Here is a 131,383-nt window from a genome sequence, read left to right on the forward strand (position 1 = left end):
AAACCTATGGTAGAGAGTCCTCTCTGGTCTAATAAAGTTTCATAAGTGTAGTAATGCTTTATCCCTGAGGGCATTCAAGTTCCAGCGTCAGCCCAACCCGTTTTAACAGTCAAAAGCACATGACTCACAAAGTCTATGTGGCTGAATCAAAGTCAGCCAGTGTCTATTGATACTCTGAGTTGCAAAAAAGGTGTGAGTGCTTCTGAGAGCTTCAACAGAGGCCACCTGGATAACAGCCCCCGAGGTGTCTGGGAAGGCTGTAAATAAAAATGACAGTTACCACCCCCCTCTGGGGCTTCTTCAGCCAAGCAGGCTTCGCTTCTCTTCTTCTGCTCTCTTCAAAGGGAAAAAATCCTGCTCAGAGCAAGGGCAAAGTAATTCTGGCAAGAAATTTCTTGAACTCGCACCCAACTGTATCAATGCTTTTTTTTAAAAGTGTAGATCTCATTCCATCTTATAACAGGCTATTTCTTGCCAGAGCGAAACAACTGATGTCTCACGGTGCTCACTAGCAAATGCTGTTTCTCGCGAGGATCTGTTTTATTTGACCAAGCGGGGAATCCCACCACAGCCATGTGACTAAAGCTGATGAATCTCAGACCCACATATCTTTAAAATTCCACCAGGATGAATGCCATCACCCACATACTCCATCCATTTCCTGCCCCTTATTCTCTCTGCTGTGCCATGCAGGAGATAGCAGCCGGCATGTGCTTGTGATGTGTTGACAAAAAAGGGGCTTTCGCTTGTGATCAGTGTTGTTAAAATGGCATCAAACCTTTGATAATTATTTGATTTAATTTAATCTGACTGGTTTGCCAGCAAGCCAGGATTTTGAGCCTTTTCACACTCGGTAATTGAGCTGATGTTAGGTGTCTTTGCGGAACAGAGCGGTTTTACAAACATAAAGTTGAAATGACAGGACAATTAAGCATCCCCTGCGTGTCAACGGCGGATTCGGCTTCAGAGGGGACGTGGCAAAGAAACATCATAACCAGTCAAAACCTGAAACCTATGCTTTTGTTTCAATAAACGGCTACACCTTCTGCTCTATGCTGTAGCTGTATGAAAGGCTGTGGAGGAACTTATGTGCTATTATCCGCTGTCTTTTCAAACAGTCATAAAGTACTCTGACACAGTGGCATAAATCAAGTTGCTGGGATGACTGGCGGTTGAGGCAACTTCTCTTTGATCAGGGTTTATGGAGACGCCCCGTGTCCTCATCCTCAGCTGCTCCAGCAGCACCTGTTTACTAGTTCAGGCCTGCCTGTTTGGAAAGCAATGTTTAGCCTCTCAGTGTCCTAGACTCATACATGACGCACACACGTGCAACATTACACATGAAAGAATCTGGCTGATGCTCATGGGAGAGTGGGTTTCCACCGTTGTGCATGCTCTGGATGTCCTAAACCAACACTGATTGCAGCACTTGTTTCTCTTATTAGACAGCAGCTATAGATGTAAATCTGTCTCCTTTGGGAGAGTTTTGACTCCTTTGGCTATACCAGAGAATTTTTTTTTAAAAACTTGACAAATAAAATTGCTCTGTTTCTTTTTGGAGGAGACATTCTGAGGGTTACTGAATTAAACAAACAAACAAAAAACCTGCACTGAGAAAGAGAGAGGGGGAGAGCTGCAAATTTCACAGACACCAAAGCATTATCACAGAATGCAAAGAAAGCACTCCATCATCCCTCAAGTTCTCGTGGTACATACATCCAGAGTTCTAAGGACTACGGTTGAGGAAGTGTGGGTGGGCTTCATGTTGTGAGTTGATCTATACAGCAAAGAAACTAGGGCAATGTAGAGTACAGTATATAAGACCAATCAGCGACAAAAAGCAGCACTATAGCTCACAGACACACACACCTACACGCACACATACGGAAACACATACATCCCCAGTCTGCTGTTGAGGCTGTTGTTCCCAGGCACGGCTGAAGGTGAGAGTAATTACATAAAAACCTGGCAACAATGTGTTCTCGCCTTGTAAGGCGGGGGCAGGGCCCTTTTTCTTCAAATGCATAATGAACTGCCTCAAAAGCCCTCTGCTGATCAAACAAGTGTTTGATAGCAGCTTTGGTTTGAAAGAGGACTGAATATGTTTATTTGCATGTGGAGAAGTGAGTGACTTTGAGGTGGAGATCAGGCAGATTAGTGTTAACTGACAGAGACCTGTGCAAACAGACGCTCCCCCCCTGCATACAAGCAGGGCAGTGGTGCACTTCCTCTGAGGACCAGAGTATGGCAACTCCTGCTCTTTTTCAGTTGTGCTTCTTTGTATGCCGGCTTCCTCCCATACGTCTGAGACTTTTTTTTTTTTTTTTTTTCATAGACTTTGGCTTGTTTGCTTGTTGCATGTGAAAGCATGCACAATGATATCTGGCAAACAATATAAGTGATGGGAAATCCAATAACTTGCAGCTATTCATCAAAAATTCCCTCAGAACCGCATACACAGCAAGACTCACTTTTGTTTCACAAGAGTGAATGCATTCATCTGGAACTATTATAAACTAAAAGCTGTGTGAAAAATATGTAAATTGAATAACAGTTGCAGGGGGATTTTTGATCAGGATTGGCGGTTGAACTCTCATTGAACTCTCAGCAATAAAACGCCTAATACACAAATTGCTTTAAGTGACCAGTTATATCTTTCTGCTTTGGCAAGTAGAATAAATGCACTTGTTCTCTGCTATGGCAACAACAGATATGCAACATTCAACACAAAACCACCAGATGAAAGGGAGCTGCTTTATGAGAGCGGTGGCACCCATGGGCTGCAACGTGACTGAGAAGGCAAGAGATTGTGTGGTTAGAGGAATGTGAATTGTCTGGTGTCAGCTGGAAAGCAAAGTTTTTGCTGTGGTGTCTTAGCAGCAGACTCTAATCTGCCACCTTCATAATCTGCGCCGCTAAGGGCTCAGATAAGTTTAAAACACAGCAAATCATCAGAACCAGGGCCGGCTCTCCTTTGTATGAGGTCACTCTTATACTTCTTTGCAACTGTGCGTATATAACCGTGCATGCATTCGTCACATGTGAGGGTGTTTTTCAGAGATGTTATGAAGGCAGTGACAGGATTGATGGAGGAGTGGAGAGAGCAAGCACAACGGGAGTCTGCCGACATGTGTATGTATTTATGTGTGTGCGAGTTTACAGACAGTATAGGAGCTATAGAGGGATAGGCAGAGGGAGAGGGATGATGATGGATCTGGCAGGGCTCATGAACACCGCTGAGAGAAAATGCCTGTGGTTCAAAGACACTCTCAGCAAACTTAACAAAGAAAGATGGCACAGAGGGGGAGAACATGAAAGGAAACCACACAATCAACTGTCACATAAACTGGGAGATAATATCCTGGTCCTGTTGGCGGAATATACTGCAGGCAGGCATTTGACTATTTTAACATTAACTCCATGCAATGCATAGCAACAAGGCAAGATATAGTCTGCTGTTTAATCTGGCATATTTGCAGATTAAACAGCAGACTAGCAATAGTTTGATGTGGCTTTTTGATTAAAAATTACAGGTTGTGAAAAAAAAAAAAAAAAAAAAATTACAGGTTGTGCTATTATAAGGTCGTCGTATTATTGCAAACATGCAGACTTCATGCAGAAGTAGCACTGTTTGCACAGCCTGGCGAAGTGCAGCAAAATGAACTGAACAGCATAAGTAAATGTAGGCTGACTTAGCTACACTCCACCAAACAAGAAGCTGTGCTGGACATCTTAATCTATAAATGCATAATGACAACAGGAAAACAGAAACAGAAATGTTTGTTGTGGAATTTGCACTCACTAATTTGCAATTCAAAATATTAAACTACAGGAGAACACGGCTGTGCTGTTTGTCAGCTTGCTCGAGTTTTTTCCTGTTCGGGTTTTGCCCACGTTTCCTTCGCTCTTGCCAAAATCCCCTTTTTGGTTGGGGCATCAAGTTAATATGAACGGGCATGCACAACACATAACATGTGTTGGTCTACAGCATTCCAAGGCAATGTCCCATTTTGCTCCCAGCTTGTTTTATGCAGTGACAGGACTGGAAGCAATTTGGGATAAGTACCGAGGAACAGTTGAGAAGATGATAAATGACTTTATTGTTGGTTATTGCAACTGTATCTGATACCGGTACATGTGTTCCTTTGAGCAATCAAGCCGCAGCAAAGCAAAAGAATCTTGGTTTCCTGGACACTGGTGGCGGGCCAGATTGTCTGGTCCTGATAATAGTAACGAGAGTGATGGCTGCAGCAGCTAATGCACCCACAGAAGGGGTCAGGAACCACTTATCAAGCCTGAGTTGAAAATAATGACCTACTTAAGGGGCTAATCTGCATGTTGCAACTTGTTTAAAACACTATTGACCCCCTGCAGTCTTTGTTGATGTCGTGATTTTGAGGCACAAGGCATGTTTTTATACCTAAAATGTATTTTCTGAGATTTTAATGTTAGACTTGAAGATGCTCAGGCTTTATTTACATTCATAGACTTGTCAGCACTTGAATAACGTATGCTTGTATTTTTAGGTACAGTGGAATAGAAGGATTTCCAAAAAACATCAATTTTTCATGTCAGAGTGTTTAAGAACAGATGTGAGCAAAGCCCACAGGTCCATGGCCAAATTAAAAAAAAAACTCCTAGTCCATAAAACAGCTGTCATGAGACAGGCTCCAACCCAAACTATCTCACACTGTGGTAAACTGGTTTGACAAAAGCAGGGAAACTATGTGTCTATATGCTCAACCTGTGTGGCCTGTTTATGAATGTTAACATTAGAGACATTCACAATACAGTTTACAAAGAAATCAGGAACTAAATACAGTTCTCTGTTTGATCATTGCTTCATGTCATGAATGATATGGCGGGCACAAAAGACAAGCTTCTGTTCTTCTGACAACAATGTGTTCTACTAGCTGTAGATTAAGATTGACGTGGGTGGGGCTGTTGTAGGAACCCTTCTCATGTATTTGGAAAAATGCTTTTTGTTTGTATATGGAACATTTTATGCTGTCTACTGACAAAATGTCCTTCATTTACTTCAGTCATCATGTTCATTTGAATAATAACTGAATAATATGGATGTTAAGATACACACACACACACACACACACACACACACACACACACACACACACACACACACACACACACATCAGAAGCCTGGGAGTTCTGTAGTATCTTAGCTGTTCCTATGACTGCACTCTTAGTTGTGCCTGTAATCTGCTGGAGCCACTCTTCCACTTTCAGGGTTACAGCTCCTGATGCTTTTATCACCACTACAACCACTTTGGACTTTACCTTCCACATCTGCTCCAGTTGTTCCCTCAGCCCCTGGTACTTGTCTGTTTTTTTGTGCTCCTTCTTCCTGGTATTGCTGTTCGCTGTGATTGCCACATCTATCACAACTGCGGTCAGCCAGTTGTCAGCCACTACTATGTCTGGTTGGTTTGCTAGCAGCTACTTGTCCGTCTGGAAGTTGAAGTCCCACAGGACAACCATGTTGTTCTCAACCACCTTTGGTGGTGTCTCCCATCAGGATTTGGGGACTTGTAGTCCATATGCAGCACAGATGTTCCTGTGCACTAGCCCAACAACTGGTTATGCCTCTCAGTATATATGGTCCGAGCTTACAAAACCTCTTCAGCTCTGATAACCTAGTCATTACTGATTGATATGAAGCATTGCTATCAAATAATCAAGAACCATCAACAGTAATTTCACCACAGACAACTTTTTTAAACTCTTGGTTTATTGCAAACTACAGAGTGATTTAGAGCCTAGCTGGTGCGTATAGAGTTCAACAATCTGAGAACTCCTTAGGCAAGAGCTTGAATGTAACAGATATTTATAGATGTTCATGTACAGTCCTGTAAAAAAAAGAAAGTTTTCAGAAGATTGCATGCCAGTCCTGTGAAAAAGTAAGCACACCCCATGATTTAGTAGCTTGTAGAACCGCCTTTAGCAGCATTACCTTGAATTAATCATTTTCTGTTTTGTCTTTTTGAGTGTCTTGCATCTCAGTGCTTCAGTTCATTGAAGTTTGCAGTCATTTTTTTATCCACAGCTCTCCTAAGGTGCCTTCACAGCATTTCAGTTGGGTTAAGGTTTGGACTGATTGGGGTGTCGCTGTAAAACAAGCCCAAATCATCACCCCTCTACCACTGTGCTTGGGTTTCTTGCAGTTTCTCTGAGTATTGTGTGGTCTGAAGTTGGAAGATGGAATTTGCTCGAATGTGCAGTTAGTCCGAGACTGTGGAGCTATGGGATTGCAACTGGTTGCAGAGTCTCACCGCGATATCTCTCTGCATTGAGATTGCCTTCAATGATGACAAGCCTGATTGTCAGCACCTGAAGTACCAGAACCTCAAAACAAGAGTAAATAGCAGAATAAGCTGTTTGGCATTGGCACACAAGATTTGGCAAGTTTTCCATGGAGGCAACCCACATACTCAACTCTGCTGCCCATCCCACAAATGCATTTTCCTTACAAACATGGCTCCACTTAAGGGGAAATAAACAGGCTCTCCATTGTTACAACAAAGAAATAATCAACCAAACACAAATTTCTTTACTTTTTGTGCTACGTTTGTTTAACCATTAAACCACATAATTCTGGCTGCTTTTAGTGAAGCTGTCAGACATTTCTTTACACTTATTAGCTACATTTCATTCTCTTTTGCTGTGTGATCAAAGTTTACAACCTAGTGAAGAAGCTTAGTTTTTGCATATCTTGTTTCAATTAAAAATATTCACTGTTAATGTTGAAATGAGTTATTTTAACATGCATGTTTCCACATAGCCTGCAGCTGCAGAGGTAATCGCAGCGTAAATTACTGGTTGGGAATCACTACTCTAGCAGACAAAAAATTAACAGAGTCTGGAAGCAGCAATATATGTGTGTGTGTTGATTAAGTGTTGTTTAACCCCTTTAAGGTCTGAATGTAGCAAGAGGCTGGAAGCAGGTCACAAGAGGTCACAGAGGACAGCTAGAGCTTCTTATGTGAACTGGACAGTTTTGAGGACCACTACAAGGGGCACTGAGTCAGTTCATTGATATTCAAGCATTTGACCCGCTGACAACAGGGATGTCACTGGGGTTAAGACAGCCGTGCCTCTCTGTATTGTGCTGGCCCGAAAAGCCAGGGGGTCCCCCGGCCCTCCACCCCACTCTGTATGGTTGTCATGGTGAGCAAATGAGTCCAGCAGCACTATGTCACACTCATGTGGGCACTTTCTCGCTTTCTTCCTCTCCCTCTTTTCTTTCCTTGACTTTCTGTGCTATTTCACTGAGGGACCTGCCAAAGAGGGCTTTCTGTATGCTGACAATGCCCGGCATGTCACAGACATCCATATACATATACAGTGCAAGGAAGAGCAGGCAGTGAAAATTCATGGGCTTCTATTCCCATAACTCACAGCAACAGAAACTGCACATTTTCCCTCTGTTGTGAAATCTGATTGAGAGTTTTAGCTGCAGTTCAACAGCTGCTGGAGTGAGGGATCACTGTGCCAATTCATAACAAGTTATGATGATGTTATGTGCATTATTACGACTATTATTGTATCTTTTGTTTAATTAATATAAACGGACCAGCGATGAGCAAAAATCATATACTTTCTCTGTATTCTTTCAGTGTTTTCCAGTGGAAAACAATGTTTGGCAGTAGTTCTGTACAGTGTCTTGCTGTCACACAAATATGTTTCTAGAGCCAGCGTCAAAGAGATTAGGTTGAAGGGAAAATTGCAGCTGTATTTTGCTGTAGAACTGGTAAGTTGCTCCTTTCAGGTGATGGGGCATGTCTGTGCCTCACCCCATCTGAACTTGACGGCTGATGCGGTTGGCACTGTAATTAGACATAAATCACAGTGCAAGAGGTGGGAGACAGGGAGAAAGAGGGTGAGTTTTGGGGGGGGGTAGAGAAAGTGAAGACAGAGACCGCTAGCCTCAGGGCCGGTGTAGGCCCCGACACTCAGAAACACACTGTTCCCTTCTAAATGCTCCCCTCGGTCTCATCTTTTTCTTTCTTTCATTTTTTTTTTCCTCCAGTCACAAACACAAACACACTCTTGCACTCTGTTTCTGAGGCTTCTTCTCCTTCCTGTGGTTGTGGCAGCTGGGCTATACTGGGTGCTTTACTGGTCCTCTGGGTACACTTTAAAGCAGTAAGCAACAGACTTCTGGATATAATGGTTGTGACTGCTGATGTGGGCAGATGTCATTCTTCTTGTTTCCCTTTCCCTTAGAATTTAAGATTCTCCCCAAAATGTGCCACAACTATCATCGCAGCAGAAGCCACTATCCACATTTAACAAGGCCGTGTATGCTGTAGACCACTGTGGTGTTGTAAGTGGTCTTAAAGAGTAAGCTGCACATTTTTTTATTGGTCAGATCATTTTAAAAGAAAGAAGCAAGTAAGCTGAAACTGGTGTTTAAAAACTTTGTAATGGGTTAAGACATACAGTATTTGGATTAAACTAATGTTTATAATAAATGTTAAAAAGTGTGTAAATAGGTCAGTTTGTTTCCTGCTTCACTGACTGTTTAGGGTTCCCTCTCACTAGCTGTTTGATTAGGCTTACACTCTAAAATTAGGCTGAGGAAGCTTTGGGGTTTGGGTTACACCTTTACATCACTAAACTAACATGGGTCTAAGGGTGTTTAAACTGGTGCTTCACTGCACCAATTTAACGCTCTTAGAAAGAGCTGTAATTAAACTTTTATTACAAAATCACAGCCACATTTAGTAATCATTAATAAATACGTAAAATATATAAACATTTTGTATGTGCCTTTATGCATACTGTATAAAGTAATTATTCTATAAATGACAAAGTAACATCAATAAATGTGATTATTATAATTTCAGCTGTAAGTTTACAGTTTATTAATGGTGGTTCTTATAAGTCTTACTCAAAGGCAGATATATGCTTTTAGTCCCTATCACAAATCAAAATGCAAGCTTGTTCCTTCATTTCCCATAGTTACCCATGGTGATTAGTCAGTGACTTCATCAGGATTTTGGTAAGATCCCTTTAGAGGCACAAAAGACATTAGAGAACAGCTTTGAGTTCTTCTGCTCATCCCGCACGTGCAACAAGGTTAAAAAGAACCGACGTGTCAGCAGGAAGTGCCAAACAAACAGCACCACACTGCTTCTTCTTTTGCTCCCTATGGAGAGAAATTACAATTTCCACAGCTGTGAGGGGGTTTCGTCTCTTGAACACGTGTGTATGTTATTCGGAGGCATTCGCTGTAACAACTGATGATCTCCTTTTTCTTAGAACTTAAACTCTAACACATCATAAGTGAGTCGAAACCGATAAGTAAAATCAGTGGAGTTCCCCTCTAAATAAAAAAGATTAAGACTAAATAAAGTATGTGAGCAATGAAAAATTCAAAGAGGAACTTAAATGTTTTCTATTGGGGGAAATAAGTAGCATACATATTTATATGTAGTAAGGATAACTGGCAGGTGATCACCATTGTAAAGGGAAAAATAAAAGAGAATCCCACTAAAGGGACAAGAATTAGACAGAACAAATCTCATAACAAGCTTCTTGTATGTCACAATTACTGAACCATTTAAGTGACTACTTAAATGAGTAGTAACTGCAGCCTAATCTAGAGTTGTGGTAGGAGTTTACATCCAGTCATCATGGGCATGAATGTGATGGTAATTTTGGGCTTTTAATGATTTCTTTGAACTGTTCTTTTTCCTGGGGGGTGGGATTGTACAGGATACATCTTTAATGACTTTAACAAGATTGGGTGCGCAGTGACAGCACGGTGACGCAGTGGTTAGCACTGCTGCCTCACAGTTCAAATACCATCTGGAAGGCCTGGGTTCAATTCCACCTTGGCCCAGGCCTTTCCCTCTCTCTGTGTGGAGTTTGCATGTTCCCCCTGTTCCTGTGTGGGTTTCCTCCCACATTCCAAAGACGTGCACTTACTGGGGTTAGGTTAATTGGCTACTCCAAATTGCCCGTGAGTGTGAAAGGTTGTTAGCCCTGTGACAGGCTGGGATAGGCTCCAGCCCCCCCCCCCCCCCCCCCCGACCCTGAACAGGATAAGCGTGCACAAGTTTGAATTTATTCTGGATTTTTTCAAATCCACACAGGGTCAAAAGTGTACAGGCTCAAATGCATACATACATACATACATACATATACCCCCTTAGCCTACATCTTTTAAAAGTCAATAAAGATGTATGCTGTACAATCATTCTACTCTGGAAAAAGAACAATTCAAAGAAATCATTAAAAGCCCAAAATTACCATCGCATTCATGCCCATGATGAGTGGATGTAAACTTCTGACCACAACTGTAAATATTCAGTCTGAGTCACTGGCCTTTCTTCACCAAGGCTCAGTCCTTACCACAGCAGCCAGAGTTTTGATTCCACTCTAGGCTCTTTGCTGCACGTCCTCCCCCCGATCTCCCCTATCTCTCTGCCCTTCCTGCCTTTCTTAAGCTGTCCCCAAAATAAATCTTTTCAAAACAATAAACAATACAAAGTTCGCTGCTGAATAACACAAAGTCCACCAAGATTTCTGAACAGTCAGCTGTGCATTTCCCCTAAATAATCAAATCACGCACAACCCGTCTGTTTAACAGGAAATGTGTTATGCGGGAAAATCTAAAGACTGTCACTGCAAAATCCACTGCATCTGAATAATTTCCTCCTTTGAACTGTGAAATAGAGTGAAATGTAGAGTCTCCAGCAGCTGAATTAGGACATATGGAAATGAACACATCTCAGCTGATATGTGCTCCATCCATATCAGGCAAAGATGTGGGCACAGCGCTCAAGGTCAATGTTTTTTTCATGTAAAGACAGTGTTACTAAAAAGACAATCAACACTTCTTATTGTGTTTTGTGCCAAAGACCATAATATGACTTCCACTGATCCATAAACTCATTACCAAGAAGCTTTTAACAGGTTCCAAGGACCACGGCTTACTTTTTAAATAAAATATAAACAAGGGAAAATATCAAACCCATTAATCTTTCATTAAGCTCGCCGGATAAAAAAGAATCGCTTAAAGTATCATTCGTTACCATCACTGCGAGTGCAAAAGCCCCCTGCTAACATCAAAGGCTTCTCAAAGAAACAGAGCGGGAGAGAGTCAGTTAGCTGAATTTGGCTGAGAACCAGCTTCTGGTTGGTTTTAATTTTGACTGACTCATAATGGTGCTGAAGAGAAAATAGGGACCTGAGCTATAATGGTTCTTGTGGCATGAAGGCCTTTTTTTTTTTTTTTTTGCACAAACACTCACATAAACAATGCACTGCGGTTAGTAAAAAGAACAGCGGATTCAGAGTGGATGTTGACAAAGGTTGGGAGCTCATCCTCCTCTTGCACAAGTCTTTGTGCCAGTAAAAGATCAGAGGCTTCCCATGGCCAAAGAATGAGGAGACTCCATTTTAAATACATACGCTCACACACATGCACGCATGCATACTTGTGCAGCAGAAGGAGGAGTGGTTGTCATGTTTGTGAGGGCTGTGTGACAGCACTCTTTAAGAACAGATTGGCCTGGCTTTGGGTGGGGCTTCTTGCAAATATTTAGCAACTCCTCAGCGGAGGATCAGAGAATATATTGCACAACTCATCTGCAACAATTTGAAATATCTTTAATAAAGCATTTTGTGGTTCAAGCCACGTCGTAGTTCTAAACATACTTGGCGTACAGTATGTGTTTTTAGAACTGGCCATTGACAGATAGCCAGGCACTGCTTACCTCAAAGAAGCAATGCCTTTATTTACATCCCGTCTTTTCCGTTAGCTCTCTCGCTTTTATTTTAAAGCACTAAAACATCCTGGCAGTGATGCCAAGTAGGTTAATAATATGCAGTGGATTACAGTTTTAGCACAGCTCTGCATTGCTGCTATACTAAAGAACTGATTTAGCAGGGTATAAAATAAACCTATTTCCAACACATTTCCTTGACTTGCAAGTCTCTGCTAAGGTACGTTCATTTCTGTCTCCAGTACACAAAGCAACTGAAGCAGCCTGCGATTGACTTCAGAGGCCCAGTATATTACATGAGTTAGTCATGGCTCATACTGAATTAAACATGGGAAGAAGAGTTTCTTTTTATCTACAGCCAAAGTGCTAAATCTGACCACTGCAACCGATACTCGCCCACTTCAAATCCTCCCTTTGATAGTGAAAGGGTAGGAGTTTCAAATGTATCAGTTGCTCCTCATTTTTTGATGTTTCCGTCGCAAACACTGGTTGACGGTTGCAGCCGAAAACAAAACCATACAAGAGCAAAAAAAAAAAAAGGATTTTCCCTGCAGAGGGAATGTATCACTGTTACACTTTGGTTTCTCTTTCATATGTGTATTTAATTTTTGTTTGCTGCGCAGGTAGATTTAATCAGCCAACAGCAGGGTGACAGTTTCCTGCCAAATTAGCTCTGATTGGTGCACTAATAATTACGGTGGACATGAATAGACGGGCTTCTGTGATCTCCTGCAGTTCCTTTGGAGTTGGATGATAGTTAGATAATGCTCTGTTCAGCTCTGAGGATTCACGGGCGTGTGTTTTGGTTTGTGGGACTCATCATTGCTGGTGCGGAGTTGTGATATTTATGGACAAGTAGGGATGAAAGCCTGGGGTCCTGTGGCTAATGAGATGCCGAGGCAGTGGGAATGATGGTTTTAATTGCTGCCCAGGACTGGTCTAAAGGGGGCAATTGCTGAAGAGCATGCTGAGTGTCCTAGGTTGGGAGTTCAGACTGATGCCAGTCATGCTGTGCCTGGCTGCCTTTGATGCTCACTCCCCTCTGCTTTATTCCCACATTGTGCTTATTAGATTCATTGCTGCTGATGCTTCACTGCACCTTTGTTCAAACCAATGCTTTGGACCAAGAGAAGCATAACCACTGAGATTTTAACTTCAAATCCTCAGAAAGTTTCAGTGATGCAGAAGGCAACTTAATCTCGTCTGGAAATTAAATCTGCAGTGTGTCTATTGTGCAGTGGCTTTGCTGCACAAGGGAGTTTGCAGTCCAACACACACGCACATGTAAACTAAAACAGGCACTAAAAGGTGAAAACTGAATTGGGGAAGATTCCACCCTGCTGTCTGCTCACATTTCATGGAGGAAGAATACAGTAGATTCCCATGCAGGCTGTGAGTCCTCCCTTTGCTCGGCTGCTCCCAGCAGGAGGGTGTTGCTACGTGTCTGCTCTCTGTTCTCCTGAGGCCCAGCTGTGGACCAACCCTTGTTGACTTTTCAGAGATCACATGGGAGCCTCACTCAGGCCGGCACCAAGGGTATCTGTCTCTGCAGGGCTCTGCTATGGTCAGCAAAGGCCTCCTCCTGCCAAACCCCTGCCTCTCCAAAAAAATAAGAAGGTTGGGTACATTCATAAACACAGCATTAAAACAAATTCTTTCAAGCTATCGCTTCTTCTTAGTAAACTAAGTGTTAGCTTTCCACCTTTACAGTATTTAGTGGATAAATCAACGCCTATTAAATCTTTTTCTGCACAGATGTCTTGTGTCTGTGTACATAAATAATCTCTAACAAGTCAAGGCAGCCACAAGCCAGAGGGTTTTTTTTTTTTGGGGGGGGGGGGGGGGGGGGGGGGGGGGGGTAATCAAATGAACAGGAAACAATATTTGCCAAGTAATGTAAGAAGAAAAAGAAAGCTTGAATAGGGTATGTTCTTGCAGGAAGTGTGGATAAGAGGAAGGATCATGTATGAAAAAAGGGATTTTGTATATTCATGGAAAGTAAATATTTTGGTTTAAACAGTTCGACAATTCAGCCGTGCATTGTGGTTTTTAAAGCATTATTTATATAGTTGTTGGCTTTGCTCGAAAGTGTGGCGCGTACGATGATTTTAAGTCAGATGTAAATCCTTGATATCCGAAGTGCACACAATAAAATGAAGCCATTATTAAGGTTCCGTTTGTCCAGTAAAAACTTGTCTTTCAGGGAAAAACCTACTAAAAAAACAAAGCGACATAAAATCAGCACAAGAATCTGAACCAACATTAAATAAAAAAATAAAAGCCATATATTCATCAATCTGTTTCCAGTCTGAGATGGGCCGTCAGTCCATCACAGGGCTACAAACTGAGAAAATATCCTATACCAGGGGCTTCAACGTGAAAGTTGTGAGTAGAATGTAGTCAGATTATGATAAACAAAATCTCCATTGTCTAAATTAAAGTTAAGGACGGCTGGAGCATATCTCAGCTGATATGGGCAAAATGTCCTTCACAATTCTGACACAGAGCAGCAGACTGAGGTTTCCCGGCTGTCTCCTCGTTCTTCACGCAAAAGTATTTCACTTTTAATAACAGTGTATATTCAAAACAGCCAGCATCACTATATTAAAACAACAAACAGCAGCTTCTTTTCAACATTATTTGTTTTTCTCAGTTTGTAGATCCAGTCTGATTCATACCAAATTTGCATGAAAGCTGACCAGTGACCCCAAGGTCAAGGTCAAGGTCAGAAGTCAAATTTTTCTGAAAATCTTGTGAATGTGATAACTCGAGAATGATGTAAGGTAGGATGTTCAAATTCACACCATAGACGCAGCTGCTAAATCTCCGTGACCTCGACCTCAAGGTAAAGGACAGATGAAAATTATGGGCATGGACGATAAATGTTATCTCGGTGAGTCAATGTTTGGAGAGTGACATGTTTGTGGGACAGACAGCATTCAGATCAGCTAAAATGTCTCCCGGGAAAGGGTGTATGTTTGATATTAACGTTGGTAGGGATGTGGGCCAAACTGAGGTCCGTGGGTCCTGTAGCTGACGCTATGGTGGTCTGTGTGGGTTGCCGTAGTGACAGGAAGTAGGAATATGCTACGAGATTTTATTTGCTAATTTTGGTTTAATAATGGCACAATTATTTTATAACAATAAGTTACATGGCATTTCAGTTAATGTTTGTTTGTAAAATTACCGGTGCTTAAAAGAAAACTATATTTGTATTAAGTCATGGAAATGCATGACCCGGAAGTGTGTGTTGTCAGTAGCGGGAGAGAACGGACACAAGAGAAGGCAGAGAGAAACGAAATCGTCGATAAAAGACTCAAATCTACTAACGATATTCTACTACTGGTTAACAGGCGCACACGGTAATGATTATTTGCAATGCTGTTAATATGTGTTACAACTGAAATGTGTGATTTATGTTTAATATGAATGCGAGAGTTTGAACGAAGCCATTTTGTTCTTTATTTTAGTTTTCACGGTGTTCCAGGTGTTCCATTGATGATCCGTGCATCGTTTATGATCTGTAAAAGAAATAAATGTCTGTGGACATCAGTACGAAGCGTGAAGTCCTTTTGAGCAGACCAGAGTAGCTACAGGTCCCCCTCGGTCCTGAAACGGGGTCCGGTGTGGCGCTAATTACACCCTATGGAGCACAGAGTGAGATATTTCAATCAGAAATATTGGTAGGGATAGATCTGCCATCCTTTTATATTGGCAGGGATGTGTCCCTGCATAATTCTACTCCCCTGCTGTAGAGGGCCGGCTTTGTTGTGCCCGGCACCACTTGTTCTTACTGCGATTGTTTGCACTGACAACATATAGGCATATAGGGAATATGAATAAATATCACGTTACTTTAGACCTCTGATCTCTTCTTCAAGGTCAAATAAGGTCAAACTTTGATAAAATGTCTTTTATAGTTAAAACTCTGCTTAAAATTCTACTGTCTTTGTATGCATTGGCAACATTTAGGAAATGAAGTGTCACATTTGACCTCTGACCTCACGTTTACATTTCACATCTGCCTTTCTTTCAAGTTGACACCAAAGTGTGTTACATCTTTAAAGAAAGTATTGTTAAAAGAAAGAGAATGAGCTGCCCAATTAGTTAGAAATATACTGCAGTATAATATTATATAATAAGCTCAAGTTATTCATGTCCAGTTATTTACAAATCAATACCTATTATCCATTACCTACTTCTACATAATGTTCTGTATCTGCCACGCTACCCTTATCTGATTTTTACTACACTACAAATTTCTTAAAGTACATTTAAAAAGAACAAAAAAACCCCAAAATGAATGCATACAAAATACAAAACTATTCCCTTAAAAGTAAACACTGCCCAGAGAGTGAGCTGCCTTGGCGGAGGTTTGCGCTCTCAAAGTGCTTCTTGTATTTAAGAGTAATTTACAGCTTATTAATGATTTAAGGTAGTATAGCGTACTCTCTAAATGTAGCAAAAACTAAAATGTTTTTAGGAAGAAAAGTCCTCTCCCTTGGTGTTTTTCATCTGCTTGGAAATTATCATCTCTCCTTCTTCTGGAGGACTGCTTATTGGTATTGAACCTCAGTGATTCTGACAACACCAGCTGTGCAGCATCACTAACAGAGCCAGAAACTGTTTTCCGTCTTCATTATAAATAGAACAACACGGTTTGTTTTAGATTTTACAAACTATGTGTCTGCTTTGACTGCTGATTCTGCATGGGCTTTTGGATACCCATGGTGAAAGTGGCTTTTATTTCTGTGATACAGCGCCCGCATGCATCATTTTAAGCAGCCCTTTGCAGCAAAATGCAAAGTCATTTTGCCTGTTATCACTATGCATTTTTTTTTCCTTTTTTCCATGTCATTTCATACCATCAACGGCATCCCCAGCCATGACCTCAACCCCCAAGGCCACAAAAAGCTTTAAAATGCATAAACATGACATGCGAAGTATGCCTGTAGTGGCGTGTTACTTGTTTGAAATCTCATGATTGTTTTAAAGGGGAACACGCTGATGCAGAGCAGATTAGGTTCCATGGCAGGCAAGAGAATAATCTAATTTTCCTAACCCGCTTACTGACATTGTGGCACGGTAGAACCTTATTATGCAGAATCCCCTCTTGTTCTGGTTTTGCAATCAGGGGTTCAAGCTTAATGGAGCCACCGTGATTTATGTTGAAGGGAAGCTTTGATCCTGTTTGGGTTTTTTAAATGATTGAAGCAGGAAATGAGGTTGAAAACTATGAATATCAATATGAAAACGTGTTCTTGACAGCGATGGCGATATTGTCGGCCGTGCTGATGATAGATGCAAGAATGACAAGTGTGTGTTTGTGACTGTGCAGCCAGTTTGATATACTAACTGTGTTGCGTGTTTCCTTTCATCAGCTTCGGGCCGTAGCATCTCACAGAGCGTGATTAGCGTAAGCGTGGAATCCGCACCGCTGGGGGCTGCAGGGCGAGCTTGAAGCCTGAAGCGCATTCATCAACGTCCCTGGCAGGGTGCACCTTTCTCAGCCTCACACCACTCAGCTTGCAGTCCTCTCTCTTGCCCCATTTTCTGCTTTTTCTTTCATTTCTTGCTGGTTTTTTCTTCAGTGGCCTTTGTTGTTTTTTTAAGAGATAGGGTGGTTTTTGAAGATTTTTTTTTCTACTTTATCAAAGCTTTTACAGTACGGGAACATTTGTGGAAGGTGCATATTGTTTGAAAACCTAATATTATTATGTGTGCATAATGCTGAATTGCATCTGTAGCTGTTAAAGAGCTCATAAACACATAATACATTATCATGGATTTTTTTGTTTTGCTTTAGATTGCTACATGCTTTCCTTTTTACCAAACAACTGATGACACTGATGTCTCTGCCTTTAGCTCCCTTCAGTCTCCTTCCAGCAGGTAAACAGTGACTAAAGCAGGTCCTAGCAGATTTATCCCTCAGGTCTGAATATGTAATCGCTCTTAGATCTCAGACATGAAAGACTTGCGTACTTCTTCCTAAAAATGCCCTCTGAGGTGCCAAGTTGTGTTTTAAATGGTGGGATGTCGAGAAGAGAGGAAAAGTTTTGTGAGGAAATAATGGCTCACGAAATTGGCAGCTCCTGATAGAAACTGTTGACTTTGTGAAAGTATTTTAACACATTTCTTGATTAATATTTCTGTCATCATGGCGATAAGTTAAATTTGCCTCAATGACACAAGGCCTTCTTTGTCTTAGAAATTTCCCTCATCTATTTAATCATGAAAAGTTCAGGCACTATTCATGCCAGTATCACCTGATTTTTTTCCTTCACCTTTACTGAGTTGACTGCTCACTAGAAGAATATTGATAAATACCTCTTTAAAAAGATAATCTCTCACAGATCATATCTCACAGTGTTCACAAACTCTAAGTTATCCTTGTAAAAGCTGACGTTTTGGAAACATTCTTCCTCTTAGTGAGCTGTGGGGTGAAAGGTCAGTTTAGCTGTATACTGGTGATTCATAAACTAGCAACCTTTGAGGCCTCCATCAGAGTCTGGGTGAATTATGTTAGTAGGCAGCCAGAGCCTAAATCTACTCTGCAACTTTGCTGACATCTAGTGGCCAAAGTTGAAATCACACTGTAAAAAATGGACACACAACAGCATCAGGTTAAACAGATAACTCCGCTTAAAAATATAGTTCAGAGATTTTGTGAACATTTATTTTCCAGCAACATTTAAATACCGTCGTGGTCGGATTTATTTTGAGGATATGTATTTATAATATACAATGATACATCATTTAATCTGAAGATGTGTTTGGAGAAAGGCAACGGAAATCACTAGCGTATTAATTTAGTCGGTTAAGCCACGTATAAGAAAATTGTGCCTTTTTTTTTGTCCCATTTGTCCAACGAACCTATTAAAAGTTTTGTGGACAGTAAGTAATAAGAGAAAAATCTCCAAAGGTGAGTATTCTTAGGAGATATTACCCAGCATGTGTTGATAACCACATTAAATGTTGTGAGTGACTCTCAATGTCAGGTTTAATATAAATTCTCAGACCTTCAGCTCATGGTTAATCGTTAATTAGCTAACAACAGGTGGGGGTATATTTAAAAAAACAAACAAACGAACTACAATGTAAAGTTAAAGGTAATTAATGTGCTAACAAAAATATCAACTCTTCAACTGTGAGAGGTTTTTGTTGTTAGATTTTTTTTAGGATTTTTGCTAACATGTGGTAGTTAACTAGCATCGGGTTTAACCTTGCAATTTGACCCAAAGATGGCGGATGTCAGTGTGTCTGTAAGGGTATCAGCATGTTGAACTAAATCAGCATGGTGAGCACATATTTCACACTTGCAAAATCTGCAGAATGCCTTTAGTACGTCTCCCATTAGGACAGCAGCTACTTTCAGAGGTGTATGCGGACACAATTTTTTGTTTTTGTTTTTTTTTTGGTGGGGGGGGGGGGGGGGGGGGGGGGTGAAGGAGCACAGGGGTGTCTAATCAGCGCCATTCCTCTGTTACTGATCATTTCATATGCACAGCTGTTAAATACAGAAAATGCCGGCTAGAGAAATAATTTCGTCACATCGTTTTGGCGCAGTACCTCTTGTGCGGCGCCCAGGGGCGGGGTGGCCATAGGGAGGTTCGGGAGGTTTTCCGAACGGCCGGTCGTTTCCAGGCTGGATCGGCCGGTGATCAGATTTTTTTTTTTAAAAAAAAAACCCAATTAAGCACAGCAGCGCTCGCGCGGCCACAGGTGCAGGCAGTGATGGTCGGTCGCGAACGTTTCGGCTTTAAGAGCTGGCTCTTTTTTCATAAGGAGGGGCTACAAACACAACATCCCAGCAGTGTTAATTTTGTTGATATTGTAACGTTGTAAACACACTTCCAAAGTCGGCGATATTCACAACAAAGGTCGTCTTTATTAACAGAAAAACGAACGGCTGCTGTAAGCCACAGCCACGCCAACCACAACTACAACAGCGGAACAGCAACACACACACAGGCAAGCTCTCGGTCTTCTCTCTCTCTCCATGCTGCCTTCACGAACCTCCCGAACAGTCCGAAATCCCACAACATCAACACGCTCTCTAACTAAGAGAATCGCTACATTGCCCCCCCCCCCCCCTCACTAAATCCCTCGCCCCGAGGGATCCCGTACAAAGTCTCTGAGGTGACCTGGGGGTCTTCTCTGCCTCTGCAGCCCCCTTGTAGACGACACTTGGGGCTGTGTCTGCTGTCCTGCAGCACCCTGCTTTTGATCTAGGATGGGGTGCAAAAGTGGAGAAAGCTGTGGGGCAGTAGAAGGGGGCACAGTCAGTGAGTCTGGGGCTGTGGCTGTTTCATTTCTCAGGGGGGTTGACTGGGCTGGGCGCACATCGCCCCTATATGGAGCCAGCCTGTCTCCATGAAGGGCCGCTCGTCTCCCCCTAGTCGGCAGCTGAACCCTGTACACCACTTCCCCCAGCTTCTCTACCACTACACAAGGCCCCACCCAGTGGCAGTCCAGCTTGGGGCACCGGCCTTTCTTCCTCCTCGGGCTGTACACCCACACAAGGTCACCGGCCCTGAAGTCTTTCCCTTTAACCCTCAAGTCATAATTCCTTTTCTGTCTCATTCCCGCTTTCTCCAGCTGATCACGGGCAAAAGCATGGGCCGACTCCAGCCGGTCCTGCAGTCTCCTGGCGTATTCCGGACCCGGTACGACTACCGGAGCGTCCGGAGGCCTCCCCAGTGCCATCTCCGCTGGCGTCCGTAGCTCTCGCCCCAGCATGAGCAGGGCAGGCGTACACAAGGTGGAATCCTGCACAGCGGACCTATACGCCAACAAAACAAGGGGGAGATGCATGTCCCAATCGCGCTGGTGCTCTGCAGTGAGGATGGCCAGCTGTTTCGCCAGGGTCCTGTCGAAGCGCTCGACGAGCCCATCACTCTGCGGGTGTAATGGTGTCGTCCGGGTCACTGTGGATGGTTTCTGCCATCCCGAACCTGGCAAACATGCCCTCCACCAGCCTGTCGACCACCGTCTCCGCCTCCTGGTCGGGTATGGCATATGCCTCCGGCCATTTTGTGAAGTAGTCCATGGCAACTAAGACATAACGGTTTCCTCTGTCTGTGCGTGGAAAAGGCCCCATCACGTCCACTGCTACTCTCTCCATCGGGGCTCCCACTTCTAACTGCTGTAGCTGGGCCCGGGACTGGTCTGAGGGACCCTTGTGCGCTGCACAGAGGTCACACCGGCGGCAAAAGTCCTCAACATCCCTCCTGAGCTGCCCCCAGTAGAAACTCTGCCGGAGCCGCCGAAGGGTTTTGGAAACTCCAAAATGCCCCACCCCGGCGGTTCCGTGGGAGGCCTTCAAAACTGCCTCCCTCAGGGCCCTGGGGACCACCACCTGCCACCTCTCCTCCCCCGTAGCTGGCTCCTTCCAGGCTCTCTGCAGCACTCCGTCCTTTACTCGGAGAGCTGAAAATTTCACAAACTGTCCTTTAGTTGCAGGTGAGTATCCAGCCACTCCGCTCCACTGCGGTCTTTGACCAGACTCCACCCATTGTAGCACTGGCCGGAGGTCAACATCCTGCTCCTGTTGCGCTCTCCACTCGAGCGGGTCAATCACCTGTGCCACTCTGCAGGCCAGCCCACCTCCGCTACACCCGGAATCATGCTCTCCCCCAGCCCGGAGCTCCTCCTCCCGGGCTTCCCGCTTTTCGCAGTACCGGCAACCAGCTGGAGCACAGGGGCGTCGGGACATGGCATCCGCGTTGGCGTGGTGAGCCCCCACTCGGTACTTCACTTCGAAGACGTATGGCGCTAATTCCTCCAGCCAGCGTGCAATCTGCCCCTCTGGCTCCTTAAACGCCATTAGCCACTGCAAGGCTGAATGGTCTGACCGGACAGTGAAGGGCAGGCCACAAAGGTAGTATCTGAAGTGACTTATTGCCCGTACTATGGCCAGGAGCTCCCTTCGCGTCACACAGTAGCGTCGTTCAGCCTTATTAAAGGTTCTGCTGAAGTACGCCACCACTCTCTCCCCCGTTGGCCCCAGCTGGTTCAACACTGCCCCCATTCCAACATCGCTGGCATCTGTGTCTAGAATAAATGGCAGACTGGGGTCCGGGGTGGCGAGGATGGGAGATTCTGTCAGGGCATTTTTCAGCCGCTCAACAGCCTGTTCACATCCTGCTGTCCAGTCAAAGTCACTGTCCTTTTTCTGCAGGCGGAACAGGGGCGCAGCAATACAGGAGAACCCCCTTACAAACCGCCTGTAGTAGGACGCCAGACCAAGGAAGCTCTTTAAGTCCTTCAAGTTTGTGGGGGTTGGCCAGTCCTTCACCGCCTGCACTTTCTCCTCCAGCGTACTGATACCCTCACCCCCGATTTTGTGTCCCAGGAACTCCAGCTCTTTCCTCATAAAGCAGCACTTATCGGGGTGGAGTTTCAGGCCCGCTGCCGCTATCCGCTGTAGAATCTGCCGCAGGGACGCCAGAGCTGCCTCGAAGGAACTTCCATGGACCAGGATGTCGTCCAAATAGACCAAACATTCCTGTCGGGGGATATCGGCCAGCACCTGTTCCATCAACCTTTCAAACGTGGCCGGCGCATTGCATAGGCCGAAGCAGAGAACACGGAACTGCCACAGCCCCCTGCCTGTGCTGAAAGCAGTCTTTGGTCTGGCTGCGGGGCTGAGGGGCACTTGCCAATACCCGCTACGCAGGTCCAGTGAGGAGAACCAGGAAGAGCCGGAAACCAAATCCAGGCACTCATCGATGCAGGGCAGCGGGTATGAGTCTTTCTTAGTCACACTGTTCAATGGCCTAAAATTGACACAGAATCTCATTTTGGGGCTCTTCTTCTTTTTGACCATCACAACCCCCGAGGCCCAGGGGCTGTCGGAGGGTTCAATGACGCCAGCCCTGAGCATCTCCCCGATTGCACTATCAGCCGCAGCCTGATGCGCCAGGGGGAGGCGGCGAGGGCGTGACTTCACAGGCCGTGCATCTCCCGTGTCAATGTCGTGCTGCAGGAGGTGAGTCAAGCCTACCTCGTCTTCTGACAGAGCAAAAATGTCCTTGAACTCCAGCAGCACCTGCCACAGCTCCTCCCGCTGTGGATGATCTAAATCTTGGCAGCTACGTGTCCATATGTCCCTCACTACTGCCAGTCTATCCCCCTCCCCCATTACAGTGTGCTGGTCTGAGGGAGGAGAACCCACTACGGTGGCTAAATCGGGGTCAGGGGACAGGGGTGCAGGGGGGTAGGCGTGCCTCATGGTGCACCCCCGCTGCTCTCGACTTTGACGGGTGCAGGTTCGGGGCCTGTGCGGGGCGCACCAGGTCAACCATGGGGCCCCCTGGAAAGGTCAGCGTGTTATTCCCCAGGTCTAAGACACTCTGTGAGGCCCGCGGAATGTCCAGGCCTAATATGCAAACGTCCTGCACCGCTGCCACCCATACCTCCAAGTTCACTCCCAGGCCCCCCACCTGAATAGGGACCAGTCCTTTTCCCAACATCGGGACTAACTCACCAGTCACTGTACACAGTTTAACTGTAGTTGGTTCCAACTGGGTTCCTACCGGCACCACGTCAGGTCTCATCAAGGTCGCAGTGGAGCCAGTGTCGACCAGAGCTGTGTACGGAGCCCCTGCCAGGGTGATGGGGATGTGACAAAAATCCCCTGCACGCGTCCAGCCCACCACCCTCGCGGACTCTGTGCTGTCGTCTGCTTCTGGGGGGAGCTGAGCCCCGCACCCCCGGCTGTACCGTTGGGCTCTGTCCACCGGCGCCCCGGCGGATTGGGACACAGAAGAGGGCCTGCGCCGTCCCGCCTACGCAGGCCCTGAGGCGTTTCCCTGAACACCGGCACGGTCCGGGCATCGTACGCTGATGTGGCCCAGCTGTCCGCACGTCCAGCAAACAGGAGGGTCTCGGCGAGGACGAGCACCGCGGCGTGAAGATTGTAGAGACACGCCTCGAACCAGTTCGGTCAATTTGGCCACCCAAGCTGGCACCCCCTGGCCCGGGGCCTCCAGCACCGCAGCCCTCACCACCGGGTCATACTCGCTATGGTCGCACCCCGCAGAAGCCACCACGGCCTCCCTCTCCAAGGCCATCTCCAGGGCCTCGTGCAGATTGCGGGGGTGGGAAAGTTGAGTCTGGATGCGCAGCTCACCAGGGATAATGGCGCGGATGAACTGGTCTCTGGCCAGCTCGTTCTGCACGTCGATGGGCATGTGGACATATGCTTTCTTCGCTAGCATCTCAATGTCATTAACCAAAGCGCGAAGCGGCTCGCCCGGTTGTCTCCGTCTACTCGTCAGTTCAGACCGCAGGACAGCAGGCTGACCACACTGCCCAAACCGCCGCTGCAGAGCACCAACCGGAGCCCTGTAGTCAGCCCTCTCAGCCGGGCTAAGCAGCAGCAGGCATGCCAAAGCGTCGTCAGTGAGGCACAAGGCTAGCTGGAGTGCTTTAGTGTCTTCGGACCAAGCCGCAGCATGCGCTAACAGTTCAAATTGAGCATGGAAGGCCTCCCAGTCAGCCTTACCGGAGTACTTGGGGGTTTTGACATTCGCCTGGCGGGGCCGGGCGCCACTATCGCCAAGCACGGGCCCCGCGCTGTTCGGGGCGGGCGTCTCCGTGCCCGCGTATATTCCTGCAGTCGACGGGCTAAAGCCAGCGTCGGCTGCCAGGCCTCTGGCAGTCCGTCTGAGGCGGGCTAAACGCTCTCCGGCACTGTCCGCTCCCTCGGGACCCAGCGTGCCCCCAAAGTCACTGTCCATAGCCTCTCTCTTGATTTCGGGCGGGCCCCGGCCACATCTCGCTGCGCTGCCATAGTTAGCGCAGGCTGTCAACTGAGGTAGCCGAAGCAGGGCTAGCCGACGGTTGGCAGTTTGACTTCTGACACCAATGTAACGTTGTAAACACACTTCCAAAGTCGGCGATATTCACAACAAAGGTCGTCTTTATTAACAGAAAAACGGCTGCTTTAGGCCACAGCCACGCCAACCACAACTACAACAGCGGAACAGCAACACACACACAGGCAAGCTCTCGGTCTTCTCTCTCTCTACCCCCTGCTGCCTTCACGAACCTCCCGAACAGTCCGAAATCCCACAACATCAACACGCTCTTTAACTAAGAGAATCGCTACAATATATTTTCGTCATAGTTTTTGTCAACGGCCCTTTTTTCATGACGAAAACAAGAACTAAATAAAAACTAAAAAGGATAAAAACGATACCGAAATTAACTGACGTTTTCATCAATGAATGAAAACGAGACAAATGCTTGGCAGGGACAAAATCCAATCAGAACTGATTTAATTTTGTGACAGGGTGGACAAGTTAGGGGAAAAAATCCAATCAAACGCACAGTTGCACAAATTTGCTCTAAACCCGGGAAGGACAAACTAGCCTGTGACTTGTCTTTACTTCCGATAGAACTAAGTTATGTAAAATATTATTTAAACATTTATTTAATGTTTACATCGGGTAAAAAGATGACAAATCTTAAACATCTGCAAACCAGTCACCCAGATCTCCATGCAAAGGTGAGCATTTTAATGTCATGCAGGGTAAAGTGTTTTCCCCAGTTTAGCGTTTGTATTTAGAGAAAATCTCCACACCGCGGTGGATTAGCCTTTCCTAATCTTAGTCCTGAACACTGCCTTGTACCTTTCAGAGCGTGTCCTGCTGTAAAACGCTCGGATTATCTCAGTAAGGTGGTGTTAATGATCAGGTGTGTGGGAAGCAGGTGAAACACTGTTAATATTAATAATATTCCATAACTTTTAATAAATGTTTAATTTTGTGTGTGTAACTAATTCAAGGGAACTTTAGAAAAAGCATTTGTATATTACACCCTTTATATTTTAGTGGACTAAATCAACTGTAGATTTAGTCCACTGTATTCTTAAGATAATTTCGTTGACTAAAACTTGACAAACTATTCAGATGACTAAATTATGACTAAAACTAAATTAGATTTTCATCAAAAGACTATGACTAAAACTAAATCAAAATTTGTTGTCAAAATTAACACTGCAGACCAGCCAGCACACCATCAGGAGAGGTGAAGGGCGAGACACCAGCTAAGGGGGGTTGACGATCTTTTTTCCCCCTTTTTGCTGCTCCGTTGTACGATCGGATAAAAGGCCTCTCCAAACCAAGCTCCCGGGCTGAATTTCAACCCCAGCCCGCCCCTGGCGGCGCCCCTATGCATTGCATATAGTGCCCACCCACTTTTAGCGCCACTGTCTCCCATCAGCGCTCTCTTTCTCCCACACTTTATGTCATGTCCTGGGCCGTTGGCCCAGCGTTTTGTGTTAATTTATTTCCTGAGTTTGTCCTCCCTGTATGTTTGTCATGTTCCCAGTGTTGTGACTTGTCTGCGTGTTCCTTGGTTTATCACTTCCTGTTTTATTTTGCCAATGTGATTTCCTTGTGCTTTGTGTTTAGCTTTGCTTCCCCTGTGTAATTAGTTTCATTTGCCTCACCTGTTGTTCCCTGCTGTTTCCTCTTGCCCTGATTACCCATTGTGTATTTTAGCCCTCAGTTTTCATTTGTTCTCTGTCGCGTCGTTGATGTTGTGTGCCCGTGTGTTCCCTGTGTTTGCCCGTCGTCTCCCTTCCAAGATTTTTGTATTTGTTTTTCCCCTGCTTAAATAAATCCCTTTTAAGTTACGCTGACTTCTGGAGTCCTTCGTGTCAGCCATTCCTCGCCTGTTTCCTCCCCGGCCATGACAGAACGACGCGACCCCCTGCACCCGTTCCTGTTCCGCGGGTGGGGGCAGCCATGACAGAACGACGCGACCATTACAAAACCCCCTCCGGCTCCAATTTTTTCGACGGCACTCGTCTAGCGCTGGGGGGCCCGGCGTCTTTGAACAGTCCCCGTCATCGTCACTCACCTGCCTCCCCTTTCGCTGATCCCTCCCTTCCTCGGCAGCCGCGGAGGAGAGGGAGTTCCCGGCAGCAACGGCGGAAGGCACCCCGAGACCCGAGCGGTATAACGCCGCGGACCGCTTCACCACTTCACACCCAATCCTCCGTTTCCGTGAGTAACACTGGCTTCAACGCTACTATGCCTGCGGACAATTATTCCCGTCACCCCCCTGCCTTTCCCCTCCCTGAGGTGGCAAAGCAGACCATTATCCGTTGGGTGGATTCACTGGTTATGGACCTTCTGGCTGACCCATGTGAGCAGGAACAGCAACAGCTCACGGCCCAGCTGCAAGGGCTAGTCGATGATTACCCTTGGTTATTTGGCTCTCTGCATGGGTTAGTGCAGGATTTCTTAACCTCCACCCTTCACCTACAGCAGTCCCCAGTGTCAGCTCATTCTCAGTCCCCAGTGTCAGCGCATTCTCAGTGCCCGGTGTCAGCTGTGTCTCAGTCTCCCCAGTCAGCTGTGCCTCAGGCTGCTTCCACGCAGTCAGCTCCTCTCCCTAGCTCGCAGTCAGTCTCCTCGCAGTCAGTCTCCTCGCAGTCAGTCTCCTCGCAGTCAGTCTCCTCGCAGTCAGCTCTAACGCCCTTAGCTCCTGCTCTCTCTAGCTCGCAGTCTGCTCTTTCTGTCTCCCGGCCTGCTTCCACGCGGCCAGTTTTGACGTACTCAGGCCCCTCTAGCCTTCAGTCGGTTTCCCTAATGTCTGTTCACCCTAGCACTCTGTCAGTTCCTCCAGTGTCAGTTCCTCCAGTGTCAGCTCCTCCTCAGTCGCAGTGTTCCCAGTCAGCTGTAGCTCCAGCTCCTCCTCAGTCGCAGTGTTCCCAGTCAGCTGTAGCTCCAGCTCCTCCTCAGTCGCAGTGTTCCCAGTCAGCTGTAGCTCCAGCTCCTCCTCAGTCGCAGTGTTCCCTGTCAGCTGTAGCTCCAGCTCCTCCTCAGTGGCAGTGTTCCCAGTCAGCTGTAGCTCCAGCTCCTCCTCAGTCGCAGTGTTCCCAGTCAGCTGTAGCTCCAGCTCCTCCTCAGTCGCAGTCTCAGACCCCTCAGTTAGCTCCAGCTCCTCCTCAGTCGCAGTCTCAGACCCCTCAGTTAGCTCCAGCTCCTCCTCAGTCGCAGTCTCAGACCCCTCAGTTAGCTCCAGCTCCCTCTGCTCACCCTGCTCCCGCTCCCTTGGCTCCAGCTCCCCCTGCACCCGTACCTGTTCCGCGGGTGGGGGCAGCCACGGACGGGCTGACCTCTGCACCCGTACCTGTTCCGCGGGTGGGGGCAGCCACGGACGGGCTGACCTCTGCACCCGTTCCTGTTCCGCGGGTGGGGGCAGCCACGGACGGGCTGACCTCTGCACCCGTTCCTGTTCCGCGGGTGGGGGCAACCAGGTCCAAGCCTTCGCATCGGTTTTCTGTGTTAGCTGCAGCAGCAGGGTCTCAGTCAGCTCTAGCTCCAGTCGCTCTCCCTCGCCTTCAGTCAGCTCCAGTAACTCTTCCTCGGTCCCCAGTGTCAGCTGTTTCAGTGCCCTCTCAGTCAGTTCCCTCAGCCCCTGTCTTAGTTCCTTCGGTTTTGGTCCCAGTTCCCTCAGCTCCTGCTCCTTCTGTAGCTCCAGTAGTGTCAGCTCCCTCTCAGGCCCCAGTGTCAGCGAGCTCTCGGTCTGTCTCCACGCAGCCAGATCTCCCTAGCTCTCGGTCTGTCTCCACGCAGCCAGATCTCCCTAGCTCTCGGTCTGTTTCCACGCAGCCAGATCTCCCTAGCTCTCGGTCTGTTTCCACGCAGCCAGATCTCCCTAGCTCTCGGTCTGTTTCCACGCAGCCAGATCTCCCTAGCTCTCGGTCTGTTTCCACGCAGCCAGATCTCCCTAGCTCTCGGTCTGTTTCCACGCAGCCAGATCTCCCTAGCTCTCGGTCTGTTTCCACGCAGCCAGATCTCTCTCGCTCGCGGTCTGTTTCCACGCAGCCAGATCTCCCTAGCTCACAGCCCGCTCTCTCTGGCTCCCGGCCTGCTTCCACGCAGCCAGTCGTCTCCCGGCCTGCTTCCACGCAGCCAGTCGTCTCCCGGCCTGCTTCCACGCAGCCAGTCGTCTCCCGGCCTGCTTCCACGCAGCCAGTCGTCTCCCGGCCTGCTTCCACGCAGCCAGTCGTCTCCCGGCCTGCTTCCACGCAGCCAGTCGTCTCCCGGCCTGCTTCCACGCAGCCAGTCGTCTCCCGGCCTGCTTCCACGCAGTCCCCTGCACCTCTGCTATTCCTCGAGCAGCCCCTGCTGCTCAATAAAGCAGCAGTGTGCCCTGTTCCGCGGTCCCAGCCTACGCATCCGGTGCCTCACTATGTAGGCCCCGTTCAGCCCATGGGCTCAGCTCACTCCAAGCCGATGGGGGTCTCCGCTCAGTCCGAGCCAGGGGGTCCCGCTCAGTCCGAGCCGATGGGGGTCTCCGCTCAGTCCGAGCGCTCCGCGCCAGAGGATCCCGCTCAGTCCGAGCGCTCCGCGCCAGAGGGTCCCGCTCAGTCCGAGCCGATGGGGGTCTCCGCTCAGTCCGAGCGCTCTGCGCCAGAGGGTCCCGCTCAGTCCGAGCCGATGGGGGTCTCCGCTCAGTCCGAGCGCTCCGCGCACGAGGGTCCCGCTCAGTCCGAGCCGATGGGGGTCTCCGCTCAGTCCGAGCGCTCCGAGCCAGGGGGTCCCGCTCAGTCCGAGCCGGTGGGGGTCTCTGCTCAGTCCGAGCGCTCCACGTCACCCGAGGGTTCCCCACCAGAGCCCGGGGTCGCCCTTCTCCGCCGCCGCATGCCCCGCGGTCGGCCTCCAGTGTCTGCTCCCCGTCGCCGCCGCCGCACGCCCCGCGGTCGGCCTCCAGTGATTCCTTCTCGTCCTCGTCGCCGCCGCCGCTGGGAGCGCGGGCGGCCTCCAGTGATTCCTTCTCGTCCTCGTCGCCGCCGCCGCTGGGAGCGCGGTCGGCCTCCAGTGATTCCTTCTCGTCCTCGTCGCCGCCGCCGCTGGGAGCGCGGTCGGCCTCCAGTGATTCCTTCTCGTCCTCGTCGCCGCCGCCGCTGGGAGCGCGGTCGGCCTCCAGTGATTCCTTCTCGTCCTCGTCGCCGCCGCCACTGGGAGCGCGGTCGGCCTCCCTCGTTGGGATTTTGCTTTGTGGCCCCTTGGCCTCTGCGGCCTCCTGAACTGTGTGTTTTTTGTTTTTGGATTTCCCACTGACTCCCCTGAACTGTGGACTGTTTTTTCCCCTGCTGTTTTTTGTTTTGTCATAGCTCCTGGACTGTTCCTTGTTTCGGCCCCCTGTTTTGGACATTGGAGCTCTCCGGCCTTGTGCCGTCGCTTTTTGTTTCATCCGGTTGTTTTTTTTTTGCTTCTCGTCCCCGTGTTTTGTTCTTGTTTGGACTGTGTTGCCTCTGCTCTGCCTCATTTTGATGCCCCCTGTTGGACTGTCTCCGGCCTTGTGCCGTCGCCTTTTGTTCTGGTCCTGTGTTTTTGTTTTCTTCCTGTCCGGGTTTGATTTGTTTTGTTCACGCCCTGTGATTTCTGTTTTGCTCCCTGTCTTTGTTTTTGTTTCGGGCCCTCCCTCCTGGTCCCCCGCCTCCCGCCCTTGTCTGGTTTTGTTTCTGGTTTTGGCCGTCGGGAGCCGGCCTTTGAGGGGGGGGTACTGTCATGTCCTGGGCCGTTGGCCCAGCGTTTTGTGTTAATTTATTTCCTGAGTTTGTCCTCCCTGTATGTTTGTCATGTTCCCAGTGTTGTGACTTGTCTGCGTGTTCCTTGGTTTATCACTTCCTGTTTTATTTTGCCAATGTGATTTCCTTGTGCTTTGTGTTTAGCTTTGCTTCCCCTGTGTAATTAGTTTCATTTGCCTCACCTGTTGTTCCCTGCTGTTTCCTCTTGCCCTGATTACCCATTGTGTATTTTAGCCCTCAGTTTTCATTTGTTCTCTGTCGCGTCGTTGATGTTGTGTGCCCGTGTGTTCCCTGTGTTTGCCCGTCGTCTCCCTTCCAAGATTTTTGTATTTGTTTTTCCCCTGCTTAAATAAATCCCTTTTAAGTTACGCTGACTTCTGGAGTCCTTCGTGTCAGCCATTCCTCGCCTGTTTCCTCCCCGGCCATGACACTTTATTATATTTGTTAATATATTTTCACCACTTACTGGAGCTCATTCTTGCGCTGCCTCCTCACTCTGGGCTGTTATTAGTGTTTGTTTTCGATAAACAGGAAACGGGGGCTTGGAAGGGACAAACTACCTACCACTCGTCTTTTGCTTTATTATAGGGCGCTGAGAGATAATCGAGTTTCACTCGGAAAGAAAGTCAAGCCCAAATAAGCAGAGGTGGCAAAAGTACTGACATTCTGTACTTAAGTAGAAGTACAAGTACTTATGTTAAAAAATACTTTAGTAAAAGTCGAAGTACTGGTTCAACTTCTCTACTTAAGTAAAAGTAAAAAAGTACAGGCTCTGAAATGTACTCAAAGTAAGAAAGTAAAAGTAGTTCTTTGGAGGATGTTTCTACCTGCTATTTTTGTGTAAAAACTAACCGAACCTCATTACATATTATTGTAATAATATAAAATAATATTACATGAGAATACAAACGTTATTCCAATCTAAATTTTAATCCTAATGAATGCACTCAGCTTGAAACTGTTATGTAGGACACAAACTGTGAAAGGGAATTTAAACACAGCTCTATTCTCTGTGTCGTCCATAGTAGAGGGTGACTGTGCCTCCACCTAAACACCAACATGAGGATACTCAGGGGTTACAGTGGGATTCAGAAGGTGGAGGAACCCTAAGATCAGCTGTAGTGGCTCTGCATGGGGAGCAGAATCACAGCTTTCTATTGTGAGCTCCAGTAAATGATGTTGGTGTGCAGGCTGTGATCAGCTGACCTGCTGCTGCTGCTCTGAGGTTTACTGCTCTGTGTGGATGAAGTGAACTCACAAAGATGAAACCCAGTATTTCACAGCTCTCTGAGCTGATCTCCATCCCCTACACTGACAGCATACAGGCTGTACAAATGTTGGATTCAGTGAATGAATCTCAGCATCAGCAGCTTTGATTCAAACTCATCTCTGCTGCACTGATGTAACCTGTAACTCTGACCATGAACACAGTCTCTGTGCACCAACACAGAGCTTTACTGTAAATACAGTACAACAAGCTAACCTAAACTGCAGTATTTTCATAGAATCTTTGAATTACACAACGTAAGCATACTTCAGTTTATTTTCCAGTCCTTACCTTTAATTCTAACCTCTCTTCTTCCTCTCCTGTCCTCTTTCTCCATCTCTGAGTGAACTTCTCTCTCTTTGCTCTCCCTGAAATACAGCAGCTCTTCTTTTAGCTAGCTGTGTAACAAACTGCACACACTTTGTGTGTTTACTGATATTTGTTGAGCATTTAGAAACGTTGCATTTACCTGCCACACGTTACTCCCTTCGTGCTCGCTCCTCTTCAGTAGTGCTAGCTAAGCTGTTTATGTGCCGCAGCGCAACTTACGGACTCGGTCCGGCCCGCTGTAACCCCTGATTATAGCGCTATAAATGATACATTAATTATATGGGTTTGCGTATTTAATCCCTTTGTACGAGATAAGCCCCGATGATGGAGGATACGCCAGTACGATTGTCTCTTATGTGTTATTATTCCTCCGTTTAGCCTCAGATCGTTTGATGACTGACGGCGCACTGACCGGAAATGCAAACTTCTCTCTGACGTGTTAAAAAGTAACGAGTCTGTTTGAAAATGTAAGAAGTAGAAAGTACAGATACTTGTGTAAAAATGTAGGGAGTAAAAGTAAAAAGTAGTCAGAAAAATAAATACTTAAGTAAAGTACAGATACCTGAAAAATCTACTTAAGTACAGTAACAAAGTATTTGTACTTCGTTACTTCCCACCTCTGCAAATAAGCAACTCCACATTCAAAAACAAGCCCAAAAAAACCGCAACCCCCGACTCACGAGATTTGCAAGCGACTTTAGAAAAAAAACCAAGCCCAAAGTCCCTTATAATAAGCGGACTTCGCAACACTGGCTTCGATACATGCTCAGGGCTTTCAAATTGTTTTGGAGTAGCAAGTGGGGCATGCCAAGTAGCAGGCGCCTTTTGACTGAGACCGAAGCCATGACGGCAGCAGACGATATGAACAGTCACATGGCAGTCGTAAACCAATCAAATGGCTCAGATTGAAAGAACGTAAATATTGCAACGTGCGTCCACATGGCGCTGGAAATGGAGACAGCGGACGGCGCAAAAACATTTTTTTTAGGAAAATTAAAAAGTAGACGGCGCAGAGTGGTGGAGTAGGTGAAAAATGAGCCTGCCGCCGGCATAATTTGAAAGCCCTGCCCTGCTTCGAATCTTGGGCTTACACCTCAAGAGAACCACTGCTTCGAAGCTTGCTTCAGGGCGGAAAAAAATTCGCGTGACATATTACATCCGAAGCAGCAACTGCTTCGTTTTTTTAAAAATAAAGTTTATTTAACTCAGCAAGTGTAAACATACAAAGGATGAACCACATAGAAAAAACAACTTTGTTTACATGTCTTAATAACAATCATAAGTAAAAAAAACAGTGAGCCCAACCTAAATCCCTTTAAAAAAAAAAATGGAAATCAGATGGAAATGAACCAGAAGAGACCATAACTTCAGGGCTTTCGGACTTTTCATTAATTTGAGAGATTTGCAAAAAAGCTTAAACTCATTCTTCCAATGACTTAAGGTGGGTTTAACTTTCAGACATTTGCATTTGTGAATAAAAAAATTTCACCAGTAATATAATATTATTTAAGACAAAATCCTCCTTCTTATTCTCGATAAAAATGCTAAATTTAATAACCTGTATATTCAGAATTGAAAAGAGTAGATTCTTGGAAAGGAGCCAGCTCTGCAAATCCTCCCACAGTAAATGAACAGTAGTACAGTAAAAGGAAAAGATGTTCTAGAAATTCAGATGCATCACCACAAAAACCACAGTTTTCTGCTTCAAAACCAAATTTTGCTCTCAAAAATTCTTTTGTTGGATAGATTTCATTCAAAATTTTGAAGTTACTTTCTTTAATCTTAGGTGCAAGAGGCAAGGATAAATAGCTTCTTCTAATTCTACACCATTAATGCAGAGCTGCCTCAAGTTTGGGGAAATCTTTGAATATACAATACTCTCTTTTATCATCAATTTTAGAGCTGTCGGTATAGCATTTACCACTCTATTGTAACATTTCACTGTACATTTAAGATGAAATTTTTCACAGAATTCTTCATGTTTTAGTACATTGCCTTCCTCATCCATAAGATGATCAATAGCCCATATTCCGTTATCATTCCATTCTTCTATATACAGTGATTTTCTATTACATAGGATATATCTATTATTCCAAATTGGGCTGTTATATGGGGTGAAATTATGGCTGTAAATTAATTTCCAATAAAGAATGACTTGTTGATGAAAATTAGAGCGCTTGACAGGTAATGATTTCCATTCAAAATCACATCTCAACAAAAATTCTATACCACCCAATTTTTGAAAACCCATATTGGGGACAATAAACCAAAAAGAATTCTTATTGTTAATGTAAGATTTTAGCCATTTCAACTTCAAAACCCCATTCATAACATCAAAATCCAATGCAGAAATACCTCCCTCTTCATAAGTCTTTGCAATATCAGCTTTCCTAATATACTGACATTTGTTCCTCCAAATAAATTTAAAGTTTATGTTGTTCATCATTTTTATTAATTTAGTAGAAAGAGGTAAAGAGGACAGACTATCCATTTTAGATAGTAACACTCTACCAAAAATAGTAATATCCCTTTGTAGCCATTTGTTTAGAATCAATTTACATTTCCCTATATTATTGGCCACATTTTTGCTGACAGATATTGTTCTATCTTTAGAAATCGTAATGCCCAAATATTTTACCTCCTTCTTAACTTTTACATTACAAATTGTTGGTTGAAGAGAATCATGTAGTGTTAAAATTTCACACTTCTCCAAATTCAACTGTAATCCAGAAGCCTTTGAAAACATCTTGACCGCCTCTAGCGCTAATGGAATTTGATCTTCATTTTTAAGAAATAAAGTTGTGTCATCTGCCAATTGACTGATAATTATTTGTCTATCTAGTACCTTTAACCCTTCAAAAAGGTTGTTTTTGATCAAAATGGAAAGCATTTCTGCCACCATTATAAATAATAAAGGAGAGCTGCTACACCCTTGCCTAATACCCCTTCCAATTTCAAACCTTTTACAAGTGCCACTACCTAATGCCACAGAACTGTTTATTTTATTGTAAAGCATTTCAATTAGACCAGGGGTTTTCAAAGTATGAAAGGGTGAGCCCCCCTCCAAGGAGCACAATGCCTGCTGCGCCCCCCCCCCCAATAATCAACCCACACACAAACAAATGCCACTACAAAACACCTAATTGCTTTTATTTTAGAACCATCTCATCTTTTAAAATGACACTTTATCTGAATGAAATTTAACGCATGAACATTTTAAAACATTTCCTCCCATTTTAATTATTTTATCAGGGCCTTTGTATGGCAAATATGCCCTTTTTTCATTTTTCTAATGATAAGAACAACCCCAAACTCATCACAAAATCCATACTTTAAGTAGTCGTGGTCATACTTCCTCTTTTTTCTACTTACGCCAGAGCTTGTCTCCCCTGCCTTTTTCTTTACTAAAAATGTGTCCATTCTTTCTCTCACATCAGTAGACAGCAAGCAGATAGCTTCTTTTCCCGGTTTATTTTTTCCCTCGCACCGCGCCTCCCCTAAAGTGCTCTGGCGCCCCCTAGGGGAGGCGCGCCTCACACTTTGAAAACCGCCGAATTAGACCAATAAATCCAGAGCCAAACCCAAAACACTCCAAAGTTTTCAAAATAAAAGGATGTTCAACTGAATCGAACGCTTTATAAAAATCTAAGAATATCAGGAAGCCATTTTCTTGTAACAAATCACTATAATCTATTAAATCTAAAACAAGTCTTATATTATTGTGAACCTACCTTTTAAAAATCCTGATTGTGTTTCACTTATGATACTTGAGATACCTTTTTTAAGTCTAGCTGCAATAGCTCCAGACAATAATTTATAATCTGTGTTTAGCAAAATTATAGGTCTTATGTTATCCAAGATCCTCTTATCCTTCCCGGGCTTAGGGATTAAAGTGATTAAGCCTTGTTTCATAGTAGCCATAAGTTCTTTGTTCTGTATACATTCCACAAGTGCATTAAAAAGTAAACCTCTCACTTCCTTCCAAAAGAACTGATAGAAATTGCTTGTAAGCCCATCTGATCCTGGAGACTTGTTTAAAGTTATCTTCATCACAAATGCATCCAATTCTTCAATTACCAAATCCGCATCACACCATTTCTTAAACGAATCATCAATATGGGGAATATTATCTTTAATTTTATTGAAAAGTAAGTCAGCATCACTTACAGAGTAGTCCAAAGAATAAAGTTTAGAGTAAAACAGAAACACTTCCTTTTCTATCTCCTTAAAGTCCTTACATTCCACCCCCTGTATCATTAAACAATCAATTGAATTTCTTTGCTGTCTACATTTCTCTAGACTACAAAAGTAGGCTGAATTTTTTTCCCCTTCCTCGGTCCACTTTGCTCGCGACCTTATAAAAGCACCATAAGCTCTCTCCAAATATAACCCATCTAACTTACCTTGCAACTTGAATAACTTATTTTTTTTCTAGATCATTAACTTTGACTTATTGCAACAAAGGTTAATCTCTCTTTTGTCTATTAATATCCTTACTAAATTTTATCGTAAATTCTCTAATCTTAAATTTAATAAATTCCCATTTCGTTAAGTAGCTTCCGATTGAATCGTTCTTTTCAATACCTTTTTATAATGTCCCTAATCATTTTGCAATAATTATCATTTTCAAGTAGTTTAGCGTTAAATTTCCAATATTTCTTACCTCTGAACTCCTTTTGTTTAGGCTCTAAGTATAAATCAATAAAACAATGATCTGTTAGAGGTGCTCTGGATAAATTGGCCTGTGCACAAAAACTAATAAGGTCATAACTGATCAACCAATAATCAATTCTGGATTTATTCTCGCCATTAGGTCTGAACCATGAAAAGCTTTTCAACCCCGGATTTAAAGACCTCCAAATGTCTGTCAAATTATTGTCAGTCATAAAGCTTCCGATCATATCGTTAAACTGAGGCTTGCCTATTCTTGGAGGCATTCTGTCCACCCATTCGTCTGGAACCATGTTCCAGTCTCCTCCTACTAAAACATGAGCAGTGGGGTATAATAACTTAAAGTCAGAAATAATCTTTGTAATAGTTTCTAACAGCAGTTTGTTTTGTCCATCATTTTTGTATCCATAAATATTCACTGAGATGAGAAAAAGGTTTTCAGTCTTCATTACCACCGTCAACCAATGTCCATTTTCATCCGCTTTGTATGTTAAAATCTCCCCAGGGAATCTGTTGAAGCATATTGCTACACCAGCAGTCCGATTTGAGCCGTGGCTAAATAAAATCTTATCTCCCCACTGCATTGTCCAGAAAGTTGCATCTGCCACGGAAGAATGAGTCTCTTGTAAAAATAAAAGATTAGATTTCTGCCCTTTGTAAAATAAAAAAAGTGCGTTTCTCTTAACAGTGTCTTTCAAGCCCCTAACATTCAATGAACCACATGAAATTTTAACATCAACCATGGGGAGAAAAAACAAAAAACAACCAACACAAAATACCTTAGAAGGGGAAAAAATAAAATGAATAAATAAATAAAAATCCAAACGTCAAAAACTGGATACTAAACTAATGCTTCCCTTAATCAGGAGGAAATCTGACCCAAACAGAACGTCCCGGTACAAAATTTCCACAACTTTGATACAAAAAAACAACTTCCACATGCTTAAGTGCACTTAATCACTTATTCCTCATTTCTGATCTTCTCCAAGGCAGAATGTAATTCATACATTAATATACTAACACAAGAGGACATGACTGCAGTCCATGACTCCATGAATCTTTCCTTTCTTTTTCTGATTTTATTTTAATTACTTTGTGTCTTTATTTGTCTTAGTGCAGCAGAAGCGAGAGCTGGATGAAGCTCTTGTGAATATGGTGGTTAAAGACTCGCAGCCTTTTTCCATTGTGGATGACTGTGGCTTCAAGGAGTTTGTGCCATTGCTTGATTCCACATATACTCTTCCATCCAGATGGGCTCTGAAGGGCATGGTGGCCCAGTGATACGAGGAAGAGAAGACCAAGGACAAGGCTGCCATACAGAGAGTAACACATGTGAGCCTCACTGCTGATATGTGGACCTCCATTAATATGGATGCATATCTAGCAGTTACCTGCCATAATTTGGATGAGTCTGCAAAGCTGGGCACAGTGCTTTTGGGAGTGCTGCCTTTCCCTGAAGTTCATACAGCTGCTAACATCACCACTGCAATGAGATCTGTCATGGGAGAATGGGGTGCAGCAGCTAATATGCTTGCAACAGTCAGATTTAAATCTAAGACATGCACTTTGCTTTGCTCATTCACTAAATTTAGTGGTAAAGAAGTCTCTGGATGCCACTCCTAGCCTAGATGATTTACGCACACTGTCATGTCCTGGGCCGTTTGCCCAGCATTTTGTGTTTAGTTTCATATTTCTCAGGTTTGTCTCCCCAGTATGTTTTGATTCTTGTTCCCCTTGTCCCTGTCTTCCCCTGTATCTAAGGTCTGCATCTCTGTCCTGAGTCTGTGTGCCAGTTCCCCATGTTGAGTCAGCATGTACCTTGGTTTGTCACTTCCTGTTTTATTTTGACAGTCTGGTTTTCCCTGTGCTTTGTGTTTAGTTTTGCTTCCCCTGTGTTATCAGTTTCATTTGCCTCACCTGCTGTGCCCTGCTGTTTCCTCTTACCCTGATTACCCATTGTGTATTTAAGCCCTCAGTTTCCATGTGTTCTTTGTTGCGTCGTATTGTGCCCGCGTGTTCCTGTGCTCCCTGTGTCTGCTCTTCGTCTCCTTTCCAAGGTTTTTGTATTCATTTCCCCCAATCTAAATAAATACCTTTTAAGTTATGCCAATCTCTGGAGTCCTGCGTGTTTGCCCTTCCTCGTCCGTTTCATCCCCGGCCATGACACACACGGGCAAAAGAGACGCTCAGAGAAGTGCAAGAGCAGATGAATCGTCCAGTAATTAAACTAATTCAGGAGGTGGACACATGCTGGAATAGCACCTTCATTATGCTGCAACGCCTTTTTGAAGAGAGGCAGTCAGTGGGGGCAGCTCTTGCAACACTGAAAACAGATGTGAGACCTCTGTCTTCTGCAGACTATGAAACAGCTGCGCATGCCTGCAATTGCTTGGCCCCTTTTATCAGGCAACAGTAGAATTGTCGAAGGAGAAGAGAGTCTCTGGTTCAAAGGTCATCCCCATGACAAAAATGCTCATGTTATACTTGTATGACACAGTTGGGAAAATGAGCCACAATACGGCTAAACTTCTGGGACAGAACTTGGTGTCAGCCATGTAAAACAGATTTGACAGTATAGAAACCCAAACAGCTCTGACCCTATCAACACTGCTGGACCCCAGATTAAAAACCCTTGGATTCTTCAATCACATACAGGCACAGGCGTCAGTAAAACGACTGACAGCAGAATGTGCACAACTGATCCGAGACACACCACCAGATACACCTACAGAGGAACAGCCTTCCACATCGGCTCACCCATCAGCAAATGTTGAGAATCGATTATCCATGGGTAATGTTATGAATTGGTTAATTTTCAGAGTTGATGATTATCATGTTTATCTTTCAGATAACCTCTGTAACCTTTCAACTCAATAATAAAAAAAAAAAACAGAACAATGTACTAACTATTCTAAAAAACCTCTGTAGCTTCGTATTTTGCTACTTTCCTTGGTCAGTATATCAAACTGAAATATCTTTTGTGGTGCTGCGGAGTGAGACGCAGGGCTTTCAAATTGTTTTGGAGTAGCAGGGGGCATGCCAAAGTAGCAGACACCTTATGACCGAGACCTTTGCTGTCCTCCATGGGTGTCTTTTCCCATCTGTTTTGCTTTTATGAGTACTATCCCCTAAATTTTACTACTTTTTAAAGACTTTCATTCAGTACTCCCATAAATATATCAAAGTCACTATAAATGAACAACTTCTATGAGAGGAAGAAATGCCACGGCCGATGTGTTCACAAACCATTACTTATATGCAATGCATCTCAACAATGTTATGGTTTAATTTTAAACAGAGGTGGCAAAAGTACTGACATTCTGTACTTAAGTACAGAAGAATCACAGCTTTCTATTGTGAGCTGCAGTAAATGATGTTGGTGTGCAGGCTGTGATCAGCTGACCTGCTGCTGCTGTTCTGAGGTTTACTGCTCTGTGTGGATGAACTGAATTCACAAAGATGTAACCCAGTATTTCACAGCTATCTGAGCTGACCTCCATCCCCTACAATGACAGCATACAGGCTGTAAAAATATTGGATTCAGTGAATGAATCTCAGCATCAGCAGCTTTGATTCAAACTCATCTATGCTGCACTGATGTAACCTGTAACTCTGACCATGAACACAGCCTCTGTGCACCAACTGAAGAAATTTCTAATAATAAGAGTGTGTGTGTGCTGTTGTTGTTTAAGCCTTTTGGTTTCTGCATGTTCATTTCATCAAACAGGAACTGACACAAAACAACGGAATAAGGAGTCCAAATATTAAATTTAATAAAGCCATTTCAAACAGTTCAGATATCTGCACCAGACTGTATGCCGTGAGATGGCATGAAGTACTGGCACTTTCTAATTCAAGTTACACTTTCATATAGTCACAGCATATCAGTCTTGATTACATCATTTACAAAACAGAATGTGGAAAACAGAATTTCAACAACAGGGTGACCTCGAAGTCTCCATTTCTATCATTGTTTAGTCTTCATCAGTGTACAGTCAGAATACAAAGGTCATGATGACACAGAACGTTCTAAGCTCCTGTATTTTTAATCAGTTAAGTTATTTTCCAGACAAATTTCTCAGGGAAGTAAATGTATGTAAGTAAATGTACGTGGCATATACCATAAATATTCCAACAATCCCCCTTTTGACCTTAGACATTTCTAAGGTCAACTTCACCAGCCTGACCTCGGGTGGTCAGCCAGGACTGTATTGATGTTAAGAGCCAGAAGAGGATTTTTGTGAAAACTAATCTTCTACTATTGTGATTGTGAATTTAGCAAAAAATTAGACAGAGTTTAATGATGTCATATTTATAATGGATGTACGTACTTTCTATATTTTCTTATGGCCTGAAAAACAAAAAGAAAACAAGCATTAGTCTTTCATATGTCAATGTTCAGTGAAGTCGATTAGCTTTTAAATTTAATCAGTCCAAAGTAAATTCTGCATATAAATTGGCCCACATGACAAACAGTAACATGAAACAGTCACTATCTAATAATTTTCCTCAGATTCATTAAAAAATGTGGATTGCATCCCTTCAGGATCAAATCCAGTTCCGGTCGATGAAAATCTTACTGCAAACATAAAGAAATGATCACTGATCAGTGCACACGTAATAGTTATATAATGTATGCAGCCTTCTTTGTCTACTAACCTCAACAGTCGTCCTCATAAAGTGTTGTCCCAAAGGCGAATTATCAACCAAACTGCTATTGAGAAATTCTCAGTATTATTTGAGCCCAATTGTTTTGTTAGTTGCAGTGATGCAGATTCCTTTACCCAGTCTTTTAATAACCATTGCCTGTCTCTTTTAAATGAGTGTGCTCCTGTAAGACACAAAATATCTTCTTCCAAAAACCTACATCCTTGGATGAATGGGGACATTATGTTGTTTAGGAGATCTTGTCGTAAGGTGGAGCGTTTATGGAAATCAACAAAACTTGAAGTCCACAGGCTACATTTAAAGGATCTGATCTCATCACTAAATGAAATGATCAAACAGGCCAGATCTGCATACTTTTCTAATCTTGTAAATAAGAACAAGAAAAATCCAAAAGTCTTGTTTGATACCATTGATAACTTGGTTTCACCCTCAGCCCCACTTGTGCCTGTATTCACAACTGATGACTGTAACAGATTTTTAAACTTTTTTGTAAAAAAAGGTCGATGATATCAGGGCAAGTGTAAAGCCACCTCCAGGGAACATTGCTAGTGTTGGCTCTACGGCATGCTCCTGGTCCTCATTTACTTCTGTCACTTTGGAGGATGTTAGGGTTTTGCTAAAAAGGATTAAGCCGTCTTCTTGTGTGCTTGATATTATACCCACGCCTTTGTTTTTAAAGGTGTTTGATATTGTTGGCCCATATGTTGTCAAGTTGATTAACATTTCTCTTTCAACTGGATCAGTTCCATGCTTTTTAAAACAAGCAGCACTAAGTCCTACTTTGAAAAAGCCAAACTTGGACCCCGCTGATCTAAGCAACTATAGGCCTATATCAAAATTGCCTTTTCTTGCAAAAGTTGTGGAGAAGGTAGTGGCTGGGCAGCTGATTACTTTCTTGGAAAGTAATAATATCCTTGATAAGTTTCAGTCTGGTTTTCGTAAGATGCACTCTACTGAGACTGCCTTGTTAAAAGTCTCAAATGACATATTGATGGCTGCAGACTCTGGTCAGTACAGTGTATTGGTTCTATTAGATTTGTCATCTGCTTTTGACACAGTCGACCACAAAATACTGTTACACCGATTGCAGAATGAGATAGGAATCTCTGGAAATGTTCTTAAGTGGTTTTCCTCCTATCTGAGCAATAGAACCTTTTTCTTGTTTGCAAACAACGTAATGTCCAAAGTCGCTCCCTTCCTGCATGGCGTTCCTCAAGGTTCAGTCCTAGGACCCATTTTGTTCCTATTATACATCAGCCCCCTTGGTAAGATTATCAGTAGCTTTAATAAGGTATCTTACCATTTGTATGCTGATGATATTCAACTTTACTGTTCCTTCAATGATTCAGAATTACACAAGCTTGATGACTTACGTAACTGTGTCTCTTGTGTTAAGGACTGGCTAGCTAACAACTGCCTTCAGTTAAATTCTTGTAAGACTGAAACCCTGATCATTGCACCGGAACAAAAAGTTTCTTGGATCAAACAATACCTTGGTCCTCTGGGCTCCTCCTCCCAGTCCAGCCTCAGAAACCTTGGTGTTCTGTTTGACCAGTCAATGTCTCTGGACAGACATTCAAGACATCTGGTAAAAAGTTGCTTCTATCATCTGAGGAATATTTCCAAGTTGAGGTCAATTTTATCCAAATCTGACCTAGGGATGATTATTCATGCTTTTATTTCCTCTCGTTTAGACTATTGTAATTCTCTTTTTACACGTTTTAATAAATCTGCTGTAACTCATCTGCAGCTGGTCCAGAATGCTGCAGCGAGGCTTTTGACAGGAACCAACAGAAGGGCACACATCACACCTGTTTTATCCTCTCTACATTGGCTACCTGTAAAATTTAGAATTGATTTCAAACTTTTAGTCTTGACTTTCAGAGCTTTTAATGGACAGGCCCCCCCAATACATCACCGAAATGTTGACCGTTTTTTCTTCAGGCCGCACTCTTCGGTCCTCAAGCCAGAACCTCCTGAGGGTCCCTAAGACCCGGTTTAAAACCCGGGGTGACCGGTCCTTTCAAGTAGTAGCTCCCAGGCTGTGGAATGCCCTGCCGTTGTCTCTCCGTATGGCCGAATCTGTTGATTCTTTTAAAAAGCAGCTCAAGACACTTTTATTCAGACAAGCTTTTAGTTAAATGTCTTACTTTGTCTTATCGGCTATTGTTATTTATTTTACTTGCACATTGTAAAGCACTTTGTGATTTTATCTGTGAAAGGTGCTATATAAATAAAGTTTTACTTACTTACTTACTTACTTACTTTCAGCCTTCAGCACACCGTGCTCATATTCACCAAAGCCATGGATGTTCAAACCACAGTAATCAGCACTCGTCCCTGAGATGCATTCCTGCACCTCTTTAGACATCAGCTATTCACATATGGCCGTCATCGTTTCCTGTGGAAGGCACATAATGTCTTAGGTATGATCTCAGGTACCTGTGGAAAAAGTCCAGTGAAGAAAGTTCCAATTTTTCCCTGTGAATTAAACAAAATACCATGAACTGCAGGTCTTGTGGGTCAATAATTAAATTTGCACAAACTAAGACAGGACATCAAAATGCCCATAAATATTCTAAGGATGTATTTATTCAATGGCTTTTAGTTATAAATCTTTTATTTTGTTAATCAGCCTGAGAAAATGAGCTTACAATTCTCATATACCACTAGTTTGCTAATTTACTAAGTGGATTCAATCCACCAGAAGTGAACCTTTAAGCAAAAAGCTAATATGAGTTTCTGTCTGTGAGTGAGTGAGTGAGTGTGTGTAAGCTGCTTCTTCATTGCAAGTGTTGGTGTTTTTTTTTTTTTTTACAAGGTCAGTGTCAGCTGTCTCATTTTTCTTCCAATTGTAAGGTTAACTTGTGCATTTCAAAATACAAATTAATGTCCTTTAAAATTTGACACACCTTCTATGTAAGCTAGAGTGGAACAAAAAGAACACAAGAAAACAAAAAACAAAACATGGGATGAATGAATGAATGAAAATATCTAAAAATAATCATTTTAAAGTTCTCTAATCTTAAATAGCTCTTGGATAACTCTGTAAAATTATTGTTCAATTCAGACTCCTTTGGCATGAAAATCTGGGGAAATAAAATATCTTAGGTCGACAATCAAAATCATTTCAAAGTATTCTACTGTACTCAAAATTATATTTATTCTGTAAGGGTCTATACCCCCCCAAAAAAGCATAATTATGACAAACAAAATATGGCTTCATAAACCTCAAGTTACTAAATTGTGAAGGGAAAAAATGCATAACCTTGACCTAAAACAACATCAGCAGTTGTTACTAGTTCAGCAGTGAAATAAGAATGGCTTTAACTATTTTTTTTTTCTTTTTTCTTTTTTTTGTAATTCTATGCTTTTAAATCTAAAACCCCTGCAGTGGGATTTTCACCTCAAAACAAACAGAAATAAAAATAAAAATGTTATGGACAGTCTTTAGACAAAACGTAGATACTTTTAGGGTCAGAGACACTGCTGCTGGGAAAAGATCTATTGGAGCTCTAGTGGCCAGCCTCAACCAGATCCTGACCGGGTTGGTATCTGTAACTGCGAGCAGTGCAGTGCTGATCCAGATTATGACCACAGTTTTCCCACACAGCCTGAGTTCAGTGTTTTTTCACATGTGCAAAAACTGGCCTTACAATACTTGTTTTTATGGTTTCCCATAAAGGTGGTACTCAAAGTGTGTGCTGCAGCATAAAGGCCAGGAGATCCTTTATGCTGCAGCATAAAGGATCTCCTGGTCCTACAGGAGATCCTCCTGGTCCTACAGGAGATCCTGTAGGACCGCTTTTTTGCATTTGCACAATATTTCTAAAATTAGAAACATCCTTTCTCAGAGTGATGCTGAAAAGCTCATTCATGCATTTATTACTTCTAGGCTGGATTATTGTAATTCATTATTATCAGGCTGTCCTAAAAGCTCCCTGAAAAGCCTTCAGCTGATCCAAAATGCTGCAGCTAGAGTACTGACAGGGACTAGAAAGAGAGAGCATATTTCTCCCATATTGGCTTCTCTTCATTGGCTCCCTGTTAAATCTAGAATATAATTTAAAATTCTTCTCCTCACATACAAGGTCTTGAATAATCAGGCACCATCTTATCTCAAAGACCTCATATTACCATATCACCCCAACAGAGCACTTCACTCTCAGACTGCTGGCTTACTTGTGGTTCCTTGGATACTTAAGAGTAGAATGGGAGGCAGAGCCTTCAGCTTTCAGGCGCCTCTTCTGTGGAACCAGCTTCCAGCTTGGATTCGGGAGACAGACACCCTCTCTATTTTTAAGAATAGGCTTAAAACTTTCCTTTATGATAAAGCTTATAGTTAGGGCTGGAGCAGGTGACCCTGAACCATCCCTTAGTTATGCTGCTATAGGCCTAGTCTGCTGGGGGGTTCACATAATACACTGTTTCTCATTCACCTTATTTACTTTGTTTATACTCCACTCTGCATTTAATCATTAATTGATATTAATCTCTGGCTCTCTTCCACAGCATGTCTTTCTCTCCCCTCAGCCCAACCGGTCGCGGCAGATGACTGCCCCTCCCTGAGCCTGGTTCTGCTGGAGGTTTCTTCCTGTTAAAAGGGAGTTTTTCCTTTCCACTGTCGCCAAGTGCTTGCTCATAGGGGGTCGTTTTTGACTGTTGGGTTTTCTCTGTATTATTGTAGGGTCTTTACCCACAATACAAAGCGCCTTGAGGCGACAGTTTGTTGTGATTTGGCGCTATATAAATAAAATTGAATTGAATTGAATTGAATTGAATTGAATTGAATTGAATTGAATTGAATTGAATTGAATTGAATTGAAATTGAATTGAATTGAATTGAATCATGGATGGACTGAAGATGGCCTTGACTGGCAAGTTTCTTTTCTCAGTTCAGAGATTTCGACTTTAATATTCACACTAAGGATCTTGGCAAAACTGTCGTAACTGTTTTCCAGGTGCCCTGAAAGACTACCTGAAGTTCAACGACTCTCTGCCTGCACGCATCATTGTGTACAGAGATGGAGTGGGCGATGGCCAGCTGCACAGTGTGGTTAGCTATGAGGTTCCGCAGATCATCGACTCCATCAGGTCAATGGGGCATGACTACGTGTGAGTTTTTCCATTTCCAAAATTATTATGTTTAAAAGCGGTTCCATTTCCAGTGTAGCGTTACTGATGACACGTTATTAAATTTCCTTTGATTTGGGAATTGCATTGAAAAGATGTGTGAAGCCAGTAAAGTGTAATTGACTGGAACAGAAGAACAAAGCTCAGATTAATCAGTGCAAGTGCCAGTTTTTGCTAGAGCCTCTGTCCTTTTGCTGTAGCCCTAAGCTGAGTGTGGTGGTGGTGAAGAAGCGCATAAGCAGCAGGTTTTTCGCCCACCTCAATGCCAAGGTGTCCAATCCTCCCCCCGGCACCGTCGTTGACTCAGAGGTCACCCAGCCAGAGTGGTATGTATAGTTTTTGTTTTTAATCTTTGGCTCTATTTAAATACTACTGGTAGTACTAGTACTGTTGCACCTTTGTTTCCTAGGTATGACTTCTACATTGTGAGCCAAGCTGTTCGCTGTGGAAGTGTCTCACCAACCCACTACAATGTCGTGTATGACACCAGCGGACTCAAGCCTGATCACATGCAGCGGCTCACCTACAAGCTGTGCCACATGTACTACAACTGGCAGGTAGACTGGCTTTGAAGTGACCTTTTTAATTGGGAAAGTAATGAAATTAGAAATTTGTCTACACTGAAAATGTCCTCATCTAACCTGGCTCTTACAGACAGGAAATAGGCTCTTTTTAAAATTATTATTCAGAATGTTTGTGGGGAGGCTTCATTAAATCATGACATTTGATAAACTTAAATCAAATAGACTTTTAAAAAAAAAGTATTTTCCCCATATGAATTGTACATGTGTATCTGGAGACATTTGGCTGCTAGTGTTAGGTGAAAGCTATTACTACCTTTCTGATAAGCTATATAATTTACCCCAGGAAATGCATAAATGTCACTGATCCTGACATTACGTTCATTTTCTGTGCTTTAGGGGATCATCCGAGTGCCCGCTCCCTGCCAGTACGCCCACAAGTTGGCCTTCCTTGTGGGTCAGAGCCTCCACAGAGAGCCCAGTGTGAAACTGGATGACTTCCTCTTCTACCTTTAAGGATTCAAAGTCTAACACATTGCATTGAAACAACTGTTATTTGATCATTTTTATTCTTTCAGCTTATAAATTGTTGGCATTTCAGATTGACAGTTCAGTATGTTTCACAGAAGTTTTGATGTTCTAGTTTTCGATCCTGATTGGGTCCAAGTGCCACAAATGTCTATAAATTGAGTATGAGGGTCCTTGCAGACACCTGCATGCCTTCCTGTTATTTTTGTTTTGTTTTTTGTGACAGCACAGACTTGTTTAGAGACTTTACATTACAATGCACCAATTTCTGAGTAAAACTGCACAAAGATGTCTTTCAACTGTTGTTGAAATAAATGTTTGAGTTTGTAATTTCTGGCATTTAAAAATAAATCAGACAAGCAGTACATTATAAAATATCAAATTTATTTTTTTTTAATATAAAAGATTGCACATGCACACCCACACAATAATTTGTAACCATCAATATAGGCTGATAATTCTTATCATAAAGCTAGCACACAGTTGCAGACTTTGAAACAATATGGTCTTCAAGACACCATGAGGAAAGCTTAAACTGTTTGATTATAAATTTAAATGTACAAAAAAGGCAGTCTGAAAATCAAGTATAAACATTTAAAAACAATTTTACAAATGGACAAAGTACAAAAAGAGCAACAGTCACTCAAAATGAACAGAAGCAATGTCCGAGGAAATGGTCCATAAATAGGAAAAGATGTTCATCAGTTTATTGTAGGTTAAGATGGGTGTTTGGCCGAGAATTGTACAGAAAGTATCAGAATGTTTTGCATACATTCTTTTTTTTTTTTCTTTTTTGGCAGTTTCAGTTCAGCTCGTGTATAGAAAATAGATTTTAAGCAGTATGGGAGGATGAGGATGAAATGGGGAAGTTGGGAGGAGGTGGACAGTTCCATTTCACGCACGAAGACGGACATCTGCACAATCCTTTTGGGCAGCTTTGAAAATACATTGGCCTTCAATTCATTGTACATTCACTACTCTACATTAAGGTGTAGATATATATGTGTATATATCAATATACAGTACTTGTATCCTGCACCAACATAAAGTGGGACACTGAACAGGCATCACTGACAGATTGGATTGAAAAAAAAAAAGTATTTCAGATCTATTAGATTTTGGGTCAGAGGGATAGAGGGGGCAGCATAGAGGTAGCCTTGTGTCTCACTGTTTTCTACTGTGATGGTCAAACCTATAGCTCAGAAGTGTTGCATGTTACAAATCCACTGCAGTACAATGACGGACTTAATTTGCTGATTACACAGTAACTATTTCTTCTTTAAAGTGACATTATAGTCGATTATGTTTTAAATTGGGAGCATTAGTGTGACAGTGAAATAAAAACAAAAGAAAACTAATTTTCTCCACAGATAATTTTGCTGTGAGGGGAGAATTTCCAAAAGGGATTTCCCAAGATTACAAAAATGTTTATTTTTGAGGGGTTTAACAATGGATGGTGAACATCAACACAGGAGACAGTTTTATGTAAGCTCTGGTCCTATGGAAACGACAGTCACACAATACCCTGCATGTCACAAGTTGGGATTAACATCTGCAAACATATTATGAAGTAACAACATCAATGAATAGTAGGCATGAAAACTGCATGCTCTACTGGACAACGTACTACCCATTGTGCAATTATAAGGCAAATACATGGAGGTTGGATATACCAGGCATTGTCATTTAGGCTGATTTCACTGCAAAGACCCTGTAGTAGATACAGTATGTGCTTGTTGCCGACATGTCTCTGGGGAGGGAAATATTCCTGTATCACAGCTGTTGAAGTAGGGCAGAAGAGAAGGAGTTAATCCTGCTGACTGGTCTGACTATACTGCACAGTATGTCAGCTACACTGTTAAAGTACTGCATGCTGTAGGTTCCACACTTAGCCCGTCGCATTGTATGTATTCTGAAGGGGCCAGGAGGGAATGTACTGAAGTAAAGCATGCAAACATTGCATTCGATTTATGACTGACTGGCTGTTTTGAACTAGCTCAAGTAAAGAAACTCAAATTATTTTGCTCACGTCAGATTCAAAATGGACTCCAAGGTTTAACTGAGCCCTCGCTATTTGAATGACATTCTGGTTTCTGTATACAGCAACACTTTTGACCCAGGCTGTCTCTTAAGTGTCATCCTCGACCAAGTGGAAACTGGAAATTGCTGCGGGCCCTGCCCTTCCTTTCTACTGCTAAATTTCATCAGCCAGAGAACTGGAGGTAAGATGCTCATTACTTCATCGTCCGACACCATGAGGTCTTGGGACCGTAATATGAAATGTGTTTTTGAAAGTATGTAGTTGATACTGTTTGACAAAATACAAATATTCTAGTGTACAACAGATGTACAAGAATAAAGCATTTGCTAAGCTCACAAATGCCATCTGTCCACTGTATGATATTTGGATTTTCTTTTTTAAAACACTACAAGGATGCGGCCGACACTCTCCAAGTACGTCAAGGAATTATTTTACAGCGCCAAGTCTTTGCAATAGTTTCTTCCCTTTGGAGAGCAGTCCCTTTTTCTTTTTGGAGGAGTACATGTCCATTGGGGCCCTGATGGGACTGCCGGGCCCCACGGTGGCAGGGCCAGAGCCAGGGATGTGTGGACGCACTGTGGAAGAGGCTGCTCTTCTGGGCGGACCCGATTTTTCCAACGGGACCTAATGGGAGACCCGTAAGGGACAGTTGAGGGTGTTAAAAAGCCAACCGTCTCTATCACTACTCCCTCTCCTTTGCTTAAGTCCTTTCTGTCTCAGCTGGGCCAGCATAGCTCTGAGGTCTACCTCCCTCCCTGGATGTTGACCTGTGCACTCAGGTATGTTTACACCTCCACCCCCCCTCTGTTAGGTAGAAACAGTGTCTGTATATGTGTATGTGTGTGTGTGTATATATATATATATATATATATATATATATATATATATATATATATATATATATATATTTTTTTTTTAATGAAGCTGCTATGAATAAACTACAGGAACACAGAATTTTAGAGCTGACATTGACTAACTTCCACTTCAGTGTAAGGTGACAACATTTCCCAACAATGACTATCAAGGGCAGGGCCGTTCATCTCACATAAAAAGATACATTTGCATTTTGGGACAAATGGGACAGATCTACATCACATTCACCTTCCTTCCTCTTACATATAAATAGATATTTACTGAAACAACTGGGTTACAGAGAAACTACCAGCCACTATTCCTTTTCTGTAATCATGAGCTAAAAGGCTCCTTGAAATTGCACTTCGGGAAGACACACGACAAAAGATCACATTTGTACAAAGTTGCATTTCTATATACATGTGTCAACACACAGCAATTTACATCCCAGGAAAAAAGAAAAAGCAGTGTGCGATTTGAAAGCTAGACTACGTAACTTTTGAGAGAAAACTATTTGTTCAATTACAAATCAAATAAAACAAAAACACCGCACTGCTCAGAGTCAGGCTTCTGCCTTGGCATTTTAGCTAAACACTAGTGCAGATGTTTAGCACTGTACCTTAAGTGCCAGCTGCAGCTGCAGTGGTTGCTGCACAGCAAAAGTTGCATAGTCTCACTTGAAATTAACAACCATTTGTTGGTCATCAACTAGCTAATCTTTGTTTACAGAATTAGGACTGATTTGAAAACCAGATCACAAATGAGAAAAAAAGCGAAAAAGGGTCCAAAATTTGGCTATAGCAAAAAAAATAATAATAATTTAAAAAGCCACAACTTGAAGCTTGTTTTAAGCTTATTTTAACTTGTGTTTTTTTTGTGTGTGTGTAGTTTTGCATAGAATTGGTAGATTTTCTGCATTTCCTTTTAGTATAGCAAATATTAATTTTCCACAATTGAGGGTTATTGTGCAACAATGGCCTTTTAGCTTACCATGACTTACAGCAGGAGACTTGCTTTAGGAGACGGACATTGTCATGTACAACACTCAGAGAAACAACTGAAGATACCACACTTTTGTTTTTTTTGTCTAATGCATTGGCTAGGGTTGCTATGTCCTACCAACAAACAGCATCAAGTGTTTTGGTGACACAGAGAGGTTTCCTAAAACTACCTACAGGAATGTCATACAAAGTATACATGTTGCATACCAGAAACTAAGGGTACCCATGACATCTGCATTAGACGAGGGGAGCGTAATCTTGGTATCCTCAGTTGCTCACTTACGTGACGGAAACAGAGCCTTTAAGGTGTGAAATGAACACTCTTCTTCTGTTTTGCCAAGCAGGTGAGGAAAAGAAATAAAAAAAATATATGGTGATGGCATTTCAATAGTTTGCACTATGACAATGGCAAATTAGAACACAAGGAAGGAAACATCTAATGACAACTATTAATATTTTAACAATTGCATTATTTGTTAAACACAAAAATAACATCACATATTTACATTTAGTAAAGAGATACTTCTGAAATGCTCCTCTGATGGCAACATAGGCTAAGTGACCTTTGCGCGCTACTTTACAAGAAAGCAATTTACAAAACAAGGCGTTCAGTAGCAGATACAAAAGTTGAACTACACTAGACTCATCTTTATATAAAATGATCAAGAATTCATGCATCTGGACTATATACCATGCTGGGCTACACACTACATAGTTCATCTTTCAGTACAACAAAACTATTTACTCTATTAGAAATTAATTGAGATCAAACACAGAATATATTCATAAAGCATCTGTTAGAATGCTGAATACACATGTGCAAAAAAGTGTTAACTGATCTTTTCCAAGACAAGACATGACAAGTAAAAATTCACAGGAGCTTCTTGCCCTTTAATTTTACTCTCATTGAGAATGCTTTATGAATACAATATATCCATGTATTATACAGTGCAGAACTCCCACCCCCACCCACAGCAGTAAACATGAAAAATAAAATACCTCTGTCAAGTATTAGTCTTAAAATTTCATTTTTTTTCATAGATCTTAGACATCTATTTATTTACAGTGTAATGCTATAAAGTCAGAAATCCCTTTGATCAATGACACACACACACACACGCACACGCACAGACACAAAACTAAAGGAGATAGAGGGAACTGAAAAAAAATGGATGACAGAGGGCTAGTACTGCGAAGGAGCATGTACCCTTTTGGTCTTTATCCGTGCTGGAGTGTCCTGGGGGTACCGAGATGGTGAGTCAGTGAGAAAAACCTCTACATCATCAGGCACTTCTTCTAGAAAGTTGGAAGGTACAAGTCCCTTGTGTCCATTGAGTTCGCCCTGTGGAGTACATGGGGACAGCAAGACTCACTTTGGTGTATTTAATGTTCAATGTTTTCAGTTTCAGCTGCAGTAAAACTGAGAAATGGGAGGAACACTCAACAATCACTTTATTAGTTACACCTGTTCAACTGCTCATCAGCGCAAATACCTAATCATCCAATCGCATGGCAGCAGCTCCAGGCAAATAGGCATGGACCACCTGCTGAAGTTCAAACTATCAGAATGGGCAAGAAACTGCTGATCTACTGAGATTGTTCCACACAACCATCTCTAGGCTTTACAGAATGGTCTGAGCAGGAGAAAATATTCAGTGAGCAGCAGCTCTCTGGGTGAAAATCTCTTGTTGATGTCAGAGGTCAGAGGAGAAGGGCCAGACTGCTTTGAGCTGACAGGGCGACAACAGCATCTCTAATTACCACTCGCTATAATCACAGTATGCAGGTGACCATCTCTGAAAGCACAACATGTCAACCCATGTCTCAATTTCTAGCTTCTTCCAGCAAGAAAATGCATCATGTCACAAAGTTCAAATCTCTCATCTCAAATCTGGTTTCTCAAACATGACAGTGAGGTTACTGGATTCAAATGGCCTCCACAGTGAGCACCTTTGGGATGTGGTGGAATAAGAGATTCACATCATGGAGTTGCAAATCTGCAGCAAATGTGTGATGCTATTATGTCAGTATGGATCAAAATTTCTGAGAAATGTTTCCAGCACCTTGCTGAATCCATGCCATGAAGCATTAAAGTAGATCTTAAGGAAAAAGGGGTCCAACCTGTTACTAGGAGGATGTACCTAATACAAGGCTCCCCAAGCTTTTTAACTCCAGAAGCTATAGAGCTTTCTGGTCATGTAATATAAAACATCCAGAGACAGGTTTTGTGAATTTGTCTCAGGCTGCCTTTTAATGTTCCCATGTTACTTTTATATTGAGAAACAAGTCTTAAGTGTGCCCTAGAAGCTACATCTCTAGTATTTTTGAAAGGCTGAAGCTCACAGCTGCATGTCCCGTGTTAAAATTCATCATCCTCAGAGTTGATAATCCATGGAATGAGAATAAAGGCACATCATTCTTCTTGTGTTGCAGTTTTAGGCTTGTTAATGCTCTACTATTACATTTCTGATACATATGATATTATTTCATTCAAAAATATGCATCTTTAGCTGTTCTAAACAATATCTTTGTCCTCTGACTGCCAGAGCTCAATGCCTGGCCTCAGTCCAGGATTACATACAGCAGAAGCAACAGAGACAGCCTAAATCTAACAATCTGGTGCTGTAGACAAAAGGTGGTCTACTAGACTACAGCATATTCTATAAATTTCTATAAAGCTTATTCATGGCATGTTTTTCTGAAAGCACGTTCACTTTAAGTGCCCCAAATCCATTAGCTGACTTCTTTTCCATAACCTTCGTATTGCTTTGTCTACAAATCAGGTCATGCAAATTCTGTGTACTTACATAGTAAAAGCCGTCTTCATCTATTTCACCAAAAACTGTGATGACATCACCGGCACAGAAAGTCAGTTCAGCCTGTCAAAGAAGAAAAAGCATTAAGACTGTGTTTAACCTGCCATAGTCCTTCACAGCAAAAAAACACTCTCCAAAACATCCAGTTCTAGGGCAGAGTCATGAGTTTCAAATGTTTTTGCTTCCTTCTCCAAATCACTGTGATGCATCTTAAACACGAGTGTCAATTCAGTCTCAGCAGACAGACTGTTGCAACTGTAAATGCATCAAATATTGTAACTTTGAAGACAGGATTGCAACACACTGGGCACATCTCTTTTATGGGATTCTAGAGAACATATGAACCAAACAGAATGTATGTGCACAATATGTAGGAGAGAGGTCGACACAAAAGACCAAACCAAGGAGGGGAGATGCTGGCTCAGGCAATGCATGATCACCATGGACAGAGGGCCGTGGCCTGTCATCCCAGGCCCACCTCCTCCTTTGCACTCCAACAAACGGGGGGAGGAAACACACACAGAGCAGACAATACTGTACCCTCCTAACCCTCACTCACCTCCTCATTCAGTCTGTTGCCTTCGTACTGTGTCGGTGGCAGTGCCAATAGAAAGGTAAGAATAAGTGAAATGGGGGGAATGGCCAAAAAAAAAAAAAAATGACAGCACGACAAAGTACTTTGAATCCTCTGGCTAACACAGTGCTAACTGTAACTCCTCATTTAACCTCACCTGTGCACATATTATCCTTCATCCAATATAAAGGAATCATTCTACATTGTCTTGTCAAGAGTTAAACAAGGAAATTAAATACAACTTCATCTGTCTGTTAAATAAGAAGGGACCACCAGACAAGCAGCAGGCACCAGGGCTGAAAACTGAATCCAGTGCACAAGTGCAAAAAAACTGAAGTTCCTTGAATGGTCACTTGACAGTGGCTTCAAAACATGATCTCCCAATAATCCCAAGTTAAAAAAAAAAAAATTCCCAAATTTACAGCATAAATAAGCATGTTTTCCACCTGTTACAAAAACACTCATGTTCTCCATCTATTGGGTGTTTTTTTAATGCTATAGTCACACTAGGGAAAACATTGGTTGAAGACTACGGCATGACTGAAATTTCTGCGATTATTTGCGACACTGCACAATGAACTTGCAATCTTGTTGCCATTTAAAGGGCTGCTTCGAAGACAGGGAACAGGCCTGCGACCACTTGCAGTCAGCTGACATCTTCAAAGCAACTTTGGTACTTCAGATGGCGATAAAATGACAACATGACCGAGTCAGTCTGCTATCAATTTGCAACTAAATGGGGTTGAAGTTGGCAAATACATGCAATCTGGTTGTGATAATCCAGCAATTAAGTGTAAATCTGTTGCCATCATTAAAAAGAAATACACATTAGCTACACAACTGCCCTGCAAACCCAGAGGTTGAGGGTGTTGCATGCTTAACCTCTGGGCAACCAGTTGGTTGCCCCAACTACTTCCAGCATGAAAAAAAAAAAAATTCAATGCAATCACAAGGCAACCACAGATTCTTCCTCGTGAGCCATAAACTCAAATTAAATTCAATTTTATTTACATAGCCAGTTGCCTCAAAGTGCTTTAAATTGTAAGGTAAAGAACCCACAATAATAGAGAGAAAACCCGACAATCAGACAATCCCCTATGATCAAGCACTTGGTGACAGCGGGAAAAAAGCCCCCTTTTAACAGGAAGAAACCTCATTTTAAACCCACTCTATTAAGTGTTACAATTAAGCATGATTAAGGGCTTGGCTGCTCTTACTGAGAGGTACATGCCAACACAGCTGTCCGCTAGGCATCGCATAAGCTAACTGGAGTCACTGAAAAGGACCTATTGACCCGTTTATGGTGTTAATGCTTTTTGATGCAATTACCTGACAAATAACACAGCCTGTAGTGAACAGAATGTCTAAGAAATCTGTGCTCCAGTTTTTGTTTTCTGAGTTTTTTTTTTGTTGCTTTTTAGTAAAAGTATAGTAGTTAATATTCCAGTAATATGGCACTAATTACATGGCATGTATGCCAAACATGACCTGATATAATGTATTAATAAGTGACATTGATGTTTTTTTTTTAACATTAGAAAGATTTGCATACCTCCCTGCAGTGTCATGTCTGTTTGCTTTTAACAGACAGACGTAACGGTGGAATCAATCTTCTCATACAACTCTTCAACAGAGTGAAAGTCACAAACTCTGCTTTAAATTCTGAACTTAAAAAAAAAAATACAAGTAGAATATCCTCTCTCACTGCCTGCACAGGCCAAAATGTTTTGTCCTTCATCTGCTTTTACGCCTCTGTAAACAATCTGGTTGTGACACACAATGATTGAGACAAAGTGGAAAGCTGGAGCTGTGGGAGGACGGTACCTCAACATCAACGTTAGGGGAGCTCTCTCGAGGGTCGTAGTCGTACAGAGCCACCATTCTTCGCGTCGACATTGGATGCTGACGCCCACTTCGCCTGTTTCTTTCTGTGAAGAAGAAATGCAGAATACAGATAGAAAGACAAGAACAATCCCCGGTAAGAATGTAAAAACATAACTCGGTGTGATGACCAATGACCATACATAATGCTCTTATATGACCACGTGCTTTCAGTCTAAACCGTGTCCATGTTCGATGTGAGGGAAAGCTTAATGACAGAAAATATAATATATATTCAAATTTATTATATCTGGAAAACCCCTTGAGATATACCATCTCATTTTCAAGAGGGGTACAAAACATTAGCCAAACGCCCACAGATGAATAAGGATGGTGAGGAGTGAAAAACAAGGCAATAAAGATGAAGCCGAGAGCTTAAGAGCATCTCGCTGCACACAGACCTCTTTTGGACTTTCTGGATCTGCGATTTATTGAGCGGCCATCTTTGAAACGGTCACAGTTCACTTCACAGGAAAGCAGAGAAACATAATTAAGCGGGGAGAGTAGAGGAAAGGAGAAGTGAGTCAGTAAACGTCAGTCCAGTGCACCATAAAGTTGGCTAGATAGACATCAGGTCAAAGGTTATCAGGTCAAAAGGGAAAAAAGTCAGATGGTCCTTTGGGGGAAAGAAAACATATCTCACCTAACTTCTCCACAGGAGTGTTAAGTGGCAGGAAGCCCTGTTTAAGGAGCTGGTCCATCATTTCATCATCTTCTGTTTGGATCTCAGAGACCATGTTACACGGGATCAGACCCACTCGGTCTCTGATCTCTGCCCTGTAGAAGCCATCCGTGTCTTTGTTCCCAAACACCTAAAAGAACAAGTATCGGAATTAAAGGACGGATACCGTGAAAGTGACAGATTAGGAACAGACAGCAAGTTATTACTATTGAAAGGCACCAACTAGCACAACCTCTAAAACATGGCTTCCAGACATGGCTGAAGGGGTTTTCTCCTATTTCTTTATTACTTTTTAAATTTTCATTTATCAGCTGTTATAAATACAGATTCCGATAGACTGGAAATAACTAATATTGGCCGATAAAAAGGTTGAGGTCTATATGAAACATATCTGTGTAGGTATTTGAAGAGTCAGTCTACCACCTTGATGATCTGGCCTTCCTTGAATGGCAGCTCCTCGTCAGCAGCGTCAGGGTTAGGAGACATGGACAGGGGGTCATAGTCAAACAGAGCCACAAACACACGGGTCATCTCCTCCGGCTCGGACTCCTCATAGTAATCCGGGGAGCGCCGTCCCCGCCCGTGTCTGCGCCCACCATAGCCGTCTGAAACATAGAGGAGGCCTCTGCTGCTACTACCAGCCTTATACAGCCACGTTGGCTGTAGAGGCAATGAGAGCAGAAGATGTCTCTTTGTTAGAGCTGACAGGGGAGCGGGTGATGAGATGCATGTGTGAAAAAAGAGCCAGAGGTCTAATGCGATGAGTACAGTTTTTTTTTTGGTTTCCGTTTTTACTTGGGTAAAAAATAAAAAAATAAGTCATGCTTCTGTTGCTCTTTTTTTACAAAATGTTCACAGCACACCGGGGTTCTTTGTTCACACATCTCTGCTTGCTGGCGTGTCAGTTACCAAACAACACAACAACACAACACAGGCAGGAAACGTGTCAAGCAGTTTGGGGGGGATGCAAGGGAAACTGAATGACTGTACACACCAGGAGGACACAAGTAACACTGCACTGTTGCTCATTGCTGTTTCACTGCCTTATCTCACAGAGGCTGATTAACATGCACGCTTTCACGGGTTCAGACACAACGAGGAGAGCGTTCCCACATCAAATGCAAGTGTAATGTCATGCTTTGAGGCCAGATCTGGAAACAATGTGCAGAGGAAAAGGGCAAAGGAGGCATGTTCACATGGGAGATAACACATGAAATGCCCCAGCAGCTCCTGGCAACATAGATATCAGGGACAGTGAGGGGGAAAGGATGAACCTGATATCAGTTCCTCATGCTTCTCATGGATCACCATGTTAAATGTTACAATGGCAGATTGTAAGTCTAAATAATGGCTCGGAGATATTGCAACAACTTCCCACTAAGCAACTGAAATATGCTATTTGGGAGGTGTAAAATGTGTTTCAACAGTCTGAAGTAATGAATGTGCACCTGAGTGATTGATACGGACAAAGCAGGAATGCATTAATTCATCCAGTAGTGTATCGGTCTTTCTCATTGTATTGGAAACAGCTCATGCAAAATTAACAAAAGAAATGGGCTACAGTCTCATAAAGGCAGGGAAAAGGAAAGGAGGAGGTTGAGGAGAGGGGAAGGTGGGAGGGGAAGGAAAAGAGGAAGCCATTGCTAAATTGCAGTGAGTTGGAGAGTGGGCTGGACATGGAGGGTAGATGGGAAGAGTGGGTGGCTGGGTTGGGGTTTCTTGGGACTGAAGGTGTAGGAGTACATACAGGGAAGGGATTTTCATTCTCCAGCAACAGGAAAAGTGGCCAGTCTTATCTTCCCCCGTCAGCTTTATTCAGCTAAGCTAAACTAAACCAAACAAAGCAGCTAACTGTCCAGCACAGAACAAAGACCACCATCACATCACTGCATGTGTTCAAACAACAACTCTTGGCCTTTTCTGGCATTGTCAAGGTGAATTGTCATCTTGGAGAGAAGCTGCACTACATACCATATTGATCCTCTGAGGACATAGATCGCCATATCCTGCGCCGAGCTACACTGCCATAGTAAACATCCTCCTTGACGGGTGAGAGGTTCCCCTCACTCCCCTCACTGTTACTGTCCATGGTGATCTCTACAGAAGACACCAATCACAACGGTCAGAAAGCCCCCCGCACACACACTCTGCTCTAACCCCATGGCCCATTCACTCATGCTGAGACAGTAGGATGACGAGGTTACCCTGAGGTGGGGGGTGGGTGGGGGAGGGAGGTGGGGGTGTACAAGGCAACGGGTTTCACTCTGGAGTCACTGGGTGTAAAACAGCAATGCTTGCACTGTTTGCGGGGAGGTCAGATTGGGTGGTTATGAAAACATGTTAACCCACAGTAAACACAGGCATAGGGGAGTGTGTCTGAGGTAACTTTCCTGCAAAACTGCATGTGAACATTTGGCGAATCCAGCTCATGAGAATGGACAGCTACAGGGTGTGCAAAACACCCCTCCCCCTCAAAAAAGGGGGGTCTACGTGGTTGTTTAAGGTCTATGGGAGAGATGTACAGCTCGGCTCATATGGGTAACACATGGTATAAATCACAAGCACAAACATCAGTGGCCCTGCAGGTGGAGATCCTCATGTGGTGACCTCACTAACCAATGGATGGGATTGGACGTCGCTGAGGGGGGGTGCCGATGTGAACCGGCCTCCTCCCTGAATGGTCCAGACGATCAGCACTTCCGTGTGACGGCGAGTTCCCAATGATCTTAAGAGTGAAAAACAACAGAGAAGAAGTTAGAACTACAATCCACCTCCAATATGAAGGCAACATTTAAAAGAAATCCAAAATCCTGTTAAAACAGCTAATAAAAAATAAACACATAAGAGCAAATGATGTGGTTTCCATTTGTCCTTAGGAAGCCAAAATAATAGTCAAAATAATAATAATGATAAAGAAACCTAACAAACCATCAAAAAAAAAAAAAGTAAATCAAATCAACCCCCAACACAACAACATGGACTGAGGTTTAGGAGAGGTCAGATGTTAAACTAAAGACCATTTGTTCGGCTCGTTTTGTTCTGTGCATGTCAGCTCCTTGATGAGAAAAGGAAGCAAATGATGGCACAATAAAGAGAAGCGATGGTTAAAGAATGGAGATGAACAGCGGGAAGAAGATGAGTAAGAGTAGTGTGTGACTAGCTGTGATCGAATGAGCAACAATCCTACACCTTTAGCCCGTGGCTTTGGATCACACCAAAACATTTAACACGCGATAAGTTATGATGGACAAGAATTGTTTTGTTTTTTTGTTGCAAAGACAAATGAAATAGACAAGACAGGGATGAAGGGTATGAGTTAAATGAATTCCAACAGGCTAAAAGTCTCGACTTATTTTTTTTATGCGAAGCAACGAAAAGCAGGAGCTCTAGAGGGTGAGACATGGAGAGCAACACATGAAGCCAGCAGCTGGCAGAGAGAAAGCACGGGCAGGGAAGAGAAGAGAAGAGGAGCAGCATGTCCCCATGCACTGCACAGAGACTTTCCTTTAGATGGAGCCTTTCCCCTCAAAGACATGAGAAGTCAAAACTTTGTTAAATGGCCTTTAGGTAATTGAAAGCTTTACTTTATAAAAATTCACCGAACACTCGAAATACAAGCAAAGTAATTCATACAAAATAAAACATCAAATGAGACCAACCATGACCATGTGATAAACTGTCAAGAATGGAGAAAAATAAATGTCAAATGAAAGGAAGGGGGTTCTTAAAAAAATAAACAACATTAAGAAAACAGAATGGCTGCAGCTTGCTGATGGAAAGTACATCAGAAAGTCTGAATCACACACCAGCGCCTGGTCCCGGTTGAGCCTGGACAAAGACTGGGCCCTAGCCTCCCTGTGGGGGCTGTAATAGACCCTGTCCAGCTCGTTCAGCCTGCCCTCGCTCAGGGCCCCTTCCCTGGAGTAGTTTCGCAGCCCAGCATCCCGACCAGGCCCAAAGTGCTCCCTGTTCCTAAAATCACCCGTGTGTACCGACTTGGCTGCAGTCACTGGGACATCAGAGAACTCCTCCTCCACGCTGCATTGACGGGTGAGAGTTCTTTTACGGCCCATAGCCAGTGCCCGCCTTTCTACCGGGCCTTCACAGTGAATGATACGCACAGGCCCCCGCATAGGGCTTCCATGAGCGTAGTACCCTCGATGGCCTCGTCCTAGAGAGCCTTCTTCCTCGCTGCCACAATCTAAACCACTGTCAGGACTCTTGGTGTTCTGGCGGTTGGGTCGTCCCAAGTTGCGGTCATCGTTGTAGCAGTACCGGCTGTCAGTGAAGCGAGGGGAAGAGCGTTGGCGCTGCAGGCGGGAGTTCTTGCTGGGGGTGAGATGGTTGCGCATGTGAGTGTCCTGGGTGTACATCCTTCTCTGAGTGTGTGGCGTTCCCGGTCGCCCCCCATCTTCAAAGGACAGGCGCTGGCCCATGCTGTCCACGCTGTCCGACTCTTCCTCAGCCACCTCGGGGATGCTGTGGAGACGCTTGCTGCGGAGCGACTTCTGCCTCACCACCTCCCTCTGGAGGTCCCAGCAGTCTCTTTCCTCAGCTAAATCCTGACGCTTGTAATATGCCTTCAGTCATGACCAGGAGGCAACGTCCCACAATTTCACAGTTCAATGAGAGTCAGTTCAAAGCAAATGGTTCAGTTTATATTTTTTGTGAGGGGGAGTTTGTAAAGTTTTTCGAAGGTTTTAGAACAGGCAGGAAACAACACAGTGTGTGAATAGAACAAATGGGGGGGAAAGACAAAATAAAGACAGAATTAGTTATTTGTGGCTGTGTGGTAAGACATGCAGTCTCATTCCGTGAGGAGGAAATGGCATGCTCTGAACAGGAATCTGTCACAGCTTTAAGATGGAGCGATAGCTTGTAAAGTGGACACAGAGTTTTAATATGGAAAACATTAAACAAAAAAAAAAGAAAGTATTAGACATTGTCAGTGATACAGGTGAGGGTGATGGAAACATCTGCGTGGATGAATCTTTATGAATGTTTTAAAAAGCCAAAAAAAAAAATGAACAATGTGAAGCTGAGTGAGAAGAAGAATCGACCACTTTGAACATCCGAAAACATATACGCACTCCTCCTGCGTGTTCACGGAAAACAATCGGAAGAATATCTGACGAGTCGCCTTTAACTATTCCCTTTACAATATCCAATCAAGATGTTTATAGAGACGTGTAAAGAGAATGAAAAATGCGCAACAGTGATTTACAAATAGATGTGATGACAAAAAGGAGATGAAGCATTGGTGTATGTACAGAGGTAATACACCAGCATACACCCCTCATCAACACCACATTACTGTGCAGGTTTAACTGGACAAAATCAGCGGTACCAAACTTGTAGTGGTTCTCTACTAAATTCCATTTGCAGTTTCACTATAATACAACAAACAGGTGAGCCACTACAGTACTGGCAGCGCTCGTTCACTTTTATAATAATGCACTTCACATCCCCACTGACAGACCAAATGAAGACAGGATCGTGTACCGACAATGTTAACAGTAACAATCAAATTAAACATTAGGACATGACGGACATAAACAAAAGTGAATATTTCCATTTAAGTACTCACTTAAATGAGATTCCCATGTGCACTTGATATGCCATGACCCTTTGATACAGCACAGTATATTAATAGTTGCATTTCAAGTTCACAGTCTAACATTTTGACTTTTAACACTTGTAAAATGAGTCTGGTGCAGTAATTAGAGCATCAAAATGCAATGCAAACCATTAAAAAAAAGATTGGGTTTTAAAGTTTACACCCTTCACCTCTCACATGCATTTTGAGTTATGTATATGCAGCCATTCCCATATGCTCAGCCTGGAAAGAATTAAGCAGAGCTGGAGGGGCAGGGGTGGAGGAGCAGGTTAGGGTGGGGAGGCTGATTCAGCTAACGCAACTAACAGGCATGGATGTTTAGCGAGGCAAAGCCAGGAAGGGCCTGGTTATAGAGCATGTGAAAGATAGCAGTTATCTCCAGAGGTGGTAGAGCCCTCCCTTCCTATATCCTTATTTCTCCCCACCTTCCTCTGTCCTCCCCCGGGCCACTGTAGACTGAAGGCGTGCAGTTAAGTATGTACCTTAAGAGTGTTGTGAGAGTTGATGCTGCGTCTGCGGCCCTCCTCCAGCTGCATCTCAGAGTAAAGATCTTCCTCGTCCTCCTCCAGTATGTCAGACAGGTCAGATCCTCGGCTGCTCTCTGTGTAGTACTCCTCGCTGTGGCTGTAGTGGTGATGGTGCTAAGAAAGATTATTTGGTAGAGATTCATATATTTAAAAAATTATGTATTTATATCATTTTTAACAACATTTTTTTTGTGCTGCAATATGTGGCAACAGTGACCCTTTTCATCTCTATTATCTAACCAATTTTCAATATATTTATTTTTTTTAAATGTGCAGGCTGCATATTCTGTTCATTATTTCCAATCATGTGGTACTCAAAGTTTTGCAACTTGGTGAAAATTTGTCTATGCCTACACCACATGTACTAACCTACAGAAAATTACATTTTACACTTAATGGGGTAACACTTTTTCTTCTTCGCTTAAGAACTTTTAATAAAAAAAAAAAAAGGAAGTACACTCACAAACCACTTAATTAGTTACACCTGTTTGAAAGCTTGTTAACACACACTGTATTTAATCAGCCAACCACACTGCAGCAACTCGATGCATTTAGGCATGGTCAAGACGACCTGTTGAAGTTCAAATCGAGCATCAGAATGAGGAAGAAAGTGATTTAAGTGACTTTCAATGCAACATGGTTTTTGGTGCCAGGGGGGAGGCTGGTTTGAATATTTTGGGATGTGGTGGAATGGGAGATTCACACCATGAAGATGCAAATCTGCAGCAACTGTGTGATGCTATCATGTCAATATGGACCAAAACACCTGAGGAATGTTTCCAGCAACTTGCTGAATCTATACCACGAAGAATTAAAGGGGGTCCAACCTGATACTGACAAGATGTACCTAATAAAGTGCCCAGTGAGTGTATATACAATTCTACAAACTGTAAATCTGCAGTACAGATCATAATATACACATTAAGATAAGACACATTTTGACCGATAATTGATTTGATCCAGTTAACTGATTCTCCTGACAGGCTGAGCACAGCTTGTGTTTTCTGTAAAGTACCTGTCTGCCTAACTCTGAGCCTCTGAGGAATTCATCCACCGAGGCACCTCTCCTCCTTGCATGGGGTGAGTCGTAGCCATCCTCCTCCTCATCAGAGTTGACAGGATGCAAGACATTACCTCGCTCACTGAAGATATTCCTTTTCTCAACCTGACAGGAGAAATGTCAAATTTTCAGAATGAAAAAGAGAGAAGAATAACCAAGGGGATGAAAATGATGAACAAGATACTTACTATCACTTCATTTTCAGAATAATGTAGTTTGAAAATATTTGCACAAATCTAACAATTTTCTTGAAAGCACTGCCTGTTTTGTTGGTTTATAAAGCATATCAGATCATCCTAAAAGATATTACCATTAACTTAATGAAAACGGCAGCTTTTTTGGCTGAGAGCTCTCATATCCCATGTTGTGATACTGTTTTAGAAAGAAATCCTCACACACCCGATTACCCTCAGCAAACACTCTCTGGGCAGCTTCCCTGGCCATGGCCTTAGCGATAGTGTTGGGGATGGGGACTCCCTGAGGCTGCGGCAGGATCCTCTGAGGAGAAGGAGATCGCTGTGGCTGGAAGGGCGGTGGCTCCAGGTTGGGACCTCGCATGGGAGGCAGCGGAGATGGGGAGCGTTCCCAGGGCTGGGTTGGCCGCAGGCCTACCTCATGCTCTTTGGTTTCTGGCTCTCTGGCACTTACTAATGGTTTGGACTTGGGCATGGAGTGGCGTTGAAAATGAGGCTGTGAATGGGGAGGAGGGGGGCGGATGGGCTGCGAGTGCGGCTGCGCGTGGGGCAGTGTGTGGGGCTGGGGTCGAGGCAGAGGCTGCACCTGGGGCTGAGGATGGTTCGGGGGATACGTTGATGGGTAAGGAGGGTGGGTTTGTGAGTGTACTGGGTGGGGCATAGGATGGGTAGGTGCAGTGGTTCTGTGGGAAAGGCGTGGAGAGCCCAAGAGATTGTGCGGAATGATGGCCACAGGCGAGTCCTGGGACTCTCCTTGTGTTGATAACGTCCTTACAATGACTTCCCTCGCCTCCAGACCCTGAATCCTGTTTAAGTCCACAGTCACGTAGTCTGCTGTGGGGTACAAGACCTCTGCTATCTGCATTCACAAAGAAACCAGAGTCTTTACCAAAGTGTAATTCAAGACTGTCAGCACCCAAACATACATGTATTGACATGCATTTGCAGCTTTCAAACTTTGGCTGTCAGAAAATATCTGTTTTGTCAAACAGTTGCCATAATTTAAAAACTCATTAATGGCAGATTTGTAGCCTTAAAGCCCCAGAATTAAGCACTGACTGTATTTAAACTTCACAGCACTCACCTCACACCTCTCAGAGAACAGTCAAATAATAAATAAAGTATACATCTGGCATTTATTTCAAAACATTATTAGATACGTGCAAGTGCATACACAACAAAAACAATAATGTGTTGTCGAAAAGGGACACAGTGAAAAACCTATCACAGGTCTTTTTGTGATTTCTTTTTTTTTTGGTCTTTGCTGTTTATTTCTCATGCCTCAGGGATCGATATCAACATTGAAGAATTTCTCCAGAAGATGGCAATAGAGCACTACTCAGAAGTAACAACAGAGGCTACCCCTTTTAAGATCTGCAGTTTAAGGCTGAATAATAAGGAATAAATAAGATTTGTTGTTTGTTACCTTTTGTCCCTTTGTGCACACGGCGTAGCCTATCACACTGGCCCCGTTGGAGGTTCCAGAAGGCGTCAGGGGCGGTGGCTTCCACCTTACTTGCAGGACCCCGGGAGTTTGACCACACTGGACCTGCACCTCCTGGGGTGGGAGAGGAGGCCCTGTGGAGCACAATATACACATACTGGATAAGGAGGGAGTGAATAAAGACAGGCTGACAGTGGCTGGGCCATTCCTGCCTGTTTGATCAAAAATAAATGAGCTGACCTTTGTACTGCGGACCTCTGGCTTTCAATATCCATTTCACTGTGAGATGAAATAAGTGCATTCTCATACTGGAGGATTTGTAGTACACGTATCACATTTAAACCCACTTGTACTGTAATGTATATGACATTCTAAATGAGTTTGGAAGCATTTTCAGTTTCACTAAGATGAATAGCTGGTCAGGGGTGGCTGAATAGCAATAGTTACTATAGCCATACACAGTAGTTTGTAGGATGATTTTCCTATATGTATGCTCATCTATAAACAGGTTTTTAATCAGGTGACTGGCTGAAAGATCCACATTTGCCAGCATTCGGTACATGTACAACAATATCCGGTTGCCAGATTCTTGCTGACAGTATTCTATGGAGCATCAAAAAAAAAAAAAAAAACCCAGTTTGCTATTTTCTCAATCTGTCCATACTGCATGCATACTAAACAACATGCCCATCTGTGCAGTGCTGCTGTTCACCTGCAGCCACACAGCGAGCACGAAGGAGCTCAGACAGTCAGCAGAATCTCCGAGCCGTAACGTGCAGCTGCGTGAGCGTCCGGGAATCTACATCAGTGCAATCTTAATCACATTTCTACGCTGACTGCTGGGAGGAAAACGCAGTCTCGGAATAGCAGCAGTAGCTGTTCAGAGATTTCATTTCCTCTTGTCATTTTTTTAAACTGCCCCTGTCACAAACAAGAAGCTCCTCTGAGAACTGAAATGAGTGTTTAAATTAATATCGCAGTGGAGCCACTTTCATTAATAGTGGACACAAACAGCAGACACTGATTTCGAGGGAGTGAACTGGTAGCTTCTCTGAGTGACTATTATTAAAAATGCATAACTAAGCACTAATGAAGCAACTTGTTTGAAGAACACACACTGAGTGCAAAAGCCTAACATAGTACTTCCAGATACTGTCGTCGTTATTGACAGCGGGTGTCTGCCACCACTATTGAGACAATTTTAGACGCCTCTAATTAACATATTCAATAGATAGATCATTTAATGAACTCTCAGCATGTGGGCTCGTCAGCTGCCAACACAAAACCTCAATTCAAACTTCAGCCTCAATGTCTAGCTGTCCTCCTTTCTCTTTTCTTTCACTTCTTGACGTCATAACTCTCTGTTATCTCCTGTTTGGCTCCAGTTTTCTTAATTACTGCCGTAACAATGGAATTGTCTCCTTCATTGGTAAATAATCAACATTACACATTCCTCTGAGCACTTATAAAAATCAATAATACGAACTGTATTCAATCTATAGACAACTGGCCAACTACATTTTATCTATACATTTACAAAGCAGTGCTATAAATGTAGTTGACTGTTCTCACCTGACAGGAGGGCTGTGAGACCCAAGTTAACGCTGGCAACAGACAAGCAAAAAGGAACCTCGTGGGAGAAGAAATCCCAGAGATTCATGCCTAATATACACCAACATTGCTGGAAGACCTCTTTTTCACAGAATGCTTCTTGAACATTTTTCAGAATTTCTTTTTCTGTTTGTATTTTTTTTTTTTTACCCTGTACGCGTCTTATCACAAAAGCACACTTACACATCCTGGAGGGCAATCTAAATGTAGCTGTGGAGAAATCAAAAATGAATAAAACATTCGTCAGGTTTGTAAATGTAATGACCTTGATGTGCGTGGCTGATTAAATAAAATGACTGCTGCCTTAGATGGATATGTTTTGGCTTTTTGTGTGAAATAAAAGTCTTTCACGCAGAACAAAGTCTACAAGAACACCATTTAGATTAGGGATAAATAGAAGAGCATGTTAGCCTTTAATCCTAAGCTTTTTTACACCCACCTTAGTGCTTTGGCAAACTTTGGTTCAGACTGAGTGTTCTGATTAACTTATTTCCAGATACGGCAGGCAGATGTTTTCAGTGAAAAAGCTCTTATAATTCCACTGTACACTGTACACAGCAGATAAGGTTACGTTTTTAGCCCTGCGACAGACTGGTGACCCGCCCAGGGTATACCCTCCCTCTCTCCCTATGGCAGCTAAGATAGGCTTCAGCCCCTTGTGACCCTAAAGTGGAAGAAGATGGATGGATGGATGGATGGATGGATGGATGGATATTATACTGCCCCGAAGTGGCAAAAAAAAATAGGCCAAGGTAAAATATGTTTTAAGTACAAAGAAAACCTCCAACAGTAGTAACAAAATTATGGGTGCAAAGCCATACCACAAAGGACTTTATGTAGCTTTACATCAGTAAGGTGGACTGATCAACCAACCAACCAACAGACTGAGACTGATATCTCTAGAGCCATGCTAGCATGGCCACAATTATATCAGTATTTCTAGCCATGTTCATTCAACCATACAACAAGCAGAAGAAAATCCGTTCACATAACCAATTATTTCTCCACTAGAGTGACTTACTTTTTAAAGACTGACCTGCAGGCTGAGTGCAGAACTCGACAGAGATTTCCCTCTTTTCCCTTTGATCCATTGGAAGCTGCCAAGGCACCTGATGTGGCTGTGCAACAACCTTAACCTTGTAAACTGTCATTGATTTCAAGTTGAAAAACTTGTACTTATAGCCCCCGGCCTTGACCATGTCATACTCTGCACCGTTGAGGAAGATGGTGTGACTGTAGTTGCTGTTGCTGGGCATCCAAGAAAGCTCAGCAGAGACCTGCGTGATGCTGTCCACCCGCAGGTAGTAAGGTGCCACCACCACATCCTTACCCACGAGAAGAGTGCACCGAAGTTCGTCTGACAGGCCCCTGTCAGTGATGCTCTGCACTGAGATACGGTAGGTGTTTGTGGCCAGATTGAGCTTTTCAATAAGAGACTTTGTCCTGCCCCCGTAGGGGACACTCATACGAACCTCCTTATCCACCAAGACATTGTAGCCACTAATGGAGCCCCAGCCTGGTGGGAACACAGGAGGATCCCAGCCAATAATCACACTTTTGGCCAGTTGCTTAATCAGGTTGATACGGCGGGGATAAGGCACAATGTCTTCACCGACCTCGTCAATGCTGACATCCAAGGTTCCTGTCCCATTGCTGGAGGAGCCCAGGAGATCCATTCCCAAACTGCTGGTGCTTAGACAGTCCAATTTACTGTCAGACAGCAGGCTGCTTATGCCGCTTGTGCCGACCCCAAGTCTTTGAGGCCCCAGGCTACTGTGGTTGAGGTAGCCAGGTTCTTTAGTTAATATGTCCCTGTGCTGGACAGAGGGTGCTTCCTCATCTTGGATAAAATCTACAAAATTGGATGGGACAAGTCCCCGCTGTCCATCCAGCAGCTCTCCTGAGGACACAAAAAGGACATAGCTGGTTTTTTGGTGATGTGGTAAAGTACAAGATGTGATAAAATTATAATTAAAAACAAATAAGGTGAGACCTTCATAAAAGCCATCCTCATCCATTGTTCCATAAATATAAAGGTATTTCCCTGCCACCAGGGGGAGCTCTGCCTCAGGATGCTCATTGGGCCCATCATAAGGATTGTAACTACAGTTGGAAAAAACATCAATAAATCAGCTTCCAAAGTGCACACTTTTTTAAAAAAAAATTATTCTCCATCTGGGTTTGTTTTATATCAAACACTGCAAATGTATGATGTATGTCAAGGAAAACTGATCTGCTGAGTACTGCTTTGAAAATATGAAGTTTGTTTTCTGTTCTATTATATTTGGCTGTTTGCAAATATGAGAGGGTTGAAGAGAGTGTGGGTTGAAAGCTTTGGCCCTGTTTCACCAATCTGTGTGCTGAGGATTCCAATTATTTTCTGTGCTGACAGGTTATTTTCTTTAGCAACAGAAACACTGAGTCACATTTAAGACCACAGTTCTGGAGAGAAAGCAAATAAAGCAGCAAAATTTAGAGTTCAGTGTAAGAGATTTTCTTTTCTTCCACCTCTATTTGAAATTATCAAATCATCCTAGCATGATTTCACTTTGGTTTGAGGGGGTTTTCCTAATGTAAGCACAAAGCCCAGTTAGAATTTAGTCTAAAAATGCACCAAGATAAGGAGTTTTGAAATTAAACGAGGGCCTGAACAAACTGTTCTTTCACAGTTTCCTCCTGCACTGAAACAAATACAGCAGCGGGTTAAAAAGTAACTGCATGTTTTTTATGCGTACCTGTACCGAGCAACACACAGACGAACCTTCCCCGTGAACCGTGGTTTGGATCTGGTGGTGGAGCTGAGATCTTTGTCCATCTAGAGAAGGAAGCATTCACAGATATTCACAGTTTCAACATTAAATGCTTCTCACCCATACAGACAGACCTAAGTACTTAGTACTAAGTACAAAGACATTCACAAACAAAGTGAAAAAGCAAATCACTGGGCTTTCCTATCTTGGTACCATCTCTTTCACAGATTTCACAGATGTCTTCCTATAACTGAATTGAATTGATTATATATATTTTTTTAAATCAACAATATATATGACTTTCCTTTCATCTGACTGTTTTAACTTTAACCAGTGTGAACTAAATATATTTGATGAATCCCAGATAATCAGCATGAGTAAAACAGAAGCCTCCTGGAGCCCTGCTGTGTGGATTTCCTCGTGTTCAGCCCAAAGACATTATTTAGATTAAAATGAATCAGCATTTTCCCAAATGTGCCGTCTACGCTGAGGGATCACAGAGGTAAGAGGGAGGCAATAGAGCTAACACTGGTGAGTTCAGCTTATAAAATGGTTTTGACAGAAACTATTAGAGCTCCACATGAGTGACAACAGGAATGCATTTGGGTAAACTGGGTCGAGCAAAGGATCTAAATTATTGGGAAATCTTCTCTGTTGCGTTGCTACAGTGCCATTTAGGATTTTTAGACTGTCTTGGATTTGATTTTGATTGGACAAAAAAGATACAAATGCACGCTATAAAATACCTCAGAAAGTAAAGCCCGTGCTGGACTGCTGGCTCGACTGCGAGTGAGGAATGTTGGCTTGACAGAGAGGAGCTCGGGCTTGTCTCCGCTGACCTGGAGTGGTCGAATGAACTCAGATATCAAGGATCTGCTTGTCGGGGCCTCATTGCCTGTGGAACAAAAACAACATCTGTCAATGTCTACTCACATCACAATATAACAGAACAAAAATCAAAGTGCAAACCATTACTATAATAATAATAATAATAACACTCTCCAGAATTTACATATCATATTTGATTGCCTGCTGTCCTGCCAACTTGCTGTCGTTTAAAAGGTTCTACTGTTTGATTCAATAGAATTTTATGACATTTTTTGTTAAGTAGGATCATTCATGTGGCTCTATGACTGTATTTGTTTATTTTGGCAATCACCTGCCTCACATTTGTTACTTTCCAGTTTTTATTTCCAGCATTTGATGATTATTTGAGCCACCAGAGCGTCTTTCACCTTTTTTTGTAAATTACCAAATTAGCTCTCTCTGCATTTATAGTCCTGTCCTTCTTCTTGTTGTTTGTCTGATCATCTGTGTACTCCGTGTTCCCCGGCTGTTCCATCCTGGCAGTTAATTTTTTTGTTAATCATTCGGTGGACCGTGCCCTTGCTGTCCTCTTCCTGCGTCTTTAATTAAATTTATTCTTTGTTCTTCAGACTGCCAGTATCCATGTTTTCCCTGACATCTGTGTGGATTCTCCTATTAACCTGAATTTAGCAGCAAACTGAACAGTGGTTCAGTGGACACTGATTTTTTTGGGAAAGTGGCATTTGAAATGGACTGTAGCCTATAAGCCTTGGCTTATGCCAGAGTAGAGGTACTTTTTAGAAACAGGAGCCTGGTAAGCTCTCCAGAATGAGATGCAGCTAGCACTGACATCATGCCTCTGCATCACTCAGCTCTCACTGTTACATCACAGGTACCACTGCACAGTGTGCCGGCCAGTGTCTATCCATTTTCTGGGTGAGGTCAAGTCAGGTCCTGGGTCAGCTGCCACTGCTCCTGTTTCTCAGCCTGTTCCTGAGAGTGGTGTTGGTTTCTGAGTGATTGGCCAAAGTTAGGACTGTTTCTGTGCCAGGCAATTGTTCCTGAGTCTGAGTCAGCTGAGACACCACCTATTAAGACTGTTCCAGAGTCAGCTGCAGTTTTCCCCGTTAAACTTGACTAAAGTCTTCCCTGTTCCTGAGTTTGTAATGGAGAATGCAGAGACTGCTTGCCAGTCAGATAATGTAACTTCAAATGCTGGGTCAAATGATGAAAAATATTATTCTAGAATCCACCAACTCCACCTCTGCTCCTGATTCAGCCTACGCCGCACCTGCCTGACAGCCCTCTCTCTGATGACCAACAACCAGTTCATGAGTCATTTTACTGGCTGGCCTCCCACTGGTTACAGTGGGGACGATCTCTGTTAACTCCCAGATGGGGAGTATTGGTCAATCCTGTCTGCTGATACCCAGCTGGAATCCCCCTTGAGTGTCCTGCATCCTGCCCTGTTCATTCAGTTTCCCCACCTTTTATGGTGGCCTCCTGCCCAAAATAGAGAGGGGTTCTGTCCTCAACACTGGTCCAAGCCCATGGATATATCCTGCCTTCACTGGTACTCCTTCCTGTTTGTTCAGCATCTGGGCTGTCCTACTTAGCTACCCTGCCAGTTCCAGGCCATCAAGCTCCAGGTTTCCCTGTTTTTTAGCTACCACACTAATTTGATCAGTTAATTAGTTAGTTAGTTCATTAGATCAATTTTTGTCTTTCAGTGGAATTTGCCCTTTTGAGCTCTTCTGTTTGTTCACCTGCCTGATTTCTGTGTTTATAGAAATATGTTTTATTTTGGCTCTCTCACATGCTAATGTCAGGATGTGGAGTTTCTACTATTAGTTCCTAAAAGATTGAAATGACACATCTTAATTATCTGTCCACTTGAATACAGGTGATGTACAGTACCAAGATATCATTCATTTGCTAAAAATATGAGATTAAATGCTAATAAATAGCCTTTATTACATGTTACAACCAGTAAGAGCCTTCACTTACCTTTCTCTGCGGGGGCAGCCAGTCCATTAAAGAGCTGTGACAGGGATTTGTTTGGAGAGCCAGGAGATTCACATACAGTTAAGGGTTCAGTGCTGAGGATATCAAACTTCCCAGCCTGGAGCCGGAACTTTTCCAGCTCTTTTGACAGGAGGTTGAACTGCTCACTCTGAGTTCGACATTTCTCCTCCAGCTCGCGGACTTTGGCCTGGTAACAGTGAGGGAGGCGATTCATTGAGAGAGAAGCAAGAAACAGAGGAGGAGAGAGAAAAACAGATAAACAGATAAGGACGGGAGAGGGAGAGACGGGATGGAGAAAAAGAGAAGAAAAATAAAGACACCACAGTATAAAGAGACAAAAAGACACACATCTAAACTAGGTAGATATTTGAGGCTTTTGCCTACTACTGTATCTACACATAAACAAGAAAAGAGACATTTACTGAACGACTTATGACACTGATGAGTCATTACAAAGAAAAGAAACCTTGAAATGACTTCTTAACTTCTACTGGCACTACATTCTACAAATCACATGCACAACTACCTTACAGTTAATAATAACAGTACTCCAAATAAAAGTAGAAAAACTTATTTCAAGGCATACTCAAACTGTCTTTGAGGAGGAGGACGATGATGATATTATATATTTTTGTTATCGTCAAGTGAGACCTTGAAAAAACCAAAAACTGCTCAGGAAGCTTTAAACTATTAAACCAAATGACTGTTTAAAGCACACTGCAGCAGAGGGTAACATGTTTCTTAAATTATGGTGAGCATGAGCGGTGCAGTTTATTTTAAGTCTATCCCACACACTGCACACCATCCAGGGAGTTATACACTGGTGCTCTACTACTAACTGGATATGTATTTATCTGTTACTGAGAGCAGTCACCATAAAATGCACTCTTTACTTCAGTCTGCATAATCTTGCAAATGTATGTTCACGACTTTACAGAACAGCTGTTTTGAAATATTCACTTAATCACTGGATAAGTGATTAAGTGGACTTGAGCTGAGAGCCACACACGAGGTATGGAGGTTTGCTTGTTGTTGGTTCTGGTCTTTCTACAAGATGTCAACAATAACAAAAATCTTTTTTTTTACATAACATCGTCCATACACGTTGAGAGCAGGAAATATTATTGCACAGACTAACACCGACAAACCGAACATGACTGTTTGGGCAGGTTTAATAGAAAATTCCAGGTGCTCCAGCATGATTTTTCATGTAGGCTGATGCAACGCATTAGCAATCACTTCTCAAGTCCGAAACTGAGTACAGCCAGAGAGGCTCTGGAAGATACTGAAGCGACCGTGGAATTGTGTAGCGCTGCCCAAAACACAGCAATGCCTGCTGCTTCAATAGTTCCATTAAATCAGCGGGTCCATTTCATGCAGGCACATTGCTGTTGGATATAACATGCTGCTAGCAGACGGACAACAAATATATTCCTACATTTATGAGACAGAATTAGTAAATTAGGAGGTACTAATAGCATCATACAGTTAGTTGTATGGCAAGTAGACAATTTTTAAAAATACATGCTGCATAACACACATGCAAAGCTACCAAGGAAAAAGGATCACATTCATCACTGCCTGGTAGTATGCTATCCTAAAAATATATATAAATTTTTTTTTCACTCTGAAAGCTAAAACTTGCCTCATATTGTAATGACAAATTTTTATTATAAGAGTATATTAAACATTTTTGTTTGTTCACATGTAAATATACTTTTAACACCTTTGATGTGTTTATGTGAAGCCGGTAAGTGAAACCTCAGGCCTTTATATGTAATTGAAGTTGGTCCATATTCTGGTTGGTTCATTTCTCGAGTCTTTTCATGAATTGTTCAAAAAAAAAAAAAAAAAAAGTGGCTGAATTTTTCTTTGTGATCAGGTCAGAAAGACGTCCACGTTATCTATTAGTCATGTTTCAACCTTTTAGAAAGTCCACTTGTGATTCTGCCTTGCGAAACAGAGCAGAATGGGATGTGAGAAAAGATCAATGTGAAATGCTCAGAATTGTTCTGAAAACCCCCAAAGCAATGACTGCACATTAAATCAGTTCTTAACTGCATTTTTTATGTTATCTTTTGAGCCTGAAATATACTGATGCTTTCTGACCAGTTATTGTTTTCACAGTATGGTGTTACTTTGCCCCATGGGTCAAACTAAATACAGTACTACTCCATATACTGTTAATGGCAAAGGTATTAAATAATATATATATTTCAAGTAAATAAATAAAAGCAATTCTGAAATACCTGCATGCTGTCCAAGTGGTTCTGTATAAGCATAAACACACATCCATACAATGAAAAGAGATGTAGGAAAGAAATAAAGCACAATTACACGTGTGATCACTCATACACATCTCTAAAGCACAACACTCTTAAAATTACAATCTTTTTGACACGCACGCATACATATCGCCTTCTTACAGTGCTAATACAAAGATTAAAAATAGATTATTACATTGTGCTGGCTTTATGATTCATTTACCTGAACTGCAACTCTCTATTCCAACAGTTTTTTTTTTTTTTTTTGCTTTTTTTTTTTTATATGAAAAGAAATCAACATAGCCCAGGATTGTTTTAAAACTAGAAGACTTAAAACAAACAAACAAACATACAAAAAAGATTTCAGGAAGTGAGGCCACGAAAAGCAGGAAATGGCTCGAGCAGCATACACAAAAAACACAGAGTGAAGCCCCGAACCCCAGAGTCCAGACGCTCACCTCTAACAGATGGACAGCGCCTTCATGTTCCTTTTTAGCCTCAACCTGAGCCTGAGAAACACAAGGTGCAGTTCACTTATATTGCAGTTTATATTGTGGTTTAGCTTCTGTTTAAAACACCAACGAGAGCGTCACAAATAAAACCTTTACATTCATTGGTGCACAAGGTGAAAATGGTGGAAAAGACAGCACGCACCTCTGTCCACGTTCACATTTGACATTTGCCAGCAGTCTCTTGATTTTATGAGATACCAGTGCATACTTAGAGAATGCTGTGCCTTTTCTTAAACCATTTTCAGCTTTCAAATTTTATGTTTTTGTTAAGCCTGTTTGTCAATTGTCATTCAGAGTTGTGCAAAATGAAACCATTATGTACATGCAAGAAAGTCGATACAATCACGGAAGCAATTGCAAGTTTAAGAACACTTGCCCGAGCGTCTCTAACTGCCAGCCCAGAGGTTAGATCAACACATGATTTTATTTCTTCTATTATGATTTTTTTTTTCTTCATTACACGGTATGTAAATGGCTGTTCAAACAGTGAACATCTTGCCAGTGTGTGTGTGTTTTAAATGCTTGAAAAGGCCTAGATTTATGATCTAATTTTTCTGCTAGTGCAAGAGAAATGGGGTTTACATTCTAAAAGACTACGACTATACAGAAGCACAGCGTCATGCGTGTCATTTTTCTTATGAAAACGAGAAACATCTGTTGAGACAAACAAGTGTTCCACATAAATATGAGAGCATCTGCAGGCTTTACAATTTCATAAATCTACTTTGCAGGCAATTAATTTAGAATACAGAGAGCAGTGAGTGTCTGCAGGAAGATAAGGCAGTAATGAGCTTCTGTTAATGAGAGAAAAAAGCTGAGAACTACTGCCTGTGAAAGGCTGACTGTGAAGTCAGAACACTGCAGCAGCAGCAGCAACACAAGGGCACACACAGTGTTTCCAGAGAAGGCATTGGTGACAATTCCTATCATGTTCACACTATCAGCAATCTCAGCCGTTGGTGGGTTTGCTTTCACATTACAGTCAGCTTCAGTGCACAGTGGAGGAAGGCCAATCATCAAATGGCCAGTGCGAGTATTTTTAAAGAATGCCTCTAAAAAGTGTCATATCTACTTTGGATTCTGATTGTCTGATTTGCTCGCTTGTAACAGAGTGCTTCAGAGATGTTGAACGCTCTGGTTTTGGAAAGTGATAAACAGCTGAGGCATGGGGATGCGGTGGGAAAGCTCTACCACTGCTGGAAATGTTGAGAAAAAGCGAGGTATGCCGTCCACAGGGAACATTATGCTCTCTATAACACAGCCTTTCTGTTGAATTTCACCTTTGGTGCACTGCATGTTTTGCACGGGAGTTCAACAAAAAGCTCTTTCACCCATGGCACAGGCCAAAAGCTGGGCAAACATAAAAGCCCATCCCACTGGTGCTGTGAGTGTTATGCGACCTGAGATCTCTTACCTTCTGGAGAATGTCAATCTCCTGCTGCTTTGCATTGAGTACAGCCAAGGCCTGCTCATGCTCCAACTCTAGCTGCTGCCTCCGCTCCGCAGCCTCTCGCATATGCTGTCCGCAAGGGGTGTAGGGATGGAGAGCCGGAGGGGAAATTTGGTGAAGGGGGTGGGGGTGGGGGTGGGGCATAGAGAGGGCTGCTGTTAGTCGAACTAAAATCCAAAATGCATCTGCAGTCTTTAACTCCACATTCAGAGGCACCACAAGTGTTACATGTGCACACATTACGCATACAGTTAACAGTGTACTGACCTTTAAACCCTTAAAAATCAAGACATAAACTCTGCCACAGCAAATGCCATGTGAGGACACGTTTATGTCAAACGATCCCCGGGAAAGATCAGGCCTTATCTTGCACAAAGGTGCTTATGGATGAGGACTAGAGATGATTTGGTGTGTGAACAAGAAACTTCCATCAACAGTGATGTTTGCTGCCCCGTTTAGGTAACACAATACCTGTTTGTCTGATTACTTTGAAAAGCTGTCTTCGGATGTTGTCTTTGCATGATCAATACGAGGTTTTATGTTACATGAAAAGGGTGAGCAAACTGTAACGTGCTCGCTTGTCTGTGGTCATCCATAACAACAAAAGAAGCCATACAGTACAGTACAAGGGACTGAATGCTAGGTTCTTCATAACACAGTGTGCCCGTGTCATCCAGTCACATCACTCCTCCCACTATATGTGAATATTTGCAACACTAAGGTGAAAGAAGCAAATGACATTTACATGCCAGTAAAAATCTAAGATAGGTAATGTCATCAAATGTGTAGGTGACATTATCATCTTGAAGGGTGATCCAATCTCCTATCTAGTCTCCCCCCTCCCATCATCATAAAGCCAAACTCTTTGTCCTGCCTCATGCATAAATCACATTCAGCAGTGCTGTGGTCGTATAGCCACGTGACCATTCGTATGTTTGGCAGCCCACAGATAAAGGGAGAGATAAGCACAGCCACTGAGGTTGACAGAAAGCATTCAGAATGGAACTGAATAGGGCTGCTCCCCAACAGATGGACATAGCAGTGATACCTTATAAATCTAGCACGGGCAGAGGGGGCAGGGGGAAAGAAGGAAGGGACAGATCAGGTCGAGTAGGACAACGTGAAAAGGTGAAATAGGAAAGGGAAGAGGGCAGACTGCTCCGAGCTTCTACTCTTTCACAGCTCCTGGTCAGACCTCCAAAAACGACACTGGAAGGCAACAGACATGTCGAGGCCATTAGACAGTATAGCGGAACATAACCAGATGGAGGTAGTGTAGCACAGGTAGGAGAAAGGGGTACTGGCAAAGGGTTAGGCTCCATAAATGAATAAGAATCCCAGGACAGATGGATTACTAGAAGTAGAAATGCACACAGTATTGACAGACAATGTCTGTCCTTGGAGCCAGCTTCCTCACCTTGAGCACCTGCTCTAGGTTCTCCAGTTTGCCTTGGAGCTGGTTCCTCTCCCACAGGGCTAAATCTCTCTCCTGTGTCACAGCACCAAGGGCCTCTTTGAGCTGGGCATACTCAGACTTCACCTGCGCACAAAGGAAAAGAAAGGGTCAACCATTTAATGAGTTTAATTTCAGTATTTGATCGTTACACTGCTGCATACAATTTTTTTTTTAACATTTTTGGAACCCAATTTGGTTCAGGCCATTCTTGTAAATGTGAGATGGGTAATTAGCTCCCCTACTGTACAAAGGAAATTACTCTTTCAGGTTTCCTCATCGGCCCCTGTCCTCCTGCAGTTTAATGAGGCAAAATTCTTGCAGATCTCCATCTTATTTTTTCAGTGATGAAATGAAAAAATAAACCCATGACAATCACTTGAGTGTGATTGTCATGGGTTTATTTGTGGACATTTATTGATTTCTTCTTTTTCTACACAACTACTTTAGTGCTGGAGTCCTGTCCAAGTTTTTGACAAGTACTCAGGTACATTCAGGGTTCTGTTATTCAACTTACTGTTTGTCTCCTCAAAATAACCAACATTTGAAATACATTGCAATACATTTCTCATAAAGCATACAAAAATCCTTTTTTAAGAAAAAAATGGAGCCAGACATTGCTTACATCAGCAAAACTGCATAAACCTTTTTCAGCACTGCGATTCTTTTGAGTCGTTGTCTTTTTGTGTTTACATGAGATAAAAATATGTTTTAAAAAAATGCCATTCATTATCTTAAAATACCACAGGATTCCTTCGTATCATTATTTGTTACATTAAATCATGAAAGATTGGCAAAGTCAGAAGCCAACATAAATGTTACAGTTGTTAGCAGTAACTTTCACTTCCTGTGATTCACACTGAGGAGCTAAGACCTGAAGACAGAAGTGAGAATGTTAGCATCTCACAAAAATAATTACGTTAGGTTGTTGTTTTATAAGTATAGACAGCTGAACTAAGTTAATTGAATAGTTGCAGGATTCTAATAATCACTAGACAAAAAAAAAAAAGATTTGAAAAAATACACCTAACACTTACAACTTTATTTCCATCTAATGCCATCTAATTCCAACTGATGTCACCCACTGCTCTATTGGCTTCTGTTTGAAAGCATTTTGACTGTTGAAAAAGCAAGGTGGTGGATCTGACTGAGAAACCCAGAACATTATGCATGCCGTGCTGTCCACTTTAAACATGACTATAATTTACTCAATCAATGCCCTGCTTTGTTAAAGACAATTTGAAGCTATGTTTACTGAAATGTTCACACATGAGATAAAACGTGGGATAATATCCCATACGCTTCCATACAGCTGGATTTCGTTTTGCAATCCAGGTTTAAGGCACTCGTCCTTGACTTCACCTTTCAGACCCAGAGTTTATGTGAATCATATATAAAATCTATGAGAGAACGTATCTGCCATTTAACAATGAGTCAGTGACAGGGATGTTTTTGCACTGGCACTGAAAATACCGCAACTCTTTCAAAACTGATGCAACACAAATGCAGCACAATAAATGCTGTATCTATTTTTATGATAACGGTACTAAGCGGCCCCTTTGGTGACTGCGCTTAGCAACAAAAATGACGCTGGATGCGTTTTATAACAGACATGGCCTGGTCCTGGCACAGAGACCTCCGGAGCAGAAGACCTTAAATAATCCGTTACAGAAGTTTCCAAGTGTTTGCAGCAGGAGCCCAATGCGGCGCCACATGCTCCATTTTTTCTTTTTGAAGGTTCACAAAATAACAGAAACACTGTTCTGTAATCCAGCCTATTATAACACAGCAGCATCCCAATATAATTCATGTACATGTAAATAGTACATATGAGTCAGTGCACCAAGACAATATTAATACAAGCTAATTATAATGTTCTTCATAGGAGTAGAGCTGCTGCTTTGGAATGAATGAAATTTACAGCTTTTTCCATTTTTTTTGTGTCCAGTGTTGATTTTAAGCACCATACTATACAGTAAAAGGTGATTTGGTTGAATGCCACACAAAGCACATAAAACAGGCAGAAACCAGTCAGGTACGAGCGCTGGCTGGTTTCTCTGATAAAACCATTTAATTGTTAATAGAATGCAAGAGTAATACAATTCACTCACTCCCACTGCAATGAACCAAAATATTAATAAATTATTCAGGCTTCATTGTTAGCCAAACACTAAGCATTTGATTGAACCGAGCATTATTTCCAACACTACATATTCCTCATCATTTCCCTTCCACAGACCATTTGTACTGTTACTTAAGAGGCAGTCATTTTCAGGCAGCTTCTTAAAGGCCCCTAATTGGCAGTGAGATGACTGGCTCCTGCAGCCATAATGTGGTAAAGTCCCCTCCTCAGGGTAACCATGAATGACTAATGATTCCTCGAGGAGGGCGTTTCAGGCAACATCAGCAAAGCAAAACACAAACAGAAACCAGTAAGCCTGCCTCTGAACAGCCCAACCACCACACATTAAAAACTATCTGCACGGACAGGCCTAGGCCACACCTAATGCAGACAAACTGAACAAAACTACATTGAATTCAGCAGAAGCAGGTCAATAGTTTATTAAGGGTAGAGGGAGGATCTCTCAGTAGCCCCCTCCTCGAGATAACAGGCATCAAAACACAGGGGGTGCAGGCCAGGGCTAATATCTGCACTGCCCTGCAGAGAGCTACTCTCATATCTGTCAGTCTGATAACAGCTGAGATCACTACTGGAAAAGCCACCCATGTCCTGATAAGACACCAATAACAAGCTTCCCACCCTTCTTCAGCACCAACAGTAAATACCTGCCAGTCAGCTGCTTCACAAAATTGCTTTCCCATTCATAGAGAAGCCTGTGGCTCTTTGTTGGTCTACTTGGACTTTGTTATCAGCTCCAAATGCCTTTGACATCTTGGGGCTAAAAGTAAGGGGATGGTGTCTGAATAGAACTGAGTCTTGTTGATTTCATTGATAAACAGCTGCATCAATCCAGTATAATAGGGTGTACAATCTGGTCATGTTATGGCGTGACCCAGAAAGTCTTCAGACTGTGTAAAGACAGAGAGGCAATGGCAAGTTAGCAGCTATTAGTCTGTACTTAAGACACAGCAAGCTTTCTATAAGGAGCTTTCACCTCTTACCTCCTCATAGTCAGATGCCTTGTGGCTGTTGCTGAACAACTGTAGATTCAAGTGCTTATTCTCGTGGAGGAAGCCTTGAAGCTCATTCTCCTAGGCAAAAGAGGCAGAAAGAAAACAGTGTTTAAAATCCACAAGTCACAAAGATTAGACCAGAGCACAGCACTCAAACCCAGTATGTTGTTAGCAAGAGCCTATGCATTATTCATCAGAGAAGACTGCTTGAGGTTCTCTTGTACGCTCTAGAAAGCACCACTAAAAGAAGCTGCCACTTCAGCCATTACAGCAGAACAATAATGATGTCATAATAGTTTTTGTGTTACTGTCTTAGATACAAAGCAACAAACAGAACGAGAAACCCAGAGAATGCTCTTCTTTGCCGCTGCGAGCGTGTGGAAGTAAACATGTATTCAAATACCACACACATACACACAACAATCTGTCCTACCAAGAGTTTCAAGCTGGAGTAAAAAAAAAAAAAAATCCCTTCATTGCAGAGAAGGAAAAGTTAATTACATTCAATCAACAGTCGCGTGTCGTGCTGTGAATGCAATTTGCAGTGCCAACTTCGGACTTCCCTGAGATGTGCAATTTATAGCAGCAGCAGCAGCATGTAGGCCAAGAGTTCTTCTTGTCTGAAACTAAGAAGCTAAATGGCTCATGCATGATGCATTTACTGTAAATACAGTGCATCTTAATGGCCAGTGATGGAGCGTCGGCTCCCTTATGTTTTACTTATGAAGGATGCTTTAAAAAAGACTGAAGAGGTAAACATGAAAAACTAACACTAATGCACACTTACACTATCTTGTCAAAAGTATTTGCTTGTCTGCCTTCACACAGCTTCAACTCATCTAGGAAGGCTTTCCACAATGTTTGGGAGTGTGTTTATGGGAACTGTGGACCATTTTTCCAGAAGTGCATTTGTGAGGTCAGACACTGATGTTGGACATGAAGGCCTGGCTCGCAGTCTCCGCTCTAATTCATCCCGAAGGTGTTCTGTCAGATTGAGGTCAGGACTCTGTGCAGGCCAGTCATGTTCTCCCACACCAAACTGGCTTATCCATGTCTTTATGGTCCAGGCTTTGTACACTGGAGCGCAGTCATGTTGGAATAGGAAGGGGCCATCCCCAAACTGTTCCCAAAAAGTTCATCCATCGTGCACTGGACAACCCCACACCATAACCCCCCCTTCACCAAACTTTACACTTGGCACAATTCAGTCAGACAAGTACCATTCTCCTGGTAACCACGAAACCCAGACTCATCCATTGGATTGCCAGATGGAGAAGCATGATTGGTCATTTCCTCTCCACTCCAGTGGCAGCGTGCTTTACACCACTGGATACCAGTGCTTGGATGCAGCTGCTTGCCAAATATTTCTAAATATTTTTGGCAATATAATACTCCGCGTATCACAAAATGATTAAAATTGCAAAAATATTGTGTCATGAGTCTCGCAATAATATTATATTGTTGGGTCTCTGCTGATTCCCACCTTGAACTGCTACTGTTCATTACAAACGATGTTGGCAGTATAATCAGATACACAGTATAAATGAAATTCACATATGTAGACCACAGAGGAGAAATACTATCAAGGACAAGCAGTGTAAACAACAGCCTGAAGACAAAAAAAAAAAGATTCCACTTGCATCAGTTGTGTCCAGTCAATTTTAATGCTTCCCGTACGAACAGTAGATTGCATTGGCAATCCTATTCATATCCATTGATCCTTCAATTCGGTGCTAATATGGGCTGGCTGAGCCTCCAGGTGTTCCCGCTGAAGGACAAACAGCTACAGAAAAAAGGAAAAGCTCACATTTTGCCACGTATACACCAAAAGAACAATATACTGAAGTACATCCAGGCTTGTTGTTAATTTAAGCATTTCAATATGACTGCCATCCTCATTTAAAATCCTTTTTTTGGAATTTGGATGTGACAGCACACAAGCATAATGATGCAAACCAAATTGTCTCTCAAACAGAGAATCAGCTGTGACTTTGTCCTATATTGTTGACGTGTTAATGCTTTAAACAGATCAGTGCACGTCATAATCCCTTGGCAAGACACATTTTTACAGAGAGCCTGTGAGCCAAGCCGTGGAAAGAATTCAATGCAGAAAACACTGTGGTCTATACTGAGCCGTCTTCAGCATTATTCAGCTGAAAACCTCAGATTTCTGCTGAGGTGAGATTTTCTTGCAAACCAACACAAACGTATGCATCAAATGTGCACACAAAGAACGGCGAGTTTAACTGAAAGAAGTATTACAAAAGCAGAAAAAGAACAAAGAGACAAAATTATAGGAAAAATTACTGCCACACCTGACTGGTAAGAAGGAAAAAAATGAATGAATGCATTCTATGTGATCTAGACGAGGGAGCTAGGACAGTTTCATGAATGATACGCAGTTGAAAAATATAATTAGGCCCGAGGCAGAGTACCCAGCTACTCCTACTCCAAATATGCATTTTGTCCAGACATGCTCTGACTCAGCTTCGTGCGCCACAGCAACGTGTTAAGTTTTGACAAGGCTGACAGATGAATCAGCTCTGCCATTTAACTCGCGAGCAATGCAAACATTTCACCCACTTACACTCAATTCAGCAGGCTCTGTATGATATGGATGAAAGCATCTTTTCCTCTTGCTCAGAATAGGTAATTGCCTGCTGTCTAGATCTACAGCAAAAAGGGGGGTAAACATGTACTCCCTCAACTGACAACTGGTTTCTCATAATGTTTATAACCTTTAATAATATTAGGAGGTGGCAGTAGGTAATGCGCTGTACACATAAACTCAATTACAGTGTCAGAAATATATCTAAAGTATCATCTACAGGTATAGAACTGTGAAGATGACTGACTTTGAATAGTCAGCTCCACAGTTTTCACTTTTTTCCTCACTCTTGGTTCTCTTCACCACTTTAACATACCAGGAATTCCTCCGTGGTATAGATGAGCAAGCACACGACAAACATAAAGTACAACGCAAAATGAGCAACCTTTCTGTACTCTAAGAAAAAGAGAAGAAAAAAGAAAGAAGAAAAATGACAAGAAATCAGATTCAAATTAATTACTGGCACTGCCATGTGTCCAAGGCAACGAGAGATGGCAATCACACCTTTAACAGAAGGTGTTTGTGTTTACAAACAGCTCCTAATGATAACAAAGCTAACCACAAAGGCACCCTGGAGATAAATTTCAGCACGGCTATAAAGACCTGGACTTATTGAGTCTGCCTGCTGTCCCTCAATACTGATCTTCGATTATCACGGACACATATTTGAACAACGCTGATACGGCTGATGCTTGTCGCCATGGTAACAGGCTTTAAACGCTCGTGTAGGCATGCTCTGCTGATGGTCTGTAGTTATACACTCGATACCCAGTAAGGTGGAGGTGCCAGATGGCTGTAACAGTGTTTACTGTCACTCACGCTCAGTCAGATGATGTGTTTATATACACGGCCGCTGAACTCACTATGAGGAGACATTAATAAAATGTGCAATTTCAACACTTGGCCACAAAATTTTTTTTAATCAGTGTATATTTCTATTTAGACTGTTAAAAAGCAGCAGAGCAGGTAATTCTGCATGCTTACTTTCCATTTTAACATGAGATGGGGGGAGGGGGGGTAGAGGACAGAGAGGGAGTTGGTTTAGACCAAACAGGGAGTGACATTACTGTCAACTCACCATCCCCTCACAATAGCATTCCCTGGTCTTGTCTGTGTTTGTGTCTCTGTTCTCAAAGCTTGGTGCAGGGGGAGATAAGAGCTGTACAGCAGTCTGTGGAGACCAGCCTGCCATTTCTGCTCGCCATTTGGGGACAGTTTGTCCTTTGGGTAGCTTCCCCTGGACACAGCAGGCTAATAATGGGCGAGGAGGGAAGTGCTGCTGTGGGCAGGGACCGTGAGAGGAGGCCAGCAAAGAAAACTGTCCTAATGTAGTGTTTATTTGGGGCAGAAAGCAGCATACAAAGACAGCTCGTCTAAAGACGGGGGCTTAGGGGTATGACGAAATGAATTCAAATGGTCTCGGACCAGACAGTGCCATTTAAATTACTGCCGAGTCCCTCAAGCTCCTACCTTTCATAGGGAAAAAAATTCAATTTCAGGCCATCTGCACTAGTCTTTGACTACACTCTTTCAAACATGTATACTTTTAATGTGGCGCCAAACTTCAACTTTTAATAAAGAGGCTTTGATGTCGACAGTTTTTCCCCCAGCTCTCAAACTGCAGAGAGCAAGAATAATGCTGCATCTACACTTACTATCTCTAAAATTCAACTGAAGTCTTTAAGTTGAGCGTTTTGCCTCAGAGCCCATGGGAACCCAACTTTAAAGAACATCATAGCAGAAAAATGTTGTTCTCTCTCAAACTTTAATAGGCAGAAGCATCTCCAACTCAGCACACTGTAAAATAAACCTGATTAGTCCTTCTGCGTGGAACCATCAACGTGTCTACATGTCCTTGCTGTGAGAGTCTGTGAGGCGCCGTAAGAACCTCCTTCTGCCTCATGTACAGAATGTTTTCCTAGTAAAATCAATAAAATATAGCAGGGTAATGATTGCATTTGCTGGTCACCGGTTACTTTATCATATCTGGCATTTAGCCCAGCCTCAGTGGCAAATCCTGCACCCCACTAGCACCACCAAACAGTAAAATTAAATACGCTGTCGTATGTGACCTCCCTCATCCTGCAACACTACATCCATTCATATGAATTCTACTCACTCGTCACAGACAGAAAACACAGGTAGCATTTAAAAATAACCATTTAACCTTCAGAACTTAATTTAAATCACTGGAACCATATGAGAATAGCGGCATTGTCGAGGTAAAGATATTCCCTTTATACTATGTTTGTTTCAATAGAAAATGTGTATATACAACATAAAATAACCAATACATTTGGATTATTTTGTCATATCATGAGCACAGCAGATTAATATGAAATCAATCCAGTTTAATAAGATTAAACATGTGCATTTTTTTAGTAATCAGCAGGGTCCATCTGTTTCCTTTTTTTCTCTCTGTCTCTTCTTTACCTTTTGTCCTGAATCAAGGCCACTCCAGCAGACAGCAGAGTGACATTTCTGGGGCATTATAAGAAAACGTCCCTAAAGAACCACTAAGTGAAAATGCAAGAGTTGTGTAACACATCTCTGACCTTTTACAGTTGTGACCACATGCACATAGTGCCATGTACTAATGTCTATTTACATCACAGCAATGCTGTACGGAGCTCCATGGACTACTGTGTATACAAAAGAAACCAATACAGGCACAGGCTGAGGATACTACTGGCAATGCACAAGATGAGCTTTATTTCTTCAGTTTGTGCACGATCACTCACAACAAGTAATTACTACAGCAAAGTGTACCTCTCATTCTCAAATGTAGTCCCCATGCCAACAAAACCCAACCCACAGATATGGCACCCTGCAATTAATTGTTCCAATTTTTTTTTTTTTTTTTTCAGTCACTGCCAGGGAACCATGCTATCACTGCCACTCATTTTCTCAAGGGAGGTTTGTGTGTGATGATAGAAGGCAAAGCTCTCAGAGTACAAATCAATTTTAGTCTCCATCCTTTCATTCAGAGGCCAAAGTATATTCTTGGAGCACTTACCAAAGTCTGACATGTTTGATTCTTTTTCTTCACCTCTGCCTCAAGTGCTTCACACTCCTTCCTTCTGGTGCTGATCTCAGTCTCCTGGGGAGAGGGAATAAAGCAGAGGACAGCTGCTTTGGTTTGTCAGGAAACAGAAGCTTCCTGAGAGAACTCAGTGAAACAAGGAGAGAAGAATTTCAGCATTTATGTGTGTGAGCATATGTGTGGGGGTCATGTGTATATGTATGCATTTGTGTAAGATTTATGTACTAGATAATAAAAATGTTTTAATGTCAGGGAAAGAGGTGGTAGGCTGGGATGTGAGGAGAGAGGGTGTGGTCTTTTATGAATACCATGATGAAAAAGATCAAACACGAATCTGCTTTAAACTGATGCAAATAAAAGGGGTTTGGACTCGGAAGCTATCCGAAGTCCTCGGAGAGGCTGCACACAGAGGTGCTTTAAACTAAATGTCAGCAAACTCACATTGACAACACCTTGGTCACCATCCTAAGGCATGCAGGTTTAGAACATTTTTAAATGTTAGAGGACAGCAGAATCATCATCAATCTTTAGATTGTTTTATTTGATTTTGCAGCCCCTCGGTTCATCCTCTGTCTAAAGGAGACAGGCAGGAGCTAAAGCTCGCTGTGAATCTATAAGCTATAATTTTTTAACCTGTTTTTTCCAGATTGGTAATTGTTGAGTCTACTGATCAGCTTTATAGCAGAAGCTTCTGCGTACCATAGTAGAATAAAAACAGGTGTAACTAATAACTATAATGTGGGCTGTGCTGTGTTTAGGGGTCTCAGTGGTCCCCTAAACACAGCACAGCATGCACAACAGCCCATTTCCAGAGCAGCCCTGCTGACCTTTCATTACAGGATAAACACAGGTGTAATTGGTAACATTACTTACGGCCATGTCCCATTTAGAGGGCCCTGATATTGTAACACACACACACAAACACACACACACACACACACACACACACACACACACACACACACACACACACACACACACACACACACACACACACACACAAAAAAAAACAAAAAACAAACAAGACCAACACCCTGTCTCAGTCTGGATACTTCTATAAGTACATTTTCATGTTGTTTACTGTGTAGTCCATTAATTGTGGCACTCTGTCTTGACATTTGAGTCATTCTGTCAGTTCATCAAATGTCTTTCAACTGACCATCTCATATTTGCTGGAAATAAAATTCAGGGGAAAGATAGACTTCTTAACAGGATACTGTTATTAGTTTTCTCAAAAACAAAAAAACTTCAAGGAATGAAATTGGGCTGTTTTTAGGCGTTCTTCTAGTGCTGTTTTTGAGGGACTATATTAAATTTCCATCTATATCTAGAAAAGTACTTGAGCTAACTCCTTCAAAATGTTCAGGTTAAATATCTGGTACTATTGCTCTATGAATATGGACTCACGAAAAGAGAAAGAAAACACATTTTCTTCCATATGACACCATGTACCAAATCTAAATGAACTTTTTTTAGAGTTAAGTTTTAAGTTTCTGTTCATATTATATCCAAAATTTGCAGTGGTGTTTTGTCTTATTTTCCCTATATGAATTTCTGAAATGCTCCTATTTACCAAAGAAGGAGACTTAATTTTATCCGTTAATCAATCAGCAGTTTTTACACTGCTATGACATGTCAAAAAAGCATGGACACAGAATTCAGCCCCAACTATTGCAATTAAATATACCTGCGCTAAATATTTTTCACATGTATGGTAGACTGCACTCTCTGACAGTTTGTGGAAATACAAAGTTGAACTTGTTTGCAACTAATGCCTAATATTTTCTCCTAATTATCTGAATGCTTGTTGTGTTTCCATTAGACTGGGAACTGAACATTGTATTAACTGGATTAACAATGAAAAGAAATTCAGCTTTCTTCACAATGTGCAATTGGAGCCAAAACATGACTAAAGTCTGGCGCAGTCAATTACTCAGACTACCAGTGTTGTTCAGAGAACTCATCTCCGCTCGCTTCTCAGTAGAGGCACACAGAGAGAAATGGGATATCCCTATCAAGGCTGCCTGTGTGTTTAGTCTCATTTGTGTGCCTCCACTCTAACACTAAAGCGGCATTAGCTGGGAAGCTTGGATGCTTTCTGTAGCCACATATGTACCCACTGACAGTTTTTTTTTTTATGTATATTAGTTTAATCCATATATACCTATGGTACTACTCTTACAGTCCCAAATATGTGCCAGCTTTGAGTCACCAATCAGATCCTCTGTTTATCAGCACACTGAGCTTTATTTCAGTGAATGAGGAGCATATCTGCTATGGATGGTTCTAATATTAGAATATAGAATTAAACAGAATTTTATCTGTGTCAGTGTGTGCTAACACACACACACACACACACACACACACACACACACAGGCAACATCACATGCCCCTAAGAAAGACTAAAATGTGAGAATGCATGAAATGTGCGCTTCATCACAGCAAAGCTCTCAGTCTGCTTTGACTTTGAATATATGCATTGAAGACATTTTAGTTACTGCATCTGCTGGCTTCCCTCCTGACCTGCTGTCATTCTGACTGTATTTAATAAGACAGTGAGCAATAAGGTCAGAGAACAAGATGTGCAGAAGGAGGATGAACAAGCTCTGACCCTATTGTAACCTATAACCTTGTGGCATTTCACCCCAGGAAAATGACAGATGACTGATTAAATCTTTGACCCCTTATCTGTGATAGTGGGTCCAGCAGTTAACCAGCTCGAGCGTATGCACTTCATCTGCAAGCGTGTGCCCAGTATTTCAAGTTTTGCAATGATTCAGCAGTCGTGTGAATGGAAAGAAATAGAAAATGAATGCCCTTTGAAGTACAGATTTCATAATTAAGTCCTAAATTAGGAGAAGCTAGGAGCTTAAATAAATGTATGGTTGTAGTAATGATTTAAAACTAAAAGGTTTGGGTAACCATACTGTTACCCCTGAGACTAAAACATGTTACAGTATGTTTAGGCATTGCCAGTGTTTCACTAATAATTAAATTTAACTAAACCAAATGTGACAAGTGAGGTGTACTGGTTCTTAGTATCTCAAGTACAAAGAGGGAAACACTGCTGATATTTCAAATAAGAAGAGAAAGTGGTTTATTTATTTGTTCAGGTGGGATTGATTACCCACTGCAAGCTCCTAAAACTCCACAGTTCTGCTATGCACTTCTTTTATACACCACCGTGTTGAGAAGAAATGATTTCCAATGAGTGAATCACAGAGCTTCTGCAGACAGCTTGCCATCGCCCATGTGGGCTGGTATCTAACGTGTACAGTTTGCAGAACCAGACGGCTACGACATTGCGCAAACTTGCCCGATGAATATTTCACTTGCACACATACAAACACACAGCTCATGGGCCTGCGGAAGCTCATTTGTTTGGAGCGCATTTGCCAGTGTTCAATTAAAAATCCCTCTGATAAAAGATTCAAATGGCTGCCACTGTGAGTAATGAGCTGCTGTATAAGTGAAGAGGCGTTTACTGCACAGCAGATGAAGATAGATGAGAAAGACCGTCCCCTTAGGCTGTGTCTAGCATTTGTGCCTCAGTGGCACTAATGCAAATGCATGCACAGGAGAGGTGCATTCACTACTCTACATGTGTCATATATACTACAGTTCAAATTTGAAAGTTTTACAAAAAATCATTGGGTCCTGTCTCATTATTTATTTGACCAAAAAACTGGCCAAAATACAGAAGCAGTGTCTGAAAACAACTAAGTGCACCCTTACTGCACTTAGGGTAAGTAGAAGCCAGGTGCAGATTACTCAAATGCCAACTGATCATCAGCTGGTGTGAGCACCTCTATTAAAGCAGAAGTTTTGTCAGTTTACTGGTCTGGAGCATTCAGGTGTGCGCCAAGGAGGAAAAACATCAGCAGTGATCTTAAAGAAGCAATTGTTGCTGCCCATTAATCTGGGACAGGTTATAAGTGCAAACACTAAAGATTATTCACAGGTGTAAAACATTCACGATAGATGACTAGGAGTGGATGCCCAAGCAAATTCACCTCAAGGTCAGATCGAGCAATGCACAGAGAAACTATAAAAACCTAAGAGCTGCATCTCCGACTCTACGGGCCTCAGTTAATATGTTAAAGTTTATGACAGTACAATTAGAAAAAGATTCAAGAAGTATGGCTTGTTTCGAAGGTTTGCCAGGAGAAATTCTCTTCTCTCTAAAAAGAACATGGCAGCACAGTTTAGCCATGCAAAGTTGCAGCTGAACAAAAAACAAGACTTCTGGAACAATGTCCTTTGAAAGACCAAAGTGGAGATGTCTGGCCATAATGCACTGAGCCATGTGTGGTAAAAACAAACAAACAAACAAACAAACACATCATATCAGCACAAACCCCTCATACCAACTATCAAGCACGGTGGTGGAGGGGTGATGATTTGGGTTTGTTTTGCAACCACAGGACCAGGACACCTTGTAGTCATTTAGTCAACCATGAATTCCTCTGTATGGAAAAGTATTCCAGAGTCAAATGTGAGGCCATCTGTCTGACAGCTAAAGCTTGGTTCAAATTCAGTCATGCCACAGGACAATGATCCCAAACATAGCAGCAAATCTACAGAACAGAATAGCTGAAAAAGAAAATGGATCAAGGTGTTGCTTTGGTCCAGTCAAAGTCCAAGAGCTGTACAAACCTCAATGAACTGAAGCAATATTGTAAAGAAGAGTGGGCCAAAATTCCTCCACAATGAGGTGAGAGACTGATAAAGTCATGCAGAAAACAATTATTTCAAGCTATTTCAGCTAAAGGAGGTTCTCACTGAATTGTGGAGTGTGCTCAGTTTTTTGCACAATGTTTCTGCATTTTGGCTTGATTTTTGTTAAATTATGACTCATTTAAACTGTAACGTGTTCTTGTTCATCTTAGTTTAATTAACCTAATTTTAAGATTTTTTATTACATCCTGAAATGGGCTTTTTTTTTTTTCTTGTCTGTATGACTTGACTGTAGATGTAGGATAGATTTCATATTTATTGCATTTAATAACTGTCAATAATAACTGTCAGTTTCCATGTTTGCAAATATAATCATCATCTTTTTTTAGACTTTCTTCAGCCAGTGGGTTTGACAAAGTCACATCCTCATGCTGCAGGAATGTGCATGCAGTGTACATTTTTTGTTATTTTCTAGCAATTTCAATGAAAAAACAAACCAACGGCACATTAACCAAGTTAATTGGTACCTGCAGCCCAACATTTCTTGCTCGTGGCTTTTAGACATGCTGTACTGGATGGTTTGTGGTTCCTAAAAGAAAAACACTATTGAGCTTTTGATTTTTCCTCTACTTCCACCAACCTTTAGCTTAACCCATATAATTTTCAAATATTTATTATGGAGTATTAAAAAAAGAAAATCTGTACAGTATTCACTGTTCCCTAATATTGCAGTCTAAAAATGTCCATGATCACAAGCTCTCAACAATATTAAATGGACTGTGATGAAATCTGACATTCATGTTTCCTTCCTTTCTTCCTTTAAATTAGGTTTACTGACTGTGCCTGCATCAAGGCAGTTTCTGTATTTAATATTGGATTATAACAAAATAGTAGCAAAACATTTACATTTACAAACAATTAGCAAATAAGATAGTGAACATGGTAAATATTACAAAGTTGGCATTAGAAATTAATATTAAGAGAATCTTCACATGCTCTCATTAGCATTTAGCTCAAAGTACTGCATGACTAAGTACAGTTTCCACTGTGAGCCCTGAATGCAGCACTCTGTGCTCAGCACCATGGAGAGTTCCCCTGGGCCAATACAACCGCAGCATGTGGTTTATATACAACTATTTCATTTCTTTTGCTGCTGACTCTACTGCACCGCACAGAAACATCTTCATGAAATACAGCTCACATACTACAGTATGATTCCTGAACTGACTAATTAACACAAGAGGCTTCCCCCATCCTGTTCTCTGTGTTCTGTCTTCTGATCTTTAGAGTTGGGAAAGCACTGTGCATAATCTCTAGTGAGCAGAGGTAACCTCATTACTTTCTCTTTTTCTCTCTCTTTTCCCTTTCATTCCTTGCTGTGTTGAATATGCATGGCGTGTAACAATATATAAAAGGGGTCAAATTCTACTTAAATTTATCCCTATCCGTGAAGTATGCAACGTACGTTTTGATATGAATGTATGACTGTGTCCTCGTTTGAGCACACCCTGAAACACTTACTCTGTTTATGTGTATGTAACAAAAATTTTAGAGCACAAATCTCCACCTGCAACATCTCAGTAGTGCACCAGTTGTTGTACACTGGCTATAGCATGCTAAAAGTGTTAGCCTTGAAATCTAGGCACAGTGTGCTAATTTAGCCAAATGTTAACAAGGTAATGCATGTCCCATATGTCTCCAGGTCATGTATCTACCATATCTTTTATCCATTCATCCAAGGTGAGAAAAACTGGAAAGATTTGTACCCATCTGGGAAAATTCACATGAATTTCCCCTTCTCTGATCACATGGAGACACTGACATCAAAGGACAACTTCCTAGTTTCAGGAAATGGGGCCATCTGAGCATCACCTGAATGTGTAAATATTCCTCTGGTTTTTTTTTTTGTTTGTTCATTTTTTTTAAACAGAGGAATATTTGCAAAAAAAAAAAAAAAAGAAAAAGAAATAGTAGATGGGGTATATAGCTTTAATTCTGAGTTAACTGGTGCTGCCCAAGTCTGTTTCAGGAAGAGGTCTGAGTGACGGTAAGGACAGCCATAATGCAGCTGACCGCTGGGCATCCAACATCCACCATATTCTTCTGAATCTAGTGATCACTTTAAATATAGTTGAACTCACAGGAAGGTAATCATCTTTAACTTATGAGGTGGAGCACAGGCAAAGAAAGAGCTCATTCAATCTTGGCCATCTTATTATATGTTTGATATTTTTTCTAGACTAGCCAAGCTGCAGCCAAAGGTCAGGCCATTAAGGAAGCAGGAGGAATGTCAAGAGTCTTTAAGAGAGGACTCCCCTCTGTTAGCCAACACCCAAGCACCACTTTTACTCAGCATCATTTAGTATATGACTATATAGCACTTTATGCTGGCCCAGAACACAGTAATCTAGTCTAGCACAGCAAGCACTTGTGATTTGAAATCATTTGAAATGACAGAGTAAGTTACATAACCCCTACAGCTTAAGTCTGTGTGTGCAGGCACAGATGCTTGCATTCCACTAATACTGTAATCATTTGGCGCCTGCAAGTGTGTATCTCTGTGTATGTTTGTTTGAGCAGATGTGTATATATGTGCAGAAAAATGCAGACTGAGCACTGAATCACAGATTTACAGGAAAAACAAGAGTAACTCCCAAAGGTTAACAAAAACATACACAAACACACACATTGTACATAACTACACACACACGCATGCACGCACGCACGCACACACACACACACACACACACACACACACACACACAAGGCAAAAGAAATTAAACCCAGGCCAGAGAGGTAAGGTGACATGTTAGTTGACAGAGAATTAGAATTACTGCTTCACAACTGTGGGGCTGTGCCATGAAGTCAAGTTAAGGTTTACATACACAAAAAACTACATACTCAAAAAAATTAAAGGAACACTTGGAAAACACATCAGATCTCAATGGGGAAAAATCTGGATGCTGGATATCTACACTGCTATGGACTGGGTGATGTGTTAGGAGGGCTAAGAACCTACAGGCTGAATTCACAGACACTCTAAAAATCAAAGTGAAAAAAAAAAGATGCAGCAGTCTAGTCCATTTTGCTGAAATTTTACTCTAAATGCTACTCGGTAGTTTGTCTGGCTCCCACATGCATGGATGCAGGCCTGACAATGTCAGGTAGCGCTCATCCTTGCACAAAGGAGCAGATGCCAGTCCTGCTGGTGGGTTAAGGACCTTCTACGGCCCTGTTCAGCTCTCCTAGAGTAACTGCCTCTCTCCTGGAATCTCCTCCATGCTCTTGAGACTGTGCAGGGAGACACAGCAAACCTTCTGGCAATGGCACATATTGATGTGCCATCCTTGAAGAGTTGGACTACCTGTGCAACCTCTGTAGGGTCCAGGTATCGTCTCATACTACCAGTAGTGACACTGAGCCTAGACAAATGCAAAACTAGTGAAAAAACAGTCACAAAAATGAGGAGGGAAAAAATGTCAGTGACCTCCACCTGTAAAACCATTCCTGTTTGGAGGCTGTCTCATTCTTGCCTCTCTAGTGCACCAGTTGTTAATTTCATTAACACCAAAGCAGCTGAAACTGATTAACAACCCCCTCTGCTACTTAACTGACCAGATCAATATCCAAAAATTTAACTGACTTGACCTTTGGCCTTTTGAATATGTCATCACTTAATTGTTTTATCCTATCAGTCAGTGAAAGAAATCCTGTTGTGATTACTGTATGAATTCTTGCTTTAAGAACAGAAACATGTTTCCTTAAGACCACAGCAGCTTTTGCATTTGATCTCCAAACCCTTTTAGTTCACTGTTGAGTCCAAGCAAATGTCTGTGCCTCTCGAGGTGTTCAAGAGATATCACGTTCACAAAAACAGTGATATGGATGGATGTAAACAATGTTTTCAGCCAAACAGACACAAAACATTATAATTTAAATAACCACATGTATCTGTGAGAGATGTGTACAGTATAGGTAGTGAGGTCTACATATAAAATAAAATTAAGGGACTACTTTATGGGCTAAATGAAAACAATAGAGGTCACAGCATTCTGTCCCAGGTACAACACCTCACATTCCAGGCTTCTACTATCAGGCATATTAAACACCTATGCAGCAGCAGCAGAAGGAGTATGCTGGTCTAAACTCTACTTTTTTTCCTTCCTATTCTCTCTTTTTTCTCTCTCTCTCACCACCATGAAACACGAGCCTTGGGGTGCTGCAGAATCAGAAATGAGGCTGCCGCTTTCACCAGGGTCTGACCTCGCTGAACCACCGATCCCTACCTGCCTGCTGATGTCTAATACACGAATGCCAACAAGCACAAAAGGGGATGATGAAGAGTGGAAGGTGAAATAATGTAAGCAAGGCAGAATGAATAACAGTGACATAATAAGAAGAGAATTAATGGTAATGAATGAAAAAAGCAAGAAGATGAATTGAAAGTACTGATGAGAGGGGAGCGATATGAGAAGAACAAAAAGGATAAACTAGGCTCTAGTAAGGTGGTGCATAAGGCTAATTTGAAAAAGCAAACTCGGCATGTATAAGAGGCTCCGGGAAAGGACTGTAAAATCTGATAATCCCACAGCATGAACAAAAACATGTCAGATGAGCCTTCTATCTTAATGGAAAGTAAACAATGACTCACGCATACTCAACATACTCCTACGTAGATACTGGAGGGTGCTATCAATTGCTCTGATATCTATTCATTTCCCCTGTGACCATGCTGGATTTAATAATCCAGTTTAAAAAAAAAAAAAACCTACTGCTTTATGGGAGAATAAACAGGTTTTATTTTCATGTTTTGGCAGCTGAGACAGTTTCACTGGCTAAAAGGCCACAGAAAACATCTGATGATCACTGCTGCAACCAAGCAAATGCTAGATACCCATTGCTGTTGCCCACTCAGACACAGAAGCTTACTCATATCCAGCTGGATTTGCTGGACAATTCCTGCAGACTGTCACTGAGTTCACACGGTAACCTTCATCTCTCATGGAAGAGTTTTAAACTCCGTGCAACAAAAGACATTTATCATAAAAATGCAAACCCAACACTGTGGACTGATACATCATACAGTGCAACCTACTCAGTTATGTTTATGAGAGGAGGGAGGTATTTTCTTTATATGGGACTTATATGGGACCCTGCACTACAAAGACAGAGATGTGTGTTGTCATTCTATTCCCTTTTATTAGACCTTTTATTATTTTACCAGTAGATTTTGTATCCAGATGTGTAAATACACAAATGAACAACGGCGTCACGGATGTCTCAGTCACATTAGAGTAGCCAGTAGCCGTGCAGGTAGATTAGCTGCTGAGATGATGGACTGTTGGCTGAGAGGTCCAGACAAGCATTAAAGCCTCAGGAGGCAGTGTCAACATCAAAAACTGAGCAGTGGAACGAACACAGACTGCAAATATACCATGAATCAAGACACACTAATATGGGCAACTGTACACATGGGAAATCCAGATATTATGGGGGTGCAGCTAACACATTATCCACAGCAGAGGGCTCTCTTCATTCATTTTAGCAGTTATTACCTAAAAAAGGTCAATGCCTGCTGGCAAAACAAAATAAAAACAGACAAAAAAAAAATCTAAGTATAAATAAAGCAGCAAAGCAAGTGGATCTAGGCACATGTGCAGTCCAAAGACAATACAAAGTCACAAAGACACAAAAAGACAAAAGATAAGCGCCACCAAACTTATCAAAAAACCTTATCTGAGTGCAAAAAAAAAAGAGGTAAAAAAGAGGCTACCACCCTTTCCTTCATGCTGTCATGACTATGTCAGAATCCCTCACTCTCTTTTGAGGGGAGCTGTGCTCTTACATCTGCGCCCCTCTCAGTCAGAAGCCAACACAGAAAGAGAATCTCACAAACCTGCCATGATCAAATTAATTCACATGAAACCAAGCTGCCTGTTTGTCTGCACACTTGGGCCCCGACCAGATAAGCTGATTATAACACAAAATATTACATGCTGTCCTATTTGTTCTGATCCACTGTTATCCTAGTGTTCCTGGTAATAGAAAATCACTGATCTATGAAATGTCAAGGTACACTTAGATGGATAATTACAAGGTATGTGATCTTTCAGATCTAAACCTGCACTGTCTTGTCAAATAGGTGTGTTAATCATTAGCTCTGACAATTATGGCTAATAATTTTATGTGTTGAAATGGCTAAGGAGTCACAGGGCCACAGGGGCACCCTCTTCCGCCCACTGGATTACCACACGTGCTGTGCTGTATCAGACAGCAGTAACACTCTGTGTTGATGCTGTTGTGATATTGTGATTCATAGCATTAGTGCAGCAGACTTTGAACAACACTCTGCGCTGACCAGCATGGGCTTGGATGGTACAGCCCCTTTCTTTGGCTCATGTAAAGGTCACTTTAACAGAATGTAATGATAAACTCTTAAATGATACTTCTACACTGGTTTCCACTAATTTAACCATCTTCCTGCCCTGCAAAATTAGAGCTCAGATAGTTATGGGCAAAGGGGCTGTCACCAGCTGAGGTGCCTTTGATCCTGTGCCAGAGCCACAGACATATGCTGCTCCATCCTGCAGGGAGGAGCTGTACTGGATGCAGGGTACAGCTCTTCATTGCCTTTCCATTCATTAACCACATTTCAACAGCTGGCAACCAATTAGTTTGCTCTCCAAACTCCAAAACCAATATAATGAGTACAACTTCACTTTTGTATCTTTTGTCAAAGGGAAGCAATGTTAATGTTGGCAAAATAAAGTATGTGCAAAGTAGTCATGAGAAGGCATGCGTGCTTTGACTTGTTTCCATTTAACTTTGTCAGACTGCTTTTTCTAACAGCGCTAGGCTTTGCGATATCTTCCTCAGCTAACTGTCAAAGTTCGTCAGTAGCTTCTTGACCCACAGAGGTGTTCACCGCTTTAATGCTAAAAAAAAACAGCAACACAGATAGAGAGGGATAAGGTCATCCAGGTCTCATGTAGGAAACCATCTCCTTTTGAACATGCATATCAAAAAGAACGGACTCTCTGTGAAGTAATTACTGTGAGGTGTCTGACTTGCCTTTTGGCCTCAGCAAAACCAGGCCGACTCTCTGATGTGAAGAGTTTTTGCATTAGGTTGTGGATGAGATCCTGTGTCCAGTAATAGGAGACAGGTGGTGCCCAGGAGGAGATAAAGAGTGAGGTTCTCACCCCACAGGATTCTGGCACAATCACAGCAGAAACAGACGCTCTTGCCCTCCCATTTTGGGGGACAGTCTCTAACCATCATGTGCCAGAATACAGGGCACCCAATTACTCGTCAAACCTGAGCGGCAAACAGAGGACCTGCTGCCTACGGCGTTCAAGTGCCAAACACGGTGGTCACATGCAGAAACTGCATAATGCATGCACTGGCCAGATACTAATTCTATTCAGTTCTATTATTAGTCTCTTTATTTTTGCAGAATAATTTGTAGGGTGAGTATCGAGAAACAGAGCAGGTGAGAAGTTTTAAAAAATAAAATAAGTAGCTCGGTTACAGTACTAGAGCTTGCAGGTGCATGAAGTTTTTATCAAATTGTATCAAATATCAAATAAAGTTTATTATCTGTATGTGTTAGCACCCTAAATGCTGCTTAACACCAATTAGCAAGTACAAGTGATAGGAAAGCTGGGAATAAATTGCCTTAGGGCAGATTTGAACCCAGCCCCTCTGCATTAGTCTTATGCCACTGTGGCAGATGGAATCATTGTCAAATCATGATGGGATAAATAGATATACAATTAATTTGTCAGAGTGGGGGGATATTTAGCTTGCATCATAATAACATGAAATTTCCATGACCAGTCACAATAGACAAGTACCTGCACTTCAGACCTTCGACAGTTTACAATGGCCAGCCCTATCACAGTGGTCATCAAGCTAATGCTTTCATCTGAACAAAAGAGTCTATACAGTATAATACAAGATACTCTAAAAAATAATGCAGACGTGTTGCTGTAATAGTCCATAAGTGAGAGTCTGTGTTATTATATCCCTGTGCATTTTTTCTTGGTATTAAAGTCAAAATTTGTTTACATATAGCACCAGCGTGATATGCTTGAAATAGATAAACATTTCTTTATCTTCTGCTTTCTGATGCTTTTGCTACGGGTCACCACAGAGGATCATTCATTTCCACCTCTTCCCATCCACTTCATCTTCCTCTGTCACGCTAACCATCTCTGTGTTTTCTCTCTCACCACATCCATAACCCCATCCTTTGCCCTTCCTCTTTTCTTCTTTCTTGGCAGCTCCATCTCTAACTTCATTCTCCTCCTCACTTGTCCGAGTCAACTCAGTCTCACCTCTCTTACTGTGTCCCATCCTGTCCATCCTCGTCACTTCCGATGGAAATGTCAGTATCTTTAAATCAGCTGCCTGAAGCTCCACTTCCTATACAGCACCTTCTTGTAAACCTGTCCTTTCACTGCTGCCCTTCTATCACAAATCACTCCTGAGATCCTTTTCCACCTTGCCTGCACTCCCATTCACACCTCTCCATAAGAATATGGGTTTACAGAAATGCCACATTTAATTATATATATCACTATCATCACCATCATTCACAAAATGTAACAGATATTGAAAACATGATTTTTCCTCTTAGATAAGTTGCTTGTGTTTTTCTAGACTGGTAAATTAAGCAGAGATGTTTAATTTCACATTTACAATAAATCTATATCCCCACGCTTTTGGAATCACCACACATTCTGAGGTGAAATGAGAGTCCTTAACTTTTTTTTTTTTTTTTCATTTAAACCAACAAAAATGTTCCAGGATTTTTTTTTAATGAACCAAAAACAAAAACATGGAAGTGTATTAAAAGCAAATAAACAACTAAATTCCTCCTACACTTGCAGACACACAGTCATAATAGCTTGGAACAAATGAGACGGCTTCCCTGCTCAGGCTCAATTTTTTTTTTTTTTTTTTTAAAGAAGTAGAAGATAACAACATTTTACAGCAGAGAGCTCTGTACAGTAACTCCCCGGTTTAAAGGGACTACAATTCCAAAAGTAATTTTGTTGTGTATTGTTGATGTTCAAGTCAAAAAAAAAAAAAAAATTATCACAGTTGATGTTTTTGTCAAACTGAATAGTAGGTTAGATTGATGTGAAGCCTGCTGTGCAAAACCAACGGCTTAACAGAAAACAACTCTTCTGTGCGGGAGTGACAGAGTCCAGCATTAGCATATAAACAAGAGCCTAGAGTAGATGGCTGCTGCTGCTGCTGCACAAGGCTCAATTGTCAATATGTTCGCTGGGCCTCATCCAGGGATCAGAGGGGGGCTGTCAGGACTTTGATTCCTTCACACAGGGGAGAGAATAAACAGCAGAAAAACAACACTCCAACCTGCCAATCACGGGACTCTCCATTTCTATCACAATAAGTTCCAATTTGAGTATTCAGCCGAACAAAAAAGAACTCCAATTTAGCTATTTGTGTTGGTAAAGTTGTCTCCAATGGTTCCCAAATAGACAAGTGGATAGAAGACAGAGAGGCGCTAGTCTAATGCTGTACTCCCATGATAACAGCCCTGAGAGGACTTTCTGTTTTCCCCAAGTCTACTTCACTCCATTGTGATGAATTTTTAGTAGGAGTGAGGTTAATTACAGACATTTTTGTTTCTGTATTCAACAAACAGTATGATAATAACAACTTCAATTTGGAACTGTAAGAATGACCCCCAATAATTTCCTGATTCCTCCCACAAAATGCGACAATGAAAGCAGTGTGTGCAGATCTTAGAAGGGACACTAAAGCCATCATTCCTGTTGCACAGTATCAGAAGGCGATTCTGGTTTAGAGATTAGAGCCAACATTAGTAAAGATCCATGAATTTTAGGCTCATATGAATACCTTCCATAAGTCACCATAAGAGTATGCATTAAAAAGAAGCGTGTTTGAAGGCATATCATTACTACCTTAGTCTCAGCAAAATCTCCAGGTTTTCACAGGTTTGTATGACTGTTTTGAATAGCTGCTAGCACGCAGTAACAAATAATACAGTGTGTAGTGTTTCATGGTTGCTTCCATCAAAGTACAGTCCAGTACAATCAGTGAGCACACACTGCAAAATTGCCCATACTGTATCCTTTGTATAACACAGGATATCTCTCCCCTGAGAACACTTGAGCAAATGTTACACTGTTTTCAGCACTTACCATGGCATTTGTGCTGGCAAGGCTTTTTATTTTATTTGAAACTGAAGTGAAGCAGCTTTGCAAAAGCTACTCATACATACAAGTTTATTCAGAACTTAGCTGTGCATCTCACTTCTCTGCAAAGTTTCTGTCGAGTCTGAAATGGCACAGAAACGTCTCCATCTGATTTGAAATTAAAGCGAGAGAGGGAATATGAAACAAAAACGTGTGTGTGTTTGTGTGTGTCTGTATGTGTGTGTGCGTAAGAGGGGTAATGAAAGAAAGTCTGATACGGTCAACAGTTTTCTGCTATCCCTGTTCATTTAATTAATACTTTGAACTAGCTCAAATATCTTTCTAAGGCTCATTTACCACCTTAGCCTCAGCTAAATGTTGATATTTGAGGTTCAGAAGTCAAATCAGACACACTCAGTCACTAATGCATTTTTAATTTGAGAAACAAAACTTCTGTTCAAATCCCATGTTCTTATAATGTGCTCTAATTTTCAGGGGAAGTTTAGTTGTACTTACCTGCTACTCTTATAACTCAAAGGGAAACAGACTGTTGGCAAAAAAAAAAAAGCTTGCAGTATTTGCAGTTAACAAAACACATCATTTACCATTCTGAAATACTTAAAATACTATGAACTGTCTCAACTACACTTGTAATCCCAGCTAAATGTTGATGTCTGAGGAGCCCACCAGCTTTTATTAGAAAAATATGGAAATCTGGAAACTAGGGACAGCTGTAAAATCAAAAATTGTCATTGTTGTAGCTTTTCTGTGTATTAATTGAAAGTTTGTGAGCTTTAAAGCTGCCACTCCAGCAATAGTATTAATGCTGTTTGCGTTTTCCTCTATTGTGTCAGGCTTTGCCAAAACTATTACCTGTAACTTTATATGTACAATAAATAAACTACATTTTTAGTTTAATTGCAGCTACAATGTTGCCTAAACCTTACTCTAACAATAATGTTTATAACATGAATATTCTTATCGTTATACATCTGACCTTTAAAATGATCTATATTCACTCATTACTGCTCCTTTAGCTGCTAAATACTTCTTCAGCAACTGTGTTTGCTTTTGCAGTATTTGCATATATTGTATATGCACCTCTGCCGACACACCAATGTTACACTAGCAAGCATACAACACAATTTTGTACTTAAACAATCCTGTTTGGTGCTGATGACTCACAGACATACCATGAAACCTGCCTTGTCAACAGTAAATTTCAAATTACAGTGCATCTTTCATGGGTGTATGAATTAATTAATTAGTGTGTTATACTACATACATTTCAGTAGTTGGCATATTAAGAATTCAAGGCATATTTAAAGCTCTGTTAAACCTGCCAAGAGCGCTGGGCAATATGGTATAATAAACAATAAGTGCAGGTATTTCCAACTGTCTCCATTCAGAAGTCGGATACCTCTATAAATACAACCCTCTTAGAATGAAAATGAGGCAGAGCACGCAGAAAACCCACTGACAACAGAGGACAGATCATCCTTTCTTCTTCCACCGGCCCTCACTGCCCTACCGTTATCCTCCCGTACACAGCGAGAGAGAAAAAAGCTGCACATTCACATCTTTAACTGACTCTTTAAAAACTGCTTCAATTTGGTATCCAGACAGACTGCTGCAATCTGGTGTGCAAACAAACCAGTCCACCACGCATTCTTGGAAATTCTTAGTGACTTGGAAAAGTCACTATGAATATGAATTAAGATAGAAAAAAAGGGGGTTGAGGTAAACCTGAGAGATAAGGAAAAGGAGAAAGGTAAGATGAGAAGGGAGAGTGATTGGTAGCTGGCTGCCATTCTGGCCCGGTGGCCCTGCGGCTGATGCACAGGGTTGCGTAATGGTTCTGCATGCAATGTGAAGCACAGCAAACAGGACTTCAGCACATGAAGCTGAAGAGACCACTCAAGCCTTCTGGGGAAGGGGAGTTATTTCAGTGAACACATACATACACAGGATGAGACAGCCATGTTTTGACACAGTGCACTAAAAATAGCACATTCTTAATAGAAAAAACTGAGAACCATGCAAATCTAGACTTTCACAAGGGGGGAGAGATAAAACATTTCCTCCAAAGAGAGACCTGAGAGCTCAGCTAGGGGCAATGGTAAATAAGAGAAAGGCTGGCCTGTTGCAGGGTAAACTACTCAGAATATGAAACCATTCATAACTCACCGTGACAGTGATCCCACCTGACATGTATGCATCACAGAAAGCCACACAGCCACATTTACACACAATTAAGGATCAGAATGAGCAACTTTGCAGATCTATTATGTAATTCTCAGCCTGCATGACCATGCGTTAGGAAATGGCGGCAGACAAGCATGTTGTGTTTTGCGCTGCACATATATGGTTGTTAATCACGCTCGGTCTCTTTGCTCACTTTCCATTTCCAGAGAAGCAGAAGCCTGAGGGCAGCGGACCTACGGCACTGCAGCACATGCAGGCTGGACTTCGGCATCACTGCGAATGTCACACAATGTTAACTTGCACACTGGAGGGCAGCCTACGGTTAGAGGATCACGAGGACAACCTATAAATGGCACCTTTTCATGCAACTCTGGATGAAAAGTTTGATATTGCTTTGACTGGATTTCAGGGTTTTACATTTCATTTTTATTGCTATCAAATGCATCTGATGATTTTAGATGAAGCGCACTGGTTGCAGATGAGAGAATAAGTTGCTCAAAAAAATGCCAAATACACTTAAGGATTTAGCAGTGCAAAAACCCCCAGCTGCTTTAGGAAACCAGTGGGAATACTGATGAGTACAGGTATTTTTCCAAGCACACAGACAGAGCAGGCAGCACACATGAACAGATGAACAGGTACTCTGTTAGAGCCACATAAAAGAACACATTCCTCTCTTTTCCCTCTCTTGTTCCCTCTCCCTCTCTCTCTCTCTCTCTCTCTCTCTCTCCCTCTCTCTCTCTCTCTCTCTCTCTGTCGGTTGCATGAGAGAAGATTTCTGCAGGGCGTGTTGGAGTGTGAGTCATCATCATTGCAGAGAGAGAGAGAGACGGAGAGAAAGAGGGGAGAGGCATTCTTTAAGTCGAAAACAGAGCTTATGGCAGCAATGCAGCATGGAAACACCAAATGTACTGGCCTTTATCTGGGTTAAAATCCTCCACATATACCAAAGAACCACATTTAAATGAGTCCCACAATGGCATCCCAGCACAGGACAAAAATGCTATCGTGTTGTTATACAACAACAGGCCCAAATTGAAGCTTTGGTGAAGCCTACTGAATGACAGGATTATCTATATGGGTTACTATAATAAAGACAGACTTGGACACCCCGCTGTAATTCACTAAGTTTGAAATTGTGTAAACAGAATATTCTTTATAAAGAAATCAGTCAAATAATTCTTAAAGGTACAGTAAGTAGTTTTTTGAGGTTATTTATCAGTAAAAATAATATTATACTCATACAATGATTAGTGTGTAATCACATCTTCCAACAAATTGATCCATTGTCATAAACTAAAATACATACGAGTGGGTGCCGGTTTGTGGAAGCTGCCATGTTGCCCCGCCATCTTGAATACAGTGGTTAGGTGGACGTGACCATTCCACCTAATTGCATTTTATATATGTGGCCAGAGACCAGCCACATATGTATTCCTCCATATAAGTTACTTTTAATTTAAAAATGACAAATAGCTCTTTCAAACTAATACATGACCATTTTACCTTGTATGTGTATATTTTCATTATCTCTTTCTCATTATGTCTTTCTCTTCCTCTGCCACTGCTTTCCTCCATCATTTCCACCTCATCCTCTTTCTCCTTATCCCAAGGCTCATCTACTGAACTGAAGTCAGGGCTCTAACACACAAAAACATGCATAAACATGCTTATTTATTCCTGATATTTTTGCAGTTACTTATTGTCAGCAGATTAGACATGTGGCCCTCCCGTCTCTGGACAGCTGAGAATGAGCTGGCTAAACAACAACAGCTTGTAATAAGCTAACATTATGACAATTAACGTTAGGCTCGAGTGTACTAAAAATCATACTTTCCCTCGGATAAACTGTTTGATTACATTTTCACATCGTATGAGAGTTTATTCACTAAGCGTGCAACAATGTTAGAGCCACTTCAAAGAAGGTTTCTCTAACACCGGATAACAGAAGCAAAAACAGCAGCGTTTACCTGAAGAAAAGTTCAGGATATCCTGCCAACAACTCACCTCAGAGTTGTTTGTCCCATAGCTAGGCCTAAGTACTTGAATTGCTTGGGGTAAGAAAACAGTTGCACTTGGCTGCAATCTGCAATCTACTGATAGCTAGCAGTGATATTTTACACACTGTTCCGTTAAATTGTCATTTCCAGAGCAACAATCGTTTCAAAATATTTTAATAAATCATTTATGTAAAAACTCTAAATGGTTGCAGATTCTCCAATATGATGATTTGTGCCTTTTTTCTTATTTTAGGCAAATGAAAACAGATCACTGTTAAATCTATCACAAGTAATGTAAAATCAAACAATTTGTGTTGGCCAATTTTCATTGTTTTGAAGTAGTTGAAAGACAAGAAGATGACTTATTAAATTACTGTAATAATATTTTCAGCAAAGGTTTTTTTCATTAAAAAACAAAACATTTATCAAATATGATCAAAGCCAGCAAAGTGGTATTCTCTCACTAAAACCACAGGACAGGAGAAATCTGCCCATTTGTGACTTGTTTTGTAATGAAGGACCGTTGTTTGTTTCTAGAGCCTTCCAGCGATGTAAAGAACATTGCTGAAGGACTGCACTGGAAGGAGCTATCTTACACAATGCAGGCAGAATTTCTCCAAGGCTTTATGTAAAAATAAAGACTGAATGCTGACTATTTTCCTCAGTAAACAGAACAACTTAATCACTTAAAGCAAATCTGGAAAAAAAGGAAACTGGACAGTTAAACACTTGCTCATGAAGTATTCCAGACACATTAAGGCTGCTGCTCCCATTAAGAAAACATCAAAAAGGCAGATTTCAATCATTGCCTTAACCTTCCCTTGACCTCCTAGATATTCTCACCCACACTGTATTATTATATTTTTTCCCAAATCATTCTCTCTAGCCTGACCTTACCTTCTCCCACACAGAGACGGTACAAGCCTTGAAGACTAATTCCCTCATATCCAGACTACGTGCAGGTAACCCGTGGTAAGTGTTGTCCTCCCCAAGTCTGTCTGGGTTGTCGTGTAGGTGGCAGGACAGACGGACCTCTAGTCACAGAATTCCAAAACCAGCTGCATAAGTCTGCAACCTGATCCTGAAGTTCAGCCAAGTCCATGCTGCTATCCAATCCGACAGATTAAATTACAGAGTGTGGCCAGTGTTACACCAGCCTGATATTGCACTGTCACAGACTCTAAATTAATATGAACCAAAGGCCACTGTATAAACTGCATCTGGTAAAAGATAGTCTGTTAATAAAATCTTTTGCCTGCTAGAGCCAAGTCAAGTCATTTTGTTTTTTGTTTGATGACATTGAATGTTTGAAAGACAATCCTAACACAGTGAAATGATAACTCTACATGTGAGAAAAATGACTAACTGGCATATTTCATAGCAGGCAGTAATATTTTTTTCAGCTGTTTTATTTGCTTATTTGAGATATTTTAAAAATAGGATATACACACGTTCAGCCTGTCTTATTATTTCAACCTATCAATGAACCAGCCCAGCATTATGTAGTTCAAATAAGTCACAATTCAGACCCACTGTAGATCCAGTGCAGTTGGCATTAACTGATTTTTAAAAGCTCAAAAATATGCTCCCATTCTGTTGGTAATGACCTAGGACCCTAAAAAAGTCAGTCTGGACTCCACCACTCCACATTCAAACAGACTGTGTACAAAAGAGGGCCATTTAAATTTGTTACCCCCTCCCCAGAACAGGTCAGCCAACAAAAAAAGCACTCCAAGAGCAAGGTGTGTAATAATCTGCAAGGTCACACAGGAACCCAGGGTAACTTTAGGTAAGTCCTCTCTCACTTTGTCCACAAACCGGGAGAACACTGAACAACAATGATGTGCATAGCATGGCTGCAAGGAGAAAGCAATTTCTCTCCAAAAAAAAACAATGCAGCCCATCTGCAGTTTGCAAAAGATCGCATGGACGAGCCAAAAGCCCAGTCTGGACAATGTTAACTGTGGAGTGTTGTGTTTGGAGAACGGACAATACTACAATCCAGCATAAGAACATTATCCCATCAGTGGCGGCTGTATCATGGTTTGGTCCTGTTTCACCACATTACAGCCAGGATGGCTTGCCATCTTTAATTAAACAATGAATTCTGAATTATTCTGGTAAAATCTAAAAGAAAATGTCAGGACATCTGTCCATGAACTGAATCTTAAGGAAAAGTTGGTCATGCAGCAAGACAATGCCCCTAAGCAAACAAGAAAAAAAAAATGGTGGAAGAAAAAGTTAATGTTTTGAAATGGCCAAGTCAAAGTCTTGACCTTAATCTGACAGAAATGTGGTGGAATGGCCTGAAGCACAGTTCATGTGAGGAAAGCCACCAAGATCCCAGAGATGAAGCTGTTACGTATAGAGCAACAGGCTGAAATTCCTGCAAGCCAACATGCAGGATTGATTAACAGTTACTTAAAATGTGGAGAGGTGCAAGGGTAATAAGGAAGGGGGGGTCACTCCAGCTTGTGAAGGCAGAGGTTCACATATATTTGCCCTTCATAGATATCAAACACTAAATCATATTTTACTCAGTAAATAAATGTCTTTTTTTTTATTATTTATGTTTTTGTCTACTCTTGACACTGAAAATCTGATGATTTTTAGTATATGTAGAAATATATAAAAAGAAATTAAGATTCAGCTATTCTGAATCTTTGTACTACACAGCCGAATCCAATTCAACTGACAAGTCACAAAGTCATGCCGCTTTCTCTTCTACTCCAAAAGAGTGCAAGTTACATTTTTTTTTAGTCCGTGGTAATGCCATATTTGGCCCCATGAAAATGATGTTCAACATTAAGTTTAAAGAACACAGTTATATGCAGCTTGTGGAGTGTGGGATGCTGATAAAATACAAAATATAGTAAACATTTATTCACACCAATTTTGTCAAAGAACCACACTCACAGGACTTTCCCGAGCTGGCTCTTATTTCACTGGCAAGCTCTGTGTGATACCCAAGACTTCAACTGAAAAAAAGCGTAAAAGCACAAGATGAAGCGGAAGAGAGGCGCAATCTAGGTAAATGACCCAGAAAAAAACCTTTTTCATGTGAACAAAAAGTCATGTTCAGTAGTGTGAGTCATACCAAGTCGGCCTGTCAGTACCACTTGGTGCACACATTTATCCCAAAGTACATAGCTACTAAGAACAAAACCTCAAAGAGGACAACATCTCAAATGCAGCAAGAGGCAGGAGTCTGAATTTAACAGTTAATAACAAGGTCAGAGAAAAAAGCACCAATAACAAGCATTCCAGTCCGAGGCAGAGGAGCACTCGAGACACAGTTCATCATAACTGCTCTGACACTGTGAGAGACCAGCTTATCAGTCAAATGCTTTATACAAGAAATGTCGTTAGCCATCACTGACATTTTGTTTTACCCGAACACCAATTAAGAGGCACTAGACTGCAAACAAGCACCTACTTCCTGATGTTCCATAACTGTAAATATATATATATATATATATATATATATATATATATATATATATATATATATATATATATATATATATATATATATATATATATATATATATATATATATACACACACACACACTTTAAACCCCCTTATAAGTAGTGAAGACTTTTAGGACGTTTAAAGGGTGGGCAGGAACAAAAACAAAATGAGCAAGCTGCATAACTGACAAGCGGTGCAGATCATGTAAATGTTACTTATAAGTATATTCTCCATTTCATGTCAAAATTTGCTGATATATTTAGAATTTTCAACAAGAGGGTTTTAAAACAACAGCTGAACTATGAGGAGATCCTTATAAATTCTCCTTCACTCCTTTCCTTGAGCCTCTGCCTTCAGTGAAGGCGTTTTTGTAGGACGTTACAATGTCACAGTAAGGCTGACCGTTGACCTTTTTGATAGAAATTGTTATTACTTGATTATTTTGATCTAGCTGACACTGCTTTTCCCACACAATTAGAGATAAGGGGGTGGAGGGACTTGTGCAAACACAGAAAAGGACGCTACCGGGAAGGATGGAAGCCAAGGAAGCTTTCTTAAATAAATCGATAGTGAACAAGTGTGTGTTGTGCCGAAACTGAAGAAATTCCCTAAAAGCCTAAGAGATTTTCATTTAGAAGAATAGAGCAAATTGAATCTGAACCTGGAAACATACTTCCATATTCAGAGGTGTAAAAATACATATTCAGGGCACAAAGTAAAAAAATAACAATATAGTTGAACAAGCTTTTTTTTAAAACCATTGTTTAAATCATAGCATATTACAGCAAAAACAGATATATAGATGAATGGCACATACTACATAGCTACTATGGTTTGACTCTGGCTAAAAAGACTTCTTTATTGTAAAGTTTTATAACACAGGCCGAAAATAAACACAGAATGAAAAAAAACACTTCAGGTCAAATGGACTAGAGATGTCAGAGAGAAAAGGGACTACATGAGAACACTTACTCCATCATCATCATTATTAGTAGTAGTAGTAGTACATTTAAATACATTTCACTGTGCATTGTACTGTGTAGAACTGTGCATGTGACAGATAAACCTTATCTCATCTAGTAGTAGTATTAACTGCTGTAGCAAAAGAATTTGCCAACTATGGGATAAAAGTATTTCTTATCATGTTGTTCATTTTATTTAATATAAGCATGTTTAATAGTTATAACTGTGAAGTCCTGTTATGAAGATCCTGGGATGAATTTGACTGAGAAACTGATCAGAGTATGAACTCACCAACACAGAGAGGCTATGCCACTGTCATCAACTATTTTACTCAAAACAGGACCATAACTAACCATATGAACGCGATGCTGTATTATTGAAATAAGCGAGAACATTTTCATTGAATTCGCAAATCAAGTGAGCAGTAGGCTCATTTTCTCACTGACTGTTTTAGTAGTCGACCCCTCCCGCAGGTTTAAAGTATTACCACATTGGTTTCACTTTTCAGAGATTACATGCATCCTTTATGCGCAGTCTATGTGCTAGAGAATAAGCCAGGGTGTCACGAAAGTCAGGAGTCAGGTTTCGTCCTCGGCAGACTAACAACAGCTCAACTACGTCATCAGTGCCATTTACATCCAACAGTGGTTGAAAAGTTTTAAAAATAAAATCAATGGACTAATCAACTGAAAAAACAATCAAAATAAACATGAATGAAGGGATAAACACTATTCTGGGTTTATGAAGAGTCCCTTTAAACTGTTCTGTCACTTCACAGTGCAGCTTGGGGATTTCAGTAACAGGCATTGTAATTAGCCACCACATAATAGGAATGACCTTATTAAGCTGCTGCTGGGTCACAAGCAGATTTAGGTTATCAAAACACATGCTCTACAAAGTATTCTTTTATATAAAGCACCATCTTTTTATTCATTTTATTTGATCCCAGCTGGCACATGACTGCACAAACATACACAATGCCTGATCTTTCTTTAGGAGTATCAATATTTATGCAGTGGCTAAGTCCATATATACCAGCAGTGAGTCCAAAAATCAATGCACGCCTGCTACATATTTTAATCTCCCTATGAAGGTCACATTATCCAACAATGCCTGAGAGGGCAAAGCACACAGACACACACACACACACACCAAAGCAGCTAGCAGTGTTTGCATTCGCGCCACCCTGACCCTTCTCTAGTACAACTAAAGTCACTGAACTACATGCAGTTTTTAAGACTGTAAAAAGAAACAGAGCTCATCAGCCCCAAAAAGATTTATGTAAGCTGTTATGCGGACGATGCTTTATCTGAAAAGGCTGCGTTTTCATGGTTCAGTCCGGTGCAACTTGTGTACATTATAGATGAGGCACAGGAGAATAGGAGTATTCAGTGGAGCCCTATCAGTTACCAGAAGACCAATCTAAATCTCCTATATCATGACTAACCACTACTTCAGAGCCATGGGGGTAACACAGAAACAACCTTAGCTTTCCCTGCAGGCTGCCATAAACTTCTGCACAAGAATCCAGCCCACAAGGAGCTGCAGTGAAAGAAAAAATGCACTTTGACAGTGTTCTCACAGCTAAAACTGAGGGACTGCCAAAGAGATTCCTGCCATCATATGAATATGTCACTTTGCTAACAGAGCTTATGAAAGTTAGATGAACATTTTACGATCTTGTTAAAACCAGTTACATTATTAAACGGGCACATTCATCCTGCGAGGTGAGAAAGAGAGCCCGTAGCAGATTGAAAATTTAATAAGCTCAATGCAGTGGCTAGAGATTGAGAAACTTGGCAGAGGTTTAACTTTAAAACCCTGAACATGGGCGTGCGATGGTTTAACCTCATTGTAGAGTATCATGCATGCACTCAGGCGGGTCAAACGAGAGGGGATTCTGCAAACCTGTCATAAACCCATTAAACGGCTTAACTTCAGACACTTCCACCAGCATTTAATCTGTGATATTAAGCATTGTTTCTGCCATCTCTGTTGTTTTTAAATGTGGTCACACGCTGTTATCTCATATGTTTTGCAGCAAATGCTGTATTTTTTTTTTCCCTTTCATGGTACCACACCGCTGCTGAATGACGAAAGAGAGTAGCATGATGCTAAAGCCCATGGCTATCATAACAGGCCAGGCTGTAGATGTAGGTGGCTGGAGTCAGCAGGCTCTGAATCATCTGACCCAGGAGGAGACAGGAAAGGACTCTTTGCTTATCACTGATGAGGCTCTGATTAACGTTATCGTTGCATCATAAGTGTAGCATTATCTGCTCGGGTAAAATCAAACCACTGAATACATACAGTGTAGCATATGTACATTTGTGAATGTGTGCCCTTGTCTCTGTGCATGCTGGCATCAGACACCCTGTGCGTTACATCCCACCATACATCATGCCAGGTCCTTGCAGACCTGTTGCAGCAGAGAGGCAATGGGCTCAGTTCCAATAGCAACACTGTCTAACAGTTTACATTCAAGGCTTGTGCCTCAGTCAGGAAATAACACAGGAGAAAGAACCATGTTTACCTCTTTGGAATGACTGCAAATTTCAATTGCAGTTTGAAGCAGTGTTTAATGGCTCATTTGCTGATTACACAGAATTCTTTTGCATTCGGCGACCAGCTGGTTGCCCATAAGTTAAGCATGCAACATCCTCAACCTCTAGGTGATCAGATACGATTGCAAAGCTACTGCACAAGTTGCCTGGCGGGAGGCAACCTGTCTCCAAACAATTGTGGTCTAACGCAGGCTGACTGCAATCACTCTCAGACAGATTGTCAAAGGTTTACAAATAATTGCTGTCTAATTTATAAACTTGCAATGAATTTGAGCCAGTTTATATTGACGAGCACAACTTGTCTGCAGCTTGTCTCTTTGCAAAAGGGGATTCACTTCTGGTTGCCGACTGGCTGTATTCTGAATATATTCTGAAATAAAAGCAAGGTTGCCAAGCACCTATGTCATTTTGCAGTTAAATCGCCATCCTAATAGCAGACTGACTCAGTTTTATTGCCATTTTATTGCCGTCTTGATGCAACAAAGCCCCTTTGAGGACAACAACTGACTGCGAGTGGTCACAGATCTGGTCCCCGTCTTTGAAGCAATGATTTCAAAGGCAACAAGCTTGCAAGTTTATTGAACACGGTTGCAATAATTTTGGTCATGCCATGGTCTCCAATCACTGTTTTCCCCAGTGTGACTGTAGTGCAAGATAAAAAGAAAATACCAACAAGATTGTTCACCATCAATTTTGCATTTACTTTGCTTTTAACTAATTTTAATGGTTTAGTTTAGTTTCTATTCAGTACTACAATTGGCTACTTATTGGTTCATCTAAGGATTAAACTGAAAAGATAGTACATGTATTAATCAAATATGCATGCATATGAATGAATATGCATGCATATATGAAACTTATCTTCAAAATAAGCTGTAAAGTAGGTCTAAATAACACCTGTGTATTGGTCCTTTAAAAACTGCATTTTGGTTGTGTGTAATACAGAGGGAGACACATATTGAATGCTAAGTTTGTTATCCAATAATAGCCCATATGACATCACTTAAGATAAGATAAGATAGCGTTTATTTGTCACATGCGCAGTTATACACAGTACAACGCACAGTGAAGTGTATTTTGTACCTGCAACCATATATACACACACATATAAATAAGAAGAATAAAAATAAGTAATTCACACTATACACTATATACTCTACACGATATACTATACACTATACACACTTTACATGGAATTATAGATTATTATAATAATAATTTACATTGTGCAATAATAGTCCAGTTTAGGGCTCAGAGTTGAGCAGACGGATGCCGGCCTGATGGGAGCAGAGAGAGTGTCCGGGGTGGCTGGGCTGTTTTAGGACATCACTTCCATAGGACATCACATGATTTCTTATGAAAAAGGCAGTTGTACATGTGTGGGCTTTGGTGGCCATTTATTTACACTTCTCAGACAGTCTCTGACTTCAGCTCTTCTTTTTCTCATCAAACATAGAATCTTCAAAGCCGCTGGGCTTTGACATTGAATCATAAAGGGGGAAAACACACTTGCGCAACACCAGTTAAGAAGGGCTGTTCAACAACTAAGGAGAATAAAAATTTGATATAAAAAAAATTACTGAGGACGATTTAGCCCAAAGCATTTGTCTGAATATCTTTTTGATAGTTTGATTGTTTCTTGTTTTTGATATTACGTTTGACAAATAGTCATAGTATCCAGTAATTTCCTGGATTCTACAGATGTAACAGAAACATGTCAACATTCAGGATTGCTCAGTGCACTACATGCAAATTATTCTCTCTTGTATTTGCTCTTACTGTAGTAGAGAGTTGGGGCTGCTACTGCAGTCATAAACAAATACACTGGTGTCAGGATGACCCCTTTGCATTGGTAAAACAAAGATAGCCAGTCAGTCCGCTGGAAAAGCAAAAAAGAGCTGCAGAGTGAATGATGTGTAGCAAAAGCAGCGTGCAGTCCAGGGTCAGCCAGCAGCATCTGAGCGTTAATAAGGGGAGTAATTGAATTAGCGGATCAGTGGAGGCCTGTAGTGTGGGTGCCACGCGGCTCTAATTTCATTACAAGTGATGTAAACATGAGGTTGGCCCCCAGCGCAAGGGCCTCCCACATTAATACATGCACAAAATTATAAAAAGAAAATAATAAAAAATTCACATAACTACATATCCACACCTGTTTGTCACATAAAACATCCTGTCCCCAAACACATGGATTTTTTTTCTTGTCTGTTGTGATGTAATAAACACTGGTCATAAGGGGAAAATCAGGGTCATGCGGTACAAGACAAACAGAAACACAGAGCCCGAGCAGCAACATCTATTCATGATGAAGTATTTAAAATATCATTAAATCTGGGGCAGAACTGTGGCTCAGTGGTTAGTACTGTCATATTGTGGCAAGAGAGGGACAGATTCTTAGCACTTTCTGTGAGATGTTCTGAATATCAATGTGCATGAATAAATGATAAATCTCACATCGATGGTGGAGTGCATAAGACATTAAGTTGACACGACGGAATATTTTTAGTTTGGTTTGTTTAGAAGTGATGGTCTAGTACATCTATGCTGCAAAGTTGCTGTGATTTATCCAATCCATCCAGTCTAATCAGTAGTCTTATATCCCTTGGCCCTGATGAGTCACTTGACCATTAAAACAAGCAGAGCTGAAGCTGAAACCTGCGAGCCTGACTGTAGGCCTTCTAACAGTCATGAATAGTTATAAAGGCAGTTAGTAAAGAGGAAGATGCTCACATGCCAATAAGTCTTGCCCCTTTTCATCTCAGCTGTGACAATGAGACACTCCCAGAGGCAGATCACTTATCAATATAGCTGCAAGCAACAATGACGGGGCCAAGCAGTTCAGCAGGGTACAGTTGCCATGGAAACTTGATCTGATCTGATGTTAAACACATGACTCCAAGCAAAGTACTTCTAAAACTGAAGACTTTTCACTTGGAAGCTATCCGAGCAACACCTTCAGTGAGTTATTTGGGCAGTTACTTTAATGCCCCTATTTAAATGAACCAGCAGAACTATCAACATCTACCACTGTGGTCATATTGTGTGTATAGATTTGCTAGTAAAATATGATTAAAACCTAATTGAGAAGTTTTGGTACCTTTGCCCCACAAGTTCTACTATGCATATAACAGCATTACGGCTGCTCTGCTCACCAATGAAGATGTGCAATAGAAGGCAGAAACACTAGGTATTAGGCAAAATATTCAAATTACGTTTTCAGACCACAGATTTAAAAAAAATAAAATGACATGGAGACATAAATAGCTCCTTTTTTGGCTGTTGCTGAAGGAATTGTATTGCCTAGCTCCTAGCCAAAAGGATTACACATCAAATTACTTCATCGGGCAGTAAACCAGTAAATTTTCTCTACTTTAAAGAGCAAATCTGTTCATGCAACCCACATCTATGTTCAAATCAAATGTTCAGTGCAAAAAAGAAAAAAAAAATGCTTGCTTGGACCAGTCTTTGATGGACACTTGATTATTTTCTTTTTCTTTTTTCTTTTTGACACCCTGGAAAACCATAATTACCTTAAAGGTTTCCAAAGCACAAAAGCACGGGTAGGGACAGACTTATCGAGAAGACTGACTTCACACCTCTAAGGTCAATCCAGAAGGGTTTTTTTTTTTTTTTAAAGACAATTTAAAACAAAACCTTGTAGCTTTAAAAAACATCTTGTTCTTGTGCAAATAAAAAGATGAATATGTGAGCAATTTGCTTGCTTCTGAAATTATGAGTGGCTTATAATGGCCAATGTAGTTTGCTATTGCTGTGCATTAATAAATGTTAGCGACCAATTTCACTCATGCAGTAACTCTGCTCTATGTTTTTTACACTTTGCTTTACACGCACTTTATTAGATAACTGTCATTTTTGGCTGGAGGGGCCACTCTTCGTTTAGGGTTGTGGTTTATGTTTTTTGTTGCTGTTTGTTTGTTGCTCCTGCATTCCTGAGAACAGCTTTAATAAAAATTCACATCTCCTGGTAGAAAACTACTTAAATGGTTGAAAATTTCCATTCTGTTATTATGAACTGGGTCTTTAAATTGCTTCTTTCATCAGCTGTTTATACTGATCTCAAAAACATTTGCAGTCACACACATAAAATGCTCTGGAAGCAGAATGACAATCACAACCCTGAGATTTCCTCTTCAGCATAAATCCGTGAGCCTAAAAGATGACATGGAACAAAGCTTGATCGATTTTATCAAGTTTGCTCACGGGTAAACACACGCAGATATGGTTTGTTGATTACATCTCCATCATAAGATAACAGAGCTGCAGGCTAATGAAGCTTGCTGAATAAGTGCCCCGTATTTTATCAGCTTTTCAGTGCTTCGCTCAGTCTTACATAGGGCCGTGCAGTATTAGTAATTATTGATGCTACTTTAATCTTTCAGGATTCATAATCAGCTCTTTTCCACTCGAGGAAGCCAACAACACTGCGTCAAACCCACCCACCCTTCCACCAATGCTCCCGTCACTCCCAGTCCATTTCTCTGTTGACTGAGCAGTGGAAAACAACTAATGACAAGATAGGATGTGCGTTAACTTCAAAAGCATTTGTTTCCCAGCAACCACCACAAATACCTGGGAGGAGATTTTGTGTGACCGTCGCTCACTCAAGGATGTTGTCAAGGTTGTAATTAGTACTAAAAGAAGGCCACCTGCCAAGTAATTCCATAAACTCAGTACTCCATATTAAGCATTCTGTCTGCTACGGGTCAAACACATATGCAGGCAAATGCACTATTAATTGTCCTTCACACTGAATTGCTGGAATAGCTCTAGGGACAAATTAGCAAATTCATTTGTGTTACTTTCTCTAAAAAAATATTGTATTCATGTTTGGTTGCTTTAAAAATGATTCTGCACGTGACTAATATGGCAAAAGAGCCCTTAAGAAATGTTGACAAGCAGTAGCTCTGTCACAGGCAGGCAGATAATGTAGGTTAAAAAAAAAAAAAAAAAAAGGACAGTTCACACCATTCTCATTTTGTAAACAATCACAGTCAGCAGTGCTAACCTCGCACCCCTATAGACTATAACTATGGACTTTAACACCAGAATGCCACACTCTCAGTATGTGAGACAAGAAGGTGTTTCTGTATTTTTGGAGACCGTGTCCTAACAAAACCAACAAAACATGGCAGGAGAAATTTGATAGAGACAACACCTTTGTTTGTTCCTTATGTTACCATTTGTGCCAGTATTATCCTTATTACCAGAAAATCAGGACATCAGTTAGATTGTTCATCAGCACGCAACAGAAAAGCTGTTAATAACAAAGCTTCAGTTTATGGTTCAACCAAAAGATGTCACCCATAACATCGCCCTCTGTGAAAACAACAGTCTGGTAAGTGCCGAGGAGACACCGAAGAGAAAGCCAGCAGTCCCATGCATGCACACACACACACACACACACGCGCACACATACACACACAGTTTTCCTTTGCACGAGCACCACACTGAGATCTAATCGATGGAGCTCATTCATATTGAACCACAGACGTCAGGGGAAGCCGGGGGAATTACAAGCACCCTCCACTGTGAGATCGCAGCCTGGAAGAAGCCTGAGGAAGACAAAGCCAGCTCTGCTCTGGTAACCTCCAGCTTACTGTCCACTGCATTTTCAACAACACGGTTATGGGGTGTCCTGACACCCTGAGAAATGACAGTCAGCAGGTTCAACAGTACTTAAATCGGACTGTTAAAGCAGTACCTTTACCAATTTATAACACTCTGTAGTAGCACTACAATACAACCTTAAATAACAATATTATAATAATAATAATAATATAAAAACAGAACGTCAGTGACCCAGTAGTGCATACAGCTCACAAGCCATCACAAACAACAAATGTGAGCATCACCTTGAGCTTGAGTACTATTTGGATGAAGACCCATTAGGTGATTATTGTGTGCAAGTTTGATTTGGGAATTGTAGACAAATGGATGACAGATGCCTCACCATGGCATAAGCCCATCAGTCCTTTAGCTAAAAAATTCTAGTGCATGTAAAATGTCAGTAAAAACAGAACAAAATGACTTGCTAATCATAAAGTCTAGATTTGATACAACAGCACAAACACAACAGATCAAACTCTAAAACTAAATGTTTTTTTTGAAAGATATGTTCATGTTGATCATGCTAGAAATGTATTGAATAAAAGCTGTGGCAAGAGCAGGTTTTCCCACTGTGTTGCACCATGTCTTCTTTTAACACTCAAAACCATTTGGGAACTAATGGGACCAATTGCCATTCAAGTTCTCAACAGTTCAAGGCCTCTTTAGTCAAAATCTCTTACAGTGTAGCAAATCGGTGACAGGTCTGGACTAAAAGCAGGCGATTTTATTATACAGACTCTTTTATTGTGGAGCAATGCTACTAGAATAGGCCCAGAATGTGAGACTGTCTTGCTGAAGGCTTTCCCTGAAAAAGATGGTGTCCAGGTGGCATCTATGTTGCTCCAAAACCTGTCTATATTGTTCAGCATTAAAAAGGCCTTCACAAATGTTACCTATGCACTAATGGCCCCCACATACCATCTCGTAGGCTGACTTTTGAACAGCATGCTGATAACAAGCCGAATGGGCCTTCTCAATAACCCAGAGAACGTCGCGTTCATGGCTTCCAAAAACTGTTTCAAATTTTAAGTCCAACTTGAATCAAGCCCAGAGAAGACGTCTGCATTTCTGGACCTTGTTCATGTTTTCTCTCTTCGAATGGTAGAAATTTCACTTCAGTTTGTTGATGCGGTGACAAACTGTTGCCTGATAGTGGTTTTCAAGTGTTCCTAAAACCATCCAGTGATTCCTACCGTAAATTCATGTCTGTTTTTTATTTAAGATCTTGGCCACTCAATTTTGACTTTTGGTCTGGTCCTTTTGTACAGATTTCTCTGGATTGTCTAAATATTTGAATGATATGAAGTAAAACAGATTAATAAATGCCCAAACTCTATGCAATTCAGCCATTTGTCCACTTGCTGTCTTTCACAGAGTGGCAAAACCCTCCTATCTTTACTTCTGGAAAACTCAGCCTCTCTGGGATGCTCTTTTTATATGTAATCATGTTACTAATTAACCTCATTAGATGTGAGATGTTCCACCAGCTGTTTTATCATTACACAACCTTTCCAGTGTTTTAATGCCCGTGTTCCAATCTATAAATCCACAACTACGAAACAGCTGCAATATCTGATATGCTATCTTTTAATTAATTTCAGTTAAATATAGGCTTTAACCTATTTTTACAATTCATGGAAATCTGTTTTTATTTATATTTTTCAAAGCATCCTAACTTTTGGGGAGAACGAGGCTATCAACATCTTCCTGGAAATTTGGACAGCGGTGAGGTGAAGGCCTACATTTGATCACATGGTCAGTGAGCAAACTGCCATTTTGACCCCAATTAGTCTCAGTGATGATTCTAAATGAACACAAGCAGAAGTCTTCACAGCTCATTTAGAATTAAACCAACAACTGGAGGAAAAACATGGTTCACAACTTCACAGTCCAAAGCAGGGAGAAGGACATGAAAGCCAAAAACTGCTGAAAGCAAATGGCTCAACAGCAGTCTTCAGCTGCCCTTAATGGCCCATGAAAAGTTCAGCATTAACAAGCCTTTATCTCCCTTATGCACAGAAAACTCACCAATAACTTCTGCTGTAACCTTTGGTGGTTCAGGGTCTCTGGGTTGAGTCGCTGAGCTCTGCTGTTGTCCTCTAGAAGACAAAGCTCGTCCAAAAGGTGGAGGGGCAAAGCTTCATTTCTCAGCTGTAGGGGACAGGGAAAGTGGGGGAGGGGGGAGATTGGTAAGAGGGCAATTAAGAGGACAACGCTGTAGTCATTTAAAATATTTCAGTCAAATTAATATACTGTATAGTCTGTATTTTGTTAAGAAAGTTGTGCCTTTACACAAGAGTTATTTATAAATTTAGCAAAAAAGAAGGTTTATGATTAAATAGTGCAGGGGGATTTGCTGTACTCCAGATAACGTTTCACTACTCCCGCTAAGTCCCACTGGTGATGAAATCTGTTACCACTCTATCTGTAAGTGTAGGTGACTGGCTGCTCACACCCAGCAGGAGTACTGAGTGGGAAAGCAACTATAACAGCTATAACAGATACTCTAATGCAGTGCACGCAGAGTGTGTGTTCTCTCTTTATTGATCTTCACAGATTCAGTCTGACAGTAACGGGAATAAAGTATGCTTGACTACCTGCCCACCTGCTGCTTTTAGCAAACTCCGACAACTGCATTTAACTAAACGTTCAACACATGGGGAATAGATATGGGTGTGAAATTCAGTTATGTTTTTTAAAAAGATCACATAATAAAAAGCAAAAAACGAATCCTTTCATAACATTTAATAAAATCCATCCTAAGGGACTGTGTATGTTATTACATTCATGTCAAAAAACATAAACTGAGCGCTATACTGGTAACTTAAATTTATTATCCTAATTATCAAGGTATTTCAAACAGCTCATTCTACACACATTCCCAAATCTATAAACAAACAAGCAACACGTTAACATAGTGTATCACTAAAAAAATAACACTTATGCACTCATTCAACCAGGTACTTACAAACCCACATAAGTGTAAGACGCCAACAAGGTAAAATAACATCCTCTTTCCATGTTCGCCACTTAGCCAGCAACACTGATAGCACTACCTAAACTTCTTGTTATTGCCAAGCTAGTGGAGCTGGCTGGAAATAATAATGCCCCCTGTTAAATTATTAATGGCTCCAGTCAGGTGGAACCAGATGCTACTTTTGTGTCATAAAGGAAGCTCTGTAACTCGACTCAAGCATGGAAGGCCATTGCTGCGTTGAGCGAAAGACTTCATGGAACAAGCATGGATGCTGCTGGGCTACAAACAAAACACGGGATGTCATGACACTCGCTTGGCTGTTCCCATGTGACATTTTCCTGCGAGTGTTCAGACAGAGGACAATGGTTCAGTAGGTTGATCCATATGGGGGTGAAGCCTAAGGTGCTGCTTGCTGTTCACCACCCTGTGTTGGTGTTGCTTTATACTCCATCCTGACATTTGTGGCCATGCCCAGAAGATGACCTTTTTTGTCCATGCCATGCTTTAGTGCTGAATACTAATGCTATGGTGCTGTGTGCCCGCCACTCATGGGAACAAGCAGCGCTATTTTTAGCCACATGTCCCCAGCTGCACATCTCCAACCCGGGGCCAATGGGCAATTAGTGTTTGTCTCTCATGGTAGGAGGCAGTGCTAGAAACTCCGTAACACAAACAGACATCTGGACACAGGCTGTCTCTGTCCTGCCCCGCACCCCAGCCACAAGGCACAACTCTTAAAGCCATGTACTCCCTCCCTCCATCCATCTCACCATCCATAAGTGCTCAGTCACTCGGAAGCTCCTCTCTCTAATATAATTCACACACAGACTTTTGTACCCAACTCACAGACATTGGTGGGAAAATTAAAAATTGTATTTAAATCTGGCACTTTGTCAAGTCCAAGCAAATGCTTGTTCCTTAAAGGGGCCATAGAGAGCTGCCATAGAGCAGCCATAGAGAGAAAAAATATATAGATGCCATTCTGTCAGATGTCACTGGCAACTCAGGGATATTGTCAAGGTGTGCTTTGTTGGCATTGTTGGCTTGATGTGCCACCTATAACATCATTGGACGCAGCAACAGATTACAATTCTCTTTTGAAGTAAAAATTCCCAATGGGAGGATGGAGAGCTGGCGATAAAGTTCAAGGGAGATAAAGGGGCTGGAGCCTATCCCAGCTACCATAGGGTGAGAGGCGGGGTACACCCCGGACAGGTTGCCACTCTGTCACAGGGCTAATACAGAGAGACAGACAAACATTCACACTCCCATTCACACCTATGGGCAATTTGGAATCACCATTTAACCGGACCCCACTAATTGCATGTCTTTGGACTGTGGGAGGAAGCCAAAATACCAGGAGAGAACCCACACAGACACGGGGAGAATATACAAACTTCAAAGAGAGAGGTCCTGACCAGATGATCCAAACCCAGGACCTTCTTGCTAAAAGGCATCAGTGCTAACCACCGCACCACTGTGCTACCCAAATAAAGCAGACTCATTTAATTAATTACAAAATTTTGAAAAAAAAATGAACTTTGATGAACAAGTTGTTCATTTTGTCTATATTGGTGTGATCTTTTTGACAAAATTTGGCAGATGTTTGACAGCAGCAGGAATACCAAAGCAGCATACACTGTTTAGAGTTTAATGGAGAATCAGGCATTTAAAAGTGGAAAGAAAGGAGTATCGGTTGCCCTTTATGGCTTTTAAAGGTGTGCATAGCCTTGCAATTGCAAGACTACAGTTTCCAGCTGATGAAACTGAATAATGCATTTTCCTGTCATTTCAATCAAACTTTCAGGGTAATGTGCAGATTTACGAACAGATCATAATTTCCACTACAACATTCATCCATTTGGCTTGTAGCCTACTTGCAAGGTTATATTTTTAGCATTGTACGACAAAAAAAGTCATGTAGGGGATTACCCCCCCACACCATTATTTTGAACAAATGCGTGCGTAACCCCCCCTTATGGGGTTTGAATCCATCATCTGGCCATGCCCTTTCTGTGCAAAGTTTTCATGATCTCCCTGTGCCTGCTAGGTACTCTTTCCTCCCATAATAAAAAGACATGCTTGTTAGGTTAACCGGTGATTCCAAACTGGCCTTAGGTGTGAAGATAAGAGAGTGTAGTTGTCTCTCTGTGCTTGCACTGAGATAGACTGGTGACCTGTGCGGGGTGTACCCTGCCTTTTGCTCTATGTCAGATGTATAAGTTGGATAATAATAATAGTGGTTAGGGAAATAGCTGGATGACACAAAATCTTACACAGTAAGAGTCTGGGACTTCTTGTTTAAGCGATTTCCCCAAAAAAGCTGCAGAATAATTTTCTGACAACCTGATCGAGTAATTTGAGTAGTCATAAACAGAAGCCTGACTACCTTTAGTAACATTAAAAGTAACATAATAAAAAACGTATTATCACTGTGTAAATGTCTAGTTTAGCAAAGCAGAAAGAAAAATAGACGTTCCTTTGGACTGCAATTGAACTTTCTGTTTTTATCTTTCTCTTATTGAACATTATATATGAACATATATGAACATTTCTAATTAAACTAATTGAATTCTGGTCATTATTCCAGCATACAGGCATTTGCGTTGTAATCTTGAATTCTCAATGACTCTAAGATAACACAGCATATTATGATATATTTGGGTGAGCAGGTATAATGAGTCTGTTAAGGAGTCTGCATGTCATGATGACCTCTTTAATTCATTTTAGTCAGGGCAAAGCTAATTCAATCCACCTTATTACAGCTTCTTCATGCAATTATCCTGTGCCCCCGTTCACTGATGGGCCAGCATGGAGACAGTGGATTGGACAGCAAGCTTAGTAACCCATAGAGACCTATAACATAAAACAATACAGAGTAACTTACCATAAAGTTAGCAAAGTGGAATGACAAAAAGGAAATGACTGTGTGGCAAAACACACTCTGGAGGCATGCTTTTTTTTTCTAGCAATCTGCTGTGAAATTTCACTTGATCAGGACATCACAATCAATTACATCCTCATATAAACAAGAGCATTAACTCTGGAGCACATTAGCATCCCATTAATCACTCTCAACTTTAAAAGTGGTCTAGAAACAGCTAGTGTGCCTTGAAGTGATTGGCACAGAGTATCCATGGTGCTGCCTGCCAATAATATGTTATCAAAGAGTGTGCAATTAACCTCCTACATGGTGGACAATACACAGGGTAGAATGTGTCCATAAAGGACATGAACACTGGACTCTTTAACAGACACTTCAAACATTGTAAAATCCTGTTTTTGTTGCCTGCTGTTTTAACTATAAAATGAATATATCACATAAAACAGGCCTTGCATGGGTCCCAATGGAAAAAATATGATTGTGTAAGTTTGGTTAAATTAACCTGTAACATCTGAGTGCAGTGTGGGTGAAGCAGACACAGTAAGAAGTACTATAAGCAGAAAGGTAGAGACAGAGATAAAGACTGAGATGAACCTGTGGAGATAAGCTTTTTTATTACAAAGCAAATCCCAACAAATAATCATCACTGCCTGTGGATTTTGGCAAGATCCACATAATCATCCCCAACCCCCACCCTCAGGCATGATCATCTACCTTTTAGAATGGCTCCAAACAGCCCTCATTCTCACTGGGCTGACCACCAACACAGACTTGCTGAAAAGTCAGAGAGGGACACAACTCTTTCTGACCTTAATATATTTTCTGTGTTCATGTTTTACAATACATGATCGTGATGCTTCTTTCGGCTAGTCTCTTATTCGCATGGGGTAGCCACAGCAGATGGATTCACATATTTGATTTGGCAGATTTTTACACCGGGTGCCGTTCCTGACATAATCCTGCAAGGAATTTGTGTCTCCTCCCGGTCTCAAACAGGGGATCTTTCACGTGTTAGGCCAATGCATTAACCACTACATTAAGAAGAAAGCACAGTATCTCTCAATTAAGGTTTTATGTATCAGGACATACATGTAATAAAAAATTATCTGGTCCTAAGCAGGTCAGATGAACCGCAAAATATTACATATTATACTGTCTCATTACTTATTTAACAAAAGTTAAGCCAAAATGCAAAAGAAGGGTGTGAAAAACTAAGTATACCCTTACTGCTTCCATAGGAAATAAGAGGTTAAATAGCAGCCCAATGCTGCTAATCAAATGCACTTGATCATCAGCAAGTGTGAGCACCTCTAAAAGCAGACGTTTTGGCAGGTTGCTGGGCTGGAGATACAGGTGTGTGTTAAAACAATGCCAAGGAGGAAAGACCTTGGCATTGATTGGCACTGAGTGGCACTGCCATTGGCAAGTGGAAAAAATTCAAGACAGCCACCCATCTTCTCAGGAGTGGATGTCTGAGCAAATTCACCCCAAGGTCAGACCGTGCAACACTCAGAGAAACTGCAAAAAACCCAAGAGCTACATCTCAGATTCTACAGGCCTCAGTTAGCACGTTAAATGTTAAAGTTCATGACAGCACAAACAGAGAAAGACTGAACAAGTATGGCTTGTTTGGAAGGGTTGCCAGGAGAAAGCCTCTTCTCTCCGTGTTGGTTCTCTGTGAACATGGCAGCACAATTTAAGTTTGCAAAGTTGCATCTGAACAAACCGGTCGAATTCTGGAATATTACCCTTTGGACAGACCAGGCCAACGTGGAGATGTTTGGCTATAATGCACAGCACCACATTTGGCAAAAATCAAACAAAGCATATTAGCACAAACATCTCATACCAACTATCAAACACAGTAGTGGAGGGGTGATGATTTGGACTTGTTTTGCAGCTATAGGGCTATTTTTATTATGTCCTGATGTATTAAACCTTAGAACTGAAAGAGGATGTGCTTTCTTTTTACTGTGGCTATATGTAGTCCTATTTATAGCCAATGTGCAGCTAATTCTACTCAACATCCATGGACAATCCTTCACCGTACTATGCAGATTTCTCCAGAATCGTCACTTTACTTACACTAATGTTTAATGTTATGATCACTATGCAACGTACACTCCCCACAGTTTGCAGCCCCATACACAGCAAAGTATAATGCACTTAATGTTCTGATACTGTACCTTTACATGTTAGCCAGGATTACACATTTACACATTTATCAATGAGCATTGATAGCACTGCTGCCACGTCGCCTACTTTGTACTGACCATTGCATACTGTGAACCTACCACAATACTTGGTGTTTTAGAGATGCTCTGACACAGTCACACAGCCCTCACAATCTGGCCCTGGTCAAAGATGCCCACATTCCAAAAAAATTTACTTCAATAACCAACAGTTCACTTGCCCTTGACAGGTGCCACTGCATTGCATTATTGAGTGTCACTTCACTCATTAATGCTTTTAATATTGTTGCTGATTTATTTGTAAAATGCCACAATGTATACAGCATATCAGGATGAAACCAAGCCATGAAACTGCAGCAAGGCATAGACTACTGGGTAAAAGCTGGAGAACACCCAGTTTTTCATGACAACTTTTATCCTGTATAATCTCCCACTTTACCACCACCAAAGTCCACCCATGATTAACAATTCCATTAATCATTATAATTTGTGATGGTATTATTATGATGGTATTATAAAGTGCTTTGAGAGTTCCCAGTTGCACTTAACTCTAAAAAGAAAGAGGTTTAAAGCTATACCATACTCCCTAGAATTTGCCATCAGGCCAGACTGAGCAATCAAATCATTGATTAGCGATGAGACTAGGGACCCACCTGTCACTCCAACACAGCTTCAGAAGTCCTCTGCAGAGATGTGTGCCAAAAGACAGACTATCTGAGAAGCACTGCATCAGTCAGGGCTTTGTTGTGGAGTGGATAGATTGGGAGCACACTATGTAAAAGGCAGTGTTCGGGAATAGTGAACTGTATGTAATTAAACTAGTATTTTAGCAACACTTTGAGCAGTGATTCAAGCAACAGATGTTTAACCGTTTTTTTTTACCCTATAGTTATACTAACTACTAACTATACTAACTACAAAACTATACTAACTCTTTTTCTGTCATGATCCCAACCACTGTCAGCAGGAAACCACCAAGACACACTTTTGTATAGTATATGCAGAAGGCGTGGCTCTATTTGTGATGTTGTGATTAATAAATCCAAAACAAAGCCCCATATTAGTTGCTGGCAGTCCTGAGTATCCTGTAGGAGAATTGCTTGCTGTCGCTAGGTGAAAATGGTCACAAAGTGGCATACAGTAATACATGAAAACCTCCTTGTGATTGTTTTGTTCACTAGCAGATTGCCCATAATTTGTGTGGAATATGCCAACTTATCCGCAAACACTTGCTAACTACTCACTAAGCGATAGCGACCCTGTGAAGTGCGTCATGCAAACCGGAACCTGAGAAGCTTCAAAGTTGCACCTTTTACTTTTACTATGAAGGGATGTTCTCCCTTCATAGTAAAAGTAACCCTGCTTGATAAGCTACTACACCCCCCCCCCCCCCCCCCCCTGCTTCCCAGGTGCACTTTGTGGAAGGCCGGCCTCCTACTGATAAAAATGATATAGAAAACCAAAGCTAACATTCTGGTACACAGTGGTGTATTTTGTATGACCTGTAATGAAGTATGCAAATTTTGATGTAAAAGCAGCACTTTTTATCAAATTATCAAATTAAAAAACATCATCAAATTTGATGATGTTTTTTAATTTGATAATTTCTATTTATGTTTGATAAAGTACTATATCTTTTATTTTCTAAAAGACAATCACATAATTAATCAATAACTATGATAAAACTATGTTTTTAGTATAAGTTTTGTAATACTAATATAGGGCCTACAGCCTTGTTAGTACTCTGTCTATCAGACAGTACTCTGTCTGTAAAGTGGAGGTAAAAAATAGCATCACTCTAAAAGCCAAACACTAGGGCTAACTTCTGTGGGATTTACTCTCTGTTTATGCTGTTTACACTAGAGCAGTGTTGTCCAACTGAGTGAGTGGACTGCCCTGATCAGCTGCAGGAACAATCAATTATGAATGCAGGCAGATTCCTGAGATAATTGCATGCAGCTCCGTTTTGACCTCCAGCGATGTCAGCAGCCAGTCCACAGCAAACTGCCTCTGTGATGACAGCTGGCACAATCTACTTACATTACATTTGAGCTTCAGGAGCTATGGCGTGACACAATCATGTTCACTATGTAAGCATAAACATGGATATGTAAAAATTCAGATTGCAAAACTCACGTGTAAAGCCATATGCAAGTAGATACATACATTTACAGACAAGTTCATGAACACAAATACACTGAGCATGTGTACACGGTGGATCTGTCTTGAGGCTTATAAAGTACAAAATCTGCAATCAAATACCCTGAGGACACATGTTTGCTTTGTCATGTATGGGACAATCAGAGCAAGCGATGTAGTTGTAGACAATGATGATGCACTTTCACTCTGCTGTCACAGAGTCTCCTGGAGCCATCTTTACAGAGATTTCCCAGTGAAGATAGTGTTATGTAACAGCAGCCGTGGACCCTGCTGTTCATATTACTAATGCCTCACACTGTGGCGAGGTCACGTGCCTTATCCAGGCCACGTCCAGACGCCAGCAGCAGCCGTGTTCCAGCTGTTACTATAGCCTATAGCTTTAGTCACTCAGGACCATGCTGAGCCATGCTCCTCTCACACTGCTGCATCCCCAATATTAAGTACCTTACACCACTTTCTAGCTATGTTTTTTTTTTCCCCAATACCAGCACTGGAGACAATTCTTCACATTAACAATACTACTGGGCTTATCCACTAAACTATATACAAGGAGTATAATGACACACAAATTCACAGTTTACATGGTGTGTTCAAAAAACACATCTCTCTTATTTTGTACAATGCTGCAGCAGTCTTCTCTCACACTGTGTGAAACCCTCTGTTTTAGCTCTTGTCTCCTGAAGTTCCCCTTCCTGCAAAGAGGCTGTGATTGGCCAGTTGGACCAACAGAAACGCTAGCTATGTACTATAACTCCAGTCCCCAGAGGTGTACTACAAAGCAAGATTAATGGGTCAGTGAGCTTCTCAAGCTTAAAGTCAGAGTATTCAGTGTCACAAATACTATTTTTACCTGGCTAAATTACTATGGTAACTTATGGTGAACACACATCATCGGAGGCAGGTTATGTTCAGAGTTATGGTTTGAAATCACCTGGAAATGCGACGTCACTGATTTTTTTTTTTTTACAGCACATTTTAAGTGTGATATGGATTCTATGCTGGGAGGTTATGTTTTATATGTGCAACTTGTTAAATTGTACCTTACCAACACCACTGAATGAAGACCAGTGGTAAAGTTACAGCAGCTCAAAGTATATGTCGCACTGTCATTGGAATTTGAATTATTCAGTACAAAGTAATTTCTATATCTCCTTTAGAAATCTGTGCTAACACAAAGAAAGCCTGGCTGTAATGAACTTAAATCCTTCTGACTGAACAATAACAATAACACACAATAAAGCTAATGACCTTAGCCACATTAGCCATCCAGCACGCTACAGTAACACTGAGGGTTTTCCTATTATTGTCGGGACATTGCCATCAAAAATAAAAGTAATCCACCTAGTCATCAGTGTCTCAGATGCTCAGAGTACTTGAAGACTACAGATGTTGTCTTAAAAGTCACTAGATCATATGAGGGGGGGGTCCCCTTTGGGTGTCCAAGGCGGCGTCCAGTCCAGAGACGCTGTATTTGACGCTATTTGATGCCTGTCTGTGCTGTGACCACTTTTGCGGCTGTCTCCAAAAGATGCCAAAAGTCACCAAAATCACATGAAAAAGTTTTGGAAAAAAGTCACTAGAGGGGTCTGAAAAGTTGCTACATCTAGCAACAAAGTTACTAAGTTGGCAACATTGCACTCCACAAACTAGACTAGGTAATAGTGCACATTTTGATCAGAAGACCCACACAG

At 41.8% G+C, this 131,383-nt stretch overlaps 2 protein-coding genes across 2 annotated transcripts; one reads left to right on the plus strand and one right to left on the minus strand.

The window, feature by feature from the left end:
- Positions 1 to 46,094: 46,094 nt before the first annotated feature.
- On the plus strand, positions 46,095 to 47,425 carry piwil1 (piwi-like RNA-mediated gene silencing 1). The gene is made up of 5 exons (XM_030738255.1): positions 46,095 to 46,122; positions 46,174 to 46,360; positions 46,579 to 46,704; positions 46,788 to 46,935; positions 47,299 to 47,425. Exons 1-5 carry the CDS (start codon positions 46,095 to 46,097, stop codon positions 47,413 to 47,415), a joined length of 606 nt encoding a protein of 201 aa, XP_030594115.1. The 3' UTR covers positions 47,416 to 47,425.
- Positions 47,426 to 47,790: 365 nt separating this feature from the next.
- On the minus strand, positions 47,791 to 121,606 carry rimbp2b (RIMS binding protein 2b). Its single transcript, XM_030737623.1, has 27 exons — positions 121,508 to 121,606; positions 87,748 to 87,831; positions 82,112 to 82,201; positions 78,953 to 79,075; positions 77,500 to 77,604; positions 76,032 to 76,082; positions 75,559 to 75,579; positions 73,292 to 73,496; positions 71,224 to 71,372; positions 70,463 to 70,542; positions 69,721 to 69,830; positions 68,764 to 69,627; positions 66,099 to 66,250; positions 64,878 to 65,531; positions 64,434 to 64,583; positions 63,374 to 63,532; positions 61,081 to 61,854; positions 59,891 to 59,999; positions 59,246 to 59,371; positions 57,698 to 57,879; positions 57,236 to 57,404; positions 56,994 to 57,056; positions 56,536 to 56,639; positions 54,697 to 54,723; positions 54,129 to 54,200; positions 52,529 to 52,663; positions 47,791 to 50,092 (listed from the first exon to the last, which is right to left on the minus strand). Exons 5-27 carry the CDS (start codon positions 77,599 to 77,601, stop codon positions 49,895 to 49,897), a joined length of 4,656 nt encoding a protein of 1,551 aa, XP_030593483.1. The 5' UTR covers positions 77,602 to 77,604; positions 78,953 to 79,075; positions 82,112 to 82,201; positions 87,748 to 87,831; positions 121,508 to 121,606; the 3' UTR covers positions 47,791 to 49,894.
- Between the last annotated feature and the right edge of the window lie 9,777 nt (positions 121,607 to 131,383).

The sequence above is a fragment of the Archocentrus centrarchus genome, chromosome 9 (assembly GCF_007364275.1).
Source record: "Archocentrus centrarchus isolate MPI-CPG fArcCen1 chromosome 9, fArcCen1, whole genome shotgun sequence".
NCBI classification, from domain to species: Eukaryota; Metazoa; Chordata; class Actinopteri; order Cichliformes; family Cichlidae; genus Archocentrus; species Archocentrus centrarchus.

What these genes read in the sequence shown, in the direction of transcription:
- piwil1 (XM_030738255.1), top strand. Translation starts at nt 46,095, where the DNA reads ATGGATGGACTGAAGATGGCCTTGACTG. An exon ending in ACTGAAGATGGCCTTGACTG is followed by an intron (nt 46,123 to 46,173) that starts GCAAGTTTCTTT and finishes ATTCACACTAAG; the next exon opens with GATCTTGGCAAAACTGTCGT. An exon ending in ACATGTACTACAACTGGCAG is followed by an intron (nt 46,936 to 47,298) that starts GTAGACTGGCTT and finishes TCTGTGCTTTAG; the next exon opens with GGGATCATCCGAGTGCCCGC.
- rimbp2b (XM_030737623.1), bottom strand. Translation starts at nt 77,601, where the DNA reads ATGCGAGAGGCTGCGGAGCGGAGGCAGCAGCTAGAGTTGGAGCATGAG. An exon ending in TGTTTGCTGAGGGTAATCGG is followed by an intron (nt 64,584 to 64,877) that starts GTGTGTGAGGAT and finishes TTCTCCTGTCAG; the next exon opens with GTTGAGAAAAGGAATATCTT. An exon ending in GCAACAGACTGAATGAGGAG is followed by an intron (nt 54,201 to 54,696) that starts GTGAGTGAGGGT and finishes CTTCTTTGACAG; the next exon opens with GCTGAACTGACTTTCTGTGC.